Genomic DNA, 144,179 nt, shown 5'->3' on the forward strand with positions numbered 1-144,179 from the left:
TCAGGAGAAGGTCTGGGATGCAACAATTGAGAAAGATGATCTGATTCATCCTAAGAGAGACGAGCCGCGTCTGAATAGTGATCAGATTCGTCCTAAGAGAGACGAGCCGCATCTGAATAGTGAGGCAGATAAAGCAAGATATTTTGATGACCATTGGCCAGATCTCATTCAGGGGGTTACTAATGTCCAGATTATTGCAGATAAACTGCGTCAGCAAGAACTAATTCATGAGGAACAATATTCAGAAATCACACAGAGTTTAACCAGTCAGGAGAGCATGAGAAAGATCTGTGATATTATACGCAAACACAGAGATCCTGTGAAAGCTGAATTCATCTCAGTTCTTCAGGAAGAGAAGCTTTACCCCTTTTGAACATTGGTCTGATTCTTGATCTGATATGGGTTTATCTGAACTTATCAAAATATACTCCTTTCTAAATATTCATTCATAGTAACATTACAAATAAATTAAAGTTTTTGCTCTTTACATTGTAAATGTTCTACAGGGAAATAAATGTAAGTTTTTGCACATCTAAGTAAATGTTCTACTGGGAAGGTAAAACGAGTTCAATGTTAAAGTAAATGTATATCAGCATTTATATTTATGTTTGTCTAACTGTATTTCATACTTGGTGAATTGATGATTTTATAAACTATCAAATGTTGTAGTTTATTAAAAAAGGATAGAATTCAGCTCTTTTTTTCATATGATTATATTCTTCTGCAAACACACACAGTTTGGTGAACTGCAATGAGGAACATTTAATATTTTCTTTGTCTAATAAAAGCTCTTTTTTTCTCACTTTATTTTGTTGTGTTATAATTTAACATTTGGATATTTTGGATATTTCACTGCATGGAAATATTCTTAATGAATAGACATTCTGAATAATGTGCTGTAAAGTAAGACTGTCATGGGAAAATGCACAACAGTGACAACATACTATACCCCTATTGGTGGGTAAGTTGAGCCACTTCTGTGTCACTAGCTCTATTTCTGTGTCCTTATGATCCTTTCCTTTATTTGTCCCGATAGAAGACAGCTGAAATATGATTTGTTGTATAATAATGCTGAAGCACAGATATTTGGCAGTGAAGAATATGTTCTCTGAGCTTCATGTCCTCTACAACAGTCTCAGCCTTCCTCCAACGTCAGGACACCTGAACGAAGCTCCACAAAATCTGTCCGATTAAACATTATTCAGCTGGAGTGTCTAAATCACTTCAACAAAGAGCAGAAAAGAAGTGTCCAGTGATGCTCTTCCCATGAAAGCAGCTGAGCGTTCTGATGCTGTAGAAGCAGAATGTGAGATTCGTCACGTAGAGCTGGAATATTTCTTCTCATGTTGCTCCATCAAGTCATGGTTTAGTCTGTAGTTGCAGCACAGTTTGTGTCTCCAGGAGCTTTTGTTCTGCTTTTGCACACGTTTCTCCTCCAGCGGCTCCTGGAGAACATCCACAGCACTGCAAGTGTTTGTCAGCGCAGGTTTTTATCTATTTATAAAAATGATCATCTGTAAAGATGCCTAACTTTAAAGTCTGGACTACAACAAAGCTTGTGCTCTTATTGCTTTGGAGAAAAGATGCTGTTCATTTCACACATTTGACCGCTGTGTTGTGATGAACACAATGATCTGTCATGAACTTCAGCATCAACTCTAGAGAAATGTGTCCAGTAGAGGAACATCTGTGACTGTTGTAGTTGAGAGAGTTTCTGGCATCATTGAGACGACTAGAGTTATTGAGGAAATGTTTAGCACTTTATAGCAGGTTTTTGCAGGTCTTTTATGTGTCCTCTATTGAAGCGTAATAAACCAACTGTTGGAGAGTCTTTGCTGTTTCCATGCTGTTCTTTTCAACTTTGTAATCAAAGAATCCTGAAATAAACATGTAAATAACTGTTTTCAACACTGATAATAATCATAAATGTTTCTCGAGCATCAAATCATCATATTAGAATGATTTCTGAAGGATCATGTGACACTGAAGACTGGAGTAATGATGCTGAACATTCAGCTCTGATCACAGGAATAAATTACACTTTACTGTATATTCACATAGAGAACAGCTGATTTACACTATAATAATATTACACAATATTACAGTTTTTTTAATCAAAATAGAGGGGTTCGCTTATTCAGGGGTTTTCCAGAGCCATCAGAAGAAACACGCTGAAGAGCTTCCCTGAAATCAGCTTCTGCACACTCACTGTTTATCCGGCGATCAACATCCGGCCTGCTGGAGATCCAGCTCGTTCAGCCCTGAGGATTTGAACTTGTTTGATGTTTTAATGACTAGCATTGTTGCTTTAGTTTTCTGGATGTAACTTTACTAAGCAACATGTAAACACACAGAACGGACACTGGTGTGTGAAATTAAACTGCACCATCACAGACTGGAAAAGCAAGACTTACATCCAGCAACCACTTTCAGAGACTCATGGACAGCCAATTCAAGGCGATGGGCCAAGCAGTGTATGGCCTGGATGTTTGTAAAGTCCCGCTTAAGCCTTGCAGTGACTCCAGTGGATTTGCCAGTGAGAACTGAAGCCCCGTCTGTGGCGATGCTGATGAGGCGTTTCCCCAAACACTCATCCTCTAATCCCGCTGTACGAAGGCACTCTCTTAACCTGCTGTACATGGACTCTGCATGTGTGCCCTGCGTCAGCTCTGCAGTGTCTAAAACACACTCTCTATCTCTCCTTTGCCACGCACATCACATCTCTCGTATACGACGAGATAGGCACGCACATGGACTGTGGAGGATCACATTACACACATTTTTGCAAACCGCACGTCACAATAACCCAGTGTTGGTATTTTTTGAGAGCCCCCAACATTTCACATATCAGGTTTTCAGGGGAGCCCATGTGTTATTAAGGGGAGCCGAGCCCCCCCGCAGTTCACACCCGATGACAACATGCCCTGCCTGAGCAACTGGGGTTTACACCCGGCCAGTGTTTCTGCTGCTAGAACTGTCAAATAACAGATATAAGAATAAAATAGATAATATTAAAATAATATCAGATTTGTCCTATTTCACATAAACACATACAAAAAAAAGCAGATGTAAAATTAACTTCAGTAATAAATGTACTTTTGTTATGGTTTAATGTTCAGTGATTTCATCCAAAAATTCCAGATTTTTGGCGCAGTTTTCTTCTCTATATAGTGTTGATATGGCAACTAGTAAATACTCTTAGTTTCGTCTTGCTGGCATGTGTGGAAGTATTTAAATCAAGTGTGTGACAGCCCGCATTAGTGTGTATCCCGCTCACTCCTACTAAACACTCAGTCCAGTTATTACTGTAACAAACACTGTTTTAAAGTGTTTAATGTTGGTAGAGACACTTGCATTAAGGAAAATTATAAAATGGTATTTTTCCCCCTCAGTTTTCTCCCAGGGATGACTAATAATAAAGTATTATGTTTGAATACTGTTTTAACGCAACATTAATACATATGCAAACAGGTGTATATAGTTACTCAAAATAATCTGCATAGTTAAGGCGACAGAAAATGTTGAATGCGCATGTTTTCTGATCAGGCACTGAATAGAGTGACCCATCAGAGGTCCTTCAGCGCATGGGCCGGGAGGTGTCTGGCTAGAGGAACCATAGATATCATATAAAGGCTAGATGTCTCGTGCGCGCTGCTGGCCAATGGAGGTCGACGTCCGCACACGGTGGCCATCTTACCACAGGGTGCTCGCTCACTCGTAACATGGTGCATGTACTTTTAAATAACCATAACTTGCTCAATTTTCTACCGATTTTCAAATGGTTTGGTTTGTTATAAACGTCAGAGATGTAGCTATGAAACTGCATACATATGAATAATTATACAAATTGACTTCAATATGAAAGAATTATAGCCCCGTTAATGACGTTTGTAAGAAACCAAACCGTTTGTAAATCCGTCAAGATTTCAGCGAGATAAGAGGATTTGTGTGCGTGCTGATCACTCACCTTAATTCACAGAGCCCTGTGGTAAGATGGCCGCCGGTGATGCCGGAAGTGACTCCGCCTTAAGACATCTAGCCTTTATATGATATCTATGAGAGGAACTGGTTGGCTGTGGTTGGCAACAGCTAGACTGTGAATGGGCAGGAGATGGCGGAAGGAAGTGAGGAGGCAGGAAGTGAGATGGGATTTGAAGAAGAAGGCGGGAGAGATAGGAGTGTTTGGAATGTAATGCGGTCAAGAAAACGGAAAAAAAGGAGAAAGTAATATCTAATATAGATGAAACAGATAGTGAACAAAGTACGACAATAGTAAGTAAACAACAGCAAGAAGAAGAATATAAAGTGATCATGAAACTATCTCAGGAGGGGTCGTCATTTGGTGAGTGGAATCCGATTCAACTAACAAAGTCCATAAACAAATTGCTAGGCGAGGTCAAGAATGCAAAAGTATTAAGTGGAGCGCTGCTGATTTTCTGTAGGAATAAAACGCAACAAGAGAAAGCCATAGAACTGAATAGAATAGATGGCAAGAGAATTAAGTGTGTCTTGACTGAAAGCAAGGCGTTGGTTCGAGGAGTTATTACAGGAATACCAGTAAATGTTACTGAAGATCAAATCAGAGATAATATAACAGGGGCAAAAGTGTTAGAGGTAAAACGCCTTAAAACAACCAGAAATGGAGAGAAATGCGATAGCCTGTCTGTTATGATTAAAGTTGATGAAGCAAGACTTCCAAGTAAGATATACATAGGTCACATGAGCTACGAGATCAGGCCATACATCCCTCCCCCATTGAGGTGTTTTAAGTGCCAGAGATATGGCCATGTAGCAGCAGTGTGTAAGGGTAAACAAAGATGTGGTAGATGTTCAGGCGAGCATGAGTATGGGAAATGTGGAGAAGGAGTAAAGCTGAAATGCTGTAACTGTGGAGGGGAGCACAGTGCAGCCTATCGTGGATGTGAAGTTAGCAAGAGAGCAATGGAGGTGCAGCGAGTGAGATCGATGCAAGGAATAACATATGCAGAAGCTGTAAAGAAAGTGTCAAAGGAAAAGGAAACCTATAAACCAGAAATCAAAGAAAATAAAAGTAGGTCTTGTGAGAAATGTGAAAAAATTGAGGCAAAAAAGGATCTGTTAGTTATGGGCAAAAATGAATGTGTGATGTTTATGATTGAGGTGATAAATTGCTCGGCACAGACAGACAGAAAGATCAAAATAATAGTTAAATCAGCGGAAAAGTATCTAGGAATAAAAGGGCTTAGCTGTGAGGTAGTGGGAGAAATGATAGTGGCAGGAAGCACAAGCTCGCAGACATGGGCTGGTGGCTCTTTATGATATTAGCTATATTGCAATGGAACTCCAGAAGCCTTCTAGCAAATGGACAGGAATTCAAGAGTTTGGTCTCAGATTTAACAGATAGACCTCATGTAATATGTGTGCAAGAAACATGGTTAAAACCACAGTTGGACTTTGTATTGTATGGATATACTTCAATTAGGAGAGATAGAGAAGCAGGAAAAGGTGGAGGGGTAGCAACTTTTGTTAAAAGTGGGGTAAGATATAAACGTATTAGTAAAGGGAAAGAACATGAATCTGTTGTAACTGAAGTATGGTCAGGGGAAAATAGTATAAAAATAGATCATTTTTACAACCCTTGCAATAATTTAAGGACTGATATGTTGGAAGTAGTTTGCGGAGCAATACAAGGCAAAATAGTGGTATGTGGGGATTTTAATGCACACAGTACATTATGGAGAAGTAAAAACACAGATATAAATGGATTAGTAATAGAGAAATGTATAGATGATAAGGAGCTGGTGTGTATTAATGATGGAAAGGGCATACAGTATAATAGTTCAAGTAATACAGGAAGTGCTATTGATCTAACACTAGTGTCAATGGGAATTGCAGGAGTTAGTGCAGATCGGCAGTGGGTAGTGATCACTATCCGGTAATAACTAGGATTGGAATAGAGGTGCAACAGGATGAGGAAGTGGAAATACCTAGGTGGGAATTAGATAAAGCTGATTGGCAGTCATTTCAAGAAATTAATGAGACTAAGTGTGTAGAAATACTGAGTAGAGATATAACAGATGTGGAGGAGATGAATAGTGCAGCCATTATACAAGCAGCAGAAGAAACAATTCCCTAAAAGTACAGGAAATAAACGGGGAAAAAATGTGCCATGGTGGGATGAGAGCTGTAGAATAGCAGTTAAAAGAAGAAATAAAGCATTTAGACAGATTAAAGCTCATCACACACTAGAAATGTTAATTAGCTACAAAAGAGCACAAGCAGTAGTTAGGAAAACGATTAGATCAGCCAAACGCATGTATTGGAGACAGTATTGCAATAAAATTGGAAGTGAAACTCAGTTGTCAGATATATGGAGAACAATTAGAAGAATGAGTGGATTAGGTAGAAAGGTGGAAATGCCAGTGTTATGCAGCAGTGATAAGAATGCAGTTAGTAATGTAGAAAAAGCAGAGCTTTTGGTAGAAACTCCACAGTTCTGGAAATTTATCCACAGTAGATCAACAGCATAGGAACCAGATACTGTTGGAAAACTCTGGAATAAAAGAAAGTAGGACTGCATCAGGAGGAGATATGGACCTGCCTTTCACTATGTTTGAATTAAAAAGGGCTATCTTAAATGCACGACAAACAACACCAGGGAAAGATGCTGTATGTTATAGCATGCTAGGGCATATGAAAGATGTGTCACTGGAGGCAGTATTAAGGCTGATCAATATGATATGGATTCCGCTTGAATGGAAACAGGCAGTGATAGTCCCAATACTCAAACCCGGTAAAAATGCAGGAGACCCGTCAAGTTATAGACCTATTGCGTTAACATCACAATTAGGGAAAAGTATGGAAAGGATGGTAACAGACAGGTTAAGTTATTATATGGAAAGTAAGGGTCTTTTTTCAGCGTATCAGTCTGGATTTCGTAAGGGTAGGGGGACAATGAACTCTATTTTGTGCTTAGAAGCAGAAGTTAGGAAAGCACAAACTAATAAGGAAAGTGTAATTGCCGTGTTCTTTGACATCGAAAAAGCGTATGATATGCTGTGGAAGGATGGACTACTTATAAAACTTGACAGATTAGGAATAAAAGGTCAATTATTCGGGTGGGTATTAGACTTCCTAGACAGAAGAACAATAGAAGTTAAGGTTGGTACAGAGTATTCAAGTAGGCATGTTGTGGAAAATGGTACCCGGCAAGGTAGTGTTTGCAGCCATATACAGTTTAATATTATGATAAATTACATTTTTGATCAGGTAAGCGGAAGTGTAGGTAGGTCACTTTATGCAGACGATGGAGAACTCGGGTTAGGGGTCGAAATGTAGAATATCTACGGAAAAAAATGCGAAATGCATGACTTATAAACAGATTACCTGTCAGTTTACACGGTGGAGGTAGTAGCAGTTTTACTGGCGTTAGGGTGGGTGGAAGAAAATAGTCAGGACCAAGGTGTCGTTATAGCCTCAGACAGTTTATCAGCATTATTAAGCATTCAATCTGGGAGAGCATCATGTAGACAAGACCTCATTCATCAAATACTTCACTTGCTTCTTACACTTCATAATAAAAGAAGAGCTGTCTCCTTCCTTTGGGTTCCTGCTCATGTAGGGCTGGAAGGAAATGAAGCTGTAGATATGCTAGCAAAAAACTCTATAAAGCATGAAACAGTAGATGTGCGCATACCAGTATGTAGAGTAGAGGTTAAAACCATCATAAAGCAACATTCACTTAAAAAATGGCAGGAATATTGGAGCACAGCGGATACAGGACGTCATTTATACAGTATTCAAACTCAAGTAGTCACAAGCATGAGGAAGGGCAGAAGCCCAAGGGAAGAGATGCTAGTTTCACGTCTTAGAATGGGTCACACTGGTGTAAATACAACATTGTATAGAATAGGAAAACACCCCACTGGACTATGCTCTTATTGTAATGTACAAGAGACAGTGGAGCATATATTGTTAGACTGCAAAAAATATGAAAAAGATAGGGTAGAATTAAAGACACAAATGGAGGAACAAAGCATTACACTTGAACATTTATTAGGGAAAACATCTGGGAAAATACACAAATTATTAATTTTGTTTTTGAAAAACACTGGGTTAAGCGAAAGAATTCAATAGTTTTTTTTTTGTTTGTTTGTTTTTTTCTCCTTTGTTGTCATTATAATGCCCACACTCCAGTCTAGTAGGTGGCGGTAATGCACCTTTGAGATGAGTTGCCAACCCCCATTAAAACCTGAAAGAAGAAGAAGGTCCTTCAGCGGCTGTCCCGCGCTCGAGCGCCTGATGATGACGTTCTGCTAGTTCAAGCTCTTCCGTCAGAACCGAGAAGCGGAACGTTAAAAACCCTCACAAACGATCATATGTCACGGTAAGTTCAGCCAGTCTTTATTTAATATCGTGTCATGTTATTATATCTGTGTTTATAAGACCGTATGAAACATTTCTATTGAACTTAACAAAAACTGGGCTATAAAAAGGATTGGATATCGAAAGTGAAAGTGTAAAGTCCAGTCTGTGTTGATTTATTGAAAACTGAAACAGTCCTTAAAGCGACGCTATAAGCCGAGTTTCCTCACACATATTCCGCCGTTTTGTTATCGACAGAGTAACGTTACGGAGCCCCTGAGGGGACCTTTGCAAAAAACAAAATAAACGGACTTCCGCGTTACAATTTCCGGTTAGCGTTACAGTGTCATTACTACAGATGTGGGAATAGGGATGAGATGAGAGTGTGCCTGGAGCATTCCTCCAGAGATGTGTCTTATTATAGTCTCTTGTGGAATATTAGCGCGTTGTGAATAAAGTTGGTGTTATACTGTAAAGGTACAGCAGGACTGCACTGTTTGTGGACTGTGCTTTACTGTAGGGAGAAAAGCATGCATATCTCTATTAGCTGCAGAACACTAGTCATTGCAGGCCGCAGAAAACTACACTCAAGATTACACTAAAAACTTAATTGTAATTTAATAATAATTAATTAATTTAATACATATTTAATTCATTAAAAATATTTTTATACCATCATTCATGACACAGCGCTATATCATCATCATTAAGCACACAGTGAACACAACACTTAATGTTTTATTTTAATTAAACAACATACACATATTTATAATTAAATTCATGTTGTCTTTATTCATTTAAATGCTTAATATCAGTGTCATATGCATATACATCAGTTACAATTCAAGTCTCATCATAACTGGTAAAACCTGAAAGTCTAAGAAAGAAAACATCAGGGCCCGTATCCCTAAAGATTCTGAGAATCCTCTCAGAGAGCTCCTAACTTAACCTAAAAATTCCTTGCCAGGAGTTTTAGCTTAGAAGTGATTCCAGAACATTTTCAGTGAACTCTGAGCAAGGAATGGATGGAAAATCCTATCTTAGTGAGGAGGTGTGGTTGACCCCGTTGCTAGGTATGAGTCATCATTTCAAAAGCCGTGATTGGTTGATCCTACAAGTTTGATGAAAATGAACTTTTGGTGATAATGAGCAAAGGATGTACCCTCAAATCAATAAACATAATTATACACTCTAATCTTATGCTGACTGTAATTGTAAATAATATTTCACATTCAAGAAAATATCTGGAAAATGAATAGTAAGCGAGGGGTCATAGCCTAACATTAGAATCTAAAATACGTGAAAACTTAAGCTCATTACACCCTGTTCAAATAATGATTCGAGTCTTATTTGCTCATATTAATATCCTAGCTGGCATATTTTGTACTTTCACTCCCATATGGACCCCATTGAAAACAAGATGGCCTATCTCAAGGGGCTGTCCTTAATGAAGTAGAAATTGCAACGTTACAACTCAGTGTGGTCTTAACGAGGGTAACACGGCTCAGCTTTTATCAATGTCTGTGATTGCTGGCTGGTCTATTTATGAAGGCTTGTTAACAAATATCCTACAAACACAGAAAATGGAGATCCACCACAAACATGATTCCTGCACGATCCAATCTGTTGCGTCTCAATAATTCCCTGTCATCCAGTGTTTGCAGGACATCTCTCCTGCCTCCTCTGTTGGCCATTTTGTGCAGCTGCTTAGGGGAACTCCTAAGCCACTAAAAGTCCTCTTCCCTGCTCTTAGCAGATCGAGCCTTAGGAGCCCTTTTAAGCGCTAGGAATCTTGAGGAATAGCTTTTATATTAACTGGGATTTTCGTGTCACTTTTAGGGGAAATTCTAAGAAAACGTCATGACTCTGAGAATTTTCTTAGAATTTGGCCGCTAGGAGCCACTTTTTGCACAAAAATTCTTTAGGGATACGGGCCCTGTATTTTCTACTTTCTTTAGACCATAAACAATATCACTCAATATTACTATTAAATACTATAGTAATGTCTCAGATGGATCCTATACCTGTGGCCACATTCCCTTCTGTGCATTCTCTCATAAAATAACCTTTTATCTACATAGCCTTTCATTCCCAACTAAACTACACGCCAAACGTGTTGCAGATTAGTGGACCGTCGATTCATTAAATTAGTTATTTCTAAGCCTCTTCTCCATCTCCACTGATCTCCATCAGACTCTGGTCTCCTTCCCTCTTTCGGCTGAAGGCTGCAGGCTTGTCTTCTAGTGGCTTTTATGCATCAGCTGTATCCATTCACTCTCATCTCATCCCTTTCCCACATCTATAGTAATGACACTATAACGCAAACTAGAAACTGTAACGCGTGAGCATCCGAAAGTCTGTATATATTTGTTTGTTGTTGCAAAGGTCCCCTCAGGCGCTCCGTAACAAAGTGAATATCCGAGAGATAAAAAGATTGTGAAATGTCCTCAGCGTGTCTTCTGCAGGTCGTGCTCCAGGTGTTCATCAAAGCCCAGATGTGCCCAGATGTCGGCTTTAAAGTAGCTGGAGCATGTTTAGTTTTCTCGTCTCTCCTCCCTCTGCTATTGGATGCTACCGCCACACATGACGTCAGAAGAGCGTCAGTACATTATAATGGGTTATGGTCTATTACTGAACCGACACCGAATCGTCCTCGTCTGCCTCGTAGAAGCGATTAGTTTCGACACCCCTGATATCAGCCTCAGATTTGGAATATACTCGATTTTTATACTCTCTTTTTCAGAGCACTTACATTTTAATTATGTATTGGTATATAAAGACCGTTTAAACAAATTTGAAAAAAAGTTTTTTTAGAAAATCCCACCTACCCGACCTTTAACCCTCTGGGGTCTGAGCTTCAGTGTTTCATTACAGTGTTTTGACTCGGACATGTTTGTCCTCTATGTATCTGTGTGTAACTTTATAACTGATGCACAAGGGTTAAATCTGTTCATCTAAACCATAACTCCTGCTGAATGTGGCGTGACTGGAGAAAAGTGTGTTTCAAAATCAGTTTGTTGAAATATTGACCTAGAATTTATGCGCTAAAATTAAAACAGAAAAGATCGGCAAAATTTGCTACAAATGATCAGATATATCACTGAACATTTTGATGCGCTAAACATTTTTTCTCAAAATGTTTTTTAAATGTAAAAGCTTAAATGTAAACCTGACAATATGAAGCGCTATTCCCTCGCTCTGACACTCCCTCAGGATTCCACATCAGAATGTCTGGGATTTTCTAATCTTTACTGAAATCATCATGTAAAGCAAAAGCGTAAGTCTAAGCTGTGTTTAGGGGAATTAACTAGCCGTCTGTTAAACTATAAGAGGAAATATATGTTTTAGTCCATCTCATTTATGACTGAATGATGCCTTTGTTGTGTTCATTGATGTTCGCAGGAACATGTGCTGAAAATAATCTTGAACACACTGTAAACCTCTGTGAATTAAAGCTGCTGAATGTGATATAAATGTAATGCTCTCAGTGTCTCCATATAAAGGGAAGATGCGAGTCTCTGAGAACGAGTGCAGCGTCTCCAGAACCCAGCAGTGAGTCTCTGAAGAGTCACAGATCTATGAATAATCCCACAAATCCTGGAGATGGACTCAGTGACCTCTGACCCCAGGTGAGACACAATCCAGTGCTGGACACAATAGACCGACTCACACAACATCACAGATCATCTGAACTAATCATTTACATTTAATCCATTATAAAGATGTGTATAAATGATCATATCTTTTCTTAGTATCTCCAGGCAGAGGAAGAGATCTTCATCTCCAGAACCCAGCTGTGTGTCTCTGAAGAGTGACAGATCATTTCCTCTTCTTCCTCCTAAATTCAGTGATGAACCAGCGACCTCTGACCGCAGTGATGAACCAGCGACCTCTGACCTCAGTGATGAACCAGCGACCTCTGACCTCAGGTGAGGATAAACGTGACCTAGACCTAAGACCAAAATTTGTAGTTGTTTTTGCAGAAAACACTGTAATGGCTTTCCTGACATTACATTGAAGAATTTGAAAGGAAAGATGGAGCACACATTTAATAAAATTAGGAAATAAATGCCCTTTATAAAGGTAAAAAAAATATTTCCATAAGATTGCTTTCCAACAGTGATTTAATGAAACATTGACAATTTAAGTTTGAAGGGAGTAAAGCCTCTGTTTAATTTTACATCAGCCTACTCAGGGCTCGAAATTAACTTTTTTACTTGGTAGCACTGGTGCTCCCAACTTCAAAAAGTTAAGAGCACCAGCAAAAATTAAGGAGCACCACAACTACAAATTATATATTAACAGATTTTATTTCATCCTGTGGCCAAGATTTGAAATTTGGTCTTCTGGCTCTATATCATCTCACCCCGATGATATTGGCACATGATTTGTCATTTGACATAAATTAAGTGAAGGCAAGCTCTTCTTTGGCGATGGTGTATGCGGTGTTATATTCATAGACAGTATGGTTATATTTGACGTATCCTGCCGATTAAAAGCCTTAATAATCGAACCTGATGAACCTGATTTGTTTGCCACACACCTGTCCCTGCATTTTTTGCTTGGCACTTGGCACTCTATAGGGCTTGGGCGTCGTGACGTCATACTTGGCGTGGCGGCCATGTTGATGGCCTCGCGAATGTAAACATACAGCAAGTGAACGAGGAGAAGCAGAGTTGAGAGAAGAAAAGAAAGAAAAAAGATGTTAAAACCCCGAAATGGATGTGGAGTTTACCGGGATACGTTAAATAGGGAAACCAGGGACCAGTATGTGGACAATTTTTCCTGTAAAATATCCCGTATTTTAATACCTGACTCTCATAACATTAATGTTAGCCCTTCCATCGGACCTGTCAGTCTCTGCACTGTTGTCCTGTTGCTACCCCCTTGCCCTTCCAGCGAAACAGATGTTTTCAAAGCATCGTTTTGCTTACTTGAAGGCAACCTTAGCGTGATATTGGCCTTTTTAAGATAACAGCGTGGTTGTTGTGAGAGCACGATTTCATGCCAATCTGTAAGCGAAGTCACGTTAGACCTAGCTTCACAACTCGCTTAGTTAATGCTGCAGTTTTGTAGTACGAATTTTTGCTGTCAGCAGAGGGATAGCAACAGAAAGATGAATGTTGAAATTTTCATTTTTCGGGATATTTTATAGGAAAATACTAAAACGGGAAGACAGCGGGAAAAGAGCTCAAATGCGTGAGAAACCCGGAAATAACGGGAGGGTTGACAGCTACTAACTACACTTTTTTGCCGATTTTGTCCACATAACGTTACTGGTCCCTGACTTCCCTATTTAACGTATCCCCGTAAATTCCACATCATTTTCGGGACTTTAATATCTCTTTTCTTTCTCCGAACTCTGCTTCTCCTCGTTCGACTTGCTGTATGTTTACATTCGCGAGGCCATCAACATGGCCGCCACGCCAAGTATGACGTCAGGATGCCCAAGCCCTATTGCTATTAATATGCTGTATTAATCTTTGTTAATCTTTGTTAATAAAAATACAGCTGTTCATTGTTCATTAATGTTACTTCACAGTGCATTAACTATGTTAACAAATAATAATAAAAATTTCAATAATGTAGGCTATAGTAGCCCAAATGTTGAAATTAACATTAACAATGGTTAACAAATGAACAAAGTCCAGTTTATTAATAGTACATGTTAACTGTGTTAACTAGAATTTAATAAGTGGAACATTATTGTAAAGTGTTACCGATTTGTTATACACCGATTCAGACGTCTCGTGAGTGTGTTGGACAGATCAGTTGTTTTAACCATTCATTAAAGTGAATCGGTTCAAATGAGTCATTAGTTCGCGAATCGGAGTGTCATTAGTGGAAGTGTAGCATACGGCAAGCGTTGTGTGATTATCCCGGTAGTTTATTTTTTAGCACAATTCACACTCCGCGGTAATTTAGGAGAAAAAAAAATCTCTGAATGCTCCACGTGAAACTTCGGTCTTCCGCCCTTTTTCTATCGTGTCAAATGATTTTGATTAATATGCGCGAGGGAGAGAGAGCAAGACAGCGCTCGTGTTGTTTGAAGACGTGAGAGTGCGCGCGCGCGGCCGGGGCTTTCTCTCGTCATGCGCAGCAGTCACTCACGCACCGATCAAAGGCTTTGGCGTCCACTGCCGCAGATCGAGTGTTTCCAATTCATTGTGCATGCGTGTGTGTGCGTGTAAAGAAATGCGCTTGTTAAGTCGAACTGAAATGTACAAAATGTTCTTCCGGGCATGACCCCTGACCCCTCTAGAGGTACCGAGGTCCACCCACTAAATACTGTGGGAAACACAGACGGCTATATGATGGTCTACGGAAAATACTAATTTAATTATCTTACTATTAAAATACATGATCAGGATTTTACCTCCTCGTTTTGAGTCAGGAGAAACCCTGAGTGTTGTTTATAAGGAGAATCTGTTAAACTGACAATGTTCATTAATGTGTTGCTGTTCCTTGTGTGTTTTATTCACAAACATGTTTTATGTGTGTATTTTGTCACCATTCAGAGATGATCAGACTGGAGACCAGGATTCTCCTCAGCCAGTGAATGATGACCTACAGAGAGTCAAACACAGACACAAAGCCAGCATGAAGAACAAGTATGAGAGATTATTTGAGGGACTGAAACTCCAAGAGAATGAAACCCTCCTGAACAGGATCTACACACAGCTCTACATCATAGAGGGAGAGAGAGAAGGAGTGAATGAAGAACATGAGGTTTTACAGATGGAGAAAACAGCCAGAACACAACACTCACAAGACACTCCAATCTACTGCAATGACATCTTTAAAGCCTCTCCTGAACCAGGACGCCAGGAGAAAGAGCAGATCAAGACTGTTCTCACTAAAGGCATCGCTGGAATCGGGAAAACCGTCTCTGTGCAGAAGTTCATTCTGGACTGGGCCGAGGGAAAAGACAATCAGGATGTAGATTTCATGTTTGTGCTTCCATTTCGAGAGCTGAACTTGATCCGAGATCATCAGTACAGTCTTCACAGACTTCTGCTGGACTTTCATCCTGAACTTCAAGATCTGGACTCAGAGATTTATGAGGAGTGTAAAGTTGTGTTCATCTTTGATGGTCTGGATGAAAGCAGAATCACACTGAGGTTTTCAGACGCTCAGGAAGTTTCTGATGTGACTGAGACTTCATCAGTGGGTGAGTTGATGTCAAAGCTCATGAAAGGAGATCTGCTTCCCTCGGCTCTCATCTGGATCACCTCCAGACCAGCAGCAGCCAATCAGATCCCCTCCAAATACATCCACCGTCTGACAGAGATTCAGGGATTCAATGAGCCTCAGAAGGAGGAATATTTCAGGAAGAGAATCAGTGACGAGCATCAAGCCAGCAGAATCATCTCACACATCAGAAGAGCAAGAAGCCTCCACATCATGTGCCACATACCCGTCTTCTGCTGGATCTCCTCCACTGTGCTTCAGAAGCTCCTGGAAGAAGATCTGAGTGCAGAAATCCCTCAAACTCTGACTGAAATGTACATCCACTTCCTGCTGATTCAGATCAACATGAGGAATCAGAAGTATGAAGAGAGAGATCCAGAGAAACTCCTGCAGTCCAACAGAGAAGTGATTGTGAAACTTGCAGGAGTGGCTTTCCATCAGCTGATGAAGGGCAATGTGATGTTCTATGAGGAGGACCTGATTGAGAGCGGCATAGACGTCACTGACGCCTCAGTGCATTCTGGGATTTGCACTGAGATCTTTAAGGAGGAATCAGTGATTCATCAGAGGAAAGTCTACAGCTTCATTCATCTGAGCGTTCAGGAGTTTCTTGCTGCTTTCTATGTGTTTTACTGCTATTTAATGAAGAACAAGGAACCACTGCGGCTTCTGGGTGTATTCAGATCTGATGAAGTCTCTCTGTATGATCTACTAATATCAGCAGTAAATAAAGCCCTCAGGAGTGAGAATGGACGGCTGGATCTGTTCCTGCGGTTCCTGCTGGGCGTCTCACTGGAGTCCAATCAGAGACTCTTACAGGATCTACTGACACACACAGAGAACAGCTCAGAGAGCATCAGGAGAACCACACAGCACATTAAAGACAAGATCAAATATTATGATGATAATGATGATGATTTTAAGGTTAGGTTGTATCTCTCAGCTGATCAATCCATCAATCTGTTCCTCTGTCTGCTGGAAGTGAAAGATCAGACTCTGTCCAGAAAGATTCAGGAGTTTGTGAAATCAGACAAACACTCAGAGGAGGAACTCTATCCTGGTCACTGCTCAACAATCTCCTACATGCTTCAGATCTCAGAGGAGACGCTGGATGAGCTGAACCCCATGAAATACAACACATCAGATGAGGGGAGAAGAAGACTGGTACCAGCTGTGGTCAACTGCAGAAAAGCTCTGTGAGTGTTTAATCATTAATAGCTAAAGAATCATTTTAATAATGCATCTTACATCTTTACAGGGGTCATGACATGGAGTTTTTACTAGTGGTGGGCCGTTATCGGTGTTAACATGTAAGGAATAATTGACGACAGGCCGTTGAATTATTAGAAAAATAATGCACACCTGAGGTGGTAATGCGGTCACGACGCGAAGCGGAGTACTACAGCTCAGGGCTCGCAAAATCGCCTTCATGATCCACACTGATCACACACATTTCAGTTCAGTTAGAACCAGATGCATATTTGTTGATATTTGTGTTTTGAAAAAGTTTTTGATTCATTGTTTTGACTCCTAACCAATATTCTACTTAAAAAATTGTAGTCTTTTTATATGAGCTAGTAAAATTAATTTCGGGCTACCAAAATCTGAAGAGTGCCTGCCCGAAGGGCTACCAGCGATTTAGAAATTTTGCGAGCCCTGCAGCTACCACACCTCGAAACATTGTTCAGATTCTGTATTTCAAGACGTTTGTAAAGTTTTTGTGATTAAAATGCTCTTGAATCTGTAGGACTACTTTCTTATGCATCTAATCCCATGCCTCCGTTGCTAATTCCAAAACGTCACTTTAGAGTTATTAACGGAGGTTTGAGCCACTGATAGCAGACTAATGCTGGCACACACGACTCTGGCACATTCTCTGACTGTTTTCATCGACTGCAGCAGATTATAAACACCGACTTTGAACACAGACTGAACGAGCTGAACACGCGTTTGGACATGATCAGTCATCAGATTACATTGATAACCGGCCTTAAAGTGTGTCCTCGGCTTTATGCAGTTGGCCCAATGACGTGACGTGCAATTTTGATGTCCAAACCCCTTTATGAAGTCAAAATAAGGAAATGTTTAATAAAAAGCACATTTATTGAATCAATTGATCTCTGTTTATCAAATGATATAAACATATATTGAGGGTATTACAAAGTGTAAGAATTATTAGACATTATAGTCACATAATGTCATACCGGATAACTGTCCGGACCTTAGAGTGACATACAAAAAAGCCAAACAAACTGTAAAAAATCGAATAAACCCTAACATCTCCTCCACAGGCATTATTGTATGAGTCTTGACAACAATATATTTAAATATTACAAAGAATATGACATCCAGTTAATTGTTATGCTTTGGAGCATTCTGTCCCAAAACTGGCTGTCAGCCAATGTCATACGGGATAACAAGCAAACTGGAGCAATTTTATTGTGAATTTTATTTTGACACGATGTGAGATAGCATGTTACACAATCAGGAAGACCCTGATGGACCCCCAAACAATGGTGAAAGGTAAGTATGTCTTTCATAAAATGTGTTTAACTCACCCTTTTTCTTCACTAGCACACTATGTAGTAAAATCCTGTGTCATATGGGATAACGCTAAAATAACATATATAATGTGGATTTTATGTAAATATGTTTATTTAGCATGAATTTACATATTTGGAAGTTGAAGGTAAAGGTTGCAGATTTCTATAGGTAGCCAAAAATACTGCCTGATAAAGATTTAAACTGAGTTTTGTCATACCGGATAACAATTTTGTCATATAGGATAACAGTTACTTTCTGTTTGACAATATATTATTATACAGTTTTCAGCTTTAATTTGTATAATTTCCATTAAAATTGTGATATTAACATATCATTAACATTGTTTAGTTAAATATTAGCAAATTATATAATTCATATTAATATTCAATTACAATTACACTTAATTATTGTCCAACCTGTCATATTGGGGAATCAGCCCCTTTAAGTCTATAAAAATGTAGTGTTCATTTAATGAAACTAATTAAATTTAGTGATTCAAGGTACTTCAACCCATTATTAAGATTTTTCTTTATAAATATGTTGTTCAATTACATGCTTTTGTAAATTTGTTGTTCAAATAAATGATGTTCAGTGAAATGAGTGAAGGTCGCCTACTTTAACCCTTTACATTATTTATGAATATTGATGTAGAGTGACTATGATCATCAATAAAATGATTCACGGTACTTTTCAGTACTAAATTAAACCTAATGTTGAAAAGTTGTGCTGTTCTGATATTCATAAACATGAAAAAAATGTTTAAATGTATTTGTATACTTGCCAAATCTGGGAAGAAACCACACTGAGTTTGTGTGTAACAGTTTACACACTGAAAACCACATCTGTATTTCTTTACAGTGGAGCCTAATTAATTTCCTTGGAAAAACATTGCATAACATAAACATTAATTATTTATGAACATTATTAAGTGTTGTAAAAATGACAATTCATGTGTTAACTTATATGGTGTCATACCGAGTAACAACTTAAGTCAGGCGGGATAACGCTGTTTTTTCCCATTGAAATGAATTATTTCACTTCATGGAGTTGAGGAAACAATAATAACATGATACCAAGTCCTGTAAAACATTTTCAGACATTTCGCATTTTAAATCACATTGCAGTGTTAAAATGTGGGTAAAGAACTTGAACAAGTAGGGTCACGTTTAAAGAAATCACAATATAATGAGAAAAAATTGTTGTGCAAAACATTTTTTTCTGTGCTCCAAATATTGTTTACTGCATCACTTTATATATTCATTAAGTATTATTGATTTGAAAAGTTTTAATATCGTAATATTTAGAAAATGCATTAACGTTATCCCGTATGACATTTTGACTGGTGTCGTCACATGATTCTCAGTTAAACCGCTTAAAATACATTGTTTAAAATTGAGATTTTAGTAATAAGTAAAAAACACCCCCATAAAGATAATAACTACTTTGATGTGCAGTTTTAACCTTTTTGAATTTTTTATCAGTTGAAAACCTTATTTGTCACTGGCCCAGTTATTAGAGAGAGATGTTGCAATAATGAGACAGAAAAGCATGTGCGTCAATATTATTTATTTATTTATTTATTCAATTCGTTTTAATTAATTCGTTCATTCTTTTGTTTCTATTATTGACAGATGACAGTAGACTAGCCAATTAAATGAAACAAAAAGCCTTTTAACAAGTAAGGCCTATCAATAATTATTTATTTGTTATATTATCTGCAATAAAAATCCGTGCTTCAGGACTATCCATTTATTTAGCCTATATTCAGTTTAATTTTCTATTGATTATAGATAGGAATATACTTTATTTATTAAAATTAAACTGCATGTTTCCATAGATTGTGAAGCTAGACATTGAAAATTGCAGATCAAGCGCATGGGGCTAAATGCTTTTTCTTGTTATGAATTGTATCCTATTTTCCGTTATTACAGTTAACTAGGCGAAGTGATATGGAGCTGTAATGCGGTCGAGACCTGCCTGGAACTACTTTAGCCGTGCATTTCCCTGAAAATAATGCACACCTTAGAACGTTTGTCAACCAATCAGATACAAGCATTCAACGGCCCTGTAGTATAAGCTGCGTTAACGTGAAACTCTTATCGGGCGGTAAAAAAAATATCGCCGTTAATCTATTCTCAAAGTTGTGTTGGGAGCTGGGTCTATACTACGCAAGCTATGATGACTTTCACCTTGATATTTTAGCGCGGATGTATAGCCGAATTGTACTGTAGGGGGCTTCGAACCTGTGTGTATGCCTACTGTGAAATGACCACATCAAACGTGACGTGCTAACATGGATGCAGCTATGAAGCCGCTGGGTTTGCTTCAGGGAAAATTTATTTCTCAGATTCTCAGATCGCTATTCAATTCCCGCTATATGCAGATTTAATGCACGTCACCGAAAGCAGCAGATATGAGCTGCATTTTATTGATCATCAGCTAAAATTTCAAAATCAAAGACCGCAATAAGAGAGAGCGGCAACAGCCCTGGAAGATCATTTCGTTTCTCTACTTTTAATGATGAAGATTGTGTTAAGCGTCTGTGACTTACTTTCTCTTTGATTTGCGATAGTTTGCACGATGGCTTAATGGATAGATGCTCAGCTGCTCATCTGCGGTGATGCGTGTTCAGTAGCGTCGTCATATCTGGCTATAACATTACATATTGCCTATAACACGCTCTCACACATTTATTTATTTTTTGCATTTTTGGGAGAAGTACAATTTACATATGTGGTTTCAACAACCAGATGCATTTACACTTGTCCAGATGGTCTGGAGTGCGGCCCAGACCTCCTCCTGAAGTGGTGTGAGCGATCGGATTCAAATCTGTCTCGAATGCGTTTTGGAGGGCATTTACACCTGGTCTCTTCACAATCTGAGAAAACGCATGAAGTGGCCAGGTGTAAACAGCCTTTTAGTCGTTATTTGGGTAGCACATATTCTGAATGCCTTCGGCAGAATTCAAATGAGCCATTTTAATCAAGATTAATCTAGATTAATTCCAAGATTACAGTGAGATTAATCTAGATAAAAAAAATGAATCTATGCCCACTACTAGTTTTTACATTATTATTATATTCCCTGAGGTTCACTTATACTAGGGGAGCCAAACTCAGTTCCCTAGAGCACAGGTTTCCAAACTCTGGGTCGCCAGGATGATTTAAGGAGAATGGAGTTACATTTAAAATTAAAATAATAATTTGTTTTCATAAAGTCATAGTCTATAGGGCTGTATAAAAGGAATAAATATGCTAAATATATTTGACTTCAATAATTAACAGATTAACAAAAGAAAAGAAAAGCTGTGTGACAGTATTCTGCTGAGTTTGGTTTATTTCTGTGAAGCGCTCCACAAACTAGTTGACGGAAAGGAAACCGAGACGACAGAAAACAAATCCTGTTTGTTTATTTTACAAAGCCACAGTGTTCTGGTTTATTGTGAGTGTACACAAATTAATTTAAATACTTAATAGCAGTTTTGAATAGAGATGTGCCGATCCGATACTCACTATCGGCATCCAAATCCTATATTGTGCGTATACTATTCTGTGTTATTGTTAAGCCTCACAAAAGTTACAAAAACATTATAAAGAACCGTCAACTTTTCATGCACTATATCATAAGTGTTCTAAAGCCACTCCATAGTTTAATGTGATAAAGTGATTTAATGATGAGGTTTTCAATGTGAAGCGCTGTGACTCCATGTTGCTTCAAGCGCATCATTCTGCGCACGGGATACGCATAAGCGCTTTGTGCCGCTCTGTATTGGAGCCTTTCATATTATAATACTTTTGTGCAATGAAAGATTATTAATAGCCTTTCTTGTTCTGTCCTATCTATAATATGTTGCTGCCTCATTAAACAGCTGTGCTAAACATTTAAAAGAAATGTCTTTTCATTTTACAGTATTTATTAGAAATGAATTGTTTTTCATGAATGTATTTTACAGCAATACAAAGAGCAGTGAGTGACATTTTAACAGATTTAGTGCTACACTTATTCACTTTTTTGTTCTCCATCTCCACTAAATAATATTTTTCACTAAATGTTTAGATTTTATACAATTATTGTAACTTTTGCAGTTGAATTTAACTAATCTAAATATAATGGGTCAATATGGGTTGTGTCAATTTAAAAAAGAAGAAAAGGTTGCTCTTAAAGTGTGAACCACTGCCCTAGAGGATCACAGTTTATCTTCAATCCTAATTAAACAAACCTGATACAGCTAATCAGGAGCTGAGTTTGGCACCCCCGATTTGTACTGTTAATAATCCATAAATCTGAATAAAGATTTTCCAACCTCATTCTGACAATCTTTCTGAAATGATCCGTGTTCAAGCGGCGGCTCTCAGTAAACACCACTGTTATAAAATGTCACTGCATAGGAAAAAGTATCAATGCCCCCCCTGTGTTTTTGAAAACACCCGTATAAAACGGCCATTTATAGACAGAATTATTAAACTGCTTACGTTTTTTTTTAATCAAAATACTTTTGCTTTGAGATCAAGCTGCTGTCAGATCCAGTACAGTTGCTGCTTTATCTTTGCACAAGTTTCTTTGCAAACTCTCTCTGAAAAACTCAAAAACTATTTGTTGATGCAAATGTATTTGCCCATGTGACGTCACAAAACCCACAATATTCTAACAAGCCATTTTTGGAGCTTGGTTGAACACATTTTTCTTTTTGTCTTTTTTGTCTTTTTTTTTTTTTTTTGACATTTTAAGCTGTGAAACTTGCCGGATGTTTCAATGGTACAAAGACCTCTTATGTCTCCATGATGACGAGGAAGTATCAGCAAAGAATTAATTGATTTCTAGCCCTTGCATTAGCTTTACTACTAGATATATTTATGGAGATGAGAAATAAAAAGCCGTCATTATGTCATTAATATCAGTCCGTCAGTAAAGCAATTCTAGGCTTATTCTTGGCTGGATAACTCCTAAGGGTTTAAAAAACCCTCTTAAAATTAAATATGAACGCAGTTTTGGATTAAATAAAAGTACAGTCAAGTCAAATAAAACACGTTTTATCTCCTGTATAGTTTGGTAACACTAGTCAAGTCAAGTCAAGTATATTTGTATAGCGCTTTTCACAATACAGATTGTATCAAAGCAGCTTCACAGTATTAAATTAAAATAATACAACAAGGTTTGTTTCTAGTGGAATTTATTGATTGATAAAATCAAATTAGATATCCCCAGAATATCCCCAACTGAGCAAGCCAAAGGCAACAGTGGCAAGGAACCGAAAAACTCCATCAAGTGACCTAATGGTGTCCTAAAACTCCATCAGGTGACCCAATGGAGAAAAAAAACCTTGGTAGAACCCAGGCTCAGTCGGGGGCCAGTTCTCCTCTGGCTTTTATTAAGTAGAGGCCGGATTGTAATTTGAACTGTAAGATTAAAAATATTATATGAATGCCTGGCTGAAGAGATGCGACTTTAATCTAGTTTTAAACTGGGAGAGCGAGTCTGAGCAACGAACAGTATCAGGAAGGCTATTCCAGAGTTTTGGGGCTAAATGTGAAAATGCTCTCCCTCCTTTGGTGGATCTGGATATCCTAGGTATGACCAAAAGCCTTGAATTTAGTGATCTTAAAGAGCGCGATGGATTATAGGGCGATAGAAGATCCGTTAAATAGACTGGAGCTAAGCCGTTTAGGGCTTTATAAGTCAGTAGCAATACCTTGTAGTTAATACAGAACTTTATAGGTAACCAATGCAGTGATGATAAAATCGGTGTTATATGATCATATTTTCTTGATCTAGTAAGAACTCTAGCGGCTACAATACACTACAATAAGATACCATTCATTAACATTACTTAATGCGTTATCTAACATCAACACATTGAGTGAACAATATATTTTTTCAACATTAATTAATGTTTGTGAATGTTATTTAATACAAACACTTGATTGGTCATGTTTGTTCACTTCATTCATTGTGCATTAAATAATGTTAACTTTTGATTTTAAAAATATATTTTTAAATTAACCCCAAGGAGAATAATTGCGACAGTATATAACTATTGTTTATTGTTAAGTCATTTTATCTAATGTTATCTAACAAATATAATCTTATTGTAAAGTGTTTTTAATACTACAGTTTCCATATTTGTAACCGTGATATACACTTTAATATATGTAAATTTAATCTAAATTAAGCTTTGGTACCGAAATTGGTACAGAGAACCGTGGATTTTCACTGGTATTGGTACCGAATACTGAAATGTTGGTACCGTGACAACACTAGTCCCCAATTAAGCAAGCCAAAAGCCAATGGCAACAAAGGTGAAAAAAGGCGTCAGTGGCAAGAAACCAAAACTCCATCAGGGCCGAATGGAGAAGAAAACCTTGGGAGAAACCAGGCTCAGTCGGGGGGGGCAGTTCTCCAGCCAGCGAACGAACAGTGTATGATTATGATTCAGGCAGCATTATAGGTCAGAAGTCAGATGGAACTGGATATTATTCTGATTGTTCCAGTCTAATCTGAGATAAGATTATCTATGAGAGATAATTTACAGTCTACCGTTCATAATGTCGATGTGTGTGTGTGTGTGTGTGTGTGTGTGTGTGTGTGTGTGTCTGTAGGTTGTCTGGCTGTATGGTGACAGAGGAAGGCTGTGGTTATGTGTGTTCAGCTCTGAGTTCAAACCCCTCACACCTGAGAGAGCTGGACCTGACGAACAATGACCTGCAGGATTCAGGAGTGAAGATTATTTCTGAAGGACTGAAGAGCCCAAACTGTCAGCTGCAGATTCTGAGGTATTTAAGAATATATAAGAGATTTACCACACCAACACAGAAAAGAATACAAAGACTTCCGGTTTGGCGATGTAAGAGAGGGCAGCAGAGGCGAGGACCTCCTAACCACACTCCTTTAAAACATATTTATGCGTCTTCTTTTTCTAATCTAATTGCTTTGCAACATAACATAAGTATTACACCTAGCCCAGAAAGCGAAATGAGCAACTCTAAACAGAAGCAAAGTACCGCACCAGCAACACGGTCAGGTGCAACCCTAGCGAGTAAGCTAGCAGTAATGGCGGCTAACGACACAACTACTAGCAACAAGGATATACCTGTAAAAGACAATACGGATAACTTGACAATGAGTCAACTAGTCTCCGAACTGTCAAAACAGCGGGCCAGTTTAAAAGAGGACATGGCAAGTTTAATTCAAGATTCAATCAAGCCGTTACAGGCCTCCCTCGAGACGCTACGCGAGACAGCCGGCTCGTTTCAGCACCGACTTACGTCTACCGAAGTACTGGCCGGTGAAAACTTTGAAAGGCTAGCCGCCGCGGAAGCGACGATTAAATCCTTGAAGACACATAATTCATCTCTTCTTGACCAAATTGACGATCTTGAGAACAGATCCAGAAGGGCTAACCTGCGTATTATCAACCTTCCGGAAGGCGCTGAGGAAGGAAAAGACCCCATTGGATTTATATCTGGGCTGCTTAAAGATGCCATGGAGAGCGTGTTTGACAAACCTCCTGAACTTGAGCGAGCGCATCGCGCACTTCGCCCCAAACCTGGAGCAGGGCAATCTCCAAGACCATTCATTGTCTGCTTCCACCGATTTCAGGAAAAGGAAAAAGCACTTCACTGGGCCAGAAGACATGATACTAAATTCAACGGAGTGTCACTGCGGCTATACCCGGATACGAGTGCAGCTTTAGCGAAAAAACGCGCCGGATTCAAAGAAGTCAAACAATCCCTCTATCAAAAAGGCATAAAGTTTCAACTTCTGCACCCTGCACGTCTCCGTGTGAAATTCGGAGAGGAAACTCACACTTTTGATTCACCTGAGGCGGCCGAGGCTTTTTACAAACAACGCGTCCTTGTACAAGACTAAATACGACTCTGGCCGTAATATGTTGTCTATGAGCTTAAATGGCACAGACAATATACTTCAAGTAATAAGGTGACTTTCTCCGCCTATTCTTCCATCGCAAATTTATCTAAAACTTCAAGAAAAGACGGCATGTTTGTTTTTGTTTATTTTCTCAAAGCTCATTCAGTACATTGCGTAATATTGACGCTATGCTGTATTCAACGTCAATATTGTGGTTTGGAGTCTCTCAAGAAGATCGAGAGGTAAAGACTGGATAATCGGGAGCCATGCAAGTTATATAGGTTTCTGCGGCTTGTTTCAGTTGGGGAAGCAAGCATTAGGAAAATGTTGGGAAGTTTGGTTCTAAGTTTCATTTATCTAAAAAGTTTTGGGAAAGTTTTGTTTTATGTTATGTTTTTATACAAACTGAATAGTGAGGAAACATTTATGCTGTTGTTTGCATTTTTGATCAGTGAACTCTTGACTAAATGTATATTTGTTCATGTCTGATATGGCCGATTTAACTAAATCTCATGGGGGGTCGAAAGTTAGATTTGTTAGCTGGAATGTCAAAGGCCTAAATAGCCCAATCAAAAGAGGCAGAATTTTTGCATACTTAAAAAAATTAAAATCTGAAATAATATATTTACAGGAAACCCACTTACGCATTGTTGATCATCTCAGAATTAGGAAATCATTGGTGGGGCAAGTTTTCCACTCTAACTTTAACTCTAAGGCAAGGGGAACTGCCATTTTGATACACAAAAGCATTCAATTTACTGCCTCTGCTTCTATTGCAGATCCTCAGGGAAGATATGTTATAGTCTCTGGGATATTATACAATGTTCCTGTCGTATTAGTTAATGTATATGCGCCTAACTGGGATGATGTGAGTTTTATTAATAAGCTAGTCTCTTTATTGCCAGACCTAAACTCCCATCTTATGATTTTTGGTGGTGACATAAACTGCGTAATGGATCCGTCCCTTGACCGCTCTAATCCCAAATCTTTATCCCGTTCTAAGATGGCCCAAGCCTTATCTACATTTATAGAGCAAGTAGGGGCGGTTGATCCTTGGCGATTTCAATTTCCACACAGCAAAGAATATTCCTATTTTTCACATGTTCATCACTCCTATTCAAGAATTGATTATTTCTTTATTGATAAATCTCTCCTTCCTTCTGTTGGACAAATTGAATATCTACCTATTGTGGAATCAGACCATGCTCCTTTGCAATTAGACCTTATTTGCAACTTGAGGTATAACGAACGGCCTTTGTGGAGACTAAACACGGCCTTGTTATCAGATCCTGCATTTTGTACATTTGTATCAACAGCTATAGACGATTTCCTATTACATAACAGATCCGAATCTATTACAGCATCTACATTGTGGGAGACACTTAAAGTAGTTATTAGGGGAGAAATAATTTCATATACCGCAACTCTCAACAAAAAACGTAAACAAAAACTGGACGATCTAATTGATTCTATAAGAAGGGTAGACTGCCTCAACTCTACGTCTCCGTCACCTGAACTTTATAAAGAGAGGTTAAACCTTCAAGTTCAATACAATCTGTTATCAACAAATAAAACTGAATGGTATTTATCACGTTCTAAAGGTTATATTTATGAACATGGAGAAAAGGCAGGTCGACTTCTAGCCCACCAGTTAAAATCTAAAGCTGCCTCTCAACTTATACCTCAAATTTCGAACAGTAATAATGATTTAATAGTTAATCCAATTGAAATTAATAACACTTTTAAGAACTACTTCTCAAATTTTTATACTTCTGAAAGCCCTGAATCTAACTCTGAAATCTTTGAATTTTTAAACAATATAGATATACCCACCCTCAATTCTGTGCAGAAAACTAATTTGGATAAGCCCATACAAATTGAAGAGATTTTAAACTCAATCACATTAATGCAGAGCAAAAAAACTCCTGGCCCTGATGGTTATCCAATAGACTTTTACAAAAAATTTGCAGTTAAATTAGCCCCTATTCTTCTTGATATGTTTGAGGACTCATTGGAAAAGGGTAGCCTGCCACAAACCTTGAATGAAGCAAACATTATACTCTTACTAAAACCTGGAAAAGATCCCCTGAAATGTAACTCGTATAGGCCAATCTCTCTCTTAAATTCAGATGTAAAAATTTTGGCAAAAATCCTTGCTTTACGATTAGATACAGTAATAGAGAATTTGATTTCAAAAGACCAGACAGGATTTGTCAGAGGTCGACACACTTTTAGTAATATCCGGAGATTGTTAGGGGTAATACACTCGTCTAAACTTTCTCAAAACCCTGTTCCTCAAGTAGTCATCTCGTTAGATGCTGAAAAAGCATTCGACAGGGTGGAGTGGAAATATTTATTCTTTGTGCTGGAAAGATTTGGTTTTGATACATCTCTTCTCTCATTGATTAAGTTATTATATTTTTCCCCTAAAGCATCTGTAATTACAAATAGAGTATGTTCAAAGTATTTTCCCCTATCACGGGGTACAAGACAAGGATGCCCTCTTAGCCCTTTACTTTTTACTTTAGCCATCGAGCCCCTATCTATAGCATTAAGACATTCACAGTATTTCACTGGCATCATCTGTAAGGGCATAGAACATAGAGTATCCTTATATGCCGATGATATGCTGTTGTATCTTTCAGATCCGATCTTAGGTATTCCACAGGTAGTTAAAATTTTGAAACAATTTGGAACTTTCTCAGGCTATAAACTGAACTATAAACTGTCTGCTTCCCCATAAACAGTAAGGGCCTCCAGATTTCGAATACCAATATACCTTTTCAGTTGTCTTCATCGGGTTTTAGATATTTAGGTATAAACATCACACAGGGCTTCCCTAACCTTTACAAAGAGAACTTTGTCCCTCTAATTGACAAGTTAAAATTAGACCTCAAAAAATGGAATTTGCTATTTCTCTCTCTTGCAGGTAGAATTAACTGTGTAAAAATGAACATTTTACCAAGATTCTTGTACTTGTTTCAATGCATTCCAATATTTTTAACAAAATCCTTTTTTCAGAATTTAGACAGACTTATTTCATCATTTATCTGGGGTGGAAAAACACCTAGGATTAGGAAGGAATTTCTCCAGAGACAGAAATCTCAAGGTGGTTTAGCGCTTCCTAATTTCAGGTACTATTATTGGGCTGCAAATATCTCGAAATTACTTTATTGGCTTCAGAACCCCAAAGATGTCTGGTGTATCTCAGAGGCAAACTCCTGTACCTCATCATCCCTTCCTGCTTTAGCTTTATCTAAATTGCCCCTTTGTATTTCTATGTATACTCAATGCCCAGTCGTCGCAAATACTCTCAAGATTTGGTTTAAATTTAGACAATGTTTTGGTTTTAAAGACTTCCTCATAGCCAGTCCTATATGCAAAAATCACCTATTCCTTCCAGCTCAATTGGACTCGATCTTCAGTCAGTGGCAGCAGACAGGTCTTGTCAAATTTAGTGATCTTTTCATTGATGATTTTTTCGCCTCTTTTTCCAGCCTCTCCTCAAAATATAATCTGCCAAGTTCACACATGTTTAGATATTTTCAGGTTCGTCATCTAATTCAAAATCTTTGTCCCACATATCCATCCATTCCTCCCAGTACAGAATTGGATGCAATTTTAAACATTCCCTTACATTTGAAGGGAATAATTTCTAATATATATAATATTTTAATGTCAATAAAAAATATTAATCTAGATAAAATCCGTGCAGAGTGGACAAAAGATTTGGCAGTGGATATTTCAGAGGAAACCTGGAATAATGCATTATCTAGAGTGAATGGAACAACCTCCTGTACACGCTTGGGTTTAATCCAGTTCAAAGTCCTCCACAGACTTCATTACAGCAAGGTTAGGCTGTCTAAGATATACGCAAATGTGGCTGATACATGTGAGCGTTGTCACTCTGCTAAAGCAGACCTTGCTCATATGTTTTGGACTTGTCCCAGACTGCTGGATTACTGGACAGCTATATTTAAAATTTTGTCTGAGGTATATGTTAAGGATATCAGGCCTAGTTTTGAGATGGCTGTCTTTGGAGTACCTGAACAAGATGTGGTCATGTCCAAAAAGTGTCAGGACGCATGTGCTTTTGCATGTCTTTTGGCTCGTAGAAGAATATTACTTGATTGGAAGTCAAGTAAACCACCTTTAGTTTCACTCTGGCTTAGTGATGTGATGCTGTTTTTGAAACTGGAGAAAATTAAATATTCTCTTAGAGGATCCACCAAACGTTTTTATTCAGTATGGTCCCCAATGATTTCTTATTTTGAAAAGGATGCAACTCTCCCCCCAAACTAAAACTAATTATTATTAAAAGGCTTGTGCACATTGGGTTGGATGACGTAATCCGACACAGTTGGCTGACAATATTGTCAATTATTTTCTCACTGTTTATAATATTAGAACTTGGAAAGGTTTTTTTTTTTTTTTTTTTTTTTTTACATCGTTTATATATTGTATTATTATTATTATTATCATTATTTATTTATTTATATATATTTTTTTTCTCTCTTTGTTCAGTGGGTGGGTTGTGGGAAAGGGGAAAAAATTGTAAAAACAAGGAGTATTGTTAAACTCTTTATGTATGTGATACATCACTTTGTTCTTCCTTCAATAAAAAAAATTAAAAAAAAAAAAAAAAAGAAAAGAATACAAAGGGAAAAGGGAATCTAACCATTATAATATTTTTGGGGAGTGTCAGAAATTAACCCAGTTTTGGCAAGGGATTGAAGGAAATTTGAAAGCTGTTTTTGAGGTGACGATTCCTTGTAATTGTGAATGTTTACATCTGGCTAATATTTCTTTTGATGGGTGGAATAACATTGATAAGAAACTGATGTTAATTCTTCTGGCAGCCAGTAAAAAAGTAATTACAAAGAAATGGCTAAAACCAGAGCCACTTACAGTTGATGATTGGATTGACATATTACACTATATATATATATAGTATGCAAAATTAGAGCTTTGGCCAGCCGTTTCAGAGGTTATGAGTTCGATTACGCCCACGTGTAGGTTTTTTTTTTTCTCGTATTAGTCCATGAGCCAGGGCCCCAAATTTGGTCCATCAGTATCATCTGGGGGGGCAAATGCTATCCTTGTTTTTTGGCAAGGTATACACCCCTAGTATTAGAAAAATCACGATAGCAGTGCAGGGGTGGTAGCGAAATCACTTTTTTCAGCTCATGTAGTTACTAACCCCCTAAGATAAATTCCGTTTTTGAAATCTGGTGTATATCTGGTTTAGGCTCATGCTATGGATATTGTCAATATTCTATAATATGGTGATTGGTATCGTTGGAAAGGGGACCTTTTAGGCTTTCATTTAAGCCCAGTACTGAATCTGTCTGCCAAACACAGAGGTCACATGACTTCTTTAAACCAGAAATAACACACATTTTTTCACAATTTCCGCCTAAACTGTATGCTTTCTTTTATCCCTGTGGCATGAAAGAACACCATGGACACAAAACTCAACAACTTCAATACTCAAGGCACTCTGATGACTCAGAAAATGTATAATATACCCATACTATTTATTTGTGAGAGCCTTAAATTAGACTTGAGCAGCCAGCACAAGTCTTCAAAATAGAATAGAGCGAATAGAATGGACAAATAGAATACCCTATTAGTCCAGGGCCAAATGGCCTATTTATTCATGTACAGTTGTAATAAAAAGTAATTGTTTCAATCGTGTTGTCAACATAACACTTGTAAGTGGTTTAACAAAATGTTTCTATCATGTATTTTGATATTCACCCACTTTCAGTTCGAATATCAGAAAGTAGCTCATGCAGGGAATGTTGATGGATTTTGACAGTTTGACGAGGTTTTGTCAGTTTTGTGAAAAGATTGTTGGTTCAGTTGACTGGTTATAACAACACTACCAACTATGCCATCTTCAATCAACTTCCATTGAGTTCCAGGGGCAGGGCTCTAGAGTGCGACCAATTTGGTCGCATATGCGACCAAATTTTGTAAGTGTGCGACTAACATTTTTCCTAGGTCGCACCGGTGCACCTAACGTCCTCGCATCCGCTGCCTCTGCACGAACGTTTGTTGGCGTTTGTTCTCCTTTGACGGAACTCACACTCTTCTCTCACGTGATGCCACAGCTCGCACAACACGACAGCCCTGCTTAATGAGTGACGACGGAGGACAGAATTAAACATTCAAACGTAGCCTGGTTACACTTAAGGTCTGTTATATTAGTCTGATTTTATTTTAAATTTCGGCTTCCAAAGATTATAAAAAATAATATATTGAGGTAACTTAAAACCATTAAAAACTATCTACGCGCAACTTCTTCCCTTCGCAGCATTACGCTGTCATTTCTCCCTAAAACTCAGAATCAGAATCAGCACGATCGGTGATTGTTGTAAATGCAGTCTAGCTACTGTTGCTAAATTGCGGGACGCATTTAATAATTGAAAGAGCTATTAAAAACACAAAAATCTGCGCAAGAGATGTTGTTCGCATGGCGGCGCGCGCTCCGAAACAGACCGAGACAAGCAAATTATACTTTCGGTTTCATGTGCAGATTGTGCGCGTCTAAACGATCAATTGTACACAAAAGCGTGTCAAAATTACCGGCTTTGAGATTCACTAAAAACAGTTTATGTCTTAAATGGACGTAGTTATGGAAATAGTTGGGAGAATATGGTGCATCAGTAGCCTATTAGATCTGCACCCGGTCTTAAAGGGGCCGCAGTCTAATAAACATGCTGATGCTTGCGCCATTACTGCAAATCAAACAACAAGAGAAAAATCACTCACAGCTCTCGAAAGAATAACTTCAGCTTTGATAAGCATTAATCTATTTATGATAAATTTTACAGTGTTATTTTACATTTTATTACTTTATTAGATTTCTTTTTAGACCATGCCTGAACAGTAGTAGGCCTTCCTGAAATTAAAGCACTGTGTAGGCCTATATAAAGTGTATCTTTGTTTAATTGTTTATCTTTTGTTTATCTATTGTTTATCTTTGTTTATTATATATAAAACAAAAAGAACCATAAGAATACAGTTAAAGTACTGTATCGATAAGCAGTATCGGTAAGAGTAGGAATACCGTTAATAATTGTGCTTCAAAAAATAAATAAAAGTTTTTACCTACACCTTCTTGTTTAAATTCATTTACATAATATATATGAATGTGTATAGAGCGTGATAAAAAGGTGACCTTAAAATTGTGGCGTTAAAGGTGATACATCCGAGGAAAAATTTGGGTGCACCCAAATTTTGTGCTGGTGCACCTAAATAAAAAAGTTAGGCGCACCAGTGCAACCAAGGCAAAAAGTTAGTCTGGAGCCCTGAGGGGTATTAAATGTAAGTACAAAATACTTTTTCTCTTGTGCTTGTGAATTGGTGGGGAATAGTAGCAGTAGCTAATGTAAGCTTGGTGTTTTTCACACTTAGTATACTTTCAGTCTACATTTTATGTACTTCTCAGAAATATACCTAAAATTACACTTCAGTGTACTTGATTTATCCTGAGAGAAAAGTCCAGGGCCCGTATTCATAAAGATTCTAAGAATCCTCTCAGGATTTTACATATAGAGTCTTAGCTTAAGAGCGATTCGGGGCCGATCTGAGAGCAACTCTGAGCAAGGAAAAGACAAAAACGTTCATCTGAGTGAGGAGGCGGGATTGCCCCCGTTGCTATGTATGACACAATCTTTTGAAGACTGTGATTGGCTGGTTGTCCAAGAAGGAAAAAAATAGTGATTTTAAGTATAGGGTCTATTCTAAGCCTTCACTTTGACATTACATGCAACTGTGTACATTACACACTGCTGCATTGTTGCATTTTCCCAGTTGCCAAATATCGTAATGTAGTGATTACTTTCATTTCTGGCGCTATGGCATTTCTGCGCTGTGTCGGAGATGTTTGCACGTCTCTAATAAGATCAGTCACAAACATGATCCCTGCACGATCTCATCTATAGTGTCTTATTAACTCACTGTCATTGAGTCCCATTGTCTGCAACCCTCTTCGTCTTTCTGCCATGATCTCCTCTGCTAAAGAATCTCTTCAGCCTCTGAAAAGTCCTCGTCCGTGCTCCTAACAATTTTGACCTTAAGATCTCTTTTAAGGGTTAAGATGCTTTCTGAAGTACTTTTTTCTTTACTGGGATTTGTTCTTTAATTTTAAGAGTAAACGCCCACATTTCTAAGAATTTTCTTAGAATTTTGTCACTAGGAGCTACTTTTTGCATTAAGATTCTTTATGAATACGGGCCCAGGTATATTTGGCCTGTACTTGAACTCAATCTTTTGATCCAGATATACTTAAAAGAGAAACCAATGAGAAACCTAGTTGTGTACTTAGTTTACTACTCTTACAAATACTAAAAATACTAAAAGTGGGCCAATTTAGTCCCAATCAGTATTGAAATAGTACACAAGTTTACTACAAGTATACATTGATATTAGTATACTTACTACATAAAGTATACTTAAAAAATATACTTGAAAAGTACTTAAGTATACTTCGTAAAATGAACATGAAGACATGCACTATTATGATGGATAGATGGACTTTTATGATGGATAGATGCACTTTTATAATGGATAGATGCACTTTTATAATGGATATATGCACTCTTATGATGGATATATGCACTTTTATGATGGATATATGCACTTTTATGATGGATAGATGCACTTTTATAATGGATAGATGCACTTTTATAATGGATAGATGGACTTTTATAATGGATAGATGCACTTTTATAATGGATAGATGGACTTTTATGATGGAGAGATGGACTTTTATAATGGATAGATGCACTTTTATAATGGATAGATGCACTTTTATAATGGATAGATGCACTTTTATAATGGATAGATGGACTTTTATGATGGAGAGATGGACTTTTATAATGGATAGATGCACTTTTATAATGGATAGATGGACTTTTAGGACGGATATATGCACTTTTATAATGGATAGATGGACTTTTATGATGGAGAGATGGACTTTTATAATGGATAGATGCACTTTTATAATTGATAGATGCACTTTTATAATGGATAGATGCACTTTTATAATTGATAGATGCACTTTTGTAATGGATAGATGGACTTTTATGATGGATAGATGCACTTTTATAATGGATAGATGCACTTTTATAATGGATATATCCACTTTTATTATGGATAGATGCACTTCTATAATGGATAGACAATAATAGATTTTTACAGCGATTGATTCCTGCCGGTTCCATAATGAGACTGGTGCGGCCAGAGACATTTTGGGTGCTGCGGCATATTAAATATATTATAAATAGTTTTTCCACGTGAGAAATACAATGTGTGGCGAGAGGGGTGACAAAAGACCGAAATGAGTGACTGCCATGTGACACTTGAGAGCCCTGACTGCACTGTAGCAGTTACTGTTACACTGTTTCATAGATTGATCTATGCCAGTCTATGATTAATCTATGACAGCCAGTTTAACCTGCAAGCTAGCTAGCCTGCTAGATAGCTAGCCTGCTAAAAACGCCAAGCTTACATTAGCTACTGCTACTATTCCCCACCAATTCACAAGCACAAGAGAAAAGGTATTTTGTACTTACATTTAATACCCCTGGAACTCAGTGGAAGTTGATTGAAAATGGCATAGTTGGTAGTGTTGTTATAACCAGTCAACTGAACCAACAATCTTTTCACAAAACTGACTTTTTAAAAAACCTTTCAAACTGTCAAAATCCATCAACATTCCCTGCATGAGCTACTTTCTGACATTCGAACTGAAAGTGGGTGAATATCAAAATACATGATAGAAACATTTTGTTAAACCACTTACACGTCTTATGTTGACAACTCTATTGAAACAATTACTTTTTATTACAACTGTACATGAATAAATAGGCCATTTGGCCCTGGACTAATAGGGTATTCTATTTGTCCAGTCTATTCGCTCTATTCTATTTTGAAGACTGGCTGCACAAGTCTAATTTAAGGCTCTCACAAATAAATAGTATGGGTATATTATACATTTTCTGAGTCATCAGAGTGCCTTGAGTATTGAAGTTGTTGAGTTTTGTGTCCATGGTGTTCTTTCATGCCACAGGGATAAAAGAAAGCATACAGTTTAGGCGGAAATTGTGAAAAAATGTGTGTTATTTCTGGTTTAAAGAAGTCTTGTGACCTCTGTGTTTGGCAGACAGATTCAGTACTGGGCTTAAATGAAAGCCTAAAAGGTCCCCTTTCCAACGATACCAAGCACCATATTATAGAATATTATCAATATCCATAGCATGAGCCTAAACCAGATATACACCAGATTTCAAAAACGGAATTTATCTTAGGGGGTTAGTAACTACATGAGCTGAAAAAAGTGATTTCGCTACCACCCCTGCACTGCTATCGTGATTTTTCTAATACTAGGGGTGTATACCTTACCAAAAAACAATGATAGCATTTGCCCCCCCCGTTGATACCGATCAACCCCCCTGGCTCATGGACTATATCGTTTTTTTCTCTCATCAAAACGATTATGTTCATCAGTGGTTGTATGTCAGGCAGGGAGACGCAAACATTTGAATTATTTTGTGATTTCAACAGAACGAATAGAGAGTTTCCACAACGGATTGAAGCGCGCGTCGAGTGAAGACAGTGCGGTGTGTGCGCGAGCCACACGAGAAAACACTGTATCTGATTCTGCGCCACTGATCACAGCGGCAACGAGCACTTTGATCACTTGATTTAAAAAAACACATTTCAGCGCTTTTTGTTTCATGTTGCACGAGTAGGCTACACCGAAGAAAATTCCTAGTCTGTGAAACCTTTCATTGACAATGGCAATAAAATCTATTCTGATTCTGATTTATAGCCTACTCATACCATATACATATACATACATATATATACAGTATATATTTATACATATATGTATATATATCACATAGCACATCCTGTTTTTGATTTGGACATTGTCTAGAGTTTATCTTATTTTTTATTCAGTGTACACAAAAGTTGCCTATACAGTTTTATCGGTAGATGCTAAGAGACATTTATTTATATATTACCTGTTTGCAAACTTTTTTTTTTCTTTGATGGCACATTTTCCTGACCTTTCTGCTCCCCCCTGTGCTTTACAGCTTTACAGGGGGAGCTTTACAGGGGGTATGGCTTATCTAAATGAGATGTAAATGAGCCTCTATTGTCACTCCCAGCAGGAGAGAGAGGTGAGAACTGCACAATCTTCAGAGGCTGTTTTCTCCCCTTTGAGCTTTTTTGAGTGTCTACCTTCAAATGGCCACAACTTCTCCAAATATTATCAGATTTCCATGTGTTACACATCGTTGGAAAGCTTGGAGACTACACTTTCAGAATCTGAATAACTCAAAATGCCCCAGAACCGACTTGTGTCCCTACTTTCCGTGATCGGTCACATATATATGCGTGTGATGGAAAATATTTCCTTTTCCTTGAGAGCCCAGATAGAATACATTTGTTCAATATGGTAAAAAATGATTGATTATATAAAACCAATTCGCACTGACATTTTTTGAAGCATAAATGGTCTGTAAGGTAATGTTTTTTTTATAATTATAAGTAATAGCTCCCCTTGTTCTTGTGTAAAACACAAAACATCTGTATAAGCTTGAGTATTTCATTTCCATGACCATTGGTAGACATGATGGGTTATAATGCTGTCTCTGTATTAACGTATATGTATTTGTTTTATTGTAAAGAAGCATTTCTGCCTTGATAAATGTATATATTTGTCTGCTGAAATTGAAAAAAGAACATATAAGAGATTATTTACAATGTGGGATTACAAATTTAAGAATATGTTTAAGATCTGCTGATCCTACTTCCTTACATAACATCACATGAAAAACTAAGGTGAACTACACTGTATTGGGCATTCAAGGTGAACATGATGGCATCAATTTACTGATTAGAAGTCAGCTGTCTAAACATTGTAATAGTCAGGGGTTTTGTTAGTCTTTGATCTTCCAACTAAGAGTTGAACTGTGTGTGAATGTTTACCTAGTCTTAGTTCCCGTGACCATTTGTGTTTATACCATTTGGGGAAGTCAGTTGGGGGTAATTGCCTCTATTGTCTTTAGATGATTAGATTTAGTGATCATCTCCCAGGCTGTGTGTAAGGTCAGCACCTTTAAGGACAGCCCACTGAAATGCCTATAAGACAACATGTAAAGTTACATTAGTCAGACTAGCTGGAAGACCTGCAGCACGCTCAATAAAGAATAACTTCTACTTGAACGAGATCCAAAATGTCTCCTGGTTTGCTTCGATGAAGGAATAAAAGTTTTCAACAACAGTCTGCCAGTCATGTGAGTTTTTGTAGATGATCTGACTGTGTGTGTCTGAAGATGGTCTGACTGTGTGTGTCTGTAGGTTGTCTGGCTGTATGGTGACAGAGGAAGGCTGTGGTTATGTGTCTTCAGCTCTGAGTTCAAACCCCTCACACCTGAGAGAGCTGGACCTGACGAACAATGACCTGCAGGATTCAGGAGTGAAGATTATTTCTGAAGGACTGAAGAGCCCACACTGTAAGCTGCAGATTCTGAGGTATTTTATAATATATAAGAGATAATTTACAGTCTGCTGGTCATAATGTTGATGTGTGTCTGAAGATGGTCTGACTGTGTGTCTGTAGGTTGTCTGGCTGTATGGTGACAGAGGAAGGCTGTGGTTATGTGTGTTCAGCTCTGAGTTTAAACCCATCACACCTGAGAGAGCTGGACCTAAGCTACAATCACACAGGAGTCAAGCTGCTCTCTGGCAAACTGAAGGATCCAAACTGCTCATTGCAGATACTCAAGTATGTGGGACAAGCAAGCCTCATTTACACTGCAGGTCCTGATGCCCAAATCTGATTTGTTGCCTATATGACCGTCCGTTTACACGTTCTTGCCCCATATCCGATTCATGTGTTTACATTTGACATACTATCTGAAACGTTGCGCATGCTTAAAGGGGGTTCTTGCACAGATGGACAAACATGAAATGTGCTTGATGCTAGCTTTGCGATATACCGTATTTTCCGGACTATAAGTCGCACTTTTTTTAATAGTTTGGCTGGTCCTGTGACTTATAGTCAGGTGCGACTTGTATATCAAAATTAAGTCATACTGACTGACATGAACCAAGAGAAAACATTACCATCTACAGCCGTGAGAGTACAGATGCTGCTCCTGTAGCCTAGCCCTGACAAAACTACTGAAAACAACTGAAAAACTGTTAACTGAAACATTAACCCTAAAGACAACTGATAAAGACTGAACACAAACAAAATGCCCCCAAAAAGAAAAAAATCTCCATGTTTTCGGTGCTGATGCGATGGTGACGCATTCATGTAACATGTAAGGGTGGCTCTGCCAATAAAGCTCCTAAAAGCTGTCACAAAGAACCGGCAAAAGTAATGATTATGAATATGTCAAATATAGCAAGGAGACATTTTAATTGTTTATTAATAAACAAGTGTTTTCTGTGTCAAGTGTCGGCTGCAAAGATGAAGTTGACGATGCTGACTCGTGATCTTTGCTGTAGTGAAGGCGCCAGAGAGAAATACACATTTCATACAGATTACATAAGCAGAGAGCAGTCTTATTTCTTTTTTTTTGAATTGTTCTGTTTAAAAGTAGACATTTCAAGCTTTCTATATATGTCTCAGGTCTGTGAGGTAAGTAGGCCACCGTATACGCTGAGTTTCGGTTCATTTATGAGATGAGCTCCAGTTCACGTGCCGGCGCCTCCGTGTCGGGATTATCTATTGTCTACTATATTCTACTTCTTATTTATTAAATCCAGGCAATTGGTTGATGAAACAGATTAAAATTAAGATACAATTAATACAAAACTAAATTTAATTCAGCATACCATTGGCCAACATGTAATTTTGCTGTATTCAGCACAGACTCTGCTACAATAAAATGTGAGCAAAATGGATGTACATGTTTGCATTTTATAGAAAAAAAAAATATGCCTGGTTAGTACGTTTTGGGAAAAACATTGTCACCGCAATCAGGCCATTTAACACACACTGAATAGCTGTCCATAAGACTTTTGATTTTGGTCCATAAGACTTTTCTGCAAAATGATGTGGAAATCATTCTGATCACTCTTTCACAAACAGTCAGTTTTTGTGTCAGCACTGCTGTATGCGTGGGCCATGAATATTAATGTGATTCACACCAGGGGTGTGACTAAAGACACTCCCCCAATGGCTAATGGCCTATCAAGGTGCTGTGAGGCAGCCTGAACAAAGAATGAGGAACTGATGAATGATTCACTGATGAATAATTACAAAAAGAACAGCATTTATTCAAAATAGAAATCTTTCCCAACAATGGAGAAGAAAGAAAGAAAGAGAGACCAAACTTTTTTTTTGTATAAAAAAAAAAAAAAAATTATTCAAAGAATCATGAAAAAAACTATGACAGGTTATGAAAAAATATATTAAACAGCACAACGGTTTCCAACATTGATTTAAAAAAATAAAATACCTGTGTGTGCTTTGCATGCCACCATTCTTTCATCCACAGCTAAGTTTCTTTTAGGATGATAGATGGCTTTACAAGCATGACGAATAGTGTCCATGAGAGGTTTGACCCTGAAAAGACGGTCATGTTCAGCTGTGCCCCTCTTTCTGTCATTATCCTTATCTGCATCTGGGTGACTCGTGCACATTCCATGAAATGGTGCGGTATCTGTCCCGGGACATAACTGTAGATGGAAAGGGTACAGAGAAAACACTGCTTTGCCGCCAGTAGTCCCTGATGGAGCTGACCTTCACCATGGCCATGTAGAACAGCAGCCCGATGTAGCGGTACATCTCACTGATGCTGATATCTGTCCATTTATATTTGCAGCCCTTTGCAGTTGCCTTTGGCAGCCTGAGCATTGGTGTTGTGGCACAGAGTTGACACAGCACTTTCTGAAAAAAATGTTTGAATAGACTCAGTTGTGGTCCAGTTTCACGTGCAGGACGGAGTCTCACAGTCTGTGGAACCATGTCAACATCAGACTCTGTTTTCCATGTCAGAGTGGACTGCCTGTTGCTTGCCTGCTGGTTAGCCTTGGCTCTCTTCAGGACAGGTGCTTGGACATGTTCATTGTCACATCTGTAAAAAAACTAAACAAAAAAAACATGTGAGCATGCTGATAACACAATTAAAGAAATCACAATGTTGATTGATGATTGAGGACGGAGAAATATCTATTTATGGGCCATAGACCGCGTCACCGCGAGTGTCTGTTGATGGGCCATAAAGACTGCACGCATTTAGTGACGCACACAATGAACGGATCGTTCGCGAACGACACATCACTACATTTCAAACATTTACACCTGTATTCACAAACATCTGTGCATAAGGCAGTGTTGAAGCATGATAAACAGTGTCATAGGCTGACCAAAACCGAACATTTATATAAAAATTAGAGGTGGGCATAGATTAATTTTTTTAATCTAGATTAAAATGGCTCATTTGAATTCTGCCGAAGGCATTCAGAATATGTGTGCTACCCAAATAATGACTATAAAAGTGTCTTTGAGAACGGGTTTCTCAAGCCAGGTGGCGCATTAGACCAGGGGCTCATCTCCTGTTTCCAAAATGAATCACAAACTGCTTGAGAAAGCTGTTCTACTCATAGACTGTAAAAGGTTACTACTGTACTGTTACCGTCCGTAGGCAACATTAGGTAGGCCTATGTTATTATCAACTACTATAGGCTATCAATTAGGGATGGGCGATATGGCCTAAAATCCATATTGTGATACATTGCAGCCTCTTGCGATAATGATATATATTATAATAAAACCATTTCAGAACAGGTTACACAGACCCTGCTAAACAACTGCTAAATATTTTTTTTGTTTTTTTTAAGGGTGTATGTAGTTTTGAGAACATATATTGTGCAAAACTGTAAGTATACAACATCATTTTGCAGATAAATAAAATGTAAGTACACTAGCTGCAGAGACTTAAGTAGGTCTAATGTTTATTATGGCTTGGAGCTTATGAAACCCCAAATTTAAAATTAGAATATTGTCTAACTGATGTCTTTTCAGTTAAAACGAAACACAACAACGATTCTTAAAGGGATAGTTCAGGATTTTAGACAAGAATCTCTATAGCTTCCCCATAAGCAGTGTGGTGCATTGACCATGACTTACCCCCGACAGCGTCCTGTGAGCCGAGCTCCGGTCCAGTTTTGGTCAAGATGAAATTAGTCCGGCAAGTTTGCTGGGGTCACGGCAATAAAGCTTTTTTCTTCTCAAATCAATGTGTTCAAAAGAGTGATATATTTGCAGCACAAAACCGCTGTCTATGGAGAGGTCAGACCTCGTAATGGCTTGGCACTATTTTCTTCCCCGTCATATCACTGCGCGCTGCCGCTACCTACAGCCAGCTGGGAGCCGCGTATGTGTCACTTTGTTTACAGCTCGTAAAGAGAACGATAACATGTCTGACTACAGCAGCGACGATGACAACATTGACTTCGACACACAGCCAAAAGGATATCTTTACGAACCTGAATACACAGATGACGAGTTACGCCAGATGGAGTTGGAAAGGACAGAAAGAGAGAGGATGGACAGAGAAGTTGAACAAGTTGAAGCTGGAGCCACAGCTGCTGCAGTGAGACATCGAGTGGCCGACAAATGGTGGTGTACTTGTTTTAAGTGTGAACTAATGCAGACAGAAGTGGAGTCCTACTGCTGCCATGAATTGGATCTCATCATGCAACAGATCCAAGACCTTTCTATTGATGAGGACGCCAGCGTACCAGCTTCGGTCTGCATCACAAATCACAAGGACTTTCCTGCAATCCTGAATGCTGGTGTCTTGCAGACCTTTTTCCACATTCCGAAAATTAACTGGAAGAAGCGTCCCAGGCCAGCAGGACCCAACGGTCAGTTGTCCTCAGAGTAAGTACTTTTTTATAGTATTTTACAGTCTTATAATGTACAAATTTCAAATGACTAATTAGGGCTTACTGTATATATTAGTATGAGTGCAGGTAATAGGCAACTACTTATTTTGTACAATCCCAAAGTGTACTAATATATATATATATATATATATATATATATATATATATATATATATATATATATATATATATATATATATATATATATATGAAGAGTTCAGATGCAAAAGCCTCTAAGTGCCATCTGAAATGTTCTTCTAAAATGAGCATTTTTATCAAGCTCGTATATTTAGGTTCATTAATTTCACTTTAATGACAATTAATAGGTCATTTTCAATGCCATTAAAGTGAAATAACTGAACATAAACATACAAGCTTGATAAAAATGATCATTCTAGAAGAAAATATCAGATGGCATTTAGAGGTTTTTGCATCTGAAGTCTTCATATATATATATATATATACACATACAGTATATACGCATCTGCCATTGCCATTTATGTTGATCATAAATGTTGATGCTATGTCCTTACAAAAAGCTCTGTCATTGTTATATCAAGTATGTTTATGTTGTGTTTACTATTTCAGACAATACAGGCTGGTTGCCTATCGTATCGTGATGGAATGGGCCCTGAAAGGAGAGAAGCTCGGCCCAGGCAACAGGAAAGTTCTTCCCTCCTGTGTAGTGGAGCTAATAAGAAAAACATACCCATCACCAAATGGACAATATGCAGGGTTCAAAGAATCAGAGGACGCACTGCAATTGTTTTAGACGTGCAATACACAAAAATACTATTAGCAACATTTTGTTACATTTACCTTTATATGGAAAATAATTAACCCTCTGGGGTCTGAGCTGTTTTCTGGGCCCTGGAGGTGTTCTGACATGCTCTGACATTTGTGGTTATTTCTGTTACTTGTGACATTTTCATGGCTAAAGTCTAATTACACTGTATTCAGCACAAACTCTGCTACAATAATATATCAACAGCATGTATGTAAAAGTTTGTAGTTTTGAGATAATGACATTTATGCGTGGTGTGTGAAAATACAAAAATAAATTCTCACTGAAATAAGGTCATAAAACCCATACTGATTATTTCTTCACAAGACTTTTGAAAATTGTATGACGTAGCCTAGAATATTTGCTCTAAAACTATGTGAAAATCACCCTGACTGCTCATTCAGAGAAGACAATATATTGATTTAAAAATTTTACGACGTGTTTTGTGTGAGAAAGCAATATGCGAAGGGGCGGATCATCTCATTAATATGTAAGCTTTCCACACCTGAGAAAGACAAAGACACTCCCTAATGGCCCTATTAGGAGCTTATCAGGGCCCATCATTCTGACCAATCTTGCACAAAGAATGAGGAGAAAAAAAAAAAAAAGTGAACATACTGATATCAAGAGAAAGGCCGGCACGATTTTAGGCAAGGCAAGGCAAGGCAAGTTTATTTATATAGCACATTTCATACACAATGGCAATTCAAAGTGCTTTACATAGAAGAAATTAAAATAATAAAAAGAAATAAGAATAATTAAAACAGTTTAGAAGAATACAAAATAAAATACAGTACAAACAGTCGGACGAACATTGGCACAGTGCTCATTCAGTAAATGCATAGTTAAACAGATGTGTTTTGAGTCTGGATTTGAATGTGACTACAGTAGGAGCACATCTGATCTCCTCTGGAAGCTGGTTCCAGCTGTGGCTGGCATAATAGCTAAAAGCGGACTCGCCATGCTTAGAGTGAACCCTTGGTATTTCAAGCTGATATGATCCTAATGATCTGAGTGATCTGTTGGGTTTATATTCAGTGAGCATATCTGCAATGTATTTAGGTCCTAGGCCATTGAATGATTTATATACCAGTAATAATACTTTAAAATCAATCCTAAATTTAACTGGGAGCCAGTGTAAAGACCTGAGGACTGGTGTGATATGTTCATATTTTCTGGTTCTGCTCAGAATCCTGGCGGCAGCGTTCTGTATGAGCTGCAACTGTCTTATGGTCTTTTTGGGAAGGCCAGTGAGGAGTCCATTACAGTAATCCACCCTGCTGGTGATGAAAGCATGAACAAGTTTCTCTAAGTCTTGTCTGGAAACAAAGCATCTTATTCTTGCTATATTTTTCAGATGATAGTATGCTGATTTAGTTATTGCTTTGACATGACTACTGAAACTAAGGTCTGACTCTAGTGTCACACCAAGATTCCTGACTTGATGTTTAGTTGTTTGACCCCTAGAGTGAAGGTATGCGTTCACCTTGAGAACTTCATCTTTGTTTCCAAACGCAATGACTTCAGTTTTGTCTTTGTTTAACTGAAGAAAGTTTTGACACATCCAACTGTTAACTTCATCAATGCATTGGCACAGGGAGTCAATGGGGCTGTAATCGTTAGGCGATAGGGCTAAGTAGAGCTGTGTGTCGTCTGCATAGCTGTGGTAAGCAATTTGGTTCTTTCTCATTATTTGGCTCATTGGGAGCATATACAGGTTGAACATGAGTGGTGCAAGAATTGAGCCTTGAGGGACTCCGCATGTCATGAATGTCCACTCAGACTTATGGTCTCCTATACTCACATAATAACCTCTCCCATCTAAGTATGACCTGAACCATTTTAGGACTATCCCAGAAAGCCCCACCCAGTTTTCCAGCCTGTCCAGAAGTATGTTGTGATCGACAGTGTCAAATGCAGCACTGAGGTCGAGTAGTACCAGCACTGATAATTTGCCTGAGTCAGTATTTAAGCGAATATCGTTTATTATCTTTATGAGCGCTGTCTCTGTGCTGTGGTGCGGTCGGAAACCAGATTGAAAATTGTCAAAGTATCCATTCGAGCATAAGAATTTGTTCAGCTGATTGAAGACAACTTTTTCAATGATCTTACCTATGAAAGGAAGATTTGAGATCGGTCTATAGTTGCTTAATATGGTCTTATCCAGATTGCTCTTTTTCAGGAGGGGCTTGACAACTGCAGTTTTCAGGGAGTTTGGAAAACTCCCAGAGAGAAGTGAAGCATTTACCACTTCTAGAAGATCTGCTTCTAAACTGTTTAACACACTTTTGAAAAACGATGTGGGAAGTGTGTCAAGAGCGCAGGTTGATGTTTTAAGGTGCTGTACGGTTTCTTCCAAAATTTTGCCATCAATTTCTTTGAAATCAGACATAGTAACTACTTTCTCAGGTGGTTTGATCTGTCTGACCCCAGCGCAAGACAAGGATGTGCTGATCACCTTTCTGATATTATTGATTTTCTCAGAGAAGAAAGAAGCAAACTCACTGCACTTGCTGTCTGAGAGCATTTCACTGGGAATCTGGCTTGGGGGGTTTGTCAGTCTCTCTACAGTAGCAAAAAGAGTGCGTGTGTTGTTTAAATTGCTGTTTATAATATTTGAGAAGAAAGTCTGTCTAGCTTTGCCTAGTTCCATATTGAAAGCATGAAGGCTGTCTTTGTAGATGTTATAATGGACTACAAGTTTTGTCTTCCGCCACATGCGCTCTGCTTTTCTGCATTGTCTTTTCATATTTTGCACTGCTGTTGAGTTTCTCCAAGGTGCCTTTTGTCTGCCACTCTTCTTCCTGACTTTAACAGGAGCAATATCATCAATTACACCTTTAACTTTTGAGTTAAAAGAATCAAGGAGAAAATCAACAGAGTCTGCAGATATGCTTGGTGTTAAGGATATAGCCTTCATAAATAGGACACTAGTGTTCTCATTTAAGCATCTCTTCTTGACAGACACAGATCTAGCTTCAGTGGCAGGAGAGATCAATATATCAAAGAAAATACAGAAATGATCAGACAGTGCTACATCCTTAATAACAATCGATGAAATTTTAGGAATACATTTTAGATTTTTCTGGTTAAAATTGCTTTTTAAAATTCACAGAATGCACACACACACTCACACAAATGTTTCCAACAATATATTATATAATGAACACCAGGTTTGTTGTGCCTTGTAGGTATAGGCTATGCGCAGTGCTGCAAAAAATAATAACAATATAGCAGCCTATACACATTTTCAAAAAGATTTCAGTAACAACTAAGCTAGAGAAAAATATATTGATTATCATGTTACTTCAAATGTTTCCATTCGTTATGATGATATGAAATGAGATAATAGTAAAACATGAAGCCGTTTGGAGCGTTTTGCTTTTCCAAAATATGATGCATTCAAACGCGATCGCGATCAAAATATGATGCATTCAAACGCGATCGCGATCAAAATATGATACATTCAAACGCGATCGCGATCAAATATAAAATATTATGGTTAGGCCTACCAAGGCTACCATATACATATCTACGTTTGAGCAGATATCCACAAACACAGTAACAGTAAACACGAATCTAAATATTATAATATTCACCATATATCTAGCAACAGTTCAACTGCAATGTGAAATTTATGCAACGATAACAAACTAATATGTAAGAATTTCTTACCTTATCTTTCTTGTCTTCAAATCGCGTTCTTCTTCTGGGGTAAAGCCAATGTAAGCTCACGTCTTTCAAACTCGACGAAAAGCAGAGACTGATGAAGTGTTTTGTTTTTGAGGTAATGAGCGCGTTCGCGTTCCATGTGGAGATTTGCATGTGAATCTCTTTTGCGCGAGTGGGCGTGTTCAAATTAAAAGTAATTAGGAAGCGTTTGAGAAGCTGGACATCTTGTTGGTTTTATACAAATTACTTAAACAGAGAATATTTGTTTTCAGTTTGAATCCGATCATTTAAAAGTACACACTTAAATGTTTATAAAGGTATATGGCTCATAAATGTGTGACAAGTATTCGCTGAGTTTTGTTTCAGTTTATAGACGTGCTCAAGAAAAAAAAGTTCACCGCGACGGAGAGGCAGAACGCACACCCTGTTTATTTTCTTTATTTTACAAAAGCACAATGTTTTGATTTGATTGTAAGTGGACACATACAAAAGTAGAAATATCACAGATTCTTTTTTTATATTTCTTTTTTCTGTATGACCATAAATGACGGAGTAATTTAAATTTAAAGTGCTACAATGTAAAAAAAATCCAGCAAAACGCGGGGGCGCGTTTGCCGACCTCAGAGGGTTAAAAAAAATAATTTGTTTACAAAACAAATAATTCTGTACTGCTCAATAAAACTATGTTCACTAAGAGATAGATGTGATATTTATTATAACTCTTACTGTTATACAAAGGTGAAGGTAAGGTCATGTTAGCTTATAAAGCACATTTATTACAACATAAGTTTACCAAAAGATGCTATACAGTACTTCAAAATTATTAGGAAATAAATACAAAAATTAAAGTGTAATGGAGTAAAATATATACAAAAAGCAATATGGCCTGGTAAGAGACTGGCCAAGGCTTCTTCAGTCTCAGACATCCTCAGTATGTTTTTGGAGAAAACGTGATGCATGTTGGGCAACCAAGTCGTCCTTGTTTGGCTTTGGAGTAGGAGCAATGTTGGTTGGTATGCTGACTGGAGGATGGATGTGGAACGCTGGATCTCCAAGCCTGACACTCTTGTCAATTCGCCGTTGAATGACTTGTTGCACCAATTCTTTCCGGAAATCCTGAGATGTTGACTCATACAGCTTCCTTACAACCCACTGCTTTGATTGCTTGGAGTAAATAACATTGTACTTTTCTTTTCCTGTGAATGAGGAGAGGGACGGACACAAGAATCATGAGGATAGTACATCATGGTACATGCTATGAAATTGAATAAACTGAATTGTGTGGCCTGTGACTTGAGGAATGATGAGACAAATAAAAAGCTGGAACTTTAAAATACAAAGAAAACATAGTAAGATGGAAGATATCCATCTCAAAATGTCAATTCTCAGTAAAAACAGCTCTATATTTATTTTCTGTTTTCCTAATATTGGTTTTATCACTTGAAGTGTTATCACTTGGTGGTTGGACAGGAAGAGTATAATATATACTAGTATTGTTTTCTCTGAACACTCAAAACTCCCAAAGTTGTACAATTACTGATTTATCCAGTGAATGTATGGCATGACAAATAGTATATGTCTGTGTCCTTCATACTTACCAGACTGAGTACGGCCCAGCTGACGGTCAACATTGAGGTTGTGGTCAATGACACTCAGTTGAAGCCTTGCCTGCATACTGACATATGTGAAGTGGCGCCTCTTCTCTGCGTACTTCAGCATAGAGCTGTGGAACACTTCAAGGTTCCCTGAAGTAAAAAAACAAGGATTTACACATTTTCAACGTTACATGTCTTCAAAACATCCTACAAATTATTAGTATGATCGCCATTTCATTTTTTATATTTTTTGGTAAAACATAGTTTTACTTTCATAGCTGTAAGATGTTGATTTCTCAAAGGACAAGTGAACAATTCAATAACTCGTGTTGCCCTTAGAAGTGTTTATGGCTATTTGTTCTAATTATGCAAACTTACCAGTATGCTTGAATAAAGTCAACTGACTGAAGACCCTCAAGAGATTTTTATCTAGTACGACAGCCTTGAGAGCATTCCAGGCAGCAGACCCCTTCTTCAACCATTTCTTTCTTATTTGTTGGTCATCGCTGAGGTCGTCATGGTAACACCTGTACTCCTGCCCATTTTCTTCCCATCGGTGAACACCACACACATGATACAGGATAGAGGTCCACCGGCGTCTCAATTCCTTTTTGAGGACATTTAGACACCGCTTAGCAAATTTCACAAATTAAATCTTTGCCACAAAGTATGCTCATTGTGTAACAAAAATCATTTACATAATCATCAATAAATAAGGACCAGACCCGTTGCAAGAAATTACAATACCCGTAGAACAAACGCGGACTAAACCTGGTCTCAACCAGGACTGAACCTGGACTAAACCAGGACTAAACCTGGTCTGAATCTATTTTATGTGGTAGTGCATTTTATTCATCACCGAAGAACCATGGAGATGACCACGGTTCAAAGCCTCAAAATGTTTGGTTCAAACGTTTCCCTTTTTCTTGAGGCTTCATTTTGCCCATCACTAGTTATGTATAACCAAACAATTCCAAGAGCATCACCTTCTCATCACCACCACAAGAACTGCATGACCACCAGAAGTGATTGCCCAGAGACTTGATCCAAGGCTGCAGATCCCGGTTTTCCTTCTTCCTTGCTGCTGCAGTTGCTTTCTTCTTTACACCTATAATGCACAAAGATAAAAATGAAAAATCATAACGTGAACAATAATTTTGCTAAATATCAGAACATGAAAGTAAACTCTGAATTCTACAACAGCTTCACTGCTTTCATTCTTCATATGCAAAAGCTCAACCATGATGATTACTATAATAAAACACAGTGTATAGTAAGCAATGCCACCTTTAGCAACATGCCATGGGTCAAACTGATGTCTGAGCTCCGGATAAGACTCCCTCATGATCTTCCGTATTGATGGAGCCCGGTCAGTCGTAACAACATCAACACTAACTCCAGAGTCCAGCAGACGATCCAGACCCCTCCGGAAACCAACAGACTCCATTGCTGGTGAACTCGTAGTCTCAGATACCTAAATTGTTCATTGAAGAAAAGAAGTGCGGGGAGGCTTATAAAAGTAGAACATAGGGATCAGGGACACTCAGTAAAAGGACAATACTGGATATATTTTACCTGAATTAGGTCTGACATAATTATCTTCTTTGTTGCATCATCCATGAAGCTGTAACAGGTGTTCACTAGTTAACACTTACAAATAAGTCAGATAGAATAAATGCGTATTTGGCGTGCTGTCCGAGGAGAGGGCTCCGGGCTCGGTATTCGGCCCGAACCCAGAGTACTCCCCCCGTATTCCTGGCTGTGAAAGAACAAGCCAAGGGTGAGCAGTCGGGGTGGTGGAGGGATGCTGAAACTGTCAAGGAAGTTAGGTGAGTTGACAGAGTGAATATATATATGCTTCCTCTCATGCTGATAGGGTAGACATGGTAATTGTTTGATGACATGATTGATAGATTGGTTGATTGATTGATTATTTGAACGTGCTCCTCCCGAACTTTGTTTATAAAACATCATTACTTGGCACTGTAGCCTGGGGAGTCAGATCTGCAGATGACAAGTAAGGAAGTTACTTGTGGGCTGAAGGCAATCGTGATTTGACTGAATTATAATATAAGACATAATATTGTAACAGTAATGAGCACATATACTGTATGATATTTAACGGAAATATTTACCTTGCATCACCACAAATATCTGTGTGTCCACCATGAGACGCTGCTTCCTGGAGTCCGGCGATATTTTTTTCTTGCATGTCAGTGTAGGCTTTGTGAATTACAGGTATCATATAAGTGGACTGTAGTGAGTAGTACGATGTCTTCTTAGGAAGCTGTAAATTCAGAAGATCGGCCCACTCTGCAATTTCATTTTGTGTTGTTCCAGTGAAAATAATGGCTGCTGAGGACACTAGGTTATTCTCAGGGATTCCACGGACATCTGGACATGACTGCCACACTCCTGTATGGTGATTGAGACAAGTCCATTCTATTTTGATCTTTGATCCACAGCTGGTGATTTTCTTGTCAGTAATGGATACACCACATGTGTGACAAGTTGAAAACAGTTCCATAAGGGCCGACTTGTTCACAATCCACTTCCTCTCAGACCAATCACCTCTCCTTTCTGCTCCCACAATGCTCACGTCTGAGGAAGATGATCTTGTGGATGTACAGTCACTACTCAGAGGAAGAAATGTGCAGTCATCCCCTACACAAGGCGCCTCTATGGAACTCATGCTTGTATCCAGTGTCTCAGATGCAACTGTTGAGCTCGGGTTCCCTGACTTAATGAGGAAAAAGAAAAACAGTGAAGTGTTAGTCAAAGTAAAGTGGCTGACTGACAGCATTTATAAGGACCTCATTTAGGATATGCAATAAGGCTCATCTTCAAGATTTAACTTTATGAAATTGTTCGATTTTTTTTAAGTGTGTGTAAAATAAAATTATATTTTTTTGCTAACCTGTGATTGTTCACAGGTGGGAGGTAGGGCCAAGTATGTACCAGATGTTGATGGTTTTGTTTTTGGAACGGTTTCTGGTGGGCTGGTGAGAACCATCTTCAAGTGTTCATGGTCAAATCTGCACTTCAGAGGGGTTGACTGAGGGAGTCCAGAGAATGCGTGGTCCACTTCGTCAGGGATTGAATCAGTACTGCACCCAGACTGGGCTGCTGCAGCCATCACAACAGGAGTGCATGCCTTTGAAAATATAAAAAAAAATTTTATTGTAAATATCAATAATTTCAATCATGTTTTACAAGCCCAGTAAAAGTTACAGTATATCAACATTTTACTATCTACAAATAGTAACAGTAACAAAAAGTTCTTTAAAATTATTTCACTAAAACTACAACTTTTAAAGGGTAAAAAATACCTGCATCCACTTTGCAGTCTTTCTAACAAGAATATTCTCCCATAAAGCATACGTTTCTTGATCTTCATGTACGTTTTATGGACTAATTTCAAACTTACACTGAGCACCCTGCATACAGCTGACTTTATTGACTGTAATCCTGGATTGCAAAGACAACATTATGGACATGGTCGACGTAATTGCTGATGATAGTAATAATATTCTACATAATGTTATGTTTTATAGAGGAGTAACTGGAAATACCACATTGAGCTATTTGCTGCACACAACGTTACTTGTTGTTCGTGTATAGCCTGTTTTCTTGATAACATCGAGGCAAAACTTTATTACCCTTCGGTCTATTGAAAATAATCGGGCCAAGCAGGCTTGACGCCGTTGTCCAGTGTACTTACCCAGGGTGCTGGGACAGCAGTACTCTTCAAAACACGTTGCTTCCTCTGTCCTTGGCAGGAAGAAACATAGTCGTCGTCGCTGAAGTGTGCACTGCAAACGCGAAGCTTCTTTATCTTCGCCAGTTTGGTGTTCACATTGAAGCCCAGAGCAATGAGCCAAAGTAGCCTCAGAGCAACATCTGCCACAGGAAATCTTTGAAATGTGTGAGGTGCCACATCTTTGTTTGTACAGTCCGGATAGTCACAAGTCCGCACCATTTTCTACAAAGCTTGTACAAACTGATCGCTCTTGGTGAGTAGCTATGTTAGCTCGTTCGTGTAGCTGTTCTGAGCACGTAAACACTGCTGTAAACACTGCCGAACAACTGAAAAAGTGGTGTGCGCCTGCGCAGCTCGCAGCTGGCTGTAGGTAGCGGCAGTGCGCAGTGATATGACAGGGGAGAAAATAGTGCCAAGCCATTACGAGGTCTGACCTCTCCATAGACAACGTTTTAGTGACGCAAATATATCACTCTTTTGAACACATATTGATTTGAGAAGAAAAAAGCTTTATTGCCGTGACCCCAGCAAACTTGCCGGACTAATTTCATCTTGACCAAAACTGGACCGGAGCTCGGCTCACAGGACGCTGTCGGGGGTAAGTCATGGTCAATGCACCACACTGCTTATGGGGAAGCTATAGAGATTCATGTCTAAAATCCTGAACTATCCCTTTAAAATCGGGTGCAGACAGAGATTATATGTGCTACACCACTAAGATATATTGGGAATAATACGCGGTATTCAGTGATATGTTTCGTTTTGAATTTGAGGTGGTAGAAGGGATTAGTCGTGTGTTAACTTACCGAACTGTTACCCCACACACTCTGTCTATAGTTTGCTGCTTCTCGTCGGACGGCTTAAATCCAAACCAAGTCCAAATAATGGAGGTTGCACGGTTGCACCGATCTTTTTCACCAGCTTTCACTTTCAGTAGTTTACTTAAGATGACGACGAATATAAGTTAATGCGTTGCAGCCGGGTGTACATCGCGGCCGCGGGTAGATGGCGTCATCATAGCTTGTGTAGTATAGAGCCAGCTCCCAACCCAACTTGGAGAATAGATTAACGGCGATATTTTTTAACGCCGATAACGGCCCACCACTAATAAAAATATAATGTATTTAGACAGTATCACATATTTTACCAGAGGCTGAAATATATTTGCACTAAATCACATTATATAACCCAAGCAGATATTCGCAAACAAGCTACATTACGCATAAGGCAGTATTTTAGCATTATAATCAGTGTCATAAGCTAATCAAAACTGAGTGAAATATATTTCATATACAAATATGTTTAAAGAGCAATATCATATTTAAAAAAGTTTACACTTGAGCATATACATGAATGTTAGGGATATTGTAAGGCAATCGTTCTTGTAAGATGTCAAAAGATAGCCAAAACTAGGCAAAATATAGTCCTCATCCTCGATACGCGATGAACTATCAGTGAATCTGATAACGAAACTTCGTGTTTTTATGGCATTGATCGGGGGGCGTGTGCAATGCATAGATCACATAAACTATTTACCATGTGAATAGCGCCGGGGGCGGGGCGGCCTCAGCTCATTATAGAGATAATGAAGGGAGAACGAAAAAACGGTACATCTCCTTGCTTTCAAACGGATTACATAAGATGGGAATATTTGTTTTTTATATAAATTACTTCATTTAAAAGAAGAGAATCCAGGCTTCATAAAGACATATCTCACGTGTCTGTGTGAGAAGTATTCGCTGAGTTACAGTTCATTTTCGGACGCGTTTCAGAATGGACTTCACTGACAGAGAGAAGGCAGAACTCGCATCATGTTTATTTTTCTTTATTTGGCGAAAAGCACAACACTTTGTTTTTATTGTGAGTATACACACAAAAATACACACTTAACAGGATGTATGACACAAGTATGTAAGATCAAAATCAACTGAGTATTTTGAGTCTCTTTTGCACTGATAAGAACAGAAACGATCCTATCGCTCGACCTCAGGGGGTTAACACACATATTTCAGGGTTTTATAATCACTGGGTCCCGAATGTGAGGTGGGCTAGTTAGGGGGACTCAGAGAACATTTGGATTTCTCTGATCTACTTGTGTGCATTTTAAGATTGGAAAAAAATTGGATGATTATATTAATTCTCAACATGTACACATTCATTATCTAACATGATGAAAGCGGCTTTCATTTTTCTTATCACTTCACGATGACAGTAAACCCATTATTACATGCGTCACTAGGCCTGTTTTCAGTTCAAACTGGCGAAATTAGACAAAAGTTTATTAGTTTGCCTCATTATTTGTGTCATTCGTTTCACATTTATGACCTAAAAAACTGTCAAGTATAAAATGCAAACGTGCAAACAAAGTTTTCCAAAATCTCCACTCACACACACACACACACACACTTGCGTTAAAAGGGACGATGATGCACACACACACACACACTCCTGCGTTAAAAGGGACGATGATGCACTCTCTCTCACACACACACACACACTCAAAGCTGTCCATCGTTTCCGATGATGACGCTTGCTTCGGGGTTAGGGAGGGGATCAACGACATTGCCGTTGGTGCCACTTCTCATGGGCGTTGAGGCCGATCCTTGAGCCGCACACTCGTCCACAGGTGGAGCAAGGGAAACCAAAGGGCAGAGGAGCCCCAGCTGGCCTCTGGTGTCTTTGTCTGCGTCTCTCGGCTCTCCGCTGTTGGTCTTTGTCGTGGATTTGTGAAACTACTCGGGCACAGGTAACCTGCCAGGCAGATCTATCCTGTGCCAGAGCTTCAAGCTGCATGGGATTGATGTTGGAATGCTTTAAAAGTCCCTTGGTGTAGTCCTTATAGCGCTTCTTTTGTCCACCAGCTGCTCGTTTGGCGCCTTGTAGTTGGCCATAGAGGACTTGGCGAGGCAAGCGGTGGTCCGGCATACGGATGGTATGCCCTATCCATCGTAGGTGTTTCTTAGCCACAGCAGCTTCCATGCAGATAGAATTGGTGCTCTGTAGGATTTCCGCATGTTGGACTCGGTCCATCCAGGAGAGGCCGAGGATCTTCTGGAGGCAGCGGATGTGGAAGGATTGCAAGAGTGGGATGTGTCCGCTGTATGGAGTCCATGTTTCCGCCCCATAAAGCAGGGTGGAGACACACACAGCATTATAAACAGCAACCTTGGTGCTGACCCTCAGATTTCGGTTTTCAAAAACCCTACTACGAAGGCGACCGAATGATGAAGAGGCTTTTTTGATACGGGTGTGTATTTCCATATCAGGGGAGCAGCAAGAGGACAGAGTTGAACCGAGGTAGGTGAACTGATCTACATTTTTAAGTGGAATGCCGTTTATATGGAAGCTGGGGAGTGAAGAGGTTTGAGAGAAGATTTGGGAAATAACTTCAGTTTTTTTTTATGTTAACCTGAAGACCAAAGAATTGGTAGAGACTGGTCATTGTGTTGAGGGCGTGTTGCATGGTTTCAGGACTATGTGCTAGAATCGCACAGTCATCAGCATATTGTAGTTCAGCTATGCAGCAGGATTTGGTCTTCGTGTAGGCCTGCAACCTCCGGATGTTAAAGAGGCTTCCATCAAGGCGGTATTCAAGAAGAACACCTGTGTGTGTGTGTGTGTCTCGAAGGATCACCACCTTATCGTGGTGGGGCACTTTGCGTGTCTCCGTGACCCCTAGAGCTATGTCGGCGGGAGTCTTGTACTCCTGGTAGGGCCACCCATGCCGAACAGGTCAAAGGGTAGAGGCCAGACCAAGAGTGATCCCAAATGCCTCAACGATGGAGTCGCCGGAAAATGGTGGGTGTGAGAGAACCACCAAAATGACGGCAAAGTCTGAAGAAGGCAGCCCCACCGCCACGTGGGTAAACCCGGAGGGGTACAGTGGCTAGGGGAGTAAACCCTGACGACAAATCTGCCTTTGGGGACAGGCATAGGCGGAACCCAGCAGACCGGGTTACCGGCAGCCCCCTGCAACTCCTTTCAGACGAAGGTCGTCATGGGTTCTCTCATGCCACCGGAGATCCTTCTGGAAGGAGCCAAGATGGTGGGAGTGTGGAATGCACACCTGCACCTTCACCTTAATCCTTACCTATGTGCAAGCTTCTTGCTTCCCCCCCTGATCCCCCCCCCCCCCAAAAAAGTCCTGTGGCGATGTGGAATGGTGGCAGGCACAGGTCAAGGATGTGGCTAGAAGTGCCTAGCCAAACCATGCACACAGGTGGCAATGGAGTGATGGTCGTTGCAATTGTGGGATGGAGCAGCACATTGCCTCGGCAGCTTCCATCGCGACTGAGCAGTTCCACGCTGCTCACCCCTGAGATGGGGAAGGACCTGGAAAAGGTGGTTCAAAAAATGTCTGCCCCATACACTCTGGGCGGTATACCGCAACCGCCGGAGCATCCCACCATGCGGTCGAAAAACGAAAGAAAGAAATAGACACCTGAGTATTGCTTCATGGAATGTCCGCACCTTGTTGGACCTGGCTGAGACACCTGACAAGCCTCATCGTAGAACAGCACTTGTGGCCCTAGAGCTAGCAAGGTACAACATCGATGTTGCAGCCCTTAGTGAGACCAGACTTCATGGAGAGGACTCCCTGACGGAGGTTGGTGCAGGGTACACTTTCTTCTGGAAAGGGGTCCCCGAAGGCACTCGCCGGACCCATGGAGTTGGTTTTGCAGTGAAGTCCAAACTGCTGCAGCTTATCCCTGAATCCCCTGTCGGCATCAATGAGAGGCTGATGACCTGGCGCATCCCCCTTGCAAAAGGATGCTTTGCCACCCTCATTAGTGCCTATGCACCAATGCTTGCTGCTTAGTCTAACATCAAAGAGGACTTTTACCTTGCCCTCGACTCTGCCATAAGAAAAACTCCAGCCACAGACAAACTCATTCTCATGGGAGATTTCAATGCCAGAGTGGGCATAGAGCACCTGGTATGGGATAAGGTAATTGGCCGGCACGGAGTTGGGAAGATGAACGACAACGGCCTCCGGCTCCTTTCTCTCTGTGCAGAACACCAACTGGTCATCACCAACACCATATTTCAGATGAAGAACAGATTCAAAACCACCTGGCAGCACCCACGCTCAAAACATTGGCACCTCCTTGATTACGTAATAGTCCGCCAAAATGACCGGAAAGATGTCCTCTCCACTCGAGTCATGCGCGGAGCAGAGTGTTGGACTGACCACCGTATGGTCAGATCCAAACTCCTCATGAGTATTAGACCCCGTGGTCAGAGGACAGCTCCAAAACAAAAAATCAACTGTTCAGCACTCAGTAGCTCCACTTCACGAGACCTCCTTCGACAGCTCCTCGCTGATAACCTCAAAAAGATCCCGGAGGAATCAGCCGACTGGCCAACGCTGCGCCAAGCCATCCACAGTGCAGCTTCAGAGGCATTGGGCCAGTCGAGGAAACATCACCAGGACTGGTTTGACAGCAATTCGGCTGAGATACAGACACTCCTCAAAATAAAACATGATGCCCATAAAGCTCTCCTGTCCTGCCCTGGATCGCCTACCTTGAATGCCACCTTTAATGCAGCGAGATCTGCAACCCAACGTGCCCTCCGGATCATGGAGGACACTTGGTGGGTGAAGAAGGCAGAAGAGATACAGCGCATGGCAGAATGCAACAACTCGCAGGGCTTCTATGATGCCATCAAAACTCTCTACGGCCCCAGGAAGAGAGCGATTGCTCCAGTTCGTTCAGCTGATGGCTCGACTCTCCTCAAGGACCGCCATGAGATCCTCACCCGCTGGGCAAACCATTTTGAGACTCTCCTCAACCTCAATAACCCTGTTGACATTTCTATCCTGGATAACATCCCCGACCTACCACTAGTCACACACCTCAACAATCCCCCTCAGTTCCTGGAGACACGCCAAGCCATTGCGAGTCTTAAAAACAATAAAAGTGCTGGACCTGATGGCATTCCGGCAGAGGTCTTCAAGCATGGAGGGTACCTCCTTACACGCCGCCTGCACCTCCTCATCTGTCGCATCTGGGAATGTGAGACCCTCCCACAAGACTGGAAGGATGCTGATATTGTGGTCATCTATAAACAAAAAGGGGACAGAGCTGTGTGTGGCAACAGCCGTGGAATCTCCCTCCTCTCCATCGCAGGGAAAGTTTTGGCAAAAATCATGCTCAATAGGCTAGTTAAGTACATCTCAGAAGCTGCACTCCCGGAAACGCAATGAGGTTTCCGGAAGACTAGATCACACACACACACACACACACACACACACACACACACACACACACACAATTGCGTTCAAAGGGACGATGATGCTCACACACTCACACTCACACATACACACACACTCTTGTGTTCATAAGGAGGATGATAGACACACACACACTCACACATACACACACACTCTTGTGTTCATAAGGAGGATGATAGACACACACACACTCTTGTGTTCATAAGGAGGATGATAGACACACACACACACACTCTTGCGTTCATAAGGAGGATGATAGACACACACACACACACACACACACACACACACACACACACACACACTCTTGTGTTCATGAGGATGATAGACACACACACACTCTTGCGTTCATAAGGAGGATGATAGACACACACACACACACTCTTGTGTTCATAAGGAGGATGATAGACACACACACACACACACACACACACACACACTCTTGCATTCATAAGGAGGATGATAGACACACACACACACACACACACACACACACACACTCTTGCATTCATAAGGAGGATGATAGACACACACACACACACTCTTGCATTCATAAGGAGGATGATAGACACACACACTCACACATACACACTCTTGCATTCATAAGGAGGATGATAGACACACACACTCACACATACACACTCTTGCATTCATAAGGAGGATGATAGACACACACACACACTCACACTCACACATACTCTTGCGTTCATAAGGAGGATGATAGACACACACACACACACACACACTCTTGCGTTCATAAGGAGGATGATAGACACACACACACACACACACACACTCACACTCACACATACTCTTGCGTTCATAAGGAGGATGATAGACACACACACACACACACACTCTTGCGTTCATAAGGAGGATGATAGACACTCACACACACTTTCTTGTGTTTCCTCTAGAAATGAATGTGAATCATGTGTGTGTTTTATAGTGTGGATCATTGTGGAGAGTTCAGAATGACAGCAGGATTACACAAATGTAGGTCTACACACACAATCATTTAGTGATTTATTGTTGATTTGTGTCATTTAGTGAAATGTTTCTCTTCTTGTGTTCAGATGCCTGTGATCTCACACTGGATCCAAACACAGCAAACACTCGACTCATTCTGTCTGATGAGAACAGGACAGTGAAGCGTGTGTATGAGCATCAGCCGTATCCTGATCATCCAGAGAGATTTGATGAGGATCCTCAGGTTCTGTGTGGAGAGAGTCTGACTGGACGCTGTTACTGGGAGGCTGAATGGAGCAGAGATTATGCTGCTATATCAGTGTCATATAAAGGAATCAGCAGGAAAGGAGGGAGAGACTGTGAGTTTGGATGGAATGACAAATCCTGGAGTCTGCTCTGCTCTGATGACAGATTCTTTGTCCGTCACAATAATAAAGGCACTGATATTCCTGTCGTCTCTTCATCCTCTAAGAGAGCAGGAGTGTATGTGGACGTGTCGGCCGGCACTCTGTCCTTCTACAGCGTCTCTGACACACACACACTCACACACTTACACACACTCAACACCACATTCACTGAACCCCTCTATGCTGGATTTTTGGTTGATTCTAACTCCTCAGTGTCTCTGTGTGACATTAAACAGCGTCCTGAGAGAAACAACAGTGATACACACACAACCGGGTGAGTGAAATATACTGTGTCTTAGTGAAGGATTTCTCCAGACTGAATAATAGTTCAATCCTCTGTTCTTCATACATCACTAAACACTAGAGATGCACCATATTGGGTTTGTGCTGATACTCCATATGCTGATATTTCTCAACATGTTTTGGCCAGTACCAATAAATACATATTTTCCTTTGTTTTGAAGCAACACAGAGTCTCTCCTGTGCAGAGACTATAAACACATTATTCTTCATTTTAGTTAGTTTAGAGATAAATCTATTTCTCCTTCAGTTTCAGAGTTGTGAGGTCTCTGTGAATAGGGCTTAAGACTGATTTACTGGTATTTCTCTAAAGCTCCTGATCACACACGATCTCTAAACTGTAATTTGCTATTAATTGTCTGTAATTTTCTAGCTGTAGTGTGATCTTCTTTTCTATTAATATTCCTGCAGACGAGGAATAAGACAGAAATAGTCAAATTCACTCAGTATTACTTGATCTATTCCAGCACTTCCTCAGTTACAATCAAGCACAATTAACTGTAGACAGTTGTGTTGTAAGCAGTAAAACAGTCCAGTTCTTTATAGTCAAACTCATTTATTATGTTTGATAATGAACATTTCTGTCCACCCCAGACTGCTGATGGTCTTTATCTGTCCACCTCTGTGAAAATATCCACAGGTAAAAACACTGATTTATAGAAGACTGGACACATTATTCAGCTTGAGCTTATTGATGGAGAATATAGAGTTCATGTTGGCTAGTTAAACATAAACATAACTGGACAATTATGTGTGAATTAAACTCTCATTATAGTATATATGTGTTTGTTATATTAGATTGTTTGTTATTAGTGAGGGACATCACAGGTGTCAGTCGCAGCATTATATACTAGCTTTATATTTTCTCTCTGTCAAACTGCCTGTCAAATAGTTTTTATAGTAAACTGTTTGTATGTTGTTGGTTTTGAATTGTTGGTAATACTTTACAATAAGGTCCCATTAGTTAACATTCGTTAATGCATTAACTGTATTTGTTAACGTTAGTTAGTCATCTGTTCATTGTTAGTTCATGTTAGTTCAGGTCCATTAAATAATACTGACAGATACAACTTTTGATTTTAATAATGTATTAATAAACATTGAAAATAACATTAACTGAGATGAATAAAAGCAGCTGACTCTTTGCTTCTGCCTTCTTCTGGTTCTTCACAGGTTCTCTCAGCCCAAACCTTCTGGGCTCGATATTCACCCGCTGCTGAACTGTCAGTCTTGTGTCCATATAGCTGATTCTGATCAGTGGCTTCAGATTGAGCCGTCGGCCTGTACAGATGAAGGAGGGTCAAAGTTCAGGGTCAGCACTGACCCAGGCCGTTACGAGTGTGTCAGGACCAGAATGCGATGGGTCTGTGACTGTGTCGTCACCCTTCAGTACCGTACCCTAGACGGACTCTTCCTCAACGCAGAGCTGGAGAGGCTGCAGTGCAACCGGGTCGGTCCAGTGATTGACGTGACGGTGATCTCAGGGAAACTGGAGGAAGTTCATCTGCCCCATTACGCCTGTTTAGGAGAGTCTGACCCCTCTCTCAAAGATGCTGTGAAAGTCCTCACCGTAAAAGACGAGGGAATAACCACAGAACCTGTGCAGTTGACCCGATTCCATGCTAAGATTGTCCAACCATCCTTCTCTATTACAACTTTAATTATAAGTTGGATAATGGGATGGTATGAACACTGTGATCTTCTTCTCTACATGCATTCTAAAGATCCTCTCATTCTACATCTCTACTTGTTTCCAGTTGATGATCATGCAAAAGAAAAAGTTAAGAAACAAAAGTTTCCAAATGACCCAATAGAGCATCCCAGACCTGGCAGGCCATTTCGCATGAACACGCCACACATTCTTGATGTTCCTGGTGCCTCTATCCATCCCAAAGAAGGGATCACACTCACAAGAGAAGCTCCCCCAAACTACTTCAAGGTCAAGACTCGTCTGGAGAATGATCTTCAAATTACTCTTATCAGAGAAGAGGATCAGGAGAAGGTCTGGGATGCAACAATTGACAAAGATGATCTTGATCAGATTCGTCCTAAGAGAGACGAGCCGCGTCTGAATAGTGAGGAAGGTAAATCACAGTTTTTTTTTATAAGCATTGGCCAGATCTCATTCAGGGGGTTACAAATGTCCAGATCATTGCAGATAAACTCTGTCAGCAGAAACTAGTTCATGAGGAACAATATTCAGAAATCACACAGAGTTTAACCAGTCAGGAGAGCATGAGAAAGATCTGTGATATTATACGTATGTACAGTGACACTGTGAAACCTAAATTAATCTCAATTCTTTAGAAAGAGGAGCTTTACATTGTAGAACATTGTATTAATTGCTAATGACACTGCAAAGAAATCTCATATATACTTTCTTACTTATTGGTGAATTACCATTGTAAAATCCAACAGTTGTTCTAACACTCTTCAGTTAACTTTACTTAATGTATTAACTTAATTATAAAAATTCTAGTAATCTGTACTATTTACATACTATGGCTTGGTTACTCAGAAAACCCAAAGTTAGATTAATTGTTCGGTTTGAGTGACATTTCGTCAAGCAAAAAGAGTTTCTGAGGCAGGGCGATTATTAATAGACTTATCACTCATTTGCTCCACTTCTGCAGTTTTCTTTCTCTGTTTGCATTCAATTGTATTGTATTGAATTGTCAATACAATATTAATAGAGAACTTCACATAAGCTGACTTCATAAATTGATTTTCCTAAAATGTTTTTGTTTGAACTCACCATTATGATTATCAGTGTTATTTTTGGTTGGGCACTTGGAACTTAATTTATATTATTGTAATTCTATTCTAAAAGGTGACATAACTTCTAACTAAATCATTTACTAGTCTATTTTTTACGTTGAATAATGGTCTTTTAAATTTGTATTGCTAACACTTGTGTCATTAACACCTTGTGAAACTTTTAATTGGGTTGCTATAATCCCACTATATTTGTGACAATATCTTGTAATTGCCCATGCTTGAGTCACAGACTTCACCATTAGGCATGTGAAACACAACAATGGTAACTATACTAAGTCAAGAGTAAATCTAAAGTAAATTATCAAGTTCTCTCTACATGTCTTTTTTAGTTACTAGAACTCTAGTGTAAGTGAACTATACTCACTAAGCATTTGCCAGTACAACATACTATTTCCATTTCACTTTACTTAGTTTTTTAAGGCAATCGGTTTGCATGCTTTTTTTAATTAGGAGTATCTAATTAGATTCTACAGTGTATACAAACCTTCAGTTCGTAATCTAGCGGTGGGGGTTTTACGTCTCAGAATGTATATTTTATTAAGTTTACTCTTCTCTAGTTCATTGGAGGAGTAATCTTTATAAGAGTTTATTACACGGCTGTATGGAATACTTGATTCTGATTGGTCAATCATACCATCCAGCGGTAAGATAACAGATAACAACCGCTGAAAACAGAAACACAGGCTTATCCGGGTCACTGAAGTCAGCAGCGCTATACACTCGCTAGGAACGGGTTTTACTTTGTGGAAGTTTTGCATTTGGTGAGCTGATCAAATATTTAAACACAGTCAAATCAAAATTTTGTGTACAGTTAATTATGCCATCCAGTATCATGGACTCGCTCTCTGTTGTTTCATACAAATGCAGCTGTTGCCATCGTGACTATTGTGTTGTACACTGTTGGATTATAAGATACAAACAGGTACGATTTTAAAACGGTTTAATCTGAAATCAATACCTCAATAACACTTTAGAATACTGTTTCTTACTGCATAACTAATAATAATTACTGAAGAACTAATAGTTAATTAGCATCTGCTCTGGTGAGTCTTGTTTTATGTGAAACATGATGGGATTAGGGGTGAATGTAAACAGTGTGCCGCTTTGGTGCATTTTTTTTCATAATTAATGTAATCGATTACGTCAACACATCGTTCTTCTGAGTAGTTCTATACAACTTAATTTACTAATTTGATTCCTTTTTGTAGGGAGGTGGTAAAACTTCGGCTTGCGTACTGTTGTTAAATGGATATTACAATTAATGTGCTATGGCAAGTTCATAGGAGGAGCTAAAATATATCTACATTATACACACAATAATTTTACAACATTATTTAGCTCAAATAATTAATTTAGATCATGCAAATGTATTATTCAGTCCTTCCATGGCAACATATAATGTTTTTGCACCTCTGACTACTAATTGTACTACTTGTAAAAACATTTGAATACTTCGAATCATCTGTTTAGAGTAAAAAAATACTGAAGATCTTTTTCTTTTTGTCCTGCAGAAGTGAATCAGCGAAGGAATATGGCGTCTGTTAAAGAGCTGCTTGAGCAGACATTGAGGGATCTAGGAAAAGATGAACTGAAGCGCTTTCAATGGTACTTGAGGAATCATGAGCTTATTTCAACTTCTGAAATGGAGAACGCAGATGTCTTAGACACAGTGGACACAATGGTGGCACGTTTAGGACCAGAAGAAGCTGTGAAGATCACAGTGAACATCCTGAGGAAGATTAACCAGAATAATCTGGCTAAAGAGTTGGAGAACAAACACAATGAAGGTAATGTTTAAACATTACATTTAAATGTTTTCTTTCATTGTAAGGAGTGACTGTTGGGATTCAATGTGAAAAATGAAGTCATTGTTAAACTCAAATGTTTCTCTTTGCTCAGCTGATGTGTTTGTGTAATCTGATGTTTCATCTTTCTCTCACAGCTCGGACTGAGGGCAACATGAAGGCTTCTTCCACTTGCTGATTCAAAACAGATCACGGGTAAATAATGATCCTGGAAGTACCTGGAAATACATATTTATCACATAATCATATTCAAGTATTGAACTTAAAGGGATGTTTCGGAGTAAAATCAACCTAGGGTCCTTTGCACCATGACCTCGAGCCAAACACCCCCCAGAAGCCTTTTCTACCTTGGTCGAACATTATTAAAGTTAGAGCTTATTTAGAGATATCAGCCGGATGGCTTAGTGCAGGCTCTTATGGATCCTATGATGTATCTGGTAAATTACTAGGGCTGTGTATTGGCAAGAATCTGGCGATACGATACGTATCACGATACATGGGTCACGATTCAATATATTGCAATATATTTCGATACTGTGCATAAGGCGATATATTGGGATTTTTTTAAGTAAAATATATAAACAATATTTAAAAAAAGACATGATGTGCAATGTGCATAAAAGTCAAAGAAGTGTAATTTAGGTAAACAATTCAGTACACAGAAAATCAAACTGCCAGTTTGGGATTGTGGTTCACAGGTTTTGAGCAAATTTTTATATGCTCAAGTAGGCCATAATAAAAGAAAATCCATAGCCCCTGTTACAATACAAAACAACAACATGAACTGGACGAAAATGAATGAAAGTGGATGAAAGTGAACAAAATGAATGTGTTATATATTGAAATCAAGTTTTATATGATAAAAGATTTAAAAAGAACTGGACGCGCGAATGAGGCGAATTAGCGTCTACCGCGCAGCGCTAAACGCCTCATTCGCGCCGCAGGACCTCCAGACGCGCGTAAATGCGTCTTTGCATTGACTTAATGATGTTTTATTAACAAGGTTCGGGAGGAGCACGTTCAGATAATTAACACGAGTGGAGAGCACTCAGCAATCAATGGTAAGAGGTGCAAATTTACTCAGCAGTCTCACCTCATTCCATTGACAGTTTGCAGCATCCCTCCACCACCCCTTCTCCACGCTTCTAGTCCTAAACACTTACATACGGGGGGAGTACTCTGGGTTCGGGCCGAACTCCGAGCTTGGAGCCCTCCCTCCGGACAGCACGCCAAATACGCATTAAACTTTACCCCTTCAAATTATATGTAAGTGTGAACTCGTGAAACATTGAAATCACTTGCGCCAGACGCTCTATGCGCGTTTGGTGTGAACGATGCACGCGATTACATTTAGAAATAGACGAGCTTTGTTTCCAAATGCACCAAGCAAAGATATCCTTTCAATTGTATAAACTTTTATAAAACCAGCCAATATAATCACAATAAACACATCCAGAATGAAATATTTAACATATATATAACAACTGCACAACATCTAATTTGTAAACAAAATGATTTACGCACTAAATCCAGCATAAACTCCGGCACAGTTTGCATATGTTTAAACTCTCAGGACAGACGTCACATCCCGAACCTCACATCAATTGGCTGCCGACTGCGTTTTTCGCTTGATATTTGCATAAAGTCGAGAGCTGCCCAACTTTTTGACGCTCTTGGTCGCTCTCAACGCTTTCCCCGGTCCGCTGTCAATCCTAAAATGTCCAGTGGACACGCACCGTTAGGCGAGCCTGGCGAGGACACTAGTGGTGCGTCTCAGCATAGCCATCTAGTGGTAGGGATTTAAACAACATAAACGTGAACCACTGTCTTACGGTCTTACCATGAATATTTTTGGACGTAAAAAAAATTGATATTGCGTTTTTGAAAATCGATACAGTATTGCAAAATAAAATATTGCGATACTCAAGTGTATTGATTTTTTCTTACACCCCTATAAATTATCCTGTTAATAATGCCCAGAATGGTACCAAACTTCTACAGTAGTACAAATATGTTCTGTACTCGATATAGAACGAGGCATTGGAAAGTTTGTAAGTATATCAGGAATTTTATTTAAATAACACTTGCCTGACGGCCAATGCTACTGCTAAACCGGACATCGACGTCACTTCTGTCACAGAAGTGGAAATATTCTGAATGAGAGACACTCTGAATAATGTGCTGTAAAGTAAGACTGTCATGAGTTAATGGACCGTTTTAGAGATGCGCGGATGGGCTATTATTTCATCTGCAACGCATCACAAAACTCATCATCCGTCCGCCATCCATCCGCACCAACGTTTTTGACCAATTTTCAAAACCGCACCCGCCCGCCATCCGCTGATTGTATACATATATTTTTCATTTGATTAGTTCAACCGCCCGCCACCCGCCCGAATTTAATTTAAATATTATTTTTCGTCACGTCATCCGCCCGATCCGCGGTTTATCCGCTTATTTAATATTCTGAATGAGAGAGACTCTGAATAATGTGCTGTAACCGCCAACCGCGCATCTCTAGACCGTTTCCCCACTTTTTTATTTTTAACTCAAATACAGGGAAGGTAAAACAAGTTTAATGTTAAAGTAAATGTATAGCAATATGTATATTTGTCTGACTGTATTTCATACTTGTTGGTGAATTGTTTATGTACATTTTTATAAATGTTTTTTTTTTTATAAACTATGAAATGTTTAATTTTCTTAAAAAACACAGTTGTTGCAAATAGAATCCAGCTCTTCTTTTCATGTGATTATATTCTTCTGCAAACACACAAAGTTTGGTGAACTGCAATGAGGAACATTTCATATTTTCTTTATCTAATAAAAGCTCTTTTTTTCTAAATTTATTTTTTCGTGTCATAATTTAACATTTGGATATTTTGGATATTTCACTGCATGGAAATATTCTTAATTAATAGACATTCTGAATAATGTGCTGTAAAGTAAGACTGTCATGGGAAAATGCACAACAGTGACAACATGCTATACCCCTATTGGTGGGTAAGTTGAGCCACTTCTGTGTCACTAGCTCTATGTCTGTGTCCTTATGAACCTTTCCTTTATTTGTCCTGATAGAAGACAGCTGAAATATGATTTGTTGTATAATAATGCTGAAGCACAGATATTTGGCAGTGAAGAATATGTTCTCTGAGCTTCATGTCCTCTACAACAGTCTCAGCCTTCCTCCAACGTCAGGACACCTGAACGAAGCTCCACAAAATCTGTCCGATTAAACATTATTCAGCTGGAGTGTCTAAATCACTTCAACAAAGAGCAGAAAAGAAGTGTCCAGTGATGCTCTTCCCATGAAAGCAGCTGAGCGTTCTGATGCTGTAGAAGCAGAATGTGAGATTCGTCACGTAGAGCTGGAATATTTCTTCTCATGTTGCTCCATCAAGTCATGGTTTAGTCTGTAGTTGCAGCACAGTTTGTGTCTCCAGGAGCTTTTGTTCTGCTTTTGCACACGTTTCTCCTCCAGCGGCTCCTGGAAAACATCCACAGCACTGCAAGTGTTTGTCAGCGCAGGTTTTTATCTATTTATTAAAATGATCATCTGTAAAGATGCCTAACTTTAAAGTCTGGACTACAACAAAGCTTGTGCTCTTATTGCTTTGGAGAAAAGATGCTGTTCATTTCACACATTTGACCGCTGTGTTGTGATGAACACAATGATCTGTCATGAACTTCAGCATCAACTCTAGAGAAATGTGTCCAGTAGAGGAACATCTGTGACTGTTGTAGTTGAGAGAGTTTTTGGCATCATTGAGACGACTAGAGTTATTGAGGAAATGTTTAGCACTTTATAGCAGGTTTTTGCAGGTCTTTTGTGTGTCCTCTATTGAAGCGTAATAAATCAACAGTTGGAGAGTCGACGTGTGCAGATCCTTTTATGACTTTATGACTTTTTTTGGGCTGGATCACAAACTAGCCAGTCCTGAAATAGTCAGAGGATGCAGTGCAACTATTTTACCCTAAGCGGCCGCTCACTGCTGACTCATAACAAAGGTGTCATTTTTTTAATAGTTGCGAGCTTGTAACCTGCTAAGTCAGTGATAGTCAGAAATCAGAAGGTCTCCTTAATGATGTGCCCATGCTCCATCCATAGTGCCTTCGGTTTGATCTATCCTGGACAGAGATTAGCGGAAACACCAGACTGCACTTTAATCTACTGGAAATAATGATTTCTGAAAAATGCAGAATAAATCAAGATCTAACATTTATTTGTCAGGTAAAATGTATCATGCCAATTACACAAGTGATTCAGAAATAATAAATACATGACATCAATTACTCAAAGATGACTCTAAAAGTAAGCAATGCATTCCTGACAGAGACACACAGCGGTGTGTGAGTGTTTTCCAACGGGAGACCAGCACTGGATGGGGGATGATCCTGGTTACAGGTTCCCCGAAGACTGGTCTGTCACCTAGCCTTAAATACCAGAACAAAAGGGTTATACCAATATTGTTTAGAGTTGTTTGGGTCAGTCCATGTCCCCCAGGGGGAAGCACCTGGTTTCAGGAGATCTGGAAGAGACATCACCCAGAGAGGAGAAACAGGATTCTCCTAAGTTCTCAGTCTTTCTCATTAAACCAATGACTGCAATGAAATTAAGACCATTTTACCAATCGCACTGAGACAATTAAAATGATACCAAACATGAAAAGGAAAAACAATAGATTCACAAGATACACCATATTAGATTAGATTAGATTAGATTCAACTTTATTGTCATTACACAAGTACAGGTACAAGGCAACGAAATGCAGTTTAGGTCTAACCAGAAGTGCAATAGCAGCAAGTGCAGGATATACAGTGGTTCATAAGTGCAGAACATGGATATGTACTGAATAAATATAGAGTTGAATACTATTATAAACAAAAATTTACAGATAGATTGTCCTATGAATATATATACAGATAACTCTTACTGTGAACAGAATTTACAGCTAGAAATGTACTGAATATAATAATATACAGATGGCTATTACTATAAACAGAATGTTTGCAGATAGATATGTACTGAATATAATATACAGATGGCTGTTACTATAAACATAATTTTACAGATAGATATGTACTATGAATATATATACAGATGGCTGTTACTATAAACAGAATGTGAGCATAATATACAGATGGATATTACTATAAACAGAATTTTACAAATAGATATATGTATAAGTTAGGCTAATGAGCAGTATAACAATGGATTTAAAGTAGTGCAAATAAAGTTTGGACAGAAGCTATCCGAGTGAGTGCAGTGGAAAGTAATTGCATATTACAGTTAAGGTACGATATTGCAATGTATATATAACAGTCGGTACTGTAAATAAACAGTCGGCAGTGCAAATGAGCATATTCCAGTCAAGGTAGTAGTGCAAGATGCATATGTAAACAGTTGTTACTGTAATAACAGTCAGCAGTGCAAATGAACATTATAGTATTGCAAATAACAAAATGGAGGCAGGTGTGAGGAGGGAGAGGAGAGTCAATCAGTATATAAGGGGAGTGGGATCAATGAGGGTTAGAGTTTAATAAAGAGACAGCTCTGGGGAAAAAACTGTTCTTTAGTCTGCTGGTCCTGGTCCGGAGGCACCTGAAACGCCTGCCGGAAGGCAGGAGAGAAAACAGTCTGTGGGCTGGGTGAGAGGAGTCCTTAAGGATGCTGCGAGCTCGATGCAGACAGCGTTTCCTCTGGATGTGCTCGATGGCAGGTAGTGGAGTCCCAGTGATGCGCTGGGCGGTTTTCACCACCCGCTGCAGTGCCTTGCGCTCTGCAACAGAACAGCTCCCATACCACACTGTAGCACAGTTGGTCAGGATGCTTTCTATTGCACAGCGATAGAAGTTCACCAGGATAGTGGAGGAAAGCTGATTCTTCCTCAGTGTCCTCAGGAAGAAGAGGCGCTGGTGAGCCTTCTTGACCAGGCTGGAGGTGTTGGTTGTCCAGGTCATGTCCGCCGAGATGTGGGTCCCCAGGAACTTGAAACTGGAGACACGCTCAACAGCCATTCCATTGATGTAGATGGTGTCGTGTGTGCCTCTTGACACTTTCCTGAAGTCCACGATGAGCTCCTTCGTTTTGGTGGTGTTGAGGAGCTGGTTATTTTCGGTGCACCATGTGGCCAGGTGCTTGATCTCCTCCCTATAGGCAGTCTCATCGTTGTTGCTGATGAGACCAATCACCGTAGTGTCGTCCGCAAACTTGACGATGGAATTAGATCCGTACACAGGCTTGCAGTCGGAGGTGAAGAGGGAGTAGAGGAACGGGCTTAGCACACAGCCCTGTGGTACACCAGTGTTGAGTGTGATGGATGTGGAGCAGTTGGAGCCTGATCGAACATTCTGGGGTCTGTTGGTCAAGAAGTCCAAAATCCAGTTGCACATGGAGGTGTTGAAGCCCAGGTCTCCAAGTTTGGCTATTAACTTAGTTGGGATGACAGTGTTGAATGCTGAGCTGAAGTCAACAAACAGCATGCGTGCATAAGTGTTCTTATTGTCCAGATGTGTGAGCACAGAGTGCAGTGCCATGGAGACTGCATCCTCTGTGCTCCTATTGCTACGGTAGGCAAACTGGTGTGAGTCCAATGTGGATGGTAGAGAGTCTTTTAGGTGTGCCAGGACCAGCCGCTCAAAGCACTTCATTACGATGGGTGTGAGTGCTACAGGGCGGTAGTCATTAAGGCACTTCGGGCTGGAGTGTTTTGGCACTGGCACAATGGAAGTGCATTTAAAGCATGTTGGTACAGCTGCTTGGGCAAGAGACAGGTTGAAAATGTCTGTAAAAACCCCAGCGAGCTGCTCCCCACATGCCCGGAGTACGCGTCCAGGGATGTTGTCTGGTCCAGCAGCCTTGTGCGCGCTGATCCTGCTCAGTGCATTGCAGACATCTGTGGAGGAGAGTGTGATCGGTGGGTGGTCAGCTGAGGATTTGAGCTTGGTGGCAGTTTCTCTGTTGTCTCTTTCAAAGCGAGCATAAAAGTCATTTAGCTCGTTCAGGAAGTTGACATCAGTGGCTGCGGGGGTGGAGTGAGAGGGTTTGTAGTCACTGATGGCCTGAATGCCCTGCCACATGCGCCGAGGGTCAGCGTTGGAAAAGTGTCCCTCTATCTTAAGCTTGTAGCAGTGCTTGGCCTCTTTGATGCCCCTTTTCAGATTTGCTCTGGATGTGCTATAGGCTTGTGCATCTCCTGATCTGAAGGCAGTATTGCGTGTCTTCAATAGGAGTCGCACTTCCCTGTTCATCCATGGCTTCTGATTTGGGTATGTGGTGATCTGCTTCTGGGTTGTAACACTGTCAATGGTGGTATTAATATAATCCAGTACAGAGGAGGTGTAGCAGTCAATGTCCGTGTGAGAGCCACTGGTGGCTTGAGAAGCAAACATACTCCAGTCTGTGTGTAGAAACCTTTCCTGGAGTGAGAAATCTGCCCCCGCAGGCCACACCTTGATGGTCTTCACTGATGGCTTCACGCGATTGATCAGAGGTGCATATTTGGGGGTGAGGAACAAAGAAAGGTGATCTGACTGTCCCAAGTGGGGGAGGGGTGTCGCGACGTAAGCTTCAGCCATGTTTGTGTAAACATGGTCTAAGGTTTTGTTTCCTCTGGTGTGACAGGAAACATGCTGGTGAAATTTCGGTAGCACTGACTTTAAGTTTGAATGATTAAAATCACCCGCAACAATAAACGCAGCTTCCGGGTGAACGGTCTGTTGTTTACTGATGGCTGCGTGAAGTTCTTTCATAGCAAACTTGGCATCAGCATCCGGGGGAATATAGGCTGCAGTTATAATAGTGGAAGTGAACTCCCGCGGTAGATAAAACGGTCTACATTTAACCATGAGAAACTCAAGGTTAGCTGAACAATGTCTCCCAACAATAGCAGAGTTTGTGCACCAAGCTTTGTTAATGTAAATGCACAATCCACCACCTCTGGTCTTACCGGAGCCATCTAATGTTCTATCCGCCCGGAATGTATGGCGTCCCGCTAGCTCAATAGCGTTGTCCGGTATTCCGCTGTTTAACCATGTTTCCGTGAAAATTAGAACATTACAGTTCAAAAGTCTCTTGCTGTATGTGATGTTGAGTCGAATCTCCTCCATTTTGTTCAACAGCGACCGTACATTGGCAAGGAAAATGCTGGGTAAAGAGAGCCGGTGTGGTGTTAGCTTTAGCTTAGCTCTTAGTCCTCCGCGCTTCCCCCGCCTTTGTTTACGATCTCGCCGGCGCCTGCGAGCACTTCCGCCCGGCCGGGCAGAGTGCATAGCCTCGGGTGATCTGGCGATCTCAGGAAGGAGTCGAAGGTTGTCCATAAAACTGTCGGAAATTCGCAAACCAATATCCAAAAGCTCACCTTGGGTGTACGATGTTAAGGCACAACTGTTCTGGACGAACAGACCCGAAATGAGCAAGAAAAATACTGCTAAATTACAGAATCTGGAGAGACCGCGAGCCTCGCGATGTACTCGCGCCGCCATCTTGGATCAATCAAGATAAAACCCCTTCCCCATCACCCCCAATTTTGGCAAGTGCTGCATACATGAAATGCCCAAAATAAAAAGGTTACTGCTCATAAGTAATTCTGAATAGAAACATAACACACATACATTTAGAAAGCCAACACTTGAGAGTTTATAGTTCAAGACTCAAAATTAACCAGACTGTTATTAATATTGAGATATATAAGCTCAAACATATTTTGAACTAAAATAATCTGGGATCACCAGTGATCCCTGACTGGTAAGGGTTTTTTAAGTGTGCTATTAGTATACTTCTTTTAATCTAAAAATAAGAAAGTATACTTTGTCTACTTTTTATATACTTCTCAGAAATATACTTAAAATTGCACTTAAGTATATTTGACTTATACTGACAGAAAAGTCTAAGTATATTCGGCCTTTACTTGTACTCTATCTTTTGATCAAGATATATTTATAAGTATAATTAAAGCTACACTGTGCAATTTTTTAAGTTGATTCTTAGAAAAAACACTTTGTTCTTTCAAAATTATATGTGCTCATTCATGTGTAATTACTTCCACCAACTAATCAAGTATTCTCGTAAGCGTAGAATCTGCCATTCAGAATACATACGAGCGAGTGAGCCATGTTGCGCCTCCATCTTGAAAATACATTAGCCAAAGAGGGACATCCCTGTAAATTCAAGCTTTGCCTTTCAAGCTTTTACTCAGTGGCACCGTGACGAATTCGAGGGGAGATTACTCATAATACGGCTGCCCTCGGAATGGGAGGGGAAAGTAATATTCAGTTGGTAGTCATATACAATTTCACCTCTAGATGGGAGAAAATCTCACACAGTGTAGCTTTAAGACTTCTAGGTATACTTGGCTTGTAGTTGTTTCCACTTTAGATAGAGTAGCCTATTAAATACTTTTAAAGATAATCTTAAAAACTTACATGAAACCTTTCAATTATACTTGCAGTAAACTACTAGTTCAGTAGTTTTATACTGAGAGTATACTTCAAAGTTCACTTGTAGTACAGATGCAGTACAAATGAGAAATGTAGTTGTGAACTAGTTTTGCACTTAAAGTTTACTACTGTTACACTTATAGTACACTTAAAAGTACACTTTTACATACTAAAAAGTGGGTCAATTTAGTCCCATGCAGTATTGAAACAGTTCACTTTCAAGTTTACTACAAGTACACTGATATTAGTATACTTACTACATAAAGTGTACTTAAAAATATACTTGATCTTTACTGAAGTATACTTCATAAAATGAACTTGAAGTATACATATTTTCCGTAAGGGCTGTCTGTGCATAACACACTCTATCTCACTCTTTCATTCTGCCTCTCTCTGTGCTCCAGGTTCTCTAACCTCGAGAAGCATCGGGAGAATGATCTTCAGATGAGAGAGGAGGATCAAACACTGCAACAGCTGAGAAAGACACGCTGCGTCTGAATAGTGAGGCAGATAAAGCATCATTCTTAAATAACTGGCCAGATCTCATTCCCAGAGTTAAATATATTGGGAACGTTGCAGATTCATCATAAAATAATTAATGAGGGACAATATTCAGAAATCACACATGACAGTTTAACCAGTGAGAAGAGCATGAGAGAGATCATCATACGTAAGCTCAGTGACACTGTGAAAGCTGAATTCATCTCGATTCTTCAGAAAGAGGAGCGTTAACTTTTAGATCATTGGTCTGATTCTCCACCGTGAGCTCAAGCTGTGTGTGTGTGTGTGTGTGTGTGAGTGTGTGTGTGTGTGTGTAAAACTGCAGAGATCATTGGTCTGATTCTCCACAGTGAGCTCAAGCTGTGTGTGTGTGTGTGTGTGTGTGTGTGTGTGAGTGTGTGTGTGTGTGTGTGTGTGTGTGTAAAACTGCAGAGATCATTGGTCTGATTCTCCACAGTGAGCTCAAGCTGTGTGTGTGTGTGTGTGTGTGTGTGTGTGTGTGTGTGTGTGTGTGTGTGTGTGTGTGTGTGTGTGTGTGTGTGTGTGTGTGTGTGTGTAAAACAGCAGAGATCATTGGTCTGATTCTCCACCGTGAGCTCAAGCTGTGTGTGTGTGTGTGTGTGTGTGTGTGTGTGTGTGTGTGTAAAACAGCAGAGATCATTGGTCTGATTCTCCACAGTGAGCTCAAGCTGTGTGTGTGTGTGTGTGTGTGTGTGTGTGTGTGTGTGTGTGTGTAAAACTGCAGAGATCATTGGTCTGATTCTCCACCGTGAGCTCAAGCTGTGTGTGTGTGTGTGTGTGTGTGTGTGTGTGTGTGTGTGTGTAAAACTGCAGAGATCATTGGTCTGATTCTCCACCGTGAGCTCAAGCTGTGTGTGTGTGTGTGTGTGTGTGTGTGTGTGTGTGTGTGTGTGTGTGTGTGTGTGTGTGTGTGATGTGTGCCCTTGTTTATATTACACTGTGGGGACCAAATGTCCCCATAAGAATAGTAAAACCTGAGATCACCTACATTGTGGGGACCAGCCAGCGGGCCCCACTTTTCAAAAGGCTTATAAATCACACAGGATGAGTTGTTTTGAGAAAGTAAAAATGCAGAATGTTTCCTGTGATGGGTAGGTTTAGGGGTAGGGTTAGTGTGTGTGTGTGTGTGTGTGTGTGTGTGTGTGTGTGTGTGTGTGTGTGTGTGTGTGTGTGTGTGTGTGTGTGTGTGTGTGTGTGTGTGTGTGTGTGTGATGGGTAGGTTTAGGGGTAGGGTTAGTGTAAGGGGATAGAATGTACAGTTTGTACAGTATAAAAACCATTACGCCTATGGAGAGTCCCCACAAAGATAGTGAACCAGACATGTGTGTGTGTGTGTGTGTGTGTGTGTGTGTGTGTGTGTGTGTGTGTGTGTGTGTGTGTGTGTGTGTGTGTGTGTGTGTGTGTGTGTAAAACTGCAGAGATCATTGGTCTGATTCTCCACCGTGAGCTCAAGCTGTGTGTGTGTAAAACGGACATTTGTCACTGGTACTGATGTCTCAGAAGTTAAACATGAGATATCATTTATTTGGGTATATCTAACAGACAATATTTTGTCTCATCTATGTTTTTTTTTCTTGGGCCAGGTTTTATAACTTTATATTTTTATCTTTAACATTGTACTAGAGTGCCGCTGCCTTTGTACTGTTAAACCCAAGGGTTTGCTTGTGTTTATTTCCTATTGTATTCACTTCTTTTGTAAGCGACGTAGGCATTTTATGCTAAGTATACTACAAATGTATTTACATATTTATGTACTTAATATAAATATCCTGCCATTGCACTTAAAAAGTCAAAACTTAAATTCAAACAACTAATTTTGGACTTAATGTACTTTAGTTATCCAGAAACAGTGCTGAGGTTCAACTAAAGTATATTTGATTGTGATCAAATGTGGCATTATTGCAAATATACTTCAGTTACACTTTAAATATCCAGCATTTAAAGACTGATGTTAAACCGAGATCATACTATCATTACTAATAATATTAAAACACATCTTAGGATTAATATTTAGAAATGTGTGTTGTGCAATAAAGAAGTACTCCAAATAAAGTTTAATTATAATATTTATGTCAGTAATTCTCAAGCGATATGTCAGTAAATATGTAAAAGGATTTGTAGTATACTTAGTATGAAATAAATGTGTTTTAAAAAAATGTGTTTTTTTTCACTAGGGCATTTATTGATTCGAAACACTTTTCTGAGCTTTGTTAATCATTGTAAGATTGTAACACAGACATTGTAAGTTCCTCTCATTTTACATGTGTACTTTTTTCCAGTTGATGATTGTGCAAAAGAAAAAGTAAAAAATGAAAATTGCAGTGACCCGATCCAGCATCCCAGACCTGACAGGCCATTTCAGATGAAAACCTGCTGTAAAATAGCCTCTCTAGTGATGATACAGGAAAATATGGCTTTATCAGAAGTTATCAACATATTCTTGCAAAATATTCATTCATAGTGACATTAATAATTAATCCCACAACAGTTTTTTACAAGATAAAGTAAATGTTCTACATGGCACGTAACATTAGTTCAATGTCAAAGCAAATTTATAACAATATTTATATTAATATTTGTCTGTGTATTTCATACTTGAATTGCTGAGGTACATTCTTATTATTATTATTAATTTTAAGATTTAAAGATTAGCCATAAAATATGAAATGTATAGTTTTGCTAAAAAGGATAGTTGTGGCAAATAAAATCCAGCTCTTTTTTTTCTTCATGTGATTATATTCTTCTGCAAACACACAAAGTTTGATGAACTGCAATAAGGGAACATTTAATATTTTCTTGCAACCTTTGATGGTTGGAATGTAGAATAATGATGTCTTTGTTTAATTTAATAAAAGGTCATTTTTATAAACTATTTTGTTGCTTAAGAATTTAACATTTGGAGAAAAAGCGTTGTATATTTCACTACCTGGAAATATTCTGAATGATAGACACTGAATAATGTGCTGTAAAGTTAGACTGTCATGAGTTAATGGACCGTTTCCCCCCCCTTTTTATTTTGAACTCAAATACAGGGAAGGTAAAAACAAGTTTAATGTTAAAGTAAATGTATAGCAAGATTTATATTTGTCTGACTGTATTTCATACTTGTTGGTGAATTGTTGATGTACATTTTTATAAATGTTATAATTTTTCATGAACTATGAAATGTTGAAAAAAAAATAAAAAAATAAACACAGTTGTGGCAAATAGAATCCAGCTCTTCTTTTCATGTGATTATATTCTTCTGCAAACACACAAAGTTTGGTGAACTGCAATGAGGGACATTTAATATTCTCTTTATCTAATAAAAGCTCTTTTTTTCTAACTTTATTTTGTTGTGTCATAATTTAACATTGTGATATTTTGGATATTTCACTGCATGGAAATATTCTTAATGAATAGACATTCTGAATAATGTGCTGTAAAGTAAGACTGTCATGTGATAATGCACAAAAACTAATATTTAATTTTATTTAATTTAATTTTTTTTATTTTAAACTCAAATTCCCCAGTGACAACATACTATACCCCTAATGGTGGGTAAGTTAAACCACTTCTGTGTCACTAACTCTATTTCTGTGTCCTTGTGATCCTTTCCTTTATTTGTCCTGATAGAAGACAGCTGAAATATGATTTGTTGTATAATAATGCTGAAGCACAGATATTTGGCAGTGAAGAATATGTTCTCTGAGCTTCATGTCCTCTACAACAGTCTCAGCCTTCCTCCAACGTCAGGACACCTGAACGAAGCTCCACAAAATCTGTCCGATTAAACATTATTCAGCTGGAGTGTCTAAATCACTTCAACAAAGAGCAGAAAAGAAGTGTCCAGTGATGCTCTTCCCATGAAAGCAGCTGAGCGTTCTGATGCTGTAGAAGCAGAATGTGAGATTCGTCACGTAGAGCTGGAATATTTCTTCTCATGTTGCTCCATCAAGTCATGCTTTAGTCTGTAGTTGCAGCACAGTTTGTGTCTCCAGGAGCTTTTCTTCTGCTTTTGCACACGTTTCTCTTCAAAGTGCAATACTTTGATTAAAATATATATATATATTACCTAATAAATTATGTTTCTATTATTTTAGTTTTAATGAAAAACCAGGGGACCCCCCGAGGTATTTTTTTTGGGCCCATTCCCCCCTCAAGTCGAACACTGGTCCTGATAGAAGACAGCTTCTGTGTCACACAGGGAAACTTTATCACTAGCCGCGTTTCCATTACCCTTCAAATTGCGCAAATTGAAATTGCGAATTGAAAATACGCCCAATGGAAACACGTCAATTTCGCAAAAACTCCCATTTATCGCAAAAAAGTTTTTCTGCTCGCATGAGGAGGTTTTTCAGGCAATTTGAAAAAGAAATATTTCGCAAAACTGCAATGGAAACAGTTTTTGTGCATTTACAGGTCAATGAGGCGGTGTGTGTGGACAGAATACGAGACAGAGTTCTTTATTAAACTCATAAAAGACAGAAGAATTACAGGAATACTGGATTCGAAACCTCAAATAAACGCCACAATCAAGACCTGGAAGCAGAACTGAGGGAGAAACACCCAGAAACTCCTCATATGAGCCGCTCACAGTATAATAAGGGTCTTTCCTTGCCATTAATGCTTGGAAAACACACACACACACACACACACACACACACACACATCTCCTTTGATTAATAATAATGGCCAGTGCAGTGGCTGGGATATACATAAACCCACCAGTGTCCGTTGCTATGATGTGTGGAATGACTGATCGCCAGAGGAAATAATGTAGTTTTAGCCGCATAACATCGGTTAATGGAAACGCCGTCAGTTCGCAATAGTTTTTTGTCGACATTTAGAAAAAATCGCACGAGTTTTGCGCAAATCTGTAATGGAAACGCGCCTACTAACTCTGTGCGTTTACTTCACGACGACTGACTTTCATGACGTTATAAACACATGTGAGAGTGTAACCCACCCATAGACAGTAAAAGAAATGGACACAGCGACCCCATTGGATTCAACGGAGACAAAGTGAAGCCAATACGCTCTATGCACGAACGATGCTGACGTATTTCCGGTAGAATCTCAGCCAGCGTCTTTACTTCCGCATAGTGTGTTCTATAGCGAAGTGTACTAGCGGCAAAACTTTCATAAAATTCATTTTCTCAGAAACGGAGACAACGATTTTCCAACGACAAACCGATTCGCTAGTCGGATTTCGCATGATATGAGAGAATACTCACCCTCAAAGTTGTCGATGTAGCTCGAAATATATAATTTAAAGATCTTCTCTTTCTTACTCTTGGGTGTGACAGCTAACTGCCTCACAATATTGTTAACATCATTCATATTCACTGCTGGAAGTTCTTGTAAACAGCGAGTGTAATTTGCCATTATCTCCACTGAATGCAAAAACGGCTTCCGACGCAGCACCGGGTGTAACTGTGCCCCCCTGGAACCCACCCAATTACTTGAGGCTGTGTTCTGATGTATTTTTTCATGTATGATTTTTTTATATATATTTTTTATATTTTTCCTTGCCTAATGCATGAAATGTTCAGGCATATGTTTTATTATTATTTTATTTTATTTATTATTTTGTTTTCGCTGATTGACTAAAATAATAAAGAATTTCGTGATGGATGCTGACGTCACATGTGCGCCAGCTCACTGAAGAGAGAGATGTCAGTCACGTGTGTGGCTATCCTTAATCTAAATCATCGTTGTCAGTATTTTCCTAAATGGATGTCTGAACTGTTTTATTGCATTAGTTTGGATTGTTTCAACGCTCCGTGATTGTGTGAAAGTCTTACTAATGGCTTACGACGTGGACGGATAAGAGCGCTCTCTTCCCGGTTGCGGGGACTCTTATTTTGACGGAGCGCAGCTGGAGTGCTCCAGAGTGCGCGCGCGCCGCGATCCAGTCTTGCATCATCAGCCGTCATCTTCAGCGAGAACGAGCCGTGAAATTCCCTGACTAAATGCAGTTATTGATCTACTTTATGTTCCTTTGAGTGTTTAAAGCTGCGTGCGTCCAGAGAGAAAGTGAGTACTGTAAATTTCACTGTTATGTTATAAGAGTTATGACACGAAATGGATGCTAATGTGAAGTATAGAAGTATTTGAGTTTTCGTCCAGTACAGCAGTGGTCACCAACCTTTTTGAGCCCAAGATCCCTGACCTCAGCCCTGATTAAAGGCAAGATCTACCTAATGAAGCGAGAGAAAGAAAGCCAAAATACTTCCAACTTGAGGCCTTTTATTTAGGCAGACTGCACCTGGTGTATTAAACAGGTCGTAGCTATTGCTCTAAGAACTTTACATCACAACATCAACTTTAAGTTGCACTAAATTCATATGAATACAAATAGGAAAGGAATGTGGCCTATTTTCTATTTACTTTATAGAATTATGTAGGTAGGGCCTTTGAAAAATTAGGCGATAAGAGGGAACTTTAAAATTAATTAATGCATTAGGTATCGTGAACTAATGGTGCGTTCAAGTCCTCCTGGGAAGTTCGTACGTACGAGGTGGGAAGTCATGTGCGTTCAAGTCACTTTCGTCGGAGCAAAATGGCGGAGTACTTTCTCTTAATTAATTACACAAAAATACAGTAAGGTTCTTAAACTCTTGTTCTAGAAAATGAAGAACAAAGAACTGTGCAACGTGTACTTTGTATTTTTATGTTTTTAATTAATTTATGAAGCCACTGCCAACACATCGTTACATGTTGCATTGTTATATTATAATACTATCATATTCTGTGTTGGCGATTAGCTGTTTATAGAAAAGCCTGACAATATCACAGCTAAATACCTTTACGTATTGTGTATTCACTGACACGCCCCCAACTCGTAAAGATCGGAGCTTAGAGAAAATCCCGAGCTCCCCACTGGTATTTACGACATTGTGGTGGCGTTCAAGTGCGTTCAACTCGTAAATACGATCTATACGAGATGACTTGAACGCACCATAATAATGAACAGCATTTATGAATTATGTATATAAGGCCTAGGACCCTAGGTTATTTTGTTCATAGTGGGGAAAAAATCAACACATTTTGTAATGAGCAGATCATATGTAGTGCCATTAATAACAGTTAATTGTGAAGCTTATGATCTTGCTTCATGTATGTTTGTTATTTACTTTGTATCATTTAAGAAAGCAGATTAATGGCAGTAACTTCCCCAGTAAATTAAACTAAATGCAGGTCTAGTCCATTTTATGCAGCATCACTTTCACAATACCAACAGGCAAAACGTGTGCAGTGATGTTCACTCGAGTCAGTGCGATGCCTGTGATTGAGTCCTGTCTGCGAGCTCTCTGTAGTTTGGCTCATAGCTGCAGACAGCCAGTCTGAGGCCGTCTCTGAGGTGTCTGTCAGTAAGGCGGCTCCTATACTTTGAGTTTATTATTTTCATTTGTGAAAACGCCATTTCACAGAGGTAAGTGGATCCAAAGTAGGCACTCACTCTTAGTGCACATGCAGTGAGGAGAGGAAACTTCTCTCTACTTACAAGTCCCCAAAACTCACTGTCCCTTGATCTGGCTTTCAGTTCTATGTCATTCTGCAAATCAGTTATCTCCATGTCAACACCACTTTGCAAAGCTAATCCTTGATGGAGTTTGGCTGCTACCTGTTCTACATCAATGGGCTGAAATGGGTTTGAGACGAATGCAGCAATGTCTTCCATGACGTCTAACTCACCAAAACGCCGACTGAACTCCGTCGCAGCTTTGTCCAGGTGAGCGCAGCACTGCTCCGGTTGGGACGCATCCTTGTCTTTTTTTCCAGGTTGGGAAAATGTGTTTGTCTCCTGCCGTTCAGATGTGCGGTCCAAAAACCGAGCTTGGCCTTGAACGCATTCACTGCGCTTATCATGTGGGATAGGGGTCGGGTTTTCCCTGGATCTCAGTGTTGAGTGGATTCAGTTTTGCCGTTAAGTCCGTCAGAAATCCCAGGTCAAGTAGCCACGCATCATCCGACAACTCTTTGTGCTCCTCATTCCTCGTTGACAGAAAAGTCTTTATCTCTGGCAGCAGGTCAACAGATCTCTGTAGCACTTTGCCACGACTCAGCCACCGGACATCAGCGTGGAAGATCAGGTCTCCGCAGTTATGTTCCTCTGAGTGTGTAAAGCTGCGTGCGTCCAGAGAGAAAGTGAGTATTGTAAATGTCACTGTTACTCGCGCTGAGTGTATTGTTGTTTGCAGAGATAGAGATGTGGAAAGAGTTATGACACAAAATGGATGCTAATGTGAAGTATAGAAGTATTTGAGTTTTCATCCAGTACAGTGTAGGGATGCAAATTATCGATTAATTCATTAATCATTAGTTGATTGACCTTATCGATCGATTAACGATTAACTGATAAGCGGCTGTTTTCCTGAGAATGTACATTTCTCACAGTATCAATAGTGTCTTTAACATAATAGCAAAATATTGCTTATATACTGAATAAAAATGCATGTTATATTGCTCAAGTGATGCTTTATTGTAACAGTTGGGATACGGTACAGATAATGGCATTTAGTTTAACAATAAATTATGCACAGAAAATTAAAATATATAAAAAATAATTGTGCACTGGCTCACCTGTTGCATGTGAAACATTAAAGATATGAAACATCATATACTCACCCTCATGTTGTTTCAAACCTGTATGAATTTCCTTCTTCTGCTGAACAGAAATAAAGATATTTAGAAGAATGTCAGTAACCAGACAGTTTCTGGGTCCCATTGACTTCCATAGCAGGAAAAATATATACTATGGAAGTCAATGAGACCAGAAACTGTCTGGTTACTGACATTCTTCTAAATATCTTTATTTCTGTTCAGCAGAAGAAGGAAATTCATACAGGTTTGAAACAACATGAGGGTGAGTATATGATGACAGAATTTTCATTTTAAAGTGGAGTATCCCTTTAAGCAACATAAAATAAGTTGTAAATAAAAATCTATGAAAAACTTGAAACATTAGCAGCGGCAGCACTGATGATCCCCCTTGGTCTGAGAAAGGTAACAGTAAGATTACTAGACCTGTAAACTTCAAATATAGAGCTGAACACAACTTAAATCATCCCTGAGGAAGGTGACAGAACAATTAGAGAACTTTAGAATAGAGAACCCACAGAACTTTGAATAGGCTCCTGACCTAGATCAAGAAAATGAGCATATTTAAATTTCAAAACGTCTATATATATATAAAGGCTCATTCGTTCTGCTCTCATGGAACAGATCAGATGAAACCCTGCAGGTGTCTGCGCTTCTCTGTCCGTGCAATAAATGCACATCCTCGAATGAGCGCGGATTTCTAGCGCATTTACTTGAACTTCATAGGTAACGTTAATATATGTTTTAACCCATTTTAGAGGCGGCCAAAATCAGGATTTAAAATGGACTGAATAAGCTCTCTACGAACTTGACGAGCGACGCCGCGCTGACGGACCATAGACTATAAAAAAGAGTGACTGACATGTATGCACATAAATCACTGTCACACACACTCTCTCAGAGTAATATTAAGTTACTGCATAATACATTTTCAACTAGCAGAATAGTACAGCATCACGATACACAGTCTCACTTGTAGCCGTGTCGTTTAACTATTATAATTCGAAGGGCAAAAACAGGAACTTTTAATTGGCTTTACATCATCAAGTGTCACTTTAGCGCAGTCGCAGACCTGGTACTGTCAGTAGCATAAGCTAACTCGATCACGTCGAGCTAGGTGGGCGTGGTTTCAGATTGCCCATTTTCTGTTATCCGGGAGTGACGCGAGGCCAAGATGGCGACGGCCGGCTCCGCCCACTTTAGGCTTCAAACATGCTCTTCAGAAACCTACGGGTGACGTCACGGACACTACGTCCATATTTTTTTACAGTCTATGGTTGCCTTCAGCTGATTGTACCCATGACAACAGCGTTACCTTTAACGCAACCAGCCAGCGACTCACGGCCTCGTCCGGTGCAGATCATTTATTTATAATCAAAGGTAACAAAAAGGTACAATGATATCAATTATTAGCAAAAAAAAGTAATGTTTTTTGTTAGCAATAGATAAAGCTAACTTTTTATAGTCATTTATTAAAAAAAGTTTTGCTATAGGTGGTATATAGTAGTTACATTATAGCTATAATTGGCCTATAATGTATCATCGACAGCAAGAAACGAAAAACATCTTCATATGTTTTAGTGTTACAAATACACATTAATTTAGAAATTTATAACAGAACAGTCATTTAAAGCATTATAACGATACAATTCTATAATAAAAGGCGGACTTACCTTCACTAGACAAAGTGACCGTTGATGAATGACGTGCAGTGATGTCACGTGAATCGGCTACGCGAAGCAAGTGGGCGTCAATGAAACACGTCACCGCAGTGAAAAGAGTCATTTACCGGTTCTTTATGCAAATTACACGAGCGTCTTCTTCAGGGTGAAAGACAACACTGAGTCTTTTACGACCAAACTTTTCTTTTCTTTAATAAAATAGCCTTCTAAAATAAAATATGTCTTCCTATTAACTAAGTCAATTTTGTCAAATACCCAGATTCGTTATTGTAGTCATTTTTAGGAAATGTTCTCATTTGGATTAAGCTATTCGGGTAATGCAAAAAATATATTCTTTATTATATTTACAAAGAAATAACACTAGCGTGTTTCATTTTGAAGGATATGGAGTATAAAGTGTACTGAAATGAAGAGGCACCTGTTCCCGCAGCTACTAAAAGGCGATGGACACAGAATATAATAGGTTGCTGAATGCAAATAACTGTATTTTAGGCAATTTGTTTCTTATTGTACAATTACATATTGACTTACATTAATCAAATAAGCAAGAAGTCTGCTCTTTTTTCTTCTTCAGGAGCAAAAAAGAGAAGATCATACAAGACATGGCTTATTCCCGATATAGTTGAAGTCATTTAGGTTTTAATGTTGGCCTAAAAACATTTTCAGTGATAAATTCATGGTCATTGGTTGTAGTCAAGAAACCATGTCTAACATGCTCCTGTATGTTTATAATCTCATACTTGTAGGAAAACATTTCCAATGATGACAGTGGTGACAATATCAGCAAATCTGACAGGAACAGCCCTGATGCTCATGTGAGAATAGTGTTGTTGTTTTTTTTTTTTTTTTTTTACAATGAATCTTCTTTAGAATTGTGCTTCCTTGTTGTCATGGGATGGCAGGAATGAACCCAAAAGCAGACGAGATGCAGACACTCAAGGTTTATTTCGACACAAAACAGAAAAACAAAACCCACGAGGGGGCAAAACAGGACTGAGGAGAGGTAACTTTAACTAAGACAAGATAATAAACAAAGACTAGACTTTGACTTGACGATGACAGGAAACAAACTCACAATTCTGATTAAACAGGTTTCTGACAAAGTACTCACAGCGTTTAACATGCAATGTATCACACACTAAGTTTGACAATGTACCAACACAGGACAGAAAACATGAGGGGATTAAATAGGGAGCAAACTAATGAGGGAAACAGGTGACAAGGGTAAAGCAATGATGACTAAACGAGGGTAACAAGTGGGCGGGGTTACGTGATGAGACAACACAAGCACACAGCCCAAACAAATGGCCATGTGCTTACACATAAAACATGGGTCTGTCATGATCCTGCCTCAAGACAAGAGAAGATCTGGTAAACGAAGGCAGAATCATGACATTGTTGTCATAAGGTTGGCAATTCTTTGACCCTTTTTCAGCCAGAACATATCAAAATTTAAGTACATGCATAAAACTGGTCCAAGTACCTGTACATGTCTCACAGGGAAACTTTCCTACTGATGAAGAGAATGAGGTCGTCAGCGATGCTGATGGGAACTTTTCAGATGCTGATGTGAGAATGAATTTCTGATCTTTTTTCTAATCCAATGCTTTTTGCATACTTTTGTAAATATCGGTGTTCATATGGATTTTGTTTTAATGTACAATAAATGCACAATTTCTGACAGGAAGGCTTTTCTGCTGATGACGAGGGTGATGTTTTTAGCACAGCTGATGAGAACTTTCCACAGACTCATGTGAGAATAAAGTTTAGAATATGTATCTAGTCTATAGCCTCGTGCTTTTTTTTGTAAAGCACACACTTCTTTATGTGTCAGCTTGTAATTAGTGCAATATTTACTTTCTAGATGGTCAGAAACCACAGTGCAGTTTGTGAGGGAAGCACAGAAGAAAGAGAGGAGTGTGCCAGTGAGGAAAACATATATCCAAATGCCAAAATCACTAATGAAGAATCTCTGCTGTGTATACTTGCCCACAGCCTCAGGCATACAACATCCAAAGTGGCTTTGAGTGACTTGTTAGATCTTATCAATCTCCACTGTCCTGATTCAACCAATGGTGTTCCAGATAGCTTATACAAGTTCATGAAATCCTTTCACTGTGACACTTTTGAAGTCCAGTATATTTGCCCATCCTGCCAATATGTTTTTGGTAGTGAAATCCCCACCCACTGTGCTTCATGCAATGGTACCCCAGGGGACATGGAAAACCTAATCAAATCTGGCTCTGTCTTTATCAAGTTATCTATTTCAGATCAATTAAGAGGTACATTTCAGGATACAGATTTTTGTCAGTCTTTGAATTACAAATGGTCAAGGACAAAGCGCAACTCACAAAATGTTGAAGACATATTTGATGGCACTATGTACAAATCGATCGATGCACTAAATGACCCAAAATCGACCGATATTTCAGTGTCCTGGGAATGTTGATGGTGTTTCAATTTTCAAATCTTCTCCTTTTCATATCTGGCCTCTTCAAGTCACAATCAACGAGCTCCCCCCTAATCTGAGGGCAAAGCATGTCATTCTTGGCGGTTTGTGGTTTGGGCCAAAAAAGCCAGAAATGAACTCGTTTCTGCAATCATTTGTTAATGAATTGCGAAGTCTTGAAAACCAAGGGTTACCTTGTCAGTGGAAAGGTGAAAAATCAGTAGTCCGTGTATACAGTTTGCTTTGCATTTGTGATTCAGTGGCTAGTTGTGCTGTACAGAATGTCAAGCAATTTAATGGAGAGCATGGTTGTAACTGGTGTTATCAGAAGGGTGAAGTTGTAGAAAAGGGTAATGGGTTTACAAGGGTGTATCCTCTGCAGTCAACAGAGCCAGAGCTGAGATCGCACAAAAACACACCAAGCTGTTGATTCTGGAACATGCATAAATGGTGTAAAAGGTCCATCTCCTCTAATGCTGCTGATGTGTTTTAATATGGTTTCTGGATTTGCATATGATTACATGCATGGCATATTACTTGGTGTTTGTCGCCAGCTGACTACCCTATGGTTTGACTCCAAATACCATACAGAGCCTTGGTCCATTGGAAGAGAAATCGAGCAAATTGAAAGAAGGTTTCTTGCCATTAAACCATCTACAAGTATAACAAGACCACCCCGTTCAATTTCTTTGCGTAAATATTGGAAAGCTTCGGAATACAGACACTTTCTCTTATTTTACAGCCTTCCCTGTTTGTTCGGCATTTTACCCAGACAATATCTTGACCATTTACTACTTCTAGTACAGGCTACATACATTCTCCTTCAAGATTCAATTCCCCCCCCCACGACATTGACAAAGCTGATGGCCTTTTAAAAGCATCTGTGGGCCGTTTTGAGTCTCAGTATGGAAAGTGTCATGTGTCTTATAATGTCCACATACTTGTACATGCAGCAGCATCTGTGAAAAATTGGGGTCCTTTATGGAGTCACAGTGCATTCTTATATGAGTCCCAGAATGGACACCTTCAGAAACTCTTTCATGGCACACAAGCTGTAGCAGAACCAATTGTTAACATGTTTAACCTTTACCAACATGTTCCACGACTCATTGCTGCTGTATTCAATGATGAACAAACGCAGCAAAGCAAAAGCTTTGTTGAAAAAATGTTGGGAGGCACCAAACATGTTGGGATTGTGACAAAGTGTATTGGTGGTTCTAGCGTGATGTTTCTTGGATGCCCACATGTACGACAGCCAAGCCCAAGAGAGTCTCATCTCCTTCAAGAGTCAGGTTTCAGTGCAAATAAAGCTTTCAGTTTTTATTCACAGTGGTTAATGGCAAGCGAATTCATTCAAAAGGAGCAAAATCTTTATCTAAAAGAATCAACCATGCTGTTCACACCAAACATGGGCCTGTAGCATTAGTACGATCATTTATAGACGTAGGCAATGCGCAAGGAGAGGGTCATGCCTTCATTGAGGTTATGAAAACAACAAGTAAAGACATCAGCAAAGACAGAGAATCAGGGATAACAGCAACAAGCATTTTAAAAGAAAGAGGGATTGACTCAGTTGAACTTATCAAATGCACAGACATACATTCAACCTGTGTCTACCTCAAGGACCTACCAGGTCTCGCAAATAATTGTGTTTGCATCCAACCAAATAGATGGGAGTTGGATTAAAAACAAAATAGCTGGATTTGCATCTTCATGTTATAAAAGGCAAAAGTGTACAGTATACAGACTAGGGCTGTGCAATTAATTGAATTTCAATTTCAATTTCGATTTTTGCTCCCAACGATCACCAAATTAGTATAATCGAGTAAAAACGATTATTTTGCCATGTTCTGTTTTAAAAGAACGCTCTTATTTTGTCTTGTGTTCTGAATGACGCGCGCACGCGCACATCCGCCCCTCCCGATGCCGTAAACTCTCTCAGCTTGAATGTTTAAACTGATAAGACTTAAAAAGAAGTGAAAATGATAAACTTTAGTTACGATGCAATGCTGGCCCGATTGTAAAAGTGACAATTCCATCATGTCCCGACTCATAAACGCGAAAGTGTAGTTTCCTTGCTTTTGTCCAGCACATTCAGAGAGGCAGAGAGAGAGAGAGAGAGGAGACGCGGCGCCGCTGAACACTCACGCGGTTTGTGAAATTGCGTCTTGGAGAAAGTTTTAAAATTATTGATTTGATTTTATAATCTGTGTGGATTCATTTAAGATATTCATACAATCTACATGCTAAAGTGAATCAATGTTTGTGGGGAATTTCCCGCATTATAAGTGGTAGACCTGCGGGAATTATTAAAATACTCATTGAAGTATTCTCTGTTACATTATTTATTTTAATAGGTCAAAAAGTACAATCAATGTTCAAATTTCGATTTTTAAGAATTGTTGAAAGGTGTCTTTGGTAACACTTTACAATAAGGTTCATTAATTAGCATTATAACTAACTTACCTTTGTTAAAATTTAACTAATAATGAACAATAATTCTACAGCATCTTAGTTAATATTAATTTCACCATTTACCAATACGTTATTAAAATGAAAGGTTGTATTTGTTAACATTAGTTAATGCACTGTAAACTAACATGAACAAACAATGAACAGCTGTATTTTTATTAACTAGCATTAAACAAGATTAATAAATACTGTAACAAATGTATTTCTCATTCTTAGTTCATGTTAGTACATTAACTAATGTTACCTAATTAACATTATTGTAAAGTGTTACCGTGTCTTTTTAATAAATGCAACACGTTCCCAGTCATGTGAAATAATCGTGTTACATAATCGTGATTTCAATATTGACCAAAATAATCGTGATTATGATTTTTCCCATAATCGAGCAGCCCTAATACAGACTCATATCTCTTGAATGTTGACATGTCGTGGATGTTTTGCATAAATGCATAATTTTGAAATGATTTAGAGAAATGGTTAATTTTTTTTATACTTGCCTATCTATTCTTACTCTTAATTTTATTAATTTACTTGTTAAGACTCATTGTTTTGTCTCATTGCTGCCAACAGCCAGAGCATAATATATCAAAAATAGTCCCATGAAATGTACTTGAATCTAATTAAATAAAAATTGCATGAATACAACTACAGCAACTATCAGAGTTTTATTCTCTAGTCTAGACGAAGCCTCTCCTGAATCCACAACCTGTAGGTTTTTTAGGGGTTCAAGCACGAAGTGCTGAAACCCTATTGTAATTGTGCTGATTTTTATTATTATTATTATTATTAGGGGTTCAAGCATGAAATGCTGAAACCCTATTGTAATTGTAAGGATTTTTATTATTATTATTCTTCCCTAAAACGCATCGTGCAGCCAAAACCGTAAGGCCTAGAGACGTGATACTTGGTCAAATGGTAGTAGTATTGCTCGCTACTCAGATACACGGACTTAGCCTAATCGGCCCATAGGTGGCGCTACAGCGACCAAAAGCGCGAAACTGCTCATAACTCCTAGACTGTATGTCGTAGACTCAAGTGTCTTATATCCATGTAATCAAGACCTCATGGCAAACAAAATGTATATCTCCGATTTCATTTTCGGTATGCAAATTTTTCCGCAATTTTGAATTTTGTCAAAAACCTACTTTTGCGAACTAGTCCCTGGTTTTTTGTCCGATTGGAACCAAACCAGTGCAGAAATGTTCTCTGGAGTCTGGTTACCAATAATTATCGAAAAAAAATTTAAATTTCGATTCATGGTTTCTAGGGGGTGCTAATTGATTTTTGTGGAAAGAGCCTATTTTACTAAAACGGCTATAACTCGAGAAGTAAATTAGATATCTTCACCAAACTTGGTACATATGTGTATGAGTTCAATTTGGGGTCACGGTAACAAAGTCGCGACGATTGAACACTAGGTGGCGCTATAACATGAAAAAAACATAAAACAGGCTATAACCACCTGACCGTTAGTCTGATTGACTTGAAAATTGGTATGCAGTGTCTTGGTCCAAGGTGTCATGTATGTCTATGAGGACATTGGTGTATCTCAAAAAACATGGCCGCCATCGGCCAATGAAGTTTGAGCACCTATTAGACAAGGTTAACGGAGGTCGATCGGAACGAAACTCGGTGGGCATGTTCGACTCATGGCCCTAGAGGTCTGTAAGAATTTTAAAAGAAATCGGCCACTAGTTGGCGCTAACGAGTTTTATGGCTCTGTAATCACGTGGTGTTACACTTATTGTCACAAAATGCATACCATTTGATAGATCTCCTCTTGTTGAACAACTTTGCCTCAAGAACCATTGCTGTCAATTAAACCGTTCATTAAATATTTGTAATTATGTTAAAAACCTACTTTTGCGAACTAGTCCTAGGTTTTTCGCCCGATCAGAACCAAACGAGTCTAGGACAATTCTATGGACTCTCTAGATCAATAATTATCAAAAAAAAGTTGAACTTTTGCATTTTTCGCACGGGTATATTGGGTCATAAAGAAAATGGGCGTGGCAAAATGCACTCAAAAGCCTATAAATCCTAAACGAAAACTCAGAACTTCACGGAAATTGGTGAGCATATGTGCCACAACATCATTAACAAGCATGCAAAATATCATGGAGATCGGACTATAGGTGGCGCTATAACTGTTAAAAAGCTTGCCTGTATTGGCTGTAAATGGACTTTTCCATCTATTATTTCAGTGGTTAAAAGCTTTCTAAATAAATCTTAATGTCTTAAATGCTTATGTGCTTAAAGGCCTTAAATGCTTGAACCCCGATAAATGCTGCTTGCAGCTTTAATTATTATTATTATTATTATTATTAGGGGTTCAAGCACGAAGTGCTGAAACCCTATTGTAATTGTACTGATTTTTATTAGGGGTTCAAGCACGAAGTGCTGAAACCCTATTGTAATTGTACTGATTTTTAGGGGTTCAAGCATGAAATGCTGAAACCCTATTGTAATTGTAAGGATTCGTAAAACGCATCGTGCAGGACAAACCGTAAGGCCTAGAGACGTGAAACCTGGCCAGATGGTAGGCCTCAATTTGGGGACAACCTATCAGAGTATGACCCCAATTGGCCCATAGGTGGCGCTACAGCAACCAAAAGTACTAAATCGCTCATAACCCTTAGACCGTTTGTCCCAGGATCAAGTGTCTTATATCGTTGGAATCCTTGGCTCAAGGCGGACAAAATGGCTATCTCCGATTTGGATGTAGGCAGGGAAAATTTTCTGCTATGTCGGATTTTGTCCAAAACCTACTTTTGCGAACTAGTCCCTGGTTTTTGGCCCGATCGGAACCAAACCAGTCTAGGACAATTCTCTGGACTCTCTAGATCAATAATTATTGAAAAAATGTTGAACTTTTGCATTTGGGTGGCTGTAACAGGGTCATTTAGAAAAGGGGCGTGGCAAAATACACTAAAAAGCCTATAAATCCCAAATGAAAACTCAGAACTTCACAAAAATGGATGAGCATATGTGTCAGAACATGGTGAGGAAGCATGCAGAGTTTCATGGAGATCGGACCATAGGTGGCGCTATAACTGGCAAAAAGCCTTCATTCTTATTAGGGGTTCAAGCATGAAATGCTGAAACCCTATTGTAATTGTAAGGATTCGTAAAACGCATCGTGCAGGACAAACCGTAAGGCCTAGAGACGTGAAACCTGGCCAGATGGTAGGCCTCAATTTGGGGACAACCTATCAGAGTATGACCCCAATTGGCCCATAGGTGGCGCTACAGCAACCAAAAGTACTAAATCGCTCATAACCCTTAGACCGTTTGTCCCAGGATCAAGTGTCTTATATCGTTGGAATCCTTGGCTCAAGGCGGACAAAATGGCTATCTCCGATTTGGATGTAGGCAGGGAAAATTTTCTGCTATGTCGGATTTTGTCCAAAACCTACTTTTGCGAACTAGTCCCTGGTTTTTGGCCCGATCGGAACCAAACCAGTCTAGGACAATTCTCTGGACTCTCTAGATCAATAATTATTGAAAAAATGTTGAACTTTTGCATTTGGGTGGCTGTAACAGGGTCATTTAGAAAAGGGGCGTGGCAAAATACACTAAAAAGCCTATAAATCCCAAATGAAAACTCAGAACTTCACAAAAATGGATGAGCATATGTGTCAGAACATGGTGAGGAAGCATGCAGAGTTTCATGGAGATCGGACCATAGGTGGCGCTATAACTGGCAAAAAGCCTTCATTCTTATTAGGGGTTCAAGCATGAAATGCTGAAACCCTATTGTAATTGTAAGGATTCGTAAAACGCATCGTGCAGGACAAACCGTAAGGCCTAGAGACGTGAAACCTGGCCAGATGGTAGGCCTCAATTTGGGGACAACCTATCAGAGTATGACCCCAATTGGCCCATAGGTGGCGCTACAGCAACCAAAAGTACTAAATCGCTCATAACCCTTAGACTGTTTGTCCCAGGATCAAGTGTCTTATATCGTTGGAATCCTTGGCTCAAGGCGGACAAAATGGCTATCTCCGATTTGGATGTAGGCAGGGAAAATTTTCTGCTATGTCGGATTTTGTCCAAAACCTACTTTTGCGAACTAGTCCCTGGTTTTTGGCCCGATCGGAACCAAACCAGTCTAGGACAATTCTCTGGACTCTCTAGATCAATAATTATTGAAAAAATGTTGAACTTTTGCATTTGGGTGGCTGTAACAGGGTCATTTAGAAAAGGGGCGTGGCAAAATACACTAAAAAGCCTATAAATCCCAAATGAAAACTCAGAACTTCACAAAAATGGATGAGCATATGTGTCAGAACATGGTGAGGAAGCATGCAGAGTTTCATGGAGATCGGACCATAGGTGGCGCTATAACTGGCAAAAAGCCTTCATTCTTATTAGGGGTTCAAGCATGAAATGCTGAAACCCTATTGTAATTGTAAGGATTCGTAAAACGCATCGTGCAGGACAAACCGTAAGGCCTAGAGACGTGAAACCTGGCCAGATGGTAGGCCTCAATTTGGGGACAACCTATCAGAGTATGACCCCAATTGGCCCATAGGTGGCGCTACAGCAACCAAAAGTACTAAATCGCTCATAACCCTTAGACCGTTTGTCCCAGGATCAAGTGTCTTATATCGTTGGAATCCTTGGCTCAAGGCGGACAAAATGGCTATCTCCGATTTGGATGTAGGCAGGGAAAATTTTCTGCTATGTCGGATTTTGTCCAAAACCTACTTTTGCGAACTAGTCCCTGGTTTTTGGCCCGATCGGAACCAAACCAGTCTAGGACAATTCTCTGGACTCTCTAGATCAATAATTATTGAAAAAATGTTGAACTTTTGCATTTGGGTGGCTGTAACAGGGTCATTTAGAAAAGGGGCGTGGCAAAATACACTAAAAAGCCTATAAATCCCAAATGAAAACTCAGAACTTCACAAAAATGGATGAGCATATGTGTCAGAACATGGTGAGGAAGCATGCAGAGTTTCATGGAGATCGGACCATAGGTGGCGCTATAACTGGCAAAAAGCCTTCATTCTTATTAGGGGTTCAAGCATGAAATGCTGAAACCCTATTGTAATTGTAAGGATTCGTAAAACGCATCGTGCAGGACAAACCGTAAGGCCTAGAGACGTGAAACCTGGCCAGATGGTAGGCCTCAATTTGGGGACAACCTATCAGAGTATGACCCCAATTGGCCCATAGGTGGCGCTACAGCAACCAAAAGTACTAAATCGCTCATAACCCTTAGACCGTTTGTCCCAGGATCAAGTGTCTTATATCGTTGGAATCCTTGGCTCAAGGCGGACAAAATGGCTATCTCCGATTTGGATGTAGGCAGGGAAAATTTTCTGCTATGTCGGATTTTGTCCAAAACCTACTTTTGCGAACTAGTCCCTGGTTTTTGGCCCGATCGGAACCAAACCAGTCTAGGACAATTCTCTGGACTCTCTAGATCAATAATTATTGAAAAAATGTTGAACTTTTGCATTTGGGTGGCTGTAACAGGGTCATTTAGAAAAGGGGCGTGGCAAAATACACTAAAAAGCCTATAAATCCCAAATGAAAACTCAGAACTTCACAAAAATGGATGAGCATATGTGTCAGAACATGGTGAGGAAGCATGCAGAGTTTCATGGAGATCGGACCATAGGTGGCGCTATAACTGGCAAAAAGCCTTCATTCTTATTAGGGGTTCAAGCATGAAATGCTGAAACCCTATTGTAATTGTAAGGATTCGTAAAACGCATCGTGCAGGACAAACCGTAAGGCCTAGAGACGTGAAACCTGGCCAGATGGTAGGCCTCAATTTGGGGACAACCTATCAGAGTATGACCCCAATTGGCCCATAGGTGGCGCTACAGCAACCAAAAGTACTAAATCGCTCATAACCCTTAGACCGTTTGTCCCAGGATCAAGTGTCTTATATCGTTGGAATCCTTGGCTCAAGGCGGACAAAATGGCTATCTCCGATTTGGATGTAGGCAGGGAAAATTTTCTGCTATGTCGGATTTTGTCCAAAACCTACTTTTGCGAACTAGTCCCTGGTTTTTGGCCCGATCGGAACCAAACCAGTCTAGGACAATTCTCTGGACTCTCTAGATCAATAATTATTGAAAAAATGTTGAACTTTTGCATTTGGGTGGCTGTAACAGGGTCATTTAGAAAAGGGGCGTGGCAAAATACACTAAAAAGCCTATAAATCCCAAATGAAAACTCAGAACTTCACAAAAATGGATGAGCATATGTGTCAGAACATGGTGAGGAAGCATGCAGAGTTTCATGGAGATCGGACCATAGGTGGCGCTATAACTGGCAAAAAGCCTTCATTCTTATTAGGGGTTCAAGCATGAAATGCTGAAACCCTATTGTAATTGTAAGGATTCGTAAAACGCATCGTGCAGGACAAACCGTAAGGCCTAGAGACGTGAAACCTGGCCAGATGGTAGGCCTCAATTTGGGGACAACCTATCAGAGTATGACCCCAATTGGCCCATAGGTGGCGCTACAGCAACCAAAAGTACTAAATCGCTCATAACCCTTAGACTGTTTGTCCCAGGATCAAGTGTCTTATATCGTTGGAATCCTTGGCTCAAGGCGGACAAAATGGCTATCTCCGATTTGGATGTAGGCAGGGAAAATTTTCTGCTATGTCGGATTTTGTCCAAAACCTACTTTTGCGAACTAGTCCCTGGTTTTTGGCCCGATCGGAACCAAACCAGTCTAGGACAATTCTCTGGACTCTCTAGATCAATAATTATTGAAAAAATGTTGAACTTTTGCATTTGGGTGGCTGTAACAGGGTCATTTAGAAAAGGGGCGTGGCAAAATACACTAAAAAGCCTATAAATCCCAAATGAAAACTCAGAACTTCACAAAAATGGATGAGCATATGTGTCAGAACATGGTGAGGAAGCATGCAGAGTTTCATGGAGATCGGACCATAGGTGGCGCTATAACTGGCAAAAAGCCTTCATTCTTATTAGGGGTTCAAGCATGAAATGCTGAAACCCTATTGTAATTGTAAGGATTCGTAAAACGCATCGTGCAGGACAAACCGTAAGGCCTAGAGACGTGAAACCTGGCCAGATGGTAGGCCTCAATTTGGGGACAACCTATCAGAGTATGACCCCAATTGGCCCATAGGTGGCGCTACAGCAACCAAAAGTACTAAATCGCTCATAACCCTTAGACCGTTTGTCCCAGGATCAAGTGTCTTATATCGTTGGAATCCTTGGCTCAAGGCGGACAAAATGGCTATCTCCGATTTGGATGTAGGCAGGGAAAATTTTCTGCTATGTCGGATTTTGTCCAAAACCTACTTTTGCGAACTAGTCCCTGGTTTTTGGCCCGATCGGAACCAAACCAGTCTAGGACAATTCTCTGGACTCTCTAGATCAATAATTATTGAAAAAATGTTGAACTTTTGCATTTGGGTGGCTGTAACAGGGTCATTTAGAAAAGGGGCGTGGCAAAATACACTAAAAAGCCTATAAATCCCAAATGAAAACTCAGAACTTCACAAAAATGGATGAGCATATGTGTCAGAACATGGTGAGGAAGCATGCAGAGTTTCATGGAGATCGGACCATAGGTGGCGCTATAACTGGCAAAAAGCCTTCATTCTTATTAGGGGTTCAAGCATGAAATGCTGAAACCCTATTGTAATTGTAAGGATTCGTAAAACGCATCGTGCAGGACAAACCGTAAGGCCTAGAGACGTGAAACCTGGCCAGATGGTAGGCCTCAATTTGGGGACAACCTATCAGAGTATGACCCCAATTGGCCCATAGGTGGCGCTACAGCAACCAAAAGTACTAAATCGCTCATAACCCTTAGACCGTTTGTCCCAGGATCAAGTGTCTTATATCGTTGGAATCCTTGGCTCAAGGCGGACAAAATGGCTATCTCCGATTTGGATGTAGGCAGGGAAAATTTTCTGCTATGTCGGATTTTGTCCAAAACCTACTTTTGCGAACTAGTCCCTGGTTTTTGGCCCGATCGGAACCAAACCAGTCTAGGACAATTCTCTGGACTCTCTAGATCAATAATTATTGAAAAAATGTTGAACTTTTGCATTTGGGTGGCTGTAACAGGGTCATTTAGAAAAGGGGCGTGGCAAAATACACTAAAAAGCCTATAAATCCCAAATGAAAACTCAGAACTTCACAAAAATGGATGAGCATATGTGTCAGAACATGGTGAGGAAGCATGCAGAGTTTCATGGAGATCGGACCATAGGTGGCGCTATAACTGGCAAAAAGCCTTCATTCTTATTAGGGGTTCAAGCATGAAATGCTGAAACCCTATTGTAATTGTAAGGATTCGTAAAACGCATCGTGCAGGACAAACCGTAAGGCCTAGAGACGTGAAACCTGGCCAGATGGTAGGCCTCAATTTGGGGACAACCTATCAGAGTATGACCCCAATTGGCCCATAGGTGGCGCTACAGCAACCAAAAGTACTAAATCGCTCATAACCCTTAGACCGTTTGTCCCAGGATCAAGTGTCTTATATCGTTGGAATCCTTGGCTCAAGGCGGACAAAATGGCTATCTCCGATTTGCTCGCCCTTCAGGCGCCAATTTCGAGTAAATTGCATTTTTTTGAAAAAACTATTTTTGCGAATTTCTCCTAGGTTTTTGGCCCGATTGGAACCAAACCACTGCAAGAATATTCTCTGGAGTCTGACAATCAATAATCATCCAAACAATTCAAAATTTCAATTAACGGTCGATAAGGGGAACCAAAATATTTAATGGCAGCAGGGCCACTTTTACTAAAGCGGTTATAAATTGTGAACGGAAAGAGATTTTTTTGCTAAATTTGGGATACATCTTCCTGAGCTCAGTCTGAGATCACTTGAAAAAAAATCGCAACAATTGGCCACTAGGTGGCACTATAAAACGGTTATAACTTGTGAACGGAAAGAGATATTTTCGCAAAACTTGGGACACATGTTCATGAACTCATTCTGAGGTCACGTGAAAAAAATCACGACAATTGGCCACTTGGTGGCGCTATAAAATGGTTATAACTTGTGAGCGGAAAGAGATATTTTCGCTAAACTTGGGACACATGTTCATAAGCTCAATCTGAGTTGACATGAAAAAAATCGTGACAATTGGCCACTTGGTGGTGCTATAACAGTGAAAAAAATCATGAAAATAGCTATAAGCGCACCCAACCGTTAGTCTACTGAAAATTGGCACGCAGTAGCCGCGTTTCCACTGTCGGGCCAGGTCCGGGCTAGGGCTAACAGCGAGCCGAGCCGGGCCAGTGGCCTCGGGCCTCAAACACCGGGCTTGCGTTTCCACTGCCGGGCCATAAACCCTGCAGCGCTGCCCTAAACCCGCCTTCCTGGATCAAACGTCAAACGTCATACAAGTGTAGTAGACGGTCCCTGCTCCACTTCTGAGTCAAATAAAGCACTCTGGGATGACGATTCTAGCACACAAAACATAAACACGTATATGAGCCACTTATGCAATATTTTATTTGTTTTCTTAGGAAGTTAGAAAACGTAGAATTTATGAAGATAGCATGTATTAACTCACCGTCCGCGGCTGCCATAGTGTCCCGACTTGTCCCTCCACTAACAGAGGGACGGTGACCCAGCACACCGTCCATCAAGTCGAACCATGGAAAGTTCCTTCTCTGGGCACCGCTTTGTCCATTGTGCGTTTTAAGCGCCTTGTACTGCGCCCGCAACTTTTTTTTTTTTTTTTTTACTTGAAGCATTGTTCGCTGAATGCTTAGCTTAGCAAGTTCAGCAACAATGTATTTTATAACGTCCTCGTTTCTGCACACGCCGTCAAATTGACGTTGTACCCTTTCTTCTGCCCAAATGCTCAGAAGAGCTTTGGTATCTTCGACAGACCAGTACAGGCGATTCTCCATTTCGAGCAGCGTTTATTTTTTGCGATATAAAAAAGTGAAATGTGCATCTTGCCGCAGACCATAACTTTCCCTAACACCGATAAACTCCGCCTTTTACCTTGACCATGCCTCTAGCCCGAGCTGGCCCAAGGTATTCGATGGGCCAGAAATCCTGGCCGTTGGCCCCGAGTAAGCCCCGATCAAGCCCCGGAAGTGACAGTGGAAACGCGACTGGCCCTGGCACGCACTAGCACGGCCCGGCCCTGGCCCGACAGTGGAAACGCGGCTAGTGTCTTTGTCCAGGGTGCCATGATAGTCTATGAGAACATTGGTGTATCTCAAAAAACTCACTATACGTCATTGGCACAATGCCTTGAAGGAGCCTTAGAAGTTTCAAGCCCATGTTTTTTTCACAGGAGTGACCTCCTAAGAATCCTTGCCAAGTCCAACAATACCAAACATGCCAGGTTTCGCCTTATGGTTTTTGTAAGTGTGATTTAGAGCTTTAAAAAATTGTGGTTATCTTCAAAGCTGTTAGTCCAATCGAGACGACAACAACAAAAAAACAAAGGAAATTTGAAAACATGGGAAAATAGCTAAACAATAACACCAAAATGTTCAAATTATGATAGGAACTGACAAAAAAATTAATTAAATCCAATCAATTTCACCCATGGATCATTTTGATGCTCTCACATGTTTGAAACGAACAATGATGGATTGTGATGAAATTTGTGGCGAATCCCCGTCCATACTGTCAATGACCGTTCGCAAAGACCCGCCCACTTTAGTTACTGTTGTCATGTCTGACAAGCGACGCCACTCTCACACCACACCAAGTTCTCACGCAGTGAAAAATACATTGCGGATCAGAGAAAAGACTGCGCGCTGACAGACAAGTACTTTTGATATGAAACAAAGTCTCACCTTTCAAATGTAGTAATTTTTTAGAGACATTTAAACAATAAATACCGTTTTGTGACTCTTTAATGTGTCTGACAGATCGCTGTAGACTCGAGCCTCAGTTAAAGCTGCTCGTGAACCGATCATCAATTGGTGAGCATATGTGACATAACATCATTAACAAGCATGCCAAATTTTATGGAGATCGGACCAAAGGTGGCGTTATAACTGTTAAAAAACTTTAAAACCATACATTTCCTATGGTACATTGCCTGTATTGGCTCTAAATGGTGTTTTCCATCTATTATGTCAGTGGTTACATGCTTGCTAAATAAAACTTAATCACTTTTGATGCTTTTGTGCTTAAAGGCCTTAACTGCTTGAACCCCGATAAATGCTGCTTGCAGCTTTAATTATTATTATTATTATTATTATTATTTTTCTTCTGCCGTAAAACTCATCGTGCAGCCCAAACCGTAAGAGCTGGAGCTTTGAAACTTTGCCAGATGGTAGTACAAAAATCGAGGAGAGGTTCAGAGAATATGACCCCAATTGGCCCATAGGTGGCGCTATAGCAACCAAAAGCGCGAAACTGCTCATAACTCCTAGACCGTATGACGTAGACTCAAGTGTCTTATATCACTGGAAAGCTGGAAACCTGAAGGTCAAAACGTATATCTCCGATTTCATTTCCTGTATGCAAATTGTCCGCCATTTTGAATTTAGTTAAAAACCTACTTTTGCGAACTAGTCCTAGGTTTTTTGTCCAATTGGATCCAAAACAGTGCAGAAATGTTCTCTGGAGTCTGAATATCAATAATTATCGAAAAAAAGTCGAAATTTCGATTCCTGATCGCCAGGGGGTGATAAATTAATGTTGTGGGAGGAGCCTATTTTACTAAAATGGCTATAACTCGAGAATGAAATTAGATATCTTCACCAAACTTGGTGCACATCTGTATGAGTTCAATCTGGGGTCACAGTAAAAAAATCGCGACGATTGATCACTAGGTGGCGCTATAACATGAAAAAAACATGAAAACGGCTATGACCACGTGACCGTTAGTCCGATTGACTTGAAAATTGGTATGCAGTGTCTTGGTCCAAGGTGCCATGTATGTCTATGAGGACATTGGCGTATCTCGAAAAACATGGCCGCCATCGACCAATGAAATTTGAGCACCTATTAGACAAGGTTAACGGAGGCCGATCGGAACGAAACTCGATGGGCATGTTCGACTCATGGCCCTAGAGGTCTGTAAGAGTTTTGAAAGAAATCGGCCACTAGTTGGCGCTAACGAGTTTTATGGCTCTGTAATCACGTGGTGTTCAACTTATCGTCACAAAATGCATATCAACTGATAGATCTGCTCATGCTGAACAACTTTGCCTCAAGAACTAATGCTGTCAATTAAACCGTTTATTAAATATTCGTAATTATGTTAAAAACCTACTTTTGCAAACTAGTCCTAGGTTTTTCGCCCGATCGAAACCAGACCAGTCTAGGACAATTCTCTGGACACTCTAGATCAATAATTATCAAAAAAAAGTTGAACTTTTGCATGTAGATGGCTGTAATAGGGTCATTTAGAAAAGGGGCGTGGCAAAAAAACACTAAAAAGCCTATAAATCCTAAATGAAAACTCAGAACTTCACAAAAATTGGTGAGCATATGTGACATAACATCATTAACAAGCATGCCAATTTTTATGGAGATCGGACCATAGGTGGCGCTATAACTGCTAAAAAGCTTTAAAACCATATATTTCCTATGGTATTTCCTGTAAATGGTCTTTTCCATCTATTATGTCAGTAGTTACATGCTTGCTAAATAAAACTTAATCACTTTTGATGCTTTTGTGCTTAAAGGCCTTAACTGCTTGAACCCCGATAAATGCTGCTTGCAGCTTTAATTATTATTATTATTATTATTATTCTTCCGCCGTAAAACGCATCGTGCAGCCCAAACCGTAAGAGCTGGAACCTTGAAACTTTGCCAGATGGTAGTACAAAAATCGAGGAGAGGTTCAGAGAATATGACCCCGATTGGCCCATAGGTGGCGCTATAGCAACCAAAAGCGCGAAACTGCTCATAACTCCTAGACCGTATGACGTAGACTCAAGTGTCTTATATCACTGGAAAGCTGGAAACCTAAAGGTCAAAACGTATATCTCCGATTTCATTTTTTTTATGCAAATTGTCCGCCATTTTGAATTTAGTCAAAAACCTACTTTTGCGAACTAGTCCTAGGTTTTTTATCCAATTGGATCCAAACCAGTGCAGAAATGTTCTCTGGAGTCTGAATATCAATAATTATCGAAAAAAAGTCGAAATTTCGATTCCTGATCGCCAGGGGGTGATAAATTAATGTTGTGGGAGGAGCCTATTTTACTAAAATGGCTATAACTCCAGAAGTAAATGAGGTATCTTCACCAAACTCGGTACACATGTGTAAGAGGTCAATCTGAGGTCACAGTAAAAAAATCGCGGCGATTGGCCACATGGTGGCGCTATAACTTGAAAAAAACATAAAACAGGCTTTAACCACCTGACCGTTAGTCCGATTGACTTGAAAATTGGTATGCAGTGTCTTGGCCCAAGGTGTCATGTATGTCTATGAGGACATTGGTGTATCTCAAAAAACATGGCCGCCATCGGCCAATGAAGTTTGAGCACCTATTAGACAAGGTTAACGGAGGCCGATCGGAACGAAACTCGATGGGCATGTTCAACTCATAGCCCTAGAGGTCTGTAAGAATTTTGAAAGAAATCGGCCACTAGTTGGCGCTAACGAGTTTTACGGCTCTGTAATCACGTGGTGTTACACTTATTGTCACAAAATGCATATCATTTGATAGATCTGCTCATGCTGAACAACATTGCCTCAAGAACCATAGCTGTCAATCAAATCGTTCATTAATTATTCGCGAATATGTTAAAAACCTACTTTTGCGAACTAGTCCCTGGTTTTTCGCCCGATCGGAACCAGACCAGTCTAGGACAATTCTCTGGACTCTCTAGATCAATAATTATCGAAAAAAAGTTGAACTTTTGAATTTTTCGTATGGCTATAATTGGGTCATAAAGAAAATGGGCGTGGCAAAATGCACTCAAAAGCTTATAAATTCTAAACGAAAACTCAGAACTTCACGAAAATTGGTGAGCATATGTGCCATAATATTCTAAACAAGCATGCCAAATTTCATGTTGATCGGACCATAGGTGGCGCTATAACTGTTAAAAAGGTTTGAAAACCATATATTTCCTATGGTAAATTGCCTGTATTGGCTGTAAATGGACTTTTCCATCTATTATTTCAGTGGTTAAAAGCTTTCTAAATAAAACTTAATGTCTTAAATGCTTATGTGCTTAAAGGCCTTGAATGCTTGAACCCCGATAAATGCTGCTTGCAGCTTTAATTATTATTATTATTATTAGGGGTTCAAGCACGAAGTGCTGAAACCCTATTGTAATTGTACTGATTTTTATTATTAGGGGTTCAAGCACGAAGTGCTGAAACCCTATTGTAATTGTGCTGATTTTTATTATTAGGGGTTCAAGCACGAAGTGCTGAAACCCTATTGTAATTGTGCTGATTTTTATTATTATTAGGGGTTCAAGCACGAAGTGCTGAAACCCTATTGTAATTGTGCTGATTTTTATTAGGGGTTCAAGCACGAAGTGCTGAAACCCTATTGTTATTGTAAGGATTTTTATTATTATTATTATTATTTTCCCCTAAAACGCATCGTACAGCCCAAACCGTAAGTGCTAGAGACTTGAAACTTTGCCAGATGGTAGTACAAAAATCGAGGAGAGGTTATCAAAATATGAGCCAGATTGGCCAATAGGTGGCGCTACAGTGCAAAAACCAAAAAAATGGCATATTTTTGCTTAAATCTCACCAACCCTTTGTCACAGACTCAAGTGTCTTATATCATTGGAATCCTTGGCTCAAGCCGAACAAAAAAGGCCTCAAGGATTTCCTTTCCGGTATGCAAATTTTCCGCCATTTTGGATTTAGTCCAAAACCTACTTTTGCGAACTAGTCCTAGGTTTTTTGTCCGATCGGAACCAAACCAGTGCAGAAATGTTCTCTGGTCTCTGAATATAAATAATTATTAAAAAAAAGTTTAAATTTCGATTCACGGTCGCTAAGGGGCGCCAAAACGTTCGAAGGAGGCGGAGCTAGTTTTACTAAAATGGCTATAACTCCAGAAGTAAATGAGTTATCTTCACCAAACTTGGTACATATGTGTAAGAGGTCAATCTAAGGTCACAGTAAAGAAATCGCGGTGATTAGCCACATGGTGGCGCTATAACATTAAAAAAACATAAAACAGGCTATAACCACCTGACCGTTTGTCCGATTGACTTGAAAATTGGTATGCAGTGTCTTGGTCCAAGGTGCCATGTATGTCTATGAGGACATTGGTGTATCTCGAAAAACATGGCCGCCATCGGCCAATGAAGTTTGAGCACCTATTAGACAAGGTTAACGGAGGCCAATCAGAACGAAACTCAGTGGGCATGTTCGACTCAAGCCCCTAGAGGTCTGTAAGAATTTTGAAAGAAATCGGCCACTAGTTGGCGCTAACGAGTTTTAAGGCTCTGTAATCACGTGGTGTTAGACTTATTGTCACACAATGCATATCATTCGATAGACCTGCTCATGCTGAACAACTTTTCCTCAAGAACCATTGCTGTCAATCAAACCGTGCATTAAATATTCACGAATATGTCTAAAACCAACTTTTGCGAACTAGTCCTAGGTTTTTTGCCCGATCGGAACCAGACCAGTCTAGGACAATTCTCTGGACTCTCTAGATAAATAATTATCAAAAAAAGTTGAACTTTTGTATTTTTCATATGGCTATAATTGGGTCATAAAGAAAAGGGGCGTGGCAAAATACACTCAAAAGCCTATAAATCCTAAACGAAAACTCAGAACTTCACAAAAATTGGTGAGCATATATGCCATAACATTGTAAACAAGCGTGCAAAGTTTCATGGAGATCGGACAATAGGTGGCGCTATAACTGTTAAAAAGCTTGCCTGTATTGGCTGTAAATGGACTTTTCCATCTATTATTTCAGTTGTTAAAAGCTTTCTAAATAAATCTTAATGTCTTAAATGCTTATGTGCTTAAAGGCCTTAAATGCTTGAACCCCGATAAATGCTGCTTGCAGCTTTAATTATTATTATTATTATTATTATTCCGCCGTAAAACGCATCGTGCAGCCCAAACCGTAAGAGCTGGAACTTTGAAACTTTGACAGATGGTAGTACAAAAATCGAGGAAAGGTTCAGAGATTATGACCCCGATTGGCCCATAGGTGGCGCTATAACAACCAAAAGCGCGAAACTGCTCATAACTCCTAGACCGTATGTCGTAGACTCAAGTGTCTTATATCATTGGAAAGCTGGACGCCTGACGAACAAAACGTATATCTCCGATTTCATTTCCGCCATGATAGATTTTCCGCCATTTTGAATTTTGTCAAAAATCTACTTTTGCGAACTAGTCCCTGGTTTTTTGCCCGATTGGAACCAAACTAGTGCAGAAATGTTCTCTGGAGACTGAATATCAATAATTATCGAAAAAAAGTGGAAATTTCGATTCACGGTCGCTAAGGGGCGCCAAAACGTACGTTGTGGGAGGGGCCTATTTTACTAAAATGGCTATAACTCCCGATGTAAATGAGGTATCTTCACCAAACTTGGTACACATGTGTATGAGCTTACTCTGGGGTCACAGTAAAAAAATCGCGACGATTGGCCTCATGGTGGCGCTATAAAATGAAAAAAACATAAAACAGGCTATAACCACCTGACCGTTAGTCCGATTGACTTGAAAATTGGTATGCAGTGTCTTGGTCCAAGGTGCCATGTATGTGTATGAGAACATTGGCGTATCTCAAAAAACATGGCCGCCATCGGCCAACGAAGTTTGAGCACCTATTAGACAAGGTTAACGGAGGCCGATCGGAACGAAACTCAATGGGCATGTTCGGCTCATGGCCCTAAAGGTCTGTAAGAATTTTGAAAGAAATCGGCCACTAGTTGGCGCTAACGAGTTTTACGGCTCTGTAATCACGTGGTGTTACAAATATCCACACAATATGCATATCATTTGATAGATCTCCTCATCCTGAACAACTTTGCCTTAAGAACCATTGCTGTCAATCAAACTGTTCATTAATTATTCATTAATATGTTAAAAACCTACTTTTGCGAACTAGTCCTAGGTTTTTTGCCCGATCGGAACCAGACCAGTCTAGGACAATTCTCTGGACTCTCTAGATCAATAATTATCAAAAAAAAAGTTGAACTTTTGCATTTGGATGGCTGTAATAGGGTAATTTATAAAATGGGCGTGTCAAAATACATTAAAAAGCCTATAAATCCTAAATAAAAACTCAGAACTTCACAAAAATTGGTCAGCATATGTGACATAACATCATTAACAAGCATGAAAAATTCTATGGAGATCGGACGATAGGTGGCGCTATAACTGTTAAAAAGCTTTAAAATCATATATTTCCTATGGTAAACTGCCTGTATTGGCTGTAAATGGTCTTTTCCATCTCTGATCATATAATTTTCATATCATAATGTTCAAAACTAGTGCAATACAATTCTCTGGACTCACTAGATCAATAATTGTCAGAAAAAGTTGAACTACTTCATTTGGATAGCTATAATAGGTTCACTTCAAAATCTGGCCTTTACCAAGTGTCCCCGAAAGCCTATATCTCTTTAATCAATGCTCAGACCTTCTTAAAAACAAGTCAGAACGTGTGAAATATCACCCTGAACAAGCATGAAAATTTTCAGACAGATCGGACAAAATTTGCCTCTATAACAGTTAAAAAGGTGAAAATGATATGAATTAATGGCATGTTAAGCCAATAAGTGGTATTTTACTGCCCCCTGCTGTTTAAAATAGTCATTTTCTCATATTGGTATTGGTATCAGCCATGGTAAATCATGATAAATGATGGTGTGTGTGTGTGTGTGTGTGTGGTACAAATATAACAAAGGTTTTATTTTCCAACATGAAAACAAACATAACAGAGTGCTAGTGCACAAACAATAACCGACAATGATAATGGATGAGAGGGGAACTTAAATACACAGATCAAGACAAGGACAACAGGTGACGGTTATGATGATGAGGAGCAGGTGATGATGAGGAGGGTGATGAGGAGCAGGTGCAGGTGATGACGACAGATGGTGAATGTGATGAAGACAGAAGGTGAATGTGATGAAGGTGAATGTGACACCAATATCACTGAAACATTTGTGTGTGTGTGTGTGTGTGTGTGTGTGTGTGTGTGTGTGTGTAGCATTATTGTGTGTAGCATATGTAGCAAGTATGCATTATTGAGTTAACATGGAAACACTGGTTTGCTTTAGTGCAGAAAACTGGTCAAAATCATGAGGTTTAAAGTGAAAGTGAGCCAATAAGTGGTCTTCTACTGCCCTCTGCTGGCCATTCTACTTATTAATTAAATTTTTCCACATGTGCTTGCATTTATACTTGAATACACACTAAAAATCACTTATATAGCAATAACTATTATAACACAATCATATTTTGTCAGTGTTAATCACTTTATTTGCACTGACACTTCAAATAATTGCTAGTAATGTGGTAAATCATGGTAAATCATGGTTAACTATGCTGTGTGTGTGTGTGTGTGTGTGTGTGTGTGTGTGTGTGTGTGTGTGTGTGTGTGTGTGTGTGTGTGTGTGTGTGTGTGTGTGTGTGTGTAAGCATGCATTGAGTTAACATGGATAAACTGGTTTGCTTTAGTGCAGAAAACTGGTTTAAAGTGAAAGTGAGCCAATAAGTGGTCTTCTACTGCCCTCTGCTGGCCATTCTACTTATTAATGAAATATTTCAACATGTGCTTGCATTCATACTTGAATACACACTAAAAAAATCACTTATATAGCAATAACTATTATAACACAATCATATTTTGTCAGTGTTAATCACTTTATTTGCACTGACACTTCAAATAATTGCTAGTAATGTGATAAATCAGGCTAGAAACATGGTAAATCAAAGTAAATAATACTAGATTGTCGTTTATCTCCTGGTAAATAATACTAGAACGTGGTATATCATGGTAAATCATGGTTAACTATGCTGTGTGTGTGTGTGTGTGTGTGTGTGTGTGTGTGTGTGTGTGTGTGTGTGTGTGTGTGTGTGTAAGCATGCATTGAGTTAGCATGGAAAAACTGGTTTGCTTTAGTGCAGAAAACTGGTTTAAAGTGAAAGTGAGCCAATAAGTGGTCTTCTAGTGCCCTCTGCTGGCCATTCTACTTAATAATGAAATATTTTACATGTGCTTTTGCATTCATACTTGGACACACACTAAAAATCACGTATATAACTAACTATTATAACACAATAATATTTTGTCAGTGTTCATCACCTCATTTGCACTGACACTTCACATAATTGCTAGTAATGTGGTTAATCATGCTAGAAACATTGTAAATCATAGTAAATAATACTGAAATGAGGTGTATCAAGGTAAATCATGCTAGAATCCTAATAAATCATTCTGGAACATGGTATATGATAGTAAATCATGCTAGAATCATATTAAATAATTCTAGAATGTGGCAAATCGTTGTGGGAGGAGCCTATTTTACTCAAATGGCTATAACTCAAGAAGTAAATGAGATATCTTCACCAAACTCAGTACACATGTGTATGGGTTCAATTTGAGGTCACAGTAAACAATTTTATGGAGATCGGACCATAGGTGGCGCTATAACTGTTAAAAAGCTTTAAAACCATATATATCCCATGGCAAATTGCCTGTATTGGCTGTAAATGGTCTTTTCCATCTATTATGTCAGTGGTTACATGCTTGCTAAATAAATCTTAATAACTTTTGATGCTTTTGTGCTTAAATGCCTTAAAGGCCTTAACTGCTTGAACCCCGATAAATGCTGCTTGCAGCTTTAATTAGGGGTTCAAGCACGAAGTGCTGAAACCCTATTGTAATTGTGCTGATTTTTATTATTATTAGGGGTTCAAGCACGAAGTGCTGAAACCCTATTGTTATTGTAAGGATTTTTATTATTATTATTATTATTTTCCCCTAAAACGCATCGTACAGCCCAAACCGTAAGTGCTAGAGACTTGAAACTTTGCCAGATGGTAGTACAAAAATCGAGGAGAGGTTCAGAGAATATGAGCCAGATTGGCCTATAGGTGGCGCTACAGTGCAAAAACCAAAAAAATGGCATATTTTTGCTTAAATCTCACCAACCCTTTGTCACAGACTCAAGTGTCTTATATCATTGGAATCCTTGGCTCAAGCCGAACAAAAAAGGCCTCAAAGATTTCCTTTCCGGTATGCAAATTTTCCGCCATTTTGGATTTTGTCCAAAACCTACTTTTGCGAACTAGTCCTAGGTTTTTTGTCCGATCGGAACTAAACCAGTGCAGAAATGTTCTCTGGAGTCTGAATATAAATAATTATTAAAAAAAAGTTTAAATTTCGATTCACGGTCGCTAAGGGGCGCCAAAACGTTCGAAGGAGGCGGAGCTAGTTTTACTAAAATGGCTATAACTCCAGAAGTAAATGAGTTATCTTCACCAAACTTGGTACACATGTGTAAGAGGTCAATCTAAGGTCACAGTAAAGAAATCGCGGTGATTAGCCACATGGTGGCGCTATAACATTAAAAAAACATAAAACAGGCTATAACCACCTGACCGTTTGTCCGATTGACTTGAAAATTGGTATGCAGTGTCTTGGTCCAAGGTGCCATGTATGTCTATGAGGACATTGGTGTATCTCGAAAAACATGGCCGCCATCGGCCAATGAAGTTTGAGCACCTATTAGACAAGGTTAACGGAGGCCAATCAGAACGAAACTCAGTGGGCATGTTCGGCTCAAGCCCCTAGAGGTCTGTAAGAATTTTTAAAGAAATCGGCCACTAGTTGGCGCTAACGAGTTTAATGGCTCTGTAATCACGTGGTGTTACACTTATTGTCACAAAATGCATATCATTTGATAGATCTGCTCATGCTGAACAACTTTGCCTCAAGAACTATTGCTGTCAATCAAACCGTTCATTAAATATTTATAATTATGTTAAAAACCTACTTTTGCGAACTAGTCCTAGGTTTTTCGCCCGATCGGAACCAAACAAGTCTAGGACAATTCTATGGACTCTCTAGATAAATAATTATCAAAAAAAAGTTGAACTTTAGCATTTTTCGCATGGGTATATTGGGTCATAAAGAAAATGGGCGTGGCAAAATGCACTCAAAAGCTTATAAATCCTAAACGAAAACTCAGAACTTCACGAAAATTGGTGAGCATATGTGCCATAACATTCTAAACAAGCATGTAAAATTTCATGAAGATCGGACGATAGGTGGCGCTATAACTGTTAAAAAGCTTGCCTGTATTGGCTGTAAATGGACTTTTCCATCTATTATTTCAGTGGTTAAAAGCTTTCTAAATAAATCTTAATGTCTTAAATGCTTATGTGCTTAAAGGCCTTAAATGCTTGAACCCCGATAAATGCTGCTTGCAGCTTTAATTATTATTATTATTATTATTATTATTCCGCCGTAAAACGCATCGTGCAGCCCAAACCGTAAGAGCTGGAACTTTGAAACTTTGACAGATGGTAGTACAAAAATCGAGGAAAGGTTCAGAGATTATGACCCCGATTGGCCCATAGGTGGCGCTATAGCAACCAAAAGCGCGAAACTGTTCATAACTCCTAGACCGTAAGTCATAGACTCAAGTGTCTTATATCATTTGAAAGCTGGATGCCTGACGAACAAAACGTATATCTCCGATTTCATTTCCGCCATGATAGATTTTCCGCCATTTTGAATTTTGTCAAAAACCTACTTTTGCGAACTAGTCCCTGGTTTTTTGCCCGATTGGAACCAAACCAGTGCAGAAATGTTCTCTGGAGTCTGAATATCAATAATTATCGAAAAAAAGTGGAAATTTCGATTCACGGTCGCTAAGGGGCGCCAAAACGTACGTTGTGGGAGGGGCCTATTTTACTAAAATGGCTATAACTCCCGATGTAAATGAGGTATCTTCACCAAACTTGGTACACATGTGTATGAGTTCAATCTGGGGTCACAGTAAAAAAATCGCGACGATTGGCCTCATGGTGGCGCTATAAAATGAAAAAAACATAAAACAGGCTATAACCACCTGACCGTTAGTCCGATTGACTTGAAAATTGGTATGCAGTGTCTTGGTCCAAGGTGCCATGTATGTGTATGAGGACATTGGCGTATCTCAAAAAACATGGCCGCCATCGGCCAATGAAGTTTGAGCACCTATTAGACAAGGTTAACGGAGGCCGATCGGAACGAAACTCAATGGGCATGTTCGGCTCATGGCCCTAGAGGTCTGTAAGAATTTTGAAAGAAATCGGCCACTAGTTGGCGCTAATGAGTTTTATGGCTCTGTAATCACGTGGTGTTACACTTATCATCACAAAATGCATATCATTTGATAGATCTGCTTATGCTGAACAACTTTGCCTCTAGAACCATTGCTGTCAATCAAACCGTTCATTAAATATTCGCGAACATGTTAAAAACCTACTTTTGCGAACTAGTCCCTGGTTTTTCGCCCGATCGGAACCAAACCAGTCTAGGACAATTCTTTGGACTCTCTAGATCAATAATTATCGAAAAAAAGTTGAACTTTTGCATTTGAATGGCTGTAATAGGGTCATTTATAAAATGGGCGTGGCAAAATACACTAAAAAGTCTATAAATCCTAAATAAAAACTCAGAACTTCACAAAAATTGGTGAGCATATGTGACATAACATCCTTAACAAGCATGCAACATTTCATGGAGATCGGACAATAGGTGGCGCTATAACTGTTAAAACGCTTTAAAATCATATATTATATGGTAAATTGCCCGTATTGGCTGTAAATGGTATTTTCCATCTATAATCATATAATGTTCATATAATAATGTTCAAAACCAGTGCAGTGCAATTCTCTGGACTCTCTAGATCAATAATTATCAGAAAAAGTATAACTTCTTCATTTGGATGGCTATAATAGTGTCACTTCAATATGTAGCCTTGACCAAGTGTCTCCAAAAGCCTATATCTCTTTAATAAAAACAAGTCAGAACATGTGACTCTTAAGAAGTATGAAAAATTTCAGACAGATCGGACAAAATTTGCCTCTATAACAGTTAAAAATGTAAAAAAATATATAACATGGCATATTAAGCCAATAAGTGGTATTGTACTGCCCCCTTCTGTCATTTCATCATACTACTACCTAATATTGCTATATAATTCATATTTAGACTTTATAAAATCATTATTTTAACATTTACAATCACATTTTGTCAAAACTCATCTATTGAAGTATTACTATTGACAATTGTGTCACATTAATGAATGGAATCCAGAAACGAAAGTAAAAACGGAGGCCGCCATTTAGGCCACGCCCCCCCAGTACAAATTCACTCATAACTCGAAAACGGAAAGTCGCTGCGCGTTCAAATTTTGATGGTAAGGACGTCTCCGGGCTCTTGATCGAAACGTATGGTCGCGGGCCTCGGGAGCGCCCCCCCCCCCGCGGATCGTTAGTCCGCGGGACCCCGACTTTGAACGCCCGTAACTCCCGACCCAGACCACCCCGAACCTTGTGTGAGAGCTCGTTGGAAAGGGCGCGTCCTTGGCTAGCATCGATTCAAATGTGGTGTAATTTGCCCTGGGCATTCCAGAGATAAAAGCCCCAAAATAATATGCCTCATAACTCCCGGGCCCAATCGCCCAACAACACTGCGATGGTCTCATTCAACAGGACTCCTCAAGCACTATCTATGCTCTGAGTTTCAGAATTTTTCGCCTTCTGGTTCCCGAGATATAAGTGAAAAACCAAATTCCCATTCATTCATTCAAACACTTCAACTGTAAGATGGAGACTGTAATTCCACTGTTGTCCACTAGAGGGAGCAGCAGGATTACGCATGATCTTTTAATTCGCTTTCAGTATTGGGAAATAAACAAATGCTTTAAGAAGCAATCTTTTTTTATTATGATGTTTTTTTTTTTTATGATATTTGTATATATATATATATTTTTTTTTTTATTATGATTATGAACGGTTTGATTGACATTAGTAATTCTTGAGTCAAAGTTATTCAGGATGAGGAGATGAAGATATTTTCACAATATCACATCCTAAAAACATTGAAAACATTTGTCTTTGTGTGTGTGGATGTGTTTGTGTCTGTGTGTGTGTCTGTGTGTGTAAGCATGCTTAATGGAAAGAACATGGAGAAACTGCTTTGTTTTACTGGTGGATAAAAAAGTCTTTCAAATGAAAGTGAGTCAATTAGTGGTCTTCTACTGCCCTCTGCAGGACATTCTACTTAATAAAATATTTTCATCTGTGCTTTTGCATTAAGTTTTGGACTATATAAAATTACTTGCATGAAAATCACCCATTATAACACAATCATGTTTTGTCAAAGTTTATCACTTCATTTGTACTGAGCTCTCAGTTTGAACAATTCTGCCTCTCAGTGATTAATTTGAAATCTGAAAATGGTGTTATACAGAGGAGATTTGCAATTATCATTTTGTTACCTATCTTTTATTTTAAATATCTACATCTACAACAAAATGTGTGTGCATGTGTGTGTTCAAGCATGGTTAGTGTATTAAGTATTATTGTTTAAGTATTATTGTTTTCATTTACATTTTAACCACCAGAAGAAGAACACTCATTGGTTCATTCTACCCACTAAAATATTATTATTTTTTTTTTTTTACCATTTGAAATATTGTTTAAACTTAATAAAATCATTAAAATAACATTTCAAATCATATTTTGTCTGTTTATAAATCCCACAGACTCACATTGGCTGCAATACTAATGTTTTTGTAAAACACAGACCTGATAGTCTAAACTGTGTGTATTGTGCATATATTATTGATATTATTACTATTACAAATCATGTTATTGTAACTCATATCTTAATAGAATATTATTTGTAATTTTAATTCTTTATTTCTTAATTGTTTTTGTTTTTTATGATTACAGATATTATCACCAAAGATATCAACTACACCTTCACTTTTAGTATTGATAAGCTGCACACACAGCACAATCACACACTCACTAATGCATTCAAATAAATGTAATCTTACTGTGCTACTTTATTTGTACATGATTAGAATGAACAGAAATCTAAGAATATTTTTCTTCTTTTGTTAAAGCCATTTCAGACTGCAAGTAAGCATTACATTACTAATCATCTATTTTAAAGGTGCCATACAATTGAAAACTGTATTTATCTTTGCATAGTTGAATGATAAGAGTTCTGGACATGGAACTGACATACCGTGAGCCTCAAACACCATTGTTTTCTCCTTCATGTGTAAATCTCCTGTTTGCAAAAGACCGCTGAAAAATGAGTGAATCCCAGCATAACACTGACTGTGACGTTGGAGTCATATATGTCAGTGGTTAAATGCTTGCTAAATAAAACTTAATAACTTTTGATGCTTTTGTGCTTAAAGGTCTTAAAGGCCTTAACTGCTTGAACCCCGATAAATGCTGCTTGCAGCTTTAATTATTATTATTATTATTATTATTATTATTATTATTCCGCCGTAAAACGCATCGTGCAGCCCAAACCGTAAGAGCTGGAACTTTGAAACTTTGACAGATGGTAGTACAAAAATCGAGGAAAGGTTCAGAGATTATGACCCCGATTGGCCCATAGGTGGCGCTATAACAACCAAAAGCGCGAAACTGCTCATAACTCCTAGACCGTATGTCGTAGACTCAAGTGTCTTATATCATTGGAAAGCTGGACGCCTGACGAACAAAACGTATATCTCCGATTTCATTTCCGCCATGATAGATTTTCCGCCATTTTGAATTTTGTCAAAAATCTACTTTTGCGAACTAGTCCCTGGTTTTTTGCCCGATTGGAACCAAACTAGTGCAGAAATGTTCTCTGGAGACTGAATATCAATAATTATCGAAAAAAAGTGGAAATTTCGATTCACGGTCGCTAAGGGGCGCCAAAACGTACGTTGTGGGAGGGGCCTATTTTACTAAAATGGCTATAACTCCCGATGTAAATGAGGTATCTTCACCAAACTTGGTACACATGTGTATGAGCTTACTCTGGGGTCACAGTAAAAAAATCGCGACGATTGGCCTCATGGTGGCGCTATAAAATGAAAAAAACATAAAACAGGCTATAACCACCTGACCGTTAGTCCGATTGACTTGAAAATTGGTATGCAGTGTCTTGGTCCAAGGTGCCATGTATGTGTATGAGGACATTGGCGTATCTCAAAAAACATGGCCGCCATCGGCCAACGAAGTTTGAGCACCTATTAGACAAGGTTAACGGAGGCCGATCGGAACGAAACTCAATGGGCATGTTCGGCTCATGGCCCTAAAGGTCTGTAAGAATTTTGAAAGAAATCGGCCACTAGTTGGCGCTAACGAGTTTTACGGCTCTGTAATCACGTGGTGTTACAAATATCCACACAATATGCATATCATTTGATAGATCTCCTCATCCTGAACAACTTTGCCTCAAGAACCATTGCTGTCAATCAAACTGTTCATTAATTATTCATTAATATGTTAAAAACCTACTTTTGCGAACTAGTCCTAGGTTTTTTGCCCGATCGGAACCAGACCAGTCTAGGACAATTCTCTGGACTCTCTAGATCAATAATTATCAAAAAAAAGTTGAACTTTTGCATTTGGATGGCTGTAATAGGGTCATTTATAAAATGGGCGTGTCAAAATACATTAAAAAGCCTATAAATCCTAAATAAAAACTCAGAACTTCACAAAAATTGGTCAGCATATGTGACATAACATCATTAACAAGCATGAAAAATTCTATCGAGATCAATAATTGTCAGAAAAAGTTGAACTACTTCATTTGGATAGCTATAATAGGTTCACTTCAAAATCTGGCCTTTACCAAGTGTCCCCGAAAGCCTATATCTCTTTAATCAATGCTCAGACCTTCTTAAAAACAAGTCAGAACGTGTGAAATATCACCCTGAACAAGCATGAAAATTTTCAGACAGATCGGACAAAATTTGCCTCTATAACAGTTAAAAAGGTGAAAATGATATGAATTAATGGCATGTTAAGCCAATAAGTGGTATTTTACTGCCCCCTGCTGTTTAAAATAGTCATTTTCTCATATTGGTATTGGTATCAGCCATGGTAAATCATGATAAATGATGGTGTGTGTGTGTGTGTGTGTGTGTGTGTGTGTGTGTGTGTGTGTGTGTGTGTGTGTGTGTGTGTGTGTGTGTGTGTGTGTGTGTGTGTGTGTGTGTGTGGTACAAATATAACAAAGGTTTTATTTTCCAACATGAAAACAAACATAACAGAGTGCTAGTGCACAAACAATAACCGACAATGATAATGGATGAGAGGGGAACTTAAATACACAGATCAAGACAAGGACAACAGGTGACGGTTATGATGATGAGGAGCAGGTGATGATGAGGAGGGTGATGAGGAACAGGTGCAGGTGATGACGACAGATGGTGAATGTGATGAAGACAGAAGGTGAATGTGATGAAGGTGAATGTGACACCAATATCACTGAAACATTTGTGTGTGTGTGTAGCATTATTGTGTGTAGCATATGTAGCAAGTATGCATTATTGAGTTAACATGGAAACACTGGTTTGCTTTAGTGCAGAAAACTGGTCAAAATCATGAGGTTTAAAGTGAAAGTGAGCCAATAAGTGGTCTTCTACTGCCCACTGCTGGCCATTCTACTTATTAATTACATTTTTCCACATGTGCTTGCATTTATACTTGAATACACACTAAAAATCACTTATATAGCAATAACTATTATAACACAATCATATTTTGTCAGTGTTAATCACTTTATTTGCACTGACACTTTAAATAATTGCTAGTAATGTGGTAAATCATGGTAAATCATGGTTAACTATGCTGTGTGTGTGTGTGTGTGTGTGTGTGTGTGTGTGTGTGTGTGTGTGTGTGTGTGTGTGTGTGTGTGTAAGCATGCATTGAGTTAACATGGATAAACTGGTTTGCTTTAGTGCAGAAAACTGGTTTAAAGTGAAAGTGAGCCAATAAGTGGTCTTCTAGTGCCCTCTGCTGGCCATTCTACTTAATAATGAAATATTTTAAATGTGCTTTTGCATTCATACTTGGACACACACAAAAAATCACGTATATAACTAACTATTATAACACAATAATATTTTGTCAGTGTTCATCACCTCATTTGCACTGACACTTCACATAATTGCTAGTAATGTGGTTAATCATGCTAGAAACATTGTAAATCATAGTAAATAATACTGAAATGAGGTGTATCAAGGTAAATCATGCTAGAATCCTAATAAATCATTCTGGAACATGGTATATGATAGTAAATCATGCTAGAATCATATTAAATAATTCTAGAATGTGGCAAATCGTTGTGGGAGGAGCCTATTTACTCAAATGGCTATAACTCAAGAAGTAAATGAGATATCTTCACCAAACTCAGTACACATGTGTATGGGTTCAATTTGAGGTCACAGTAAACAATTTTATGGAGATCGGACCATAGGTGGCGCTATAACTGTTAAAAAGCTTTAAAACCATATATATCCCATGGCAAATTGCCTGTATTGGCTGTAAATGGTCTTTTCCATCTATTATGTCAGTGGTTACATGCTTGCTAAATAAATCTTAATAACTTTTGATGCTTTTGTGCTTAAATGCCTTAAAGGCCTTAAATGCTTGAACCCCGATAAATGCTGCTTGCAGCTTTAATTAGGGGTTCAAGCACGAAGTGCTGAAACCCTATTGTAATTGTACTGATTTTTATTATTATTTTTCTTCTCCGCTAAAACGCATCGTGCAGCCCAAACCGTATGAGCTGGAACCTTGAAACTTTGCCAGATGGTAGTACAAAAATCGAGGAGAGGTTCAGAGAGTATGACCCCGATTGGCCCATAGGTGGCGCTATAGCAACCAAAAGCGCGAAACTGTTCATAACTCCTAGACCGTATGTCGTAGACTCAAGTGTCTTATATCATTGGAAAGCTGGACACTTGAAGAACAAAACGTATATCTCCGATTTCATTTCCGGTATGCAAATTTTTCCGCCATTTTGAATTTTGTTATAAACCTACTTTTGCGAACTAGTCCTAGGTTTTTCGTCCGATCGGAACCAAACCAGTGCAGAAATGTTCTCTGGAGTCTGAATATCAATAATTATCGAAAAAAAGTCGAAATTTCGATTCACGGTCGCTAAGGGGCGCCAAAATGTATGTTGTGGGAGGAGCCTATTGTACTAAAACAGCTATAACTCCAGAAATGAATGAGGTATCTTCACCAAACTTGGTACGTATATGTAAGAGGTCAATCTGAGGTCACAGTAAAAAAATCGTGGCGATTGGCCACATGGTGGCGCTATAACATGAAAAAAACATAAAACAGGCTATAACCACCTGACCGTTAGTCCGATTGACTTGAAAATTGGCATGCAGTGTCTTGGTCCAAGGCCCCATGTATGTCTATGAGGACATTGGTGTATCTCAAAAAACATGGCCGCCATCGGCCAATGAAGTTTGAGCACCTATTAGACAAGGTTAACGGAGGCCGATCGGAACGAAACTCGGTGGGCATGTTCGACTCATGGCCCTAGAGGTCTGTAAGAATTTTGAAAGAAATCGGCCACTAGTTGGCGCTAACGAGTTTTATGGCTCTGTAATCACGTGGTGTTACACTTATTGTCACAAAATGCATATCATTTAATAGATCTGCTCATGCTGAACAACTTTGCCTCAAGAACCATTGCTGTCAATCAAACCGTTCATTAATTATTCGCGAATATGTTAAAAACCTACTTTTGCGAACTAGTCCTAGGTTTTTCGCCCGATCGGAACCAGACCAGTCTAGGACAATTCTATGGACTCTCTAGATCAATAATTATCAAAAAAAAGTTGAACTTTTGCATTTTGCGCATGGCTATAATAGGGTCATAAAGAAAATGGGTGTGGCAAAATGCACTAAAAAGCCTATAAATCATAAATGAAAACTCAGAACTTCACAAAAATTGGTGGGAATATGTGCCATAACATCTTTAACAAGCATGCCAAATTTTATGGAGATCGGACCATAGTTGGCGCTATAATTGTTAAAAAGCTTTAAAACCATATATTTCCTATGGTAAATTGCCTGTATTGGCTGCAAATGGTCTGTTTCATCTATGATCAAATAATTTTCATATCATAATGTTCAAAACTAGTGCAGTACAATTCTCTGGACTCTCTAGATCAATAATTATCAGAAAAAGTTGAACTACTTCATTTGGATGACTATAATAGGGTCACTTCAATACGTGGCCTTGACCAAGTGTCCCCGAAAGCTTATATCTTTTAAGATGCTCAGACCTTCTTAAAAACAAGTCAGAACATGTGAAATATCACTCTAAACATGCATGAACATTTTCAGACAGATCACACACACACACACACACACACACACACACAAATGTTGTTTTTTCAATGCTATTGGGATATGTCATTATGAAAATATATTTGAATGGTCTATAAACACTTCACAAAGTCTTTGTAAACTATTAATCAGATTATTCAGAATTTATTCAGAAACCTAACTTCACATAATTGCTAACAATGTGGTAAATCATGGTAAATCACGCTAAAAACATGGTAAATCATAGTAAATAATACTAGAATGTGGTGTATCAAGGTAAATCATACTATAATCCTGGTACATCATTCTAGAACATGGTATATCATGGTACATCATGCTAGAACATGGTAAATCATGGTAAACGTTGCTAGAACAGGGTAAATCATGGTAAACTATGATAAATCATGATAAACTATGGTGAACCATGCTAGAATCACAGTAAACAATGGTAAATCATACTAGAATGTATGGTAAATCATACTAGAATGTAGTATATCATGGTAAATCCTGCTAGAATATGGCAAATCATGCTAGAATCATAGTAAATAATACTAGAATGTGGTAAATTGTTGTGGGAGGAGCCTATTTTACTAAAATGGCTATAACTCAAGAAGTAAATGAGATATCTTCACCAAACTCAGTACACATGTGTATGGGTTCAATTTGAGGTCACAGTAAACAATTTTATGGAGATCGGACCATAGGTGTCGCTATAACTGTTAAAAAGCTTTAAAACCATATATTTCCTATGGTACATTGCCTGTATTGGCTGTAAATTGTCTTTTTCATCTATTATGTCAGTGGTTACATGCTTGCTTAATAAAACTAATAACTTTTGATGCTTTTGTGCTTAAAGGCCTTAAAGGCCTTAACTGCTTGAACCCCGATAAATGCTGCTTGCAGCTTTAATTATTATTATTATTATTCTTCCGCCGTAAAACGCATCGTGCAGCCCAAACCGTAAGAGCTGGAACCTTGAAACTTTGCCAGATGGTAGTACAAAAATCGAGGAGAGGTTCAGAGAATATGACCCCGATTGGCCCATAGGTGGCGCTATAGCAACCAAAAGCGCAAAACTGCTCATAACTCCTAGACCGTATGACGTAGACTCAAGTGTCTTATATCACTGGAAAGCTGGAAACCTAAAGGTCAAAACGTATATCTCCGATTTCATTTTTTTTATGCAAATTGTCCGCCATTTTGAATTTAGTCAAAATCCTACTTTTGCGAACTAGTCCTAGGTTTTTTATCCAATTGGATCCAAACCAGTGCAGAAATGTTCTCTGGAGTCTGAATATCAATAATTATCGAAAAAAAGTCGAAATTTCGATTCCTGATCGCCAGGGGGTGATAAATTAATGTTGTGGGAGGAGCCTATTTTACTAAAATTGCTATAACTCGAGAAGGAAATGAGATATCTTCACCAAACTTGGTGCACATGTGTATGAGTTCAATCTGGGGTCACAGTAAAAAAATCGCGACGATTGATCACTAGGTGGCGCTATAACATGAAAAAAACATGAAAATGGCTATGACCATGTGACCGTTAGTCCGATTGACTTGAAAATTGGTATGCAGTGTCTTGGCCCAAGGTGTCATGTATGTCTATGAGGACATTGGTGTACTTCAAAAAACATGGCCGCCATCGGCCAATGAAGTTTGAGCACCTATTAGACAAGGTTAACGGAGGCCGATCGGAACGAAACTCGATGGGCATGTTCAACTCATGGCCTTAGAGGTCTGTAAGAATTTTGAAAGAAATCGGCCACTAGTTGGCGCTAACGAGTTTTATGGCTCTGTAATCACGTGGTGTTACACTTATTGTCACAAAATGCATATCATTTGATAGATCTGCTCATGCTGAACAACTTTGCCTCAAGAACCATTGCTGTCAATCAAATCGTTCATTAATTATTTGCGAATATGTTAAAAACCAACTTTTGCGAACTAGTCCCTGGTTTTTCGCCCGATCGGAACCAGACCAGTCTAGGACAATTCTCTGGACTCTCTTGATCAATAATTATCGAAAAAAAGTTGAACTTTTGAATTTTTCGTATGGCTATAATTGGGTCATAAAGAAAATGGGTGTGGCAAAATGCACTCAAAAGCTTATAAATCCTAAACGAAAACTCAGAACTTCACGAAAATTGGTGAGCATATGTGACATAATATTCTAAACAAGCATGCCAAATTTCATGTTGATCGGACCATAGGTGGCGCTATAACTGTTAAAAAGGTTTGAAAATCATATATTTCCTATGGTAAATTGCCTGTATTGGCTGTAAATGGACTTTTCCATCTATTATTTCAGTGGTTAAAAGCTTTCTAAATAAAACTTAATGTCTTAAATGCTTATGTGCTTAAAGGCTTTAAATGCTTGAACCCCGATAAATGCTGCTTGCAGCTTTAATTATTATTATTATTATTATTTTTCTTCTGCCGTAAAACTCATCGTGCAGCCCAAACCGTAAGAGCTGGAGCTTTGAAACTTTGCCAGATGGTAGTACAAAAATCGAGGAGAGGTTCAGAGAATATGACCCCAATTGGCCCATAGGTGGCGCTATAGCAACCAAAAGCGCGAAACTGCTCATAACTCCTAGACCGTATGACGTAGACTCAAGTGTCTTATATCACTGGAAAGCTGGAAACCTGAAGGTCAAAACGTATATCTCCGATTTCATTTCCTGTATGCAAATTGTCCGCCATTTTGAATTTAGTTAAAAACCTACTTTTGCGAACTAGTCCTAGGTTTTTTGTCCAATTGGATCCAAAACAGTGCAGAAATGTTCTCTGGAGTCTGACGATCAATAATTATCGAAAAAAAGTCGAAATTTCGATTCCTGATCGCCAGGGGGTGATAAATTAATGTTGTGGGAGGAGCCAATTTTACTAAAATGGTTATAACTCGAGAATGAAATTAGATATCTTCACCAAACTTGGTGCACTTGTGTATGAGTTAAATCTGGGGTCACAGTAAAAAAATCGCGACGATTGATCACTAGGTGGCGCTATAACATGAAAAAAACATGAAAACGGCTATGACCACGTGACCATTAGTCCGATTGACTTGAAAATTGGTATGCAGTGTCTTGGTCCAAGGTGCCATGTATGTCTATGAGGACATTGGCGTATCTCGAAAAACATGGCCGCCATCGACCAATGAAATTTGAGCACCTATTAGACAAGGTTAACGGAGGCCGATCGGAACGAAACTCGATGGGCATGTTCGACTCATGGCCCTAGAGGTCTGTAAGAGTTTTGAAAGAAATCGGCCACTAGTTGGCACTAACGAGTTTTATGGCTCTGTAATCACGTGGTGTTACACTTATCGTCACAAAATGCATATCATCTGATAGATCTGCTCATGCTCAACAACTTTGCCTCAAGAACTAATGCTGTCAATTAAACCGTTTATTAAATATTCGTAATTATGTTGAAAACCTACTTTTGCAAACTAGTCCTAGGTTTTTCGCCCGATCGAAACCAGACCAGTCTAGGACAATTCTCTGGACTCTCTAGATCAATAATTATTGAAAAAAAGTTGAACTTTTGCATTGGCCTGGCTGTAACAGGGTCATTTAGCAAAGGGGCGGGACAAAAAAAACACTCAAAAGCCTATACAACCTAAGGGAAAACCCCAAAGTTCACAAAAATCGATGAGCAGATGTGTCAGAACATGGAGAAGAAGCATGCCAAGTTTCGTGAAGATCGGACAATAGGTGGCGCTATAACTGCTAAAAAGCTTTAAAACCATATATTTCCTATGGTATTTCCTGTAAATGGTCTTTTCCATCTATTAGGTCAGTAGTTACATGCTTGCTAAATAAAACTTAATCACTTTTGATGCTTTTGTGCTTAAAGGCCTTAACTGCTTGAACCCCGATAAATGCTGCTTGCAGCTTTAATTAGGGGTTCAAGCACGAAGTGCTGAAACCCTATTGTAATTGTACTGATTTTTATTATTATTATTATTATTATTATTATTATTATTATTATTATTATTTTTCTTCTGCCGTAAAACTCATCGTGCAGCCCAAACCGTAAGAGCTGGAGCTTTGAAACTTTGCCAGATGGTAGTACAAAAATCGAGGAGAGGTTCAGAGAATATGACCCCAATTGGCCCATAGGTGGCGCTATAGCAACCAAAAGCGCGAAACTGCTCATAACTCCTAGACCGTATGACGTAGACTCAAGTGTCTTATATCCCTGGAAAGCTGGACACCTGAAGGTCAAAACGTATATCTCCGATTTCATTTCCGGTATGTAAATTGTCCGTCATTTTGAATTTAGTTAAAAACCTACTTTTGCGAACTAGTCCTAGGTTTTTTGTCCAATCGGATCCAAAACAGTGCAGAAATGTTCTCTGGAGTCTGAATATCAATAATTATCGAAAAAAAGTCGAAATTTCGATTCCTGATCGCCAGGGGGTGATAAATTAATGTTGTAGGAGGAGCCTATTTTACTAAAATGGCTATAACTCGAGAATGAAATTAGATATCTTCACCAAACTTGGTGCACATGTGTATGAGTTCAATCTGGGGTCACAGTAAAAAAATCGCGACGATTGATCACTAGGTGGCGCTATAACATGAAAAAAACATGAAAACGGCTATGACCACGTGACCGTTAGTCCGATTGACTTGAAAATTGGTATGCAGTGTCTTGGTCCAAGGTGCCATGTATGTCTATGAGGACATTGGCGTATCTCGAAAAACATGGCCGCCATCGACCAATGAAATTTGAGCACCTATTAGACAAGGTTAACGGAGGCCGATCGGAACGAAACTCGATGGGCATGTTCGACTCATGGCCCTAGAGGTCTGTAAGAGTTTTGAAAGAAATCGGCCACTAGTTGGCGCTAACGAGTTTTATGGCTCTGTAATCACGTGGTGTTACACTTATCGTCACAAAATGCATATCAACTGATAGATCTGCTCATGCTGAACAACTTTGCCTCAAGAACTAATGCTGTCAATTAAACCGTTTATTAAATATTCGTAATTATGTTAAAAACCTACTTTTGCAAACTAGTCCTAGGTTTTTCGCCCGATCGAAACCAGACCAGTCTAGGACAATTCTCTGGACACTCTAGATCAATAATTATCAAAAAAAAGTTGAACTTTTGCATGTAGATGGCTGTAATAGGGTCATTTAGAAAAGGGGCGTGGCAAAAAAACACTAAAAAGCCTATAAATCCTAAATGAAAACTCAGAACTTCACAAAAATTGGTGAGCATATGTGACATAACATCATTAACAAGCATGCCAATTTTTATGGAGATCGGACCATAGGTGGCGCTATAACTGCTAAAAAGCTTTAAAACCATATATTTCCTATGGTATTTCCTGTAAATGGTCTTTTCCATCTATTATGTCAGTAGTTACATGCTTGCTAAATAAAACTTAATCACTTTTGATGCTTTTGTGCTTAAAGGCCTTAACTGCTTGAACCCCGATAAATGCTGCTTGCAGCTTTAATTAGGGGTTCAAGCACGAAGTGCTGAAACCCTATTGTAATTGTGCTGATTTTTATTATTAGGGGTTCAAGCACGAAGTGCTGAAACCCTATTGTAATTGTGCTGATTTTTATTATTAGGGGTTCAAGCACGAAGTGCTGAAACCCTATTGTAATTGTACTGATTTTTATTATTATTTTTCTTCTCCGCTAAAACGCATCGTGCAGCCCAAACCGTAAGACCTGGAACCTTGAAACTTTGCCAGATGGTAGTCCTCAATTTGGGGAGAACCTATCAAAGTATGGCCCAGATTGGCCCATAGGTGGAGCTATAATGACCACATTTACTAAATTGCTCATAACTCCTAGACAGTTTGTCCTAGAATCTCAATTTTAGCATCACTGTGATCCCTGGCTCCAGACGGACAAAATGGCTATCTCCAAATTCCCCTACGAGCAAAAAAAAAATTGTTATGGGCAAATTTGTCCAAAACCTACTTTGGCCAACTAGTCCCTGGTTTTTGACCCAATCGGAACCAGACCAGTCTAGGACAATTCTCTGGACTCTCTAGATCAATAATTATTGAAAAAAAGTTGAACTTTTGCATTGGCCTGGCTGTAACAGGGTCATTTAGGAAAGGGGTGGGACATAAAAACACTCAAAAGCCTATACAACCTAAGGGAAAACCCCAAACTTCACAAAAATCGATGAGCATATGTGTCAGAACATGGTGAAGAAGCATGCCAAGTTTCGTGAAGATCGGACAATAGGTGGCGCTATAACTGTCCAAAACGTCTCTTCTTATTAGGGGTTCAAGCACGAAGTGCTGAAACCCTATTGTAATTGTACTGATTAGGGGTTCAAGCACGAAGTGCTGAAACCCTATTGTAATTGTACTGATTTTTATTATTATTATTATTATTATTATTATTATTATTATTATTATTTTTCTTCTGCCGTAAAACTCATCGTGCAGCCCAAACCGTAAGAGCTGGAGCTTTGAAACTTTGCCAGATGGTAGTACAAAAATCGAGGAGAGGTTCAGAGAATATGAGCCCAATTGGCCCATAGGTGGCGCTATAGCAACCAAAAGCGCGAAACTGCTCATAACTCCTAGACCGTATGACGTAGACTCAAGTGTCTTATATCACTGGAACGATGGACACCTGAAGGTCAAAACGTATATCTCCGATTTCATTTCCTGTATGCAAATTGTCCGCCATTTTGAAATTAGTTAAAAACCTACTTTTGCAAACTAGTCCTAGGTTTTTTGTCCAATTGGATCCAAAACAGTGCAGAAATGTTCTCTGGAGTCTGAATATCAATAATTATCGAAAAAAAGTCGAAATTTCGATTCCTGATCGCCAGGGGGTGATAAATTAATGTTGTAGGAGGAGCCTATTTTACTAAAATGGCTATAACTCAAGAATGAAATTAGATATCTTCACCAAACTTGGTGCACATGTGTATGAGTTCAATCTGGGGTCACAGTAAAAAAATCGCGACGATTGATCACTAGGTGGCGCTATAACATGAAAAAAACATGAAAACGGCTATGACCATGTGACCGTTAGTCCGATTGACTTGAAAATTGGTATGCAGTGTCTTGGTCCAAGGTGCCATGTATGTCTATGAGGACATTGGCGTATCTCGAAAAACATGGCCGCCATCGACCAATGAAATTTGAGCACCTATTAGACAAGGTTAACGGAGGCCGATCGGAACGAAACTCGATGGGCATGTTCGACTCATGGCCCTAGAGGTCTGTAAGAGTTTTGAAAGAAATCGGCCACTAGTTGGCGCTAACGAGTTTTATGGCTCTGTAATCACGTGGTGTTACACTTATCGTCACAAAATGCATATCAACTGGTAGATCTGCTCATGGTGAACAACTTTGCCTCAAGAACTAATGCTGTCAATTAAACCGTTTATTAAATATTCGTAATTATGTTAAAAACCTACTTTTGCAAACTTGTCCTAGGTTTTTCGCCCGATCGAAACCAGACCAGTCTAGGACAATTCTCTGGACACTCTAGATCAATAATTATCAAAAAAAAGTTGAACTTTTGCATGTAGATGGCTGTAATAGGGTCATTTAGAAAAGGGGCGTGGCAAAAAAACACTAAAAAGCCTATAAATCCTAAATGAAAACTCAGAACTTCACAAAAATTGGTGAGCATATGTGACATAACATCATTAACAAGCATGCCAATTTTTATGGAGATCGGACCATAGGTGGTGCTATAACTGCTAAAAAGCTTTAAAACCATATATTTCCTATGGTATTTCCTGTAAATGGTCTTTTCCATCTATTATGTCAGTAGTTACATGCTTGCTAAATAAAACTTAATCACTTTTGATGCTTTTGTGCTTAAAGGCCTTAACTGCTTGAACCCCGATAAATGCTGCTTGCAGCTTTAATTTTTATTATTATTTTTCTTCTCCGCTAAAACGCATCGTGCAGCCCAAACCGTAAGACCTGGAACCTTGAAACTTTGCCAGATGGTAGTCCTCAATTTGGGGAGAACCTATCAAAGTATGGCCCAGATTGGCCCATAGGTGGAGCTATAATGACCACATTTACTAAATTGCTCATAACTCCTAGACAGTTTGTCCTAGAATCTCAATTTTAGCATCACTGTGATCCCTGGCTCCAGACGGACAAAATGGCTATCTCCGAATTCCCCTACGAGCAAAAAAAAAAATTGTTATGGGCAAATTTGTCCAAAACCTACTTTGGCCAACTAGTCCCTGGTTTTTGACCCAATCGGAACCAGACCAGTCTAGGACAATTCTCTGGACTCTCTAGATCAATAATTATTGAAAAAAAGTTGAACTTTTGCATTGGCCTGGCTGTAACAGGGTCATTTAGGAAAGGGGTGGGACATAAAAACACTCAAAAGCCTATACAACCTAAGGGAAAACCCCAAACTTCACAAAAATCGATGAGCATATGTGTCAGAACATGGTGAAGAAGCATGCCAAGTTTCGTGAAGATCGGACAATAGGTGGCGCTATAACTGTCCAAAACGTCTCTTCTTATTAGGGGTTCAAGCACGAAGTGCTGAAACCCTATTGTAATTGTACTGATTTTTATTATTATTTTTCTTCTCCGCTAAAACGCATCGTGCAGCCCAAACCGTAAGACCTGGAACCTTGAAACTTTGCCAGATGGTAGTCCTCAATTTGGGGAGAACCTATCAAAGTATGGCCCAGATTGGCCCATAGGTGGAGCTATAATGACCACATTTACTAAATTGCTCATAACTCCTAGACAGTTTGTCCTAGAATCTCAATTTTAGCATCACTGTGATCCCTGGCTCCAGACGGACAAAATGGCTATCTCCAAATTCCCCTACGAGCAAAAAAAAAAATTGTTATGGGCAAATTTGTCCAAAACCTACTTTGGCCAACTAGTCCCTGGTTTTTGACCCAATCGGAACCAGACCAGTCTAGGACAATTCTCTGGACTCTCTAGATCAATAATTATTGAAAAAAAGTTGAACTTTTGCATTGGCCTGGCTGTAACAGGGTCATTTAGGAAAGGGGTGGGACATAAAAACACTCAAAAGCCTATACAACCTAAGGGAAAACCCCAAACTTCACAAAAATCGATGAGCATATGTGTCAGAACATGGTGAAGAAGCATGCCAAGTTTCGTGAAGATCGGACAATAGGTGGCGCTATAACTGTCCAAAACGTCTCTTCTTATTAGGGGTTCAAGCACGAAGTGCTGAAACCCTATTGTAATTGTACTGATTTTTATTATTATTTTTCTTCTCCGCTAAAACGCATCGTGCAGCCCAAACCGTAAGACCTGGAACCTTGAAACTTTGCCAGATGGTAGTCCTCAATTTGGGGAGAACCTATCAAAGTATGGCCCAGATTGGCCCATAGGTGGAGCTATAATGACCACATTTACTAAATTGCTCATAACTCCTAGACAGTTTGTCCTAGAATCTCAATTTTAGCATCACTGTGATCCCTGGCTCCAGACGGACAAAATGGCTATCTCCAAATTCCCCTACGAGCAAAAAAAAAATTGTTATGGGCAAATTTGTCCAAAACCTACTTTGGCCAACTAGTCCCTGGTTTTTGACCCAATCGGAACCAGACCAGTCTAGGACAATTCTCTGGACTCTCTAGATCAATAATTATTGAAAAAAAGTTGAACTTTTGCATTGGCCTGGCTGTAACAGGGTCATTTAGGAAAGGGGTGGGACATAAAAACACTCAAAAGCCTATACAACCTAAGGGAAAACCCCAAACTTCACAAAAATCGATGAGCATATGTGTCAGAACATGGTGAAGAAGCATGCCAAGTTTCGTGAAGATCGGACAATAGGTGGCGCTATAACTGTCCAAAACGTCTCTTCTTATTAGGGGTTCAAGCACGAAGTGCTGAAACCCTATTGTAATTGTACTGATTTTTATTATTATTTTTCTTCTCCGCTAAAACGCATCGTGCAGCCCAAACCGTAAGACCTGGAACCTTGAAACTTTGCCAGATGGTAGTCCTCAATTTGGGGAGAACCTATCAAAGTATGGCCCAGATTGGCCCATAGGTGGAGCTATAATGACCACATTTACTAAATTGCTCATAACTCCTAGACAGTTTGTCCTAGAATCTCAATTTTAGCATCACTGTGATCCCTGGCTCCAGACGGACAAAATGGCTATCTCCAAATTCCCCTACGAGCAAAAAAAAAAATTGTTATGGGCAAATTTGTCCAAAACCTACTTTGGCCAACTAGTCCCTGGTTTTTGACCCAATCGGAACCAGACCAGTCTAGGACAATTCTCTGGACTCTCTAGATCAATAATTATTGAAAAAAAGTTGAACTTTTGCATTGGCCTGGCTGTAACAGGGTCATTTAGGAAAGGGGTGGGACATAAAAACACTCAAAAGCCTATACAACCTAAGGGAAAACCCCAAACTTCACAAAAATCGATGAGCATATGTGTCAGAACATGGTGAAGAAGCATGCCAAGTTTCGTGAAGATCGGACAATAGGTGGCGCTATAACTGTCCAAAACGTCTCTTCTTATTAGGGGTTCAAGCACGAAGTGCTGAAACCCTATTGTAATTGTACTGATTTTTATTATTATTTTTCTTCTCCGCTAAAACGCATCGTGCAGCCCAAACCGTAAGACCTGGAACCTTGAAACTTTGCCAGATGGTAGTCCTCAATTTGGGGAGAACCTATCAAAGTATGGCCCAGATTGGCCCATAGGTGGAGCTATAATGACCACATTTACTAAATTGCTCATAACTCCTAGACAGTTTGTCCTAGAATCTCAATTTTAGCATCACTGTGATCCCTGGCTCCAGACGGACAAAATGGCTATCTCCAAATTCCCCTACGAGCAAAAAAAAAAATTGTTATGGGCAAATTTGTCCAAAACCTACTTTGGCCAACTAGTCCCTGGTTTTTGACCCAATCGGAACCAGACCAGTCTAGGACAATTCTCTGGACTCTCTAGATCAATAATTATTGAAAAAAAGTTGAACTTTTGCATTGGCCTGGCTGTAACAGGGTCATTTAGGAAAGGGGTGGGACATAAAAACACTCAAAAGCCTATACAACCTAAGGGAAAACCCCAAACTTCACAAAAATCGATGAGCATATGTGTCAGAACATGGTGAAGAAGCATGCCAAGTTTCGTGAAGATCGGACAATAGGTGGCGCTATAACTGTCCAAAACGTCTCTTCTTATTAGGGGTTCAAGCACGAAGTGCTGAAACCCTATTGTAATTGTACTGATTTTTAGGGGTTCAAGCACGAAGTGCTGAAACCCTATTGTAATTGTACTGATTTTTATTATTAGGGGTTCAAGCATGAAATGCTGAAACCCTATTGTAATTGTGCTGATTTTTATTAGGGGTTCAAGCATGAAATGCTGAAACCCTATTGTAATTGTGCTGATTTTTATTAGGGGTTCAAGCACGAAGTGCTGAAACCCTATTGTAATTGTACTGATTTTTATTATTATTATTATTCTTCTGCCGTAAAACGCATCGTGCAGCCCAAACCGTAAGTGCTAGAGACTTGAAACTTGGCCAGAAGGTAGTACAAAAATCGAGGAGAGGTTCAGAGAGTATGACCCCGATTGGCCCATAGGTGGCGCTATAGTGCCAAAAACCAAAAAAAATCACGGTTTTGCTTAAATCTCCTTAACCCTTTGTCACAGACTCAAGTGTCTTATATCACTGTAATCCTTGTCTCAAGACGGACAAAATGTATATCTTCAATTTCATTTCCGGTATGCAAATTTTTCCGCCATTTTGAATTTTGTCTAAAACCTACTTTTGCAAACTAGTAGAGGGTTTTTTTGGCCAATCGGAACCAAACCAGTGCAGAAATGTTCTCTGGAGTCTGATTATCAGTAATTATCGAAAAAAAGTTGAAATTTCGATCCACGGTTGCTAAGGGGCGTCAAAACGTTCGCAGGAGGCGGAGCCAGTTTACTAAAATGGTTATAACTCATGAACGAAATTAGATATTTTCACCAAACTCGGAACACATGTGTATGAGTTCAATCTGGGGTCACAGTAAAAAAATCGCGACGATTGAACACTAGGTGGCGTTATAACATGAAAAAAACATGAAAAGGGCTATAACCACCTGACCGTTAGTCCAATTGACTTGAAAATTGGTATGCAGTCTCATGGTCCAGGGTGCCATGTATATCTATGATGACATTGGCGTATCTCGAAAAACATGGCCGCCATCGGCCAATGAAGTTGAGCACCTATTAGACAAGGTTAACGGAGGCCGATCGGAACAAAACTCGATGGGCATGTTCAACTCATGGCCCTAGAGGTATGTAAGATTTTTGAAAGAAATCGGCCACTAGTTGGCGCTAACGAGTTTTATGGCTCTGTAATCACGTGGTGTTAAACTTATTGTCACATTATGCATATCATTTGATAGATCTGCTCATGCTGAACAACTTTGCCTCAAGAACCACTACTGTCAATCAAACTGTTCATTAAATATTCGCAAACATGTTAAAAACCTACTTTTGCGAACTAGTCCCTGGTTTTTTGCCCGATCAGAACCAGACCAGTCTAGGGTAATTCTCTGGACTCTCTAGATCAATAATTATCGAAAAAAAGTTGAACTTTTGCATTTGGATGGCTGTAATAGGGTCATTTAGAAAATGGGCGTGGCAAAATACACTAAAAAGCCTATAAATCCTAAATGAAAACTCAGAACTTCACAAAAATTGATGAGCATATGTGACATAACATGCTAAAGAAGCATGGACATTTTTATGGAGATCGGAGCATAGGTGGCGCTATAACTGTTAAAATGCTTTAAAGCCATATATTTCCTATGGTAAATTGCCTGTATTTGCTGTAAATGGTGTCTTCTATCTATTATCGTATAATGTTCATATCATAATGTTCAAAACCAGTGCAGCACAATTCTCTGAACTCTCTAGATCAATAATTATCAGAAAAAAAGTTTAACTTCTTCAAAAGGTGATTTTATATGAATATAATGACATATTAAGCCAATAAGTGGTATTTTACTGCCCCCTGCTGTCATTTCATCATACTACTCCCTAATATTGTTATAAAATTCATATTTAGACTTTATAAAATCATTATTTTAACATTTACAATCACATTTTGTCAAAACTCATCTATTGAGTATTACTATTGACAATTGTGTTACACTGAGATATGGAAATGGACGAAAGTAAGTGAATGAAATGAAACGAAAGTATAACGGCATTTAAGCCACGCCCCCGAATACAAATTCATTCATAACTCGAAAACGGAAAGTCGTTGCGCGCTCAAATTTTGATGGTGAGGACCTCTCCGGGCTCTTGATCGAAACGTGTCGTCGCGGGCCTCGGGAGCGCGCCCCCCGCGCATCGCCAGCCCGCGGGACCCCCGATTTTGAACGGCCATTACTGCCGACCCAGACCACCCCGAACATTGTGTAAGAGCTCGTTGGAAAGGGCACGTCCTTGGCTAGCTTCGATTCAAATGTGGTGTTATCTGCCCTGGGCATTCCAGAGATAATAGCCCGAACAGATATGCCTTATAACAGTCATAACTCCCAGCCCCAATCGCCCAAAAACACCTTGATGGTCTCATTCAACGGGGCTCCTCAAGCACTATCTATGCTCTGAGTTTCAGAATTTTTCGCCTTTTGGTTCCTGAGATATAAGTAATAAAACAAATTCCCATTCATTCATTCAAACACCTCAACTGTAAAATGTAAGCTATAATACCACTGTTGTCCACTAGAGGGAGCAGCAGGATTACGCATGATCTTTTAATTCGCTTCAGTATTGGGAAATAAACAAATGCTTTAAGAAGCAATCTTTTTTATTATGATGTTTTTTTTATTATGATATTTGTATATATTTTATTTTTTTATTATGATTATGAACGGTTTGATTGACATTAGTGATTCTTGAGGCAAAGTTGTTCAAGATGAGGAGATGAAGATATTTTCACAATATCACATCCTAAAAACATTGAAAACATATTTGTCTTTGTGTGTGTGTGTGTGTGTGTGTGTGTGTGTGTGTGGATGTGTTTGTGTTTGTGTGTGTGTCTGTGTGTGTAAGCATGCTTAATGGAAAGAACATGGAGAAACTGCTTTGTTTTACTGGTGGATAAAAAAGTCTTTCAAATGAAAGTGAGTCAATTAGTGGTCTTCTACTGCCCTCTGCAGGACATTCTACTTAATAAAATATTTTCATCTGTGCTTTTGCATTAGTTTTTGGACTATATCAAATTACTTGCATGAAAATCACCTATTATAACACAGTCATGTTTTGTCAAAGTTTATCACTTCATTTGTACTGAGCTCTCAGTTTGAACAATTCTGCCTCTCAGTGATTAATTTGAAATCTGAAAATGGTGTTATACAGAGGAGATTTGCAATTATCATTTTGTTACCTATCTTTTATTTTAAATATCTCCATCTACAACAAAATGTGTGTGCATGTGTGTGTTCAAGCATGGTTAGTGTATTAAGTATTATTGTTTTCATTTACATTTTAACCACCAGATGAAGAACACTCATTGGTTCATTCTGCTCACTAAAATATTATATTTCATTTTTTTTCCATTTGAAATATTATTTAAACTTAATAAAATCATTAAAATAACATTTCAAATCATATTTTGTCTGTTTATAAATCCCACAGACTCACATTGGCTGCAATACTAATGTTTTTGTAAAACACAGACCTGATAGTCTAATCTGTGTGTATTGTGCATATATTATTGATATTATTACTATTGCAAATCATGTTATTGTAACTCATATCTTAATAGAATATTATTTGTAATTTTAATTCTTTATTTCTTAATTGTTTTTTTATGATTACTACAGATATTATCACCAAAGATATCAACTACACCTTCACTTTTAGTATTGACACGCTGCACACACAGCACAATCACACACTCACTAATGCATTCAAATAAATGTAATCTTACTGTGCTACTTTATTTGTACATGATTAGAATGAACAGAAATCTAAGAATATTTTTCTTCTTTTGTTAAAGCCATTTCAGACTCCAAGTAAGCATTACATTACTAATCATCTATTTTACAGGTGCCATACAATTGAAAACTGTATTTATCTTGGCATAGTTGAATGATAAGAGTTCTGGACATGGAACTGACATACCGTGAGCCTCAAACACCATTGTTTCCTCCTTCATGTGTAAATCTCCTGTTTGCAAAAGACCGCTGAAAAATGAGTGAATCCCACCATAACACCGACTGTGACGTTGGAGTCAGGATCATTAATATTTATACCCCCCAAATTTGCATTTTCCAGTCCATGTTCTAGGCCAGGCAGTGTTAATGTGGACCTGCACAGCCGAATCATCAGAAGATCTGCAGGTATTGTGAAGAAGCAAGCAAGGACAATAGTGAAAATGGCAGATCATGGATATAAATGTTATGTCTGAGGCTGTGCTGTGGATTTGAGAACTTTTCATTCCCTTCCCACAAAACTGTCAACAGGCATGGTTGATGTTTACAACAGGATACCTCACCATTTTAATTCAAAGCTGTTAGTTTGCTCTTAACGGAGGCCGATCAGAACGAAACTCGATGGGCATGTTCGACTCGTGGCCCTAGAGGTCTGTAAGAATTTTGAAAAATCAGCCACTAGTTGATGCTAACAGGTTTTACGGCTATGTAATCATGTGATGCATATCATTTGATAGATCTCCTCATACTGAACAACTTTGCCTCAAGAACTACTGCTGTCAATCAATTTGTTCATTAAATACTTGCGATTATGTTAAAAACCTACTTTTGCGAACTAGTCCTAGGTTTTTCGCCCGATCGGAAATATACCAGTGCAGTACAATTCTCTGGAAGCTCTAGATTATTAATTATATAAAAAACTTTAACTTTATCCATTGGGTAGCCATAACAGGATCATTTAGAAAATGGGTATGGCAAAAAACACTCAAAAGCCTGTAAATCCTAAACAAAAACTCAGACAACTCACTAAACTGCCTTATGTGCTTAAAGACCCTAAATGCTTGAACCCCGCTAAATGCTGCTTGCAGCTTTAATTATTAGGGGTTCAAGCATGAAATGCTGAAACCCTATTGTAATTGTGCTGATTTTTATTATTATTATTATTCTGCCGTAAAACGCATCGTGCAGCCCAAACCGTAAGAGCTGGAACCTTGAAACTTTGCCAGATGGTAGTACAAAAATCGAGGAGAGGTTCAGAGAATATGACCCCAATTGGCCCATAGGTGGCGCTATAGCAACCAAAAGCGCGAAACTGCTCATAACTCCTAGACCGTATGACGTAGACTCAAGTGTCTTATATCACTGGAAAGCTGGAAACCTGATGGTCAAAACGTATATCTCCGATTTCATTTCCTGTATGCAAATTGTCCGCCATTTTGAATTTTGTTAAAAACCTACTTTTGCGAACTAGTCCTAGGTTTTTTGTCCAATTGGATCCAAAACAGTGCAGAAATGTTCTCTGGAGTCTGAATATCAATAATTATCGAAAAAAAGTCGAAATTTCGATTCCTGATCGCCAGGGGGTGATAAATTAATGTTGTGGGAGGAGCCTATTTTACTAAAATGGCTATAACTCGAGAAGGAAATTAGATATCTTCACCAAACTTGGTGCACATGTGTATGAGTTCAATCTGGGGTCACAGTAAAAAAATCGCGACGATTGAACACTAGGTGGCGCTATAACATGAAAAAAACATGAAAACGGCTATGACCACGTGACCGTTAGTCCGATTGACTTGAAAATTGGTATGCAGTGTCTTGGTCCAAGGTGCCATGTATGTCTATGAGGACATTGGCGTATCTCGAAAAACATGGCCGCCATCGACCAATGAAATTTGAGCACCTATTAGACAAGGTTAACGGAGGCCGATCGGAACGAAACTCGATGGGCATGTTCGACTCATGGCCCTAGAGGTCTGTAAGAGTTTTGAAAGAAATCGGCCACTAGTTGGCGCTAACGAGTTTTATGGCTCTGTAATCACGTGGTGTTACACTTATCGTCACAAAATGCATATCATCTGATAGATCTGCTCATGCTGAACAACTTTGCCTCAAGAACTAATGCTGTCAATTAAACCGGTTATTAAATATTCGTAATTATGTTATAAACCTACTTTTGCAAACTAGTCCTAGGTTTTTCGCCCGATCGAAACCAGACCAGTCTAGGACAATTCTCTGGACACTCTAGATGAATAATTATCAAAAAAAAGTTGAACTTTTGCATGTAGATGGCTGTAATAGGGTCATTTAGAAAATGGGCGTGGCAAAAAAAAACATTAAAAAGCCTATAAATCCTAAATGAAAACTCAGAACTTCACAAAAATTGGTGAGCATATGTGACATAACATCATTAACAAGCATGCCAATTTTTATGGAGATCGGACGATAGGTGGCGCTATAACTGCTAAAAAGCTTTAAAACCATATATTTCCTATGGTATTTCCTGTAAATGGTCTTTTTCATCTATAATGTCAGTAGTTACATTCTTGGTAAATAAAACTTAATCACTTTTGATGCTTTTGTGCTTAAAGGCCTTAACTGCTTGAACCCCGATAAATGCTGCTTGCAGCTTTAATTATTATTATTATTCTGCCGTAAAACGCATCGTGCAGCCTAAACCGTAAGTGCTAGAGACTTGAAACTTGGCCAGAAGGTAGTACAAAAATCGAGGAGAGGTTCAGAGAATATGAGCTAGATTGGCCAATAGGTGGCGCTACAGTGCAAAAAACAAAAAAATGGCATATTTTTGCTTAAATCTCATCAACCCTTTGTCACAGACTCAAGTGTCTTATATCTTTGGAATCCTTGGGTCAAGCCGAACAAAAAAGGCCTCAAGGATTTCATTTCCGGTATGCAAATTTTCCCGCCATTTTGGATTTTGTCCAAAACCTACTTTTGCGAACTAGTCCCTGGTTTTTCGCCCGATCGGAACCAAACCAGTGCAGAAATATTCACAGGAGTCTGAAGATCAATAATTATCGAAAAAAATGTAAAATTTCGATCCACGGTTGCTAAGGAGTATCAAAACGTTTGCAGGAGGCGGAGCTAATTATACAAAAATGGCTATAACTCGTGAACGAAATGAGATATTTTCACCAAACTCGGTACACATATGTAAGAGCTCAAGTTGAGGTCACAGTAAAAAAATCGCGGTGATTGGCCTCATGGTGGCGCTATAATATGAAAAAAACATAAAACAGGCTATAACCACCTGACCGTTAGTCCGATTGACTTGAAAATTGGTATGCAGTGTCTTGGTCCAAGGTGCCATGTATGTCTATGAGGACATTGGTGTATCTCAAAAAACATGGCCGCTATCGGCCAATGAAGTTTGAGCACCTATTAGACAAGGTTAACGGAGGCCGATCAGAATGAAACTCAGTGGGCATGTTCGGCTCAAGCCCCTAGAGGTCTGTAAGAACTTTGAAAGAAATCGGCCACTAGTTGGCGCTAACGAGTTTTATGGCTCTGTAATCACGTGGTGTTACACTTATCGTCACAAAATGCATATCATATGATAGATCTGCTCATGCTGAACAACTTTGCCTCTAGAACCATTGCTGTCAATCAAACAGTTCATTAAATATTCATGAATATGTTAAAAACCTACTTTTGCGAACTAGTCCTAGGTTTTTCGCCCGATCGGAACCAGACCAGTCTAGGACAATTCTCTGGACTCTCTAGATCAATAATTATCAAAAAAAAGTTGAACTTTTGCATTTGGATTGCTGTAATAGGGTCATTTATAAAATGGGCGTGGCAAAATACAATCAAAAGCCTATAAATCCTAAACAAAAACTCAGAACTTCACAAAAATTGGTGAGCATATGTGACATACCATCCTTAACAAGCATGCAAAATTTTATGGAGATTGGACCAAAGGTGGCACTATAACTGTTAAAAAGCTTTAAAACCATATATTTCCTATGGTAAATGGTCTTTTTCATCTATTATGTCAGTAGTTACATGCTTGCTAAATAAATCTTAATAACTTTTGATGCTTTTATGCTTAAAGGCCTTAAAGGCCTTAATTGCTTGAACCCCGATAAATGCTGCTTGCAGCTTTAATTATTATTATTATTATTCCGCCCTAAAACGCATCGTGCAGCCCAAACCGTAAGAGCTGGAACTTTGAAACTTTGACAGATGGTAGTACAAAAATCGAGGAAAGGTTCAGAGATTATGACCCCGATTGGCCCATAGGTGGCGCTATAACAACCAAAAGCGCGAAACTGCTCATAACTCCTAGACCGTATGTCGTAGACTCAAGTGTCTTATATCATTGGAAAGCTAGACGCCTGACGAACAAAACGTATATCTCCGATTTCATTTCCGCCATGATAGATTTTCCGCCATTTTGAATTTTGTCAAAAACCTACTTTTGCGAACTAGTCCCTGGTTTTTTGCCCGATTGGAACCAAACTAGTGCAGAAATGTTCTCTGGAGACTGAATATCAATAATTATCGAAAAAAAGTGGAAATTTCGATTCACGGTCGCTAAGGGGCGCCAAAACGTACGTTGTGGGAGGGGCCTATTTTACTAAAATGGCTATAACTCCCGATGTAAATGAGGTATCTTCACCAAGCTTGGTACACCTGTGTATGAGTTTAATCTGGGGTCACAGTAAAAAAATAGCGACGATTGGCCTCATGGTGGCGCTATAAATTGAAAAAAACATAAAACAGGCTATAACCACCTGACCGTTAGTCCGATTGACTTGAAAATTGGTATGCAGTGTCTTGGTCCAAGGTGCCATGTATGTGTATGAGGACATTGGCGTATCTCAAAAAACATGGCCGCCATCGGCCAATGAAGTTTGAGCACCTATTAGACAAGGTTAACGGAGGCCGATCGGAACGAAACTCGATGAGCATGTTCGACTCATGGCCCTAAAGGTCTGTAAGAATTTTGAAAGAAATCGGCCACTAGTTGGCGCTAACGAGTTTTATGGCTCTGTAATCACGTGGTGTTACACTTATCGTCACAAAATGCATATCATTTGATAGATCTGCTCATCCTGAACAACTTTGCCTCTAGAACCATTGCTGTCAATCAAACCGTTCATTAAATATTCATGAATATGTTAAAAACCTACTTTTGCGAACTAGTCCCTGGTTTTTCGCCCGATCGGAACCACACCAGTCTAGGACAATTCTCTGGACTCTCTAGATCAATAATTATCAAAAAAAAGTTTAACTTTTGCATGAGTATGGCTGTAATAGGGTCATTTAGAAAAGGGGCGTGGTAAAATGCACTCAAAAGCCTATAAATCCTAAACGAAAACTCAGAACTTCACAAAAATTGATGAGCATATGTGTCATAACCTGCTAAAGAAGCATGGGAAATTTTATGGAGATTGGACCATAGTTGGCGCTATAACTGTTAAAACGCTTTAAAACCATATATTTCCTATGGTAAATTGCCTGTATTTGCTGTAAATGGTGTCTTCTATCATCATATAATGTTCATATTATAATGTTCAAAACCAGTGCAGCACAATTCTCTGAACTCTCTAGATCAATAATTATCAGAAAAAAAGTTTAACTTCTTCAAAAGGTGATTTTATATGAATATAATGACATATTAAGCCAATAAGTGGTATTTTACTGCCCCCTGCTGTCATTTCATCATACTACTCCCTAATATTGTTATAAAATTCATATTTAGACTTTATAAAATCATTATTTTAACATTTACAATCACATTTTGTCAAAACTCATCTATTGAGTATTACTATTGACAATTGTGTTACACTGAGATATGGAAATGGACGAAAGTAAATGAATGAAATGAAACGAAAGTATAACGGCATTTAAGCCACGCCCCCGAATACAAATTCATTCATAACTCGAAAACGGAAAGTCGTTGCGCGCTCAAATTTTGATGGTGAGGACATCTCCGGGCTCTTGATCGAAACGTGTCGTCGCGGGCCTCGGGAGCGCGCCCCCCGCGCATCGCCAGTCCGCGGGACCCCCGATTTTGAACGACCATTACTCCCGACCCAGACCACCCCGAACATTGTGTGAGAGCTCGTTGGAAAGGTCCCGTCTTTGGCTAGCTTCGATTCAAATGTGGTGTTATTTGCCCTGGGCATTCCAGAGATAATAGCCCGAACAGATATGCCTTATAACAGCCATAACTCCCAGCCCCAATCGCCCAAAAACACCTTGATGGTCTCATTCAACAGGGCTCCTCAAGCACTATCTATGCTCTGAGTTTCAGAATTTTTCGCCTTTTGGTTCCTGAGATATAAGTAAAAAAACAAATTCCCATTCATTCATTCAAACACTTCAACTAATGTAAGCTATGATACCACTGTTGTCCACTAGAGGGAGCAGCAGGATTACGCATGATCTTTTAATTCGCTTTCAGTATTGGGAAATAAACAAATGCTTTAAGAAGCAATCTTTTTTATTATGATTTTTTTTTTTTTTTATGATATTTGTATATATTTAATTTTTTTATTATGATTATGAACGGTTTGATTGACATTAGTGATTCTTGAGGCAAAGTTGTTCAAGATGAGGAGATGAAGATATTTTCACAATATCACATCCTAAAAACATTGAAAACATATTTGTCTTTGTGTGTGTGTGTGTGTGTGTGTGTGTGTGTGTGTGTGTGTGTGTGTGTGTGTGTGTGTGTGTGTGTGTGTGTGTGTGTGTGTGTGGATGTGTTTGTGTGTGTGTCTGTGTGTGTAAGCATGCTTAATGGAAAGAACATGGAGAAACTGCTTTGTTTTACTGGTGGATAAAAAAAGTCTTTCAAATGAAAGTGAGTCAATTAGTGGTCTTCTACTATGGAAGCAGGACATTCTACTTAATAAAATATTTTCATCTGTGCTTTTGCATAAGTTTTTGGACTATATAAAATTATTGCATGAAAATCACCTATTATAACACAGTCATGTTTTGTCAAAGTTTATCACTTCATTTTTACTGAGCTCTCAGTTTGAACAATTCTGCCTCTCAGTGATTAATTTGAAATCTGAAAATGGTGTTATACAGAGGAGATTTGCAATTATCATTTTGTTACCTATCTTTTATTTTAAATATCTACATCTACAACAAAATGTGTGTGCATGTGTGTGTTCAAGCATGGTTAGTGTATTAAGTATTATTGTTTAAGTATTATTGTTTTCATTTACATTTTAACCACCAGAAGAAGAACACTCATTGGTTCATTCTGCTCACTAAAATATAATTTTTCATTTTTTTTTTTCCATTTGAAATATTGTTTAAACTTAATAAAATCATTAAAATAACATTTCAAATCATATTTTGTCTGTTTATAAATCCCACAGACTCACATTGGCTGCAATACTAATATTTTTGTAAAACACAGACCTGATAGTCTAATCTGTGTGTATTGTGCATATATTATTGATATTATTACTATTGCAAATCATGTTATTGTAACTCATATCTTAATAGAATATTATTTGTAATTTTAATTCTTTATTTCTTAATTGTTTTTTTTTATGATTACTACAGATATTATCACCAAAGATATCAACTACATCTTCACTTTTAGTATTGACACGCTGCACACACAGCACAATCACACACTCACTAATGCATTCAAATAAATGTAATCTTACTGTGCTACTTTATTTGTACATGATTAGAATGAACAGAAATCTAAGAATATTTTTCTTCTTTTGTTAAAGCCATTTCAGACTCCAAGTAAGCATTATATTACTAATCATCTATTTTAAAGGTGCCATACAATTGAAAACTGTATTTATCTTGGCATAGTTGAATGATAAGAGTTCTGGACATGAAACTGACATACCGTGAGCCTCAAACACCATTGTTTCCTCCTTCATGTGTAAATCTCCTGTTTGCAAAAGACCGCTGAAAAATGAGTGAATCCCACCATAACACCGACTGTGACGTTGGAGTCAGGATCATTAATATTTATACCCCCCAAATTTGCATTTTCCAGTCCATGTTCTAGGCCAGGCAGTGTTAATGTAGACCTGCACAGCCGAATCATCAGAAGATCTGCAGGTATTGTGAAGAAGCAAGCAAGGACAATAGTGAAAATGGCAGATCATGGATATAAATGTTATGTCTGAGGCTGTGCTGCGGATTTGAGAACTTTTCATTCCCTTCCCACAAAAGAGAACTGTCAACAGGCATGGTTGATGTTTACAACAGGATACCTCACCATTTTAATTCAAAGCTGTTAGTTTGCTCTTAACGGAGGCCGATCAGAACGAAACTCGATGGGCATGTTCGACTCGTGGCCCTAGAGGTCTGTAAGAATTTTGAAAAATCAGCCACTAGTTGACGCTAACAGGTTTTACGGCTATGTAATCACGTGATGCATATCATTTGATAGATCTCCTCATACTGAACAACTTTGCCTCAAGAACTACTGCTGTCAATCAATTTGTTCATTAAATACTTGCGATAACCTACTTTTGCGAACTAGTCCTAGGTTTTTCGCCCGATCGGAAATATACCAGTGCAGTACAATTCTCTGGAAGCTCTAGATTATTAATTATATAAAAAACTTTAACTTTACCCATTGGGTAGCCATAACAGGATCATTTAGAAAATGGGTATGGCAAAAAACACTCAAAAG

General features: G+C 39.1%; 3 protein-coding genes and 1 long non-coding RNA gene across 7 annotated transcripts; 3 read left to right on the forward strand and 1 right to left on the reverse strand.

Moving 5' to 3' along the window:
- The first annotated feature begins 10,703 nt into the window (after nucleotides 1-10,703).
- On the forward strand, nucleotides 10,704-78,465 carry LOC311286248 (NACHT, LRR and PYD domains-containing protein 3-like). Its single transcript, XM_084402374.1, has 11 exons — nucleotides 10,704-11,620; nucleotides 11,847-11,972; nucleotides 12,096-12,272; nucleotides 14,862-16,730; nucleotides 24,675-24,848; nucleotides 38,326-38,499; nucleotides 38,588-38,752; nucleotides 59,866-59,912; nucleotides 59,993-61,546; nucleotides 77,783-77,829; nucleotides 78,346-78,465. Exons 2-9 carry the CDS (start codon nucleotides 11,947-11,949, stop codon nucleotides 60,568-60,570), a joined length of 3,210 nt encoding a protein of 1,069 aa, XP_084258500.1. The 5' UTR covers nucleotides 10,704-11,620; nucleotides 11,847-11,946; the 3' UTR covers nucleotides 60,571-61,546; nucleotides 77,783-77,829; nucleotides 78,346-78,465.
- LOC311286264 (uncharacterized protein) lies at nucleotides 44,372-59,895 on the reverse strand. Of its 3 annotated transcripts, XM_084402400.1 has the most exons (10): nucleotides 52,643-59,894; nucleotides 51,880-52,075; nucleotides 51,057-51,661; nucleotides 50,896-50,925; nucleotides 50,497-50,557; nucleotides 50,209-50,395; nucleotides 49,908-50,029; nucleotides 49,300-49,528; nucleotides 48,925-49,071; nucleotides 44,372-48,522 (listed from the first exon to the last, which is right to left on the reverse strand). In XM_084402400.1, exons 3-10 carry the CDS (start codon nucleotides 51,611-51,613, stop codon nucleotides 48,245-48,247), a joined length of 1,611 nt encoding a protein of 536 aa, XP_084258526.1. In that variant the 5' UTR covers nucleotides 51,614-51,661; nucleotides 51,880-52,075; nucleotides 52,643-59,894; the 3' UTR covers nucleotides 44,372-48,244. The 3 variants fall into 3 exon arrangements, with proteins under 3 accessions (XP_084258526.1, XP_084258524.1, XP_084258525.1); XM_084402398.1 differs by having other exon boundaries at nucleotides 51,057-52,075; nucleotides 52,643-59,895; XM_084402399.1 differs by having other exon boundaries at nucleotides 51,057-59,895.
- LOC311286271 (NACHT, LRR and PYD domains-containing protein 1 homolog) lies at nucleotides 61,544-75,403 on the forward strand. Of its 2 annotated transcripts, XM_084402413.1 has the most exons (4): nucleotides 61,544-62,676; nucleotides 64,882-65,157; nucleotides 65,313-65,370; nucleotides 75,018-75,403. In XM_084402413.1, the coding sequence occupies exons 1-3, from the start codon at nucleotides 61,947-61,949 to the stop codon at nucleotides 65,351-65,353; spliced, it is 1,047 nt and encodes a 348-aa protein (XP_084258539.1). In that variant the 5' UTR covers nucleotides 61,544-61,946; the 3' UTR covers nucleotides 65,354-65,370; nucleotides 75,018-75,403. The 2 variants fall into 2 exon arrangements, with proteins under 2 accessions (XP_084258539.1, XP_084258538.1); XM_084402412.1 differs by lacking the exon at nucleotides 75,018-75,403 and having other exon boundaries at nucleotides 65,313-68,020.
- A 6,818-nt stretch (nucleotides 78,466-85,283) lies between the features above and the next one.
- Nucleotides 85,284-88,088, forward strand: LOC311286281. The gene is made up of 3 exons (XR_014626526.1): nucleotides 85,284-86,972; nucleotides 87,088-87,156; nucleotides 87,268-88,088. It is a non-coding gene; the product is annotated as an uncharacterized lncRNA (long non-coding RNA).
- The last annotated feature ends 56,091 nt before the right edge of the window (nucleotides 88,089-144,179 follow it).

The sequence above is a fragment of the Rutilus rutilus genome (genome assembly GCF_951802725.1).
Source record: "Rutilus rutilus genome assembly, chromosome: 2".
Classification (NCBI taxonomy): domain Eukaryota; kingdom Metazoa; phylum Chordata; class Actinopteri; order Cypriniformes; family Leuciscidae; genus Rutilus; species Rutilus rutilus.

Excerpts from the sequence above, each read along its gene's own strand:
- LOC311286271 (XM_084402413.1), top strand. The coding sequence starts at position 61,947 with ATGCGATGGGTCTGTGACTGTGTCGTCACCCTTCAGTACCGTACCCTA. Across the intron at positions 62,677-64,881 it reads GCGTCTGAATAGTGAGGAAG|AAGTGAATCAGCGAAGGAAT; the intron begins GTAAATCACAGT and ends TTTGTCCTGCAG. Across the intron at positions 65,158-65,312 it reads GGAGAACAAACACAATGAAG|CTCGGACTGAGGGCAACATG; the intron begins GTAATGTTTAAA and ends TTTCTCTCACAG.
- LOC311286248 (XM_084402374.1), top strand. The coding sequence starts at position 11,947 with ATGGACTCAGTGACCTCTGACCCCAG. Across the intron at positions 11,973-12,095 it reads TCAGTGACCTCTGACCCCAG|TATCTCCAGGCAGAGGAAGA; the intron begins GTGAGACACAAT and ends ATCTTTTCTTAG. Across the intron at positions 59,913-59,992 it reads GACAGCAGGATTACACAAAT|ATGCCTGTGATCTCACACTG; the intron begins GTAGGTCTACAC and ends TCTTGTGTTCAG.
- LOC311286264 (XM_084402398.1), bottom strand. The coding sequence starts at position 51,724 with ATGCTGTCAGTCAGCCACTTTACTTTGACTAACACTTCACTGTTTTTC. Across the intron at positions 50,926-51,056 it reads GATATTTGTGGTGATGCAAG|ATCTGACTCCCCAGGCTACA; the intron begins GTAAATATTTCC and ends TGTCATCTGCAG. Across the intron at positions 50,396-50,496 it reads TTATGTCAGACCTAATTCAG|GTATCTGAGACTACGAGTTC; the intron begins GTAAAATATATC and ends TGAACAATTTAG.